This window comes from Cervus elaphus, chromosome 8 (assembly GCF_910594005.1).
Source record: "Cervus elaphus chromosome 8, mCerEla1.1, whole genome shotgun sequence".
NCBI classification, from domain to species: Eukaryota; Metazoa; Chordata; class Mammalia; order Artiodactyla; family Cervidae; genus Cervus; species Cervus elaphus.
In genome coordinates, this window is record NC_057822.1 from 39,647,257 (window position 1) to 39,758,334 (window position 111,078).

Consider the following 111,078-nt stretch of genomic DNA (forward strand, 5'->3'; position numbering starts at 1 on the left):
TTATCTTCTTGGTCAGTTTGCTCCCCCTTCCAAAGGGCCGGTTCAGCCTCTTCACAGTGATCAGATGCTGACTGAAGAGAGCCACCAGCAGACTTCATTTCAGAACTCACTGAGCTCTTCTGTTCCAAAAAGGCTGACTTGTTAAAAACCAAATGCTTTCCTTCCTGGTTATGATCCATATTAGGAAAGAATTTCTCATGGTGCTTTAGAATGTCATCTTCAAAGATTCCTTTATTAGAAGGCATGTCAGTTTTATTCAGGTTGACTACTGGACTTACTGCAAATTTAGAAAGAGATTCCAATTTTAAAGAGTTTTCAGTACCCGCAAATTCATGGACTTTAAAGCCAGTTGACAAAGCTTTAGTCTGAGAATTTACATTTTCCTGTAAGGTCAACTTATCTGAATTTATACGTAACGATTTTCTGTTTAACTCCTCAGGTTTCTGATATGGAACTGAAGAAGTTTCTGGATGGGATGGTAGCATAGGGTTTCTAGAGCCCTTGTCTAGCTGTTTAAGGTATTTGTCAACTTTGTTTGGGTCACATTTGTTAACTGAATCCAAAGGGACTCCAAGTGATAAACCAGTAGTAGTGTCAGCTGTAACTGGTCTTTCATGAGAACTTTCAGGTAAACAACTAACAAGAGCATTAGAAATCGCTAATGAACAGATTACACTTTGTCTGTTATTTGTACTGTGACCAAGACCAACTGGATTAAACTCTTTCATACTGCTCCCAACTTTATGAATGAACTCCAAGGGATGCTGTTGTCCTTTCTCCAGTTTTTGAATAACTGATGGTCGATCTGAAACACTATGTATATATCCCTGAGGCCTAGAATAAAACTTTTCAACGGGTTCAGATGCCTTGGTAGATATCTCTTCTCTGACTCCAGCAGCATCCTCGGTCTTTATTTCAGGACTAAAATCATTATTAGGAACCACTTCTGAAGGTGACACAGTAGTCATATGAAGTCTCTCATTTTGCAGTGATCTAAAAAATAAGGGGAAAAAAATTCCATAAAAATATTTTAATATCCATTTAAGATTTGTCAATGCATAATAAATGCTACATTCTTTCTATCCTGGGCCAGATTCCTAGAACAAAGAGTTTCAAAATAAATTAATTTTGTAACATTTGGCTAAGGACAGAAAGGAAGGTAGAATCATAAAATCAAACAAGTTGGAAATCCCAAAGGATTCTACGAAACCAGCATCACCCTGATGCTATACCAAACAAAGATATCACACATACAAAAAAAATTACAGGTCGGTATCACTTATGCATTGATACACAAACACAAAAATGCTCAACAAAATATTAGAAAATCAAATCCAACAATTCATTAAGTGGATCATACACCACAAACAAGTGGGATTTACCAAGGATGTAAGGATTTTTCAATATCTGCAGAATCAATCACTGTGGTATACCACATTAACGAACTGAAGAATAAAAACCATATGATCATCCCAGTAGATGCAGAAAAAGCTCTTGACAAAATTCAACATTTATTTATGATTTCAAAAAAACTCTCCAGCAAGTAGGCATAAAGGGAACATATCTCAACAAAATAGGCTGTATGTGACAAATCCACAGCTAACATCATACTCAACAGTGAAAAGTCTAAAGCATTTCCTCTAAGACAAGACAAGGATGAACAAGACAAGGATGCCCACTCTCACCATTTTTATTGAACAGTTTTAGAAGTCTTAGTCACAAAAACTAGAGAAGAAAAAGAAACAAAAGGAATCCAAAATGGAAAGGAAGAAGTAAAACTGTCATTGCTTGCAGATGACATGATACTATACAGAGAAAACCTTAAAGATACCACCAAAAAAAAAATTAGCACTCACCAATGAATTGATAAGGTTGCAGGATACAAAATTAATATACAGAAGTCTACTGCATACACTAACAATAAACTATCAGAGAAATTACAGTAACAATCCCATCTATCACCACATCAAAAAGGAATGAAATACCTAGGAATACACCTACCTAAGAAAGCAAAAGATCTGTACTCAGAAAACTGTAAGACACTGATGAAAGAAACTGACAGAGATACAAACAGATGGAAAGATACACTGTGTTCCTGGAAGAATCAATGCTATTAAAATGAACATACTACCCAAGGCAATGTACAGAGTCACTGCAATCCCTATCTAAACACCAAAGGTTTTCTTCACAGAACTAGAACAAATAATTTTAAAAGTTGTATGGAAACACAAAAGACCCTCAACAGCCAAAACAATCTTGAGAAAGAAGAACAGAGTTAAAGGAATCATGCTTTCTAACTTCAGGCTACAGTAATCTAAACAGTATGGTACTGGCACAAAAATAGATACATAGATCAATGAAACAGAACAGTGTTCAGAAATAAACCTACACACTTATGCTCAATCTATGAAAAGTGGAAGTCACTCAGTTGTGTCTGCCTCTTTGGGACCCCATGGACTGTAGCCTGCCAGGTTCCTCTGTCTATGGAATTCTCCAGCCAAGAACACTGGAGTGGGTTGCCATTCCCTTCTCCAGAGGATCTTTCCAACCCAGGGATCGAACCTGGGTCTTCTGCATTGCAGGCAGATTCTTTACCATCTGAGCCACCAGGGAAGCCCAAAGGAGGCAAGATTATACAATGGAGAAAAGACAGTCTCTTTAATAAGTGATGCTTGGAAAACTGAATAGCTAGCTACATGAAAAAGAATGAAATTAAAACTTTCTCTTAACACCATACACAAAAATATACTCAAAATGGATTAAAACCCTAAATGTAAGACCAGATACTATAAAACTCTTAGAGGAAAACATAGGCAAAACACTGACATAAATCACAGCAATATGTTTTTGGATCTATCTCATAGAGCAATGGAAACAAAAGCAAAAATTAACAAACAGGACTTAATTAAACTTTTAAAGCTTTTGCACAACAAAGGATATCATCAACAAAATACAAAGACATCAAGCATACCCAAATTTAGAAAACTTCCTACAAAATAACTGGTCAGTACTCTTCTAAAAAGTGTCAAGGTCTTAAAAGCAGAGACAGACTAAGGAGCTACTCAAGATTATGGGAAAGTACAGAAATGTGACAATTCAATGCACTGAGTGGTCCTGGATGGAATGCTGGTCCCAAAAAAGGACATTAGTAAACACAACTGGCAAAATCTGAATCAGTTCTATAAATAGTATGGTATCATGGTGATTTCATGGATTTGATCACTGTACTGTGGTCATTTTATTTTTCTTATTTATTTTTGGCTGCACTGGGTCTTCCTTGCTAGCATGCAGCCTTTCTCTAGTTTCAGGGAACAGGGCTACTCCTCCTTGAGGGGCAGGGGCTTCTCACTGCTCTGGCTTCTCTTGTGGTTGAGCACAGACTGTAGACCTGCGGGCTTCAGTAGTTGAGGCTCATGGGCTCTAGTTGTGGCACACAGGATTAGGTGCTCCATGCCATGCAGAATCTTCCAAGACCAAGGATCAAACCCGTGACCCTTGCACTGGCAGGCAGATTCTTATCGACTATCACTAGGGAGTCCACTGCGGTTATTTTAGATTTAACATTTGGGGAAGCTAGGTGAATGTTACACAAGAAGAATTCCTTGTACCAGTTTTGCAACTAAATTTTTGTAAGTCTGAAATTATTCTAAAATGCAAAGTTAAAAAATATTTTAATGTCCATAAACTTTAGCCCAAGAGTTCACAGTCTAGAAATCTACTCCACAGAAAGAGTTGCATGACAAATGTATTTGTTGAAGCATTGTTTATATACACTATAAACTGGTAATTTATACTGACCTCAAGATAGGTTAATTCCATCTTTCCACCAGCTAAGAAAACAATTATATTTTTCCTAACTTATCCCCATCATAACTTTTTCCTTATTTGCTAAGTTTTAGGTTGGTGACTTGCAAAGTGTTCAAAAAGTTTATCCTTTATTCTGATGCTAGGATTAAAGTCAACTAATACTGTACAGGTGTGCTAATGATCTATGTTGCTTTATCTTATACAGTGTAGCAGCAATCAGAGTACATAATCTGATTTTCTACCAAAGTTCTTCAACACAGGACATTAACTTTTTAAAATGTTATCAAAATATTTCTTTTTACTAAAACAATCCATATATACTAATAAAAGAGTAAGCTGTCAAGATACTGACAAATTATAAAAATAATCGATTCTATTTTACAGAGTAGCATAGAGTTAGCACATAGTTCCATTAATGTGGGATTAATTTTTACCTTGACTATCCTTACTTGGCTACTATCACCAACTTTTGGTTACTAATCATGTTAAAGTTATGTTTGTTCCCACCTTTTTACCCTGCTTAACCCTGCGACATTCTTGATGATACACAATTATTTACTGGCCTGACTTTTCTTTAGAAAAAGCATACGTAGTCCCTATCTTTTAGAGTGAGATTTTTTTTTACTTAACTTAGGAAAACTTTTTAAACAACTGCAAAGATAAGTTACTAGATAAAGGTTCACTTTATATTCCCTGATTCAAAGATTCACTTTAGGAAATATTAGGATGTTAACACAAACATCTACTGTAATATATAACTAGGTACTAACATTCCCTAGAGAAGGGCATGGCAAAAAAAAAAAAAAAGAAGGGCATGGCAACCCACTCCAGTATTCTTGCCTGGAGAATCCCATGGACAGAGGAGGCTGGTGGGGTTACAGTCCATAGGGTTGAACAGAGTCGGACATGACTGAAGCAACTTAGCACACATGAATATACTAATATTATTTCACTCAGTTACTCTACCTGCTTTCTTGATAATCACATGGGTGGTGCCGCAGTACATCCTGCAAGAAACGTTCCATCAAACTAGCAGCACCCATCCGTTGTCTCTTCTGTGTGATCAAGGATCTGTGATGGTCACTGGATATATGCTAGGAAGTAAAAAGAAAATGAATATTTCTAAATATTCTAATGGGTAAACATACTAATGGGTAATACTCATTAGTAGTGACAGCATCACAATATACATTCATCATACTCCTGGGTAAAAGTATAAATTGATATACCCTTTATATAAAGCAATTCTAAAATACGCATCTGAAAACCATTTAAGGGGAGCGCAAATCAATGCAGAATATTAGAGGACATGGAGCTCACTTCTCCCCATGAACATATCAAAAATACATCTACATGTGAAACAATTCTCACTGAAAACTAACTGGAAATGAGTAAAAGGACTCCTGCACAACCATGGCTGTAAGACAGATAAACAGGAAGGACATGAAGGGAAGAAAAACAAGCAAGTGGTCTGTACCTGTGCTCAGGGGAGGGGATTCAAAGGCAAAGGGAGACCAGTCTCTCTATCAGAAGGGTAAATGACCCATACAACCATTCTGTTTTTCACTTTTAGTACAGTATTCAATAGATTACATGTTACCCAATCATTATAAAATAGGTTTTGCATTAAATGATTTTGCCCAACTGTCGGCTGATGTAAGTATTCCAAGCACTTTTAGGGTAGGCTAGTTAAGTTGTGATGTTCAGTAGGTTAGGTGTGTTAAACGCATTATCAACTTAAGAGACTTAAAAATTATGATCAGGATGTAATCCCACCCTTCTGCCTTGGGGTCTCTATCCTTGCTATCCTGTCCCTCTAACCTAGAAATTCTGCCCCCCAAGATATAAGCAAACCCTATCCCCACATTCCATTCAAATCTCAGCTCAAATGTCACTTCTGTAACCTCACCTGGCCACTCTACCTAAAATCGCACGTTCTTCCCTATTTTATTTTCCTCATATCATTTATCACAATCTGACATACTATGTACTAAATTTATGTGATTACTTATTTTCTGTCTTAGTGCATCAAACTGTAAGCTCCATGAATAAAAGAAACTGATTTTGTTCATAGCCATATCCCTACAAGCCACATCTCCTCATTAACAGAGTCTCAATATGGTCTGTTAAATGAATTTGTGTAAAAGAAGGGAAAGTTACAAGTAGGTCCTTTGTGGTATAACCATAGTAATAGGATCTTCTCACCTGCTCCAGGTTATTATAGAATACACAACAAAAACTGCAATATCCTGATCTGTTCTGCATGTTGAAAAACCAAAGTCAGATGGCTATTGTCCTTGAATACTCAAACTGGAAGGAAAGAAAAATGACAAAAACACAATAATTCCTTACTATCATGAGAAAGATAGCTATGATAACATCATAGAAACAGAAATTCATTCTTGAGTCCTACTCACTAGTATTTCTAATAATTATGAGGATAGGAAAGGCTACCATGAGCTACTGAACCAATCAGTGAGCCTGCAATTAATTGAGACCTTTCTATCTTCTTTCTTTAAATTGAGGAATATTTACTTGATGCACAATGTAAGTTTCAGGTGTACAACATAGCACAATTCACAATTTTTAAAGGCTATATTCCATTCATAGTTATTATAAAATATTGGCTATATTCTGTGTGTTGTACTACATATCCATGTAGCTTATTTATTTTATACATAATTCTTTGTATCTCTTAATTCTCTGCATTTATCTTGCCCCTCTTTTCTTCCCTTTCCACCCTGGTAACCACTAGTTTCTTCTCTGTATCTGCTAGTCTGTTTCTTTTCTGCTATATTCACTAGTTTATTTTTTAGATTCCTCATATATGTGGATATATATGATATCATACAGTATTTGCCTTTCACTGAGACCTATGCAATCTTCTAACAGAACAGTGTCTTGCCAATATTTGAAGCCTAGATGATTACATTTTTACTGATTTCCTGGTAAGTTATTAAGAATTATCAGGAAGTGGTTCACTACTGAATACAGTACTCAATTTATAAAGACAAATTACTATTCCTAAATTATTACTATAGTATACTTACTATACTCTAATGAAACTCATTAATTTTTCCATCATGTTTCTACACAAAATCCCACATCATGTGAACACTCGGTGTCATATATAACATCTTATTCTCTATCATGAGAGTAAAGATACCACGTTTATTTTCTGCTTAATCCACAAAGAGGCAGATTTTAAAGCAATTTATCCAACGAAGTTGCTAAAAAACAAAATAGCAACCAATATAGCCTCTGAAGTAAAAGATATTTCTCTTCTGACAATTACATAAATGAATCATGAAGATTTTTTTCCAACTAGTGGAAATCCAACAAAAATTTCTCTTAATGAGAAACAATAAGAGACAAAGGAATAGTTTATTTGTTAAATAGGAACAGTTTATTTATTAAACAAATAAAGAATAGCTTCCAAGTTTCAACCCTCAAGCCCAAAACTATAATCCTTCAACACATCATAATATAGTGATTTCCAAGCCAGGCTAAATATAAAAATCATCCTCCGAAATTCTGATTTAGTAAATCTGAGAATAAAGCTTAGAATTTAGAATTTTTAAAATTTCCTTACATACTCATTTATACAAAACGTAACAAATTTAAGTAATAAATCCAATACAATATAGCTTTTTGCTGTTTTGTGAAAGTGAAAATAGGATTTTTAAGAATTTCATTAAGATTTTAATTCTAATTATTTTAAACACTCTTAACTGTCAAAAAATATAGAGAGAATGATCCTGTAATATTGAGTATTTCTGATAAGACTGTCTGCAACAGAAAAAGTTTATTCACTAAAATCAGTGTTCAAACATTGAAATCACAACCTTAAACCCAATGAGAATAACAAAACTTCATTAAATCAAAATTCCATATAACATTCACTTACCCATTACTTTTTATTATGAGAAACTTTGACAGTGTCTGACTTCTCACTTATAAGGAAAATAAATCAATTAAATCAGCCTCTGAAATAAAGAATATTAAAGAAATTATTTACTTAAAATTTTATTTCTTCTTTTAATTTACTTATTAACCTGAAGCAACAAAATGGAAGAAATTTTAAGTTGCATTCACAGATATGGCAATTTTCAGGCTGAGATAACTCTAGAGTTTAAACCTAAACTCTGAAAATAGTTAAATAAACTTTTTAGTGCTTTATTTAAAATAATCAAAACATTCATTGAATAAAAGGCAAAATGAAAGTATGAGTCTACCATCTCACACACATGCGCGCAAAATTTAAATTTTTTATATCTTTAACCCTTATGGTAACTCCCAAGGCATTATTACCTGCCATTTCCATCATCTCTAGTGCCATATATATGCCACAATGAAACAGACCTACAATAAACCAAAAGCACCCATTGGCATTTTGAAAAATTCACATGCTAGGACCCCAAAAACATGGAACCAAAATCCCCTGGTAGGAAGCAGGCACATGCATATTACACAAATTTAAAACATTCCAAGACGATTCTGATATAGGTTGAACCAATAACATGTAATTTTTCATGTAGTAACAAAATCCTTAAAGGTACCATTTCTTTGGAGCCTGGGATGACATTAAATGACCAAATGGCTCTTTTTATACAAACTGTGAATTCTATCGGTACCCGGTATTTTTATAAAGTAACGTATCATTTACCTTGAGCAGAAAAGATCAGATATTTCATCAGCTATATTTAGTCCTGGCAAACATCTATAAATCAAAATAAAACTGTTTAACAAAAAAAAAGATAAGCCCTCTAAGTGTCTACCGTTAACCAAATAAACACCCTCAAGTCACAATTTAAGTTTGAAAAGTGACACAATTAAGTTTCCAATAACAGAAGAAAAATACTTAATTTTGAACACAAAGCACTTTACATACTATGACTCACTGAATCCCACATGACCTCTTAAGATGTTCTGGAACAGAGCAACTCTGGGTTCACTGAACCCACCGTCAAACACTTCAGATCTCTGGGTTCTGGGAACAGTAGCTGTAAGAACGCAAAGCACACCTGTGCCTCTGGTAGGGTTAAGAACAAAGAGGCCATCAAACCCAAAATGAACTTCAGGAGAAACTTCTTGAAGAAATATTTATGTGAAATTTAAGTTTGGGTCTTGTACTAACCATGCCAACACTTGGCTCTTGTGTTAGTTTTAGTTTTTAAAAAAATACTGTCAATCCCTACCGGCTATCTATATCAATTGACAATTCAGCCAAATTATCAATTTTTTATTCCTCCATATTGTTATGAGCTAAGTGTTGATCCCCCCTTATTCAGGATCACTGGTTAACAAAAAATTCCAACACTTGGACTCAACACCTGACACCACTGTCTGATCAAGAAATAAACATTTAGCTCCTACCCCAGGCAAAGGTCCATCCATGCTAGGAGGATGAAGGGATAGAAAGAAATATAAGACAAGCTTTCTTGCTCTCAGTAAGTTTAAATGGAACTAAGAAATAAACATAAAAATATGAGGTGGTATCTGAGAAATGTCTAGGCACAAATAATACGTGCAAACGGGTTTAGTTGCAAAATTCAGTTTTAGCTGCAGGAACCAGGATGTCACAGCACATATGGTTTTATAACTGGACATTGGGAACCACACAGAATTTGCTGACACAATTGTCAGGAAGAGATATTCCAAGTATCACAGAGGTAGAAGTAAAAAAGCAAGAAAGCACGAGGTACCTTGGGAGATGGTATGTTGACAAGTTCAGCTGGAGGTACGTTTTCACTTAAGAATTTAAGTGGCATTAGAGCAAGAAAAGTAGACTGAAGTTTGACATAAGAGGATTTAAAAGCAGACCAAAGTTTTAGACCAGGGATCCCCAAACTCTGGGATCTAATGCCTGATTTGAGGTGGAGTTGATGCACTAATAAAAGAAAGAAATCAGTGTACAATAAACGCAGTGTGCTGGAATCATCCCAAAACCATCTCCCTCGCCCCCTTCTTTGTCCGTGGAAAAATTGTCTTCCACGAAACCTGTCCCAAGTGCCAAAAAGTTTGGGGACCCCTGATTTAGACCATATCTTTAGGCAGCATATAAATTTTTTGAAAAGCAGTGTATTCAGAGATGCTTTAAGAAAATTCTAGAACAACAGTTCTTCCCTACTCAAAGATGTTTTTCACAGGATTAGGAATATAGCTTTAAACTATTGAGCACCATTTCCTAGAATACTGAAGAATTAGTTAATACCCAAAACATTTAAGTTCAAAGAGTCAGTATCCCTTGGAGCAAAGACTTAGTCCCATTTATGCTAATAAATTAGGAAAACACACTCAACTTTTTTTAAGAAATGACTTTTATTAATTTTATTATGAAATTTATTGACTCATTTTATTATGAAAGTAAAACAAAATTATAGCACAGTTATAAAAATTGAGAAATAAAGAGCATAGGAACCAGTCATAATCCCACTACCCACCATTCACATTTGCCATATATTCTTGTTCTAAACATGTTTTTACAAAAATGGAATGATACTACCCATTCTATTTTATAGTCTCCTCTCTCTTAACCATATATGATGAATACCTCTATATGATAATATATATAATTCCAAAACAGAATATTTAAAGACTACATACTATTTCTTCTTATCAGTGTAAGATAAAAGTCCTCCTGCCTAACAAGAAAAGACCCAGCAGTTGGTGAGTTAACTTTTTAAAGTCAATAAGATGATTTGTAAAATACATACACATATAACCTTAATATTTTATCCAACTTAAAACATACAAATTAATACACGTTTGATTTAAGGTCAAATGGGCTTTTTTGCTTCATTGAGATCTCTTTGTGGACAAGTCAGCTTGAGTTCCAAGTCTTATTTTTTTCATATTTTCATAAACACATCTGATTTACCCTCAAGGAGTTTCCAAAACCAAGTCCCCCTAAAACTGAGTTCCTCAGATGACTTTTATAATTAACCTCTCTATCCAAAACTTTATTCCCTTTCTTATCCCACCCCTGCTCCCTTTAGGACTGAGGAGTATCAAAGAAAAGGGGGTAGTGAGACCCAGCAGGACCCTGAGGGGCCCTCCCAGGTGCAAAAGCCCCTCCATGTCTCCAATTTCTTGTTTGTAGAAAAAGGCTTTAGTCTCCTAGACCTTCCCTGAGTTCCAAAAAGCAAAGAGGGAAGTGAGAATGCAGAAACAAAGAAAAAGCAGTTAGTCAGTACAGCTTAAACAATATTTCAGTGATAAAACAATTGTAGGGTATATATATATAACTAAGATCCCTCCCACACCCAGGCCACGGATGGATGTAGCTGACTACATGCTACAAGTAGGAAGACTGAAAGTAGGTAGACCAGCTGGAACCAGAAGGTTAATGATTAAGAGTTCTGAGCCATCACCCAATTATCTCACCATGAACCAATCAGAAAAAAGTCCATCAACCCTCATCCCAAATGTTGTCCTTAAAAGACACTTCCTGAAAACCATCAGGGAGTTCGGCTCTTTCGAACACGAACTGCCCTTTCCCTTGCTTGGCAGCCTGCAAATAAACACTGTACTTTCCTTTATGACCTGGTGTCAGGAGACTGGCTTTGCTGGGCAGCAGGCGAGCAGACCCCAGTTCGGTTCGGTAACATTTCCATTTTGGTTCCTCTAAAACAGAATAAGAACTTAAAGACATTTTCAAAACCAAAAGCAGTATTAATGATTAATGCTTAAGAATTTCCCAAACCTTTTACAGTTGTGGTACCCAATTAAGCACTTTTGCAACAGCCTTTTTTTTTTTTTTTTTTTTTTTTTGAGGCCAAAGCATTTATTTTTCATAAAAATAACAATGCTATAAAAAATGACAGTGCTTACACTCTTTTTTCATTGGTTTATGTAACATTTAAAACTGCAAAAACCAATCTGGGGCAGCGAATAAGAGACCTCTGAAGTGCCTGAGATAACTTCAGCAGAACTGACTCAAAACAGAAATAAAGCTGTGCTGTTTTTTTCCCCAGAACTATTTCTTGCATATCTGGGATCTGTACCTACTGCAGAGATAAATAAACACATTGCTGAAATGCCTTGAGTTAGAAGCATACGAGTTTCTCAAGCTATCACACTGAATAAGAACTAAACCCAGAATCCCTGTGAGAAATATTTTTCAATTGCTTGGTAACAGAGACATTAGCTCAATAGCAAATAAGGAAAGACTAGGACTTTTTCTGATGGTCCAGTGGTTAAGACTCTGCGCTCTCAATGCAGGAGGCACAGGTTTGATCCCTGGTAACGAAAGTAAGATCCTACATGACCTACAGAGGGGCCAAAGTAAATAAATTAATAAGTGAAAGTGAAAGTCTCGATCAACTCTTTTTGACCCCGTGGACCATAGAGTCCATGGAATTCTCCAGGACAGAATACTGGAGTGGGTAGCCTTTCCCTTCTCCAGGGGATCTTCTCAACCCAGGGATTAAACCCAGGTCTCACGCAAAGCATTCGGATTCTTTACCAGCTGAGCCACAAGGGAAGTCCAAGAATATTGGAGGGGGTAGCCTATCCCTTCTCCAGGGGATCTTCCTGACCCAGGAATTGAACCAGGGTCTCCTGCATTGTGGGTGGATTCTTTACCAACTGAACTATCAAGGGCATTTGGTCTACCGAACAAGAAAATCTAAAATATTTTTCTAACAATAGGGGAGCAATCACAAAATAATGACCAAATGATATTAAAAGACCATCTTAATTCAGCATATCATTCTTTGTAACATTATTAACTAATTTTCAATTTCCCACTTCTTTGGATTATCTACCTTACAGGGGTCTACCTCTGATGACAAGAATTACCCTGATACCTTTGCTCAGTCTTAATAGATAACTTTTAGTGAATATTTAATCAAATATGTTACAGGCACTAAATCAGCAATTTCACATGCATTACTGCATCTGAATATCAAACACCCTTAAAAGGTTGGTGTTCCAATAACTCCCACATTACAAATCAGGAAGTTCAGAGAGAAGCAATGTCATTCCAATCACACACCAATAACCAGTGTAGCTCCGAATTGGCTCTTGGTCAATCTGAGCAGTTTATGCTCTTAATCTGTGAACTTCTTTCAAAGGCTTTCTCTCTGTATTTTCAGGAATGCTAATTGATTATTTTAATATTACGTGAAAACACGTAATTAAGAATCTAATGTGCTACAAAAAACAAGGTCACATAGACCAAAAAAAGAGAGTAAAACTATTGTTAACCTTAATTGCATCATTGTTCCCATTCTTTTTTCTTTTTTCATTTTTTTCCCCTCCCATTCAGAGATGAGTGCTAACAGTACCTTGGATTAGTGATTTCCAAATTTAATTAGCAGGGCAAACGGGAAGCAATACATTTTATATCACAACCCAGTATACGTAAACACACAAGTACACACCACACACACGTCAGAACAGCTTCACAAAACAATACCTTCATTACATGTAATGAGTTCTGGTATGTCTATGTTATCTTATTTTGGCTTATGAAATTAATTTAGTAGTTATGATCTACTAAAATAATTTCACAATTCACTAATGGTTTGAAAGCTGCCACTTTAAAAAACATTGTCTCAAGTGATTAAACAAAGCAAACAATATTTTATAGAAAATGACTGGTACTCTGAACTCAGTTTACTTCCATCCAACATCCTGGCCACTACTGTGACATTTATTAAGCTTTTTAATAGTTTCTCTGCTAAGGTTAGTAACTGGTCAAGATTGAAGCAGCTTTGGGTCCAAATCAGTGCAAACTGGGAAGGTAATAGAAAGATATTTACACATTAATATAGAAAAAGTCTTTCTTCTATTAAAAAACATCATATTAGCAACCCATTTATGTAACACGAATATGTTTTGTGTCTCAAACAGTTAATAGTGACTCTCTCTTAAGGATAAGGGTGCTATAGCTTTTTTCAACGTCTTTCCCTCCCTGATAGTACATAATTCCTGCAAAAAAAAAAAAAGTAGACAAAATTTCCATTTGAGGGGGCAAATAAAAGTGTTTTAGTTCCGGGAGACCCGGTATCTCTTCAACGCGCTGCCAGAATCATGTTAGGAACTGGCAAGGGCCTTAGGAGCACGTGAAAATGACCGCGTGATTGGACCAGATTGACACAACTGTTGCACGACAATAGTAAAAAACGATCATTAACACAAAAATCTAACGTTTTCAAAACAAATTCTGATCGCCAGAGGCCGGTGAAGGCCTAGATCTGGGGACAGTTGGACACAACGCAGGACACTGGGGGAGAGTGGAGACGGGGATCTGTGGACAGGTGGCTCCGAGTCTCGGCTCCACAGGTGCCTCTGCGCGTCCCCGCGGGTACAAAGCCCTAAATCCGACCTCCACGGGCAGTCCCCTCCCCAGCCCCACCCTCAGGCCTCGGCCGAGAGCCCCTCTGATCAGGGCCCCCGGCAGAAGCACGTGGCAGCCAGTTCACCAGCCTCCACCCACGCCCCAGGCCCCCTGGATCCCCGCCCGGACGCGCCGGCCCGGCTTCCGCGGAAGAAGCATAAGGGGAGTCGGGGCGAGGGGAAGCCGAGGACCTGCGAGGTAGGCGCCGGAGACTGGCGAGCCGTCTGCGCGTCCGTCGGGAAGAAAAAGGCGCCCGGCGGGCGAGGCGAGCATCCCCCATCGCCCGCTCCGAGCCCGCCCGGGTCGCCCGGCCCGCGCCCGCTCCGCCCCACTCCGCCCCGCCGCCGTTCTCACCTCGGTGAAAGATTCCCCCATTCCTTCCCGGCCTGGGGGGAAGGCCGAGGACCTGGGGACTGCGCTCGCTTCTACTTCGGTTCCACCGCGGCGTCCGGACCGCGAGGTTGGCCAGACAGCAGCCGCTGCCCGCCGCCCGCGGAGCCAGAAATCGGAGCCGCCGTCTCTCCCGCCTGCGCGGGAGGACAAGCGGAGCGGGAGCGTCACTCGCAGGTGCCCAGTCCCGCGTCACGACTCAGCCCACGTAGACAGCCCCGGGGAATGTACCCTTGCGGCTCTCATTAAGGTTTGACGTCAAGGAAGGTGCGAGAACGGGGACCCCACTGACGCAGGCGCCGCGGGACCGCCCCCTGCCCACCCCCCGCCCCGGGCGCCGGCGTGCCCCTTCCCCCCCGCCCCGGCGTCCCCTCCCCACATCTTCCGAAGGAACACTTCCTCCGGGGTCAGGGCCCCAGTCTGGAGCTTGGGAGATCAAACCTGTTCTGAACCGAGCGACTAGATTCCCAGCGCAAGGATGGACTTCAAGGTTTTAGCTCTTGAGGACCCGCATAGAACTCGTTTGCCTATTCAAAGCCGCAGAGAAACTGGAGAAAAGAAAATGCAGCCGTTCGAGGTTTATTTGTATATTCTTGCAATGTATACTCAAGGCACCCCTTTATAGGGGAGAAGGCAATGGCACCCCACTCCAGTACTCTTGCCTGGAAAATCCCATGGATGGAGGAGCCTGGTAGGCTGCCGTCCATGGGGTCGCTAGGAGTCGGACACGACTGAGCGACTTCACTTTCAAGCGTTGGAGAAGGAAATGGCAACCCACTGGTGTTCTTGCCTGGAGAATCCCAGGGACGGCGGAGCCCGGTGGGCTGCCGTCTGTGGGGTCGCACAGAGTCGGACACGACTGAAGCGACTTAGTCGTAGTCGTAGTCGTAGTCGTTAGCAGTAGTAGTAGGATGAATCCTAATAATACCTCCGTTGACAAATGAGAAGGAAATGGCAACCCACTCCAGTGTTATTGCCTGGAGAAGCCCATGGACAGAGGAGCGTGGGCTGCGGCCCGGCCCATGGAATCACAAAGAGTCCGACAGGACTGAGCAACTTTCTGTTGACAAATAAGAAAAGTGAGATTTAAAGAAGTTAGGTATTTGGAGACCTGCACTGCGCATGAAAAGGTTATGAAAATTAACCAGAATCCACTTAGTCATACGTACTGCTACTCACTATGAATATAGAGGAGTGAAAAAAACACTATAATTTTGTGTATGAGAGATACAAACCTAAATCAACCACAGTATTGAATATATCATCATAATTTGTGAGGAGGAAAATAATCATACCAAAAATGGAGAGGGCCTTCAATTGGAGAGCGTGTCTTATATAAAAATAACCTTAGCATGAGCTACTCTCTCTTTAGTTGCTGCTATAACTATTACACTTTTTTGGTAAACTCGTGACATTGCACACACACACACACCCGCGCGCTTTTTTTTTCAAGTATTCATTGAAGTGGCGTCCATAGTTTGCTTTCTTTTTGTATTTCTCAGCTCTTGCCTCCCCCACTACATCTTTCACCCGCTTTAAACTGGGATTATTGCAACTATTCGTTTAAAACCCGTTTAGATTTTTTTGACACACCAAAAAGTGCTCCTTTGAGGCAAACCTTTTCCAAATCCTAACCTTGGAAATGATGAAAAAAAAACCTTTACACATTAACCCAGCCACCATAACATGATGTATTTTGCAGATGCTAAGACACACATTTTCCACTGTTTAACATCTCTGAAATTGGGGTGCATTTTACAAACGTCTCAATAGTATTGGCCAGCTGGTTATATTAACCAAGCTGTCGTTCCCTCCATACATAGAAACATACAACAATGCTTTTGCACACACACACACACAAAAACAGTACTGTGTGGAAAATTGCAGCCATCAATAACTGATTCAAAAAGTGATTTAGAAAAGTTGGAAAGTAAAGAAAATTGAGGAACACTATAACCAATTTTACTTACTAGCAGTCCTTCCAGACCAGATTCCGTCTAGTGGCAGTGGGTGCATTTTCAATAGAACTTAATTATTTTTAAGATTAAGCTCAAAAGTAATAATTTCCTCCTAATCCTTTATTAACCCACTATATATATAAACCCACACATTCAGCAAATACTTGTTTAAAAGTTGCTAAGAATCAAAGTTGCAACTGTATGTATTTCACTCCCTCCCTACTCAGGGAGAAAATGTATAATAATATTATATAATATATATACATTATATATATATATGTAATTTCATAATCTTCTTTCTTCAAAGGAAGCAAAAAAGCTGTTCTTCTCTGTCCACAAATACCTGTACTTTGTAAGCTGTGTAAGCTAACATTAGGCTAGTGTCTTAAGGGAGATGGCTACAGGGAAAACCTAGACCTCGTTCCTAAGTCATAAAAGAATTTAGATTCCATCCGTCTAGAGTTTGAATTACGTTTCCCTCAAGTTCTGTTGTTGTGCCTACCTACCTATTTACAGTTAGTTCAGATCATTATGAAGCTTTTAATCATCATGTAAGAATTTAATATACAATTGACCCTCGAACAACACAGATTTGAACTGCTGGAGGTGAGGAGTCAGTATCTCTAACCCCTGCATAATGTCTAAAGTTGGCATATCACCAAATAGCAATACAAACCTATTTCTAAGTAGACTTACAGATTATCCCCCAGAACTGAGGACCAAAAACATTTTCTACTGGTTGCTTTTGCTCGTCAGGAATGGATGTAGGCAAAGGCATAGCAGCAGGGCAAATGACTACACTTTTAACATCACAGCGTTTTCCCCCAAAGCAATTTAAAATTACGTACAGTGAGGTTTAACTTCTCTGTTATAGCCTTCCCATCCTATTTTCTTCCTTCAGTCTAATCAGATCAATTCTATTGCACTTTTACATCCTGCGGAAACACCTGTAATATGCCTTCATACCAAGACAAGGTTGGGACGTATTTGGCATAGTTCACAATAATTCTTGACTAATTTTTACCGTATTCTACTCTTTTCTCTTTTTTCCTTTCTCTTCTTCCCCTCTTTTGCTTCTGTCTGCCCATTTTTCTTTTCCTTCCTTTTTTCTTGCACAGAAACAAGTTGTACTCCTCAAAAACAGTGCTTGCAATTTCAGGCACTGATAATGACTGAAAATGTCATTACTTAACACATGTCCCTTCCTTTAATTCAAATGTCATTGCAAAGCTCATGTTCTCTGGTGTTTTAATTTTAAAAAAAACAATAATTACTCCTGCCTTTTTATATGATGAAGTTATCAATATGAGAACTATATTCTTGAGGTTTTTCCTCTATTTAAACTCCCAGATGATTTCACAGATTGACTTGCAGCAATATAGAAGTATTTCATTGGAATACAGTTGCTATAAGGAAGAATTTAAAGTCTAGTGTGAATTCCATAAGTCCGATTTTTAAAAACTTTCTTAGTGACATTTGACTATTATTTGAAAAAGAGCTCCAGAATATTGTAAGCAACGTATAATAAGTCTAAATTAGAAACAAAGAACTAGGAATATAAAGTTACACGGTAACTGTATTTTCACAATGACACTCAAATGAAACTCAGGATATGAATAGAATCCTCCATGACAGAGCTGAAGTTGTTTTAAACAGGAAAAATGAATGTTTGGAGAGTGAAATGTTTCGCGATGCTTGCTGTGTTCAGGTTTATGAGTCATCTGAATATTTTTTGTTGTTTAAAATATTAGCTAGGGGTTTCTGCGATGGCACAGTAGTAAAGAATCTGCCCGCCAGTGTGGGAGATGCAGGAGGTGGAGTTTAATCCCTCAATGGGGAAGATCCCTCAGAAGAGGAGATGGCAACCTGCTTCAGTCTTCTTGCCTGAAGAATCCCAAGGGCAGAGAAGTTTGGGGGGTTACAGACCAAGGAGTCACAAAGAGTTGAGACACTTAGTGTCAGGGCACTCACACACAGGTCACTGGGCAACTAAGCCTTCTTACCACAAGCTACAGAGCCTGCACACCACCCCCAGTGCCGCAGGAAGATTCCAAATGCTGAAACTTAGATTCGATGCAGCCAAAAGTAAAGAAAGAAAAAAAAATTTTTTTTAGAAAATTTTTAAATAAATATAAAAATGAAATATCAGCTAAATTTAAACGTTGCCGCTCAGCGCGGCAAAAATAAAAATAGACAATAAAGAAATAAAGGGTTTTTTTTTAATAACTATTTCTGTTTCAAGCTGATTTTTTACCAGCTGAACTACGTACGAGTCAGTCAGTTCAGTCGCTCAGTCATGTCCAACTATTAGAGACCACACGGACGGCAGCACCAGTGTTCCCTGTCCATCACCCACTCCCAGAGCTTGCTCAAACTCATGTCCATCGAGTCCGGGATGCCATCCAACCATACCGTCCTCTGTCGTCACCTTCTCCTCCTGCCTTCAATCTTTCCCAGCATCAGTTCCATTCAGTTCAGTGCAGTTGCTCATTTGTGTCCGAATCTTTGTGACCCCATGGACTGCAGCACCAGGCTTCCCTGTCCATCACCAACTCCAAGAGCTTATTCAAACTCATGTCAACCGAGTCGGTGATGCCATCCAACCATCTCATCCTCTGTCATCCCCTTCTCCTCCTGCCTTCAATCTTTCCCAGAATCAGGTTCTTTTCAAAAGAGTCAGTTCTTCACATCAGGTGGCCAAAGTATTAAAGTTTGAGCTTCGGCATCAGTCCTTCCAATAAATATTCAGGATTGATTTCCTTTAGGATTGACTGGTTGGATCTCCTTGCTGTCCGAGGGACTCTCAAGAGTCTTCTCTAACACCACAGTTCAAAAGCATCAATTCTTCGGTGCTCAGCTTTCTTTATGGTCCATCTCTCGCATCCATACCTGACTACTGGAAAAACCGTAGTTTTGACTAGATGACCTTTGTAGGCAAAGTAATGTCTTTGCTTTTTAATATGCTGTCCATGTTGGTCATAACTTTTCTTCCAAGGAGCAAGCGTCTTTTAATTTCATGGCTGCAGTCACCATCTGCAGTGATTTTGGAGCCCCCCAAAATAAAGTCTCTCGCTGTTTCCATTGTTTCCCCACGTATTTGCCATGAAGTGATGGGACCAGACGCCATGATCTTCCTTTTTATGAATGTTGAGTTGTAAGCCAGCTTTTTCACTCTCCTCTTTCGCTTTCATCAAGAGGCTCTTTAGTACTTCTTTGCTTTCTGCCAGAAGGGTGGTATCATCTGCATATCTGAGGTTACTGATATTTCTCCCAGCAGTCTTGATTCCAGCTTGTGCTTCATCCAGCCTGGCATTTCGCATGATACTCTCTGTATAGAAGTTAAATAAGCAGGGTGACAATATACAGCCTTGACATACTCCTTTCCCAATTTGGAACCAGTCTGTTGCTCCATGCCCAGTTCTAACTGTTGCCTCTTGACCTGCATACAGATTTCTCAGGGGGCAGGTCAGGTGGTCTGGTATTCCCATCTCTTTCAGAAATTTCCACAGTTTGTGGTGATCCACACAGTCCAAGGCTTTGGCATAGTCAATAATCAGAAGTAGATGATTTTCTGGAACTCTCTTGCTTTTTCGATGATCCAGGGGAGGTTGGCAATTTGATCTCTGGTTCCTCTGCCTTTTCTAAATCCAGTTTGAACATCTGGAAGTTCACGATTCACGTGCTGCTGAAGCCTGGCTTGGAGAATTTTGAGCATTACTTTACTAGCGTGTGAGATGAGTGCAATTGTGCAGTAGTTTGAACTAGCAGGGAAGCCCCTTAACCAGTATACAGTACAACATTTTTATTTGTAGTCACAATGTTGCCCAGCAGGTCTCTAAAACCTGTTCCATTTTTTGTATCCTTACTGCCAAAACTCTAAGAAATGCTTGAGTGCAACAGAGTCAATTGCATTAACTGTACTATCTTATTTAATGTACTCCTGATCCATTTGTGGACTGTGGGAACCCACTCTCCAGGGTTAACTAAATCAGAGATAAAAAACCTAGTTGTTCAGTCGCTAAGCCGCGTGTCTACTGTTTGCTCAAACTCAAGTCATTTGAATCCAGTCATTTGAATCAGTGTTGCTAACTGCCAGCAAAACTTTGATATGCAAGCAAGCCAATTCTGAGTCCATGCATATTCCCTACCCAGGTGGATTCTTTTATCAGACCTCTACATCTAGGACTCTATCCCCTGCCCTAATCACTGCAGGACTGGGTGTGAGACTCCTGGCATTTGTGTGTGAGGAGATTCTACGCACAAAAGCTAGTGGAGGTGATGGAATTTCAGTTGAGCTATTTCAAGTCCTAACAGATGATGTTGTTAAAGTGCTGCACTCAATATGCCAGCAAATTTGGAAAACTCAGCAGTCACCACAGGACTGGAAAAGGTCAGTTTTCATTCCAATCCCAAAGAAAGGCAATGCCAAAAAATGTTCAGGCTACTGTATAATTGCTCTTATATCACATGCCAGTAAGGTTATGCTCAAAATTCTTCAAGCTAGACTTCAACAGTATGTGAACTGAGAACTTCCTGATGTACAAGCTTGTTTAGAAAAGGCAGAGAAACCAGTCAAATTGCCAACATTTATTAGATCATAGAAAAAACAAGGGAATTTCAGAAAAACATCTACTTCAGCTTCATTGACTACACTAAAGCCTTTGACTATGCATCACAACAAACTGGAAAATTCTTAAAGAGATGGGAATACCAGACCACCTTACCTGCCCCCTGAGAAACCTATATGCAGGTCAAGAAGCAACCATTAGAACTGTACTTGGGACAACTGACTGGTTTAAAATTAGGAAAGGAGTACAGAAACGGTGTATATTGTCACCCTGTTTATTTTAACTTCCATGCAGAGTACATCATGCTAAATGCTGGACTGGATGAAGCATAAGCTGGAATCAACATTGTTGGGAGAAATATCAACGACCTCAGATATGCATATAATATCAATCTAATGGCAGAAATCGAAGAGGAACCAAAGAGCCTGTTAATGAGGGTGATAGAGAAGATTGAAAAAGCCGGCTTAAAACTCAACATTCAAAAAACTAAGATCATGGCATATGGTCCCATCACTTCATGGCAAATAGATGGGGCAAAACTGGATGCAGTGACAGATTTTATTTTCTTGGGCTCCAAAATCACTGCAGATGGTGACTAAAATTACAAGACTTTACTCCTTGGAAGGAAAATTATGACAAACCTAGATAGCATATTAAAAAGCAAAGACATCACTTTGCCATATGCTTTGTATATACTCAAAGCTGTGGTTTTACCAGTAGTTATGTATGGATGTGAGAGTTGGACCAGAAAGAAGACTGAGTGCCAAAGAATTGATACTTTCAAACTGTGGTCCTGGAGAAGACTCTTGAGAGTCCTTGGACAGTAAGGAGACCAAACCAGTCAATGCCAAAGGAAATCAACCCTGAATATGCATTGGAAGTACTGATGCTGAAGGTGAAGCTCTAATACCTTGGCCACTGATGCGAAGAGCTGACTCACTGGAAAAGACCCTGATGCTGGGGAAGACTGAATAAAAAAGGATAAGATGGAGGCAGAGGATGAGATGGTTGGATGGCATCACTGACTCAATGGGCATGAGTTTGAACACACTCCAGGAGATAGTGAAAGATAGGGCAGCCTGCCATGCTGCCGTTCATGGGGTCACAAAGCATCAGACACAACCTAAGCAACTAAACAACAATATTGAAGTATTACATGGTAACTGACAGGTAGCAATAATCCATATGAAAAATGCTTCTTCACTACAGGAGAGATTCCTCTCTGGGCTTCTAGCTTTAGGAGCTATTGTTTTTCACACGGATATTGTCATCAAGCACTTAGCCTGACAACTACTGGCTGTATGTCTTTGGCTAAGCCCGAACCTCAATGTACAAACTTCAGGGTTTGCTAGGGCTTCTATCTCAACTGCAGATTCAGTCTGTTCCTTTTGTCCCCTGAGAAGCAGAGTGCCCCTAACCTGGTTAATAAATCTCTTCCCATTAAAGGGATAGGGCAGTCAGGCATAAGCAAAAAGGAATGTAAAAGTAGTTGGCCATTAATGTTACATATAAGGAGTTCCAGGAAAGTGTGCCCCTGTCTTTTTCCTGATAATGCTCATTACATAGTCTTTATGACTGCTAAGATTTCCATTTCTTTGGGTTAAGACAGAGAAGGTGGCACCAGTGTCTGTAAGAAACTCTATTAAGTGACCTGTGACTTCAATGATCACTCGAGACTTGGCACTAGTTATGTAGATGGACTGTAGATCTCTAGGCAGAGCCTCTTCTGGCCTTGGCCCTATCAGTCTTCTGATTGTGAACCATCAACGACAAGATAACTAAGGGGCCCCTGTAGCTCACTGGTGTCTGGGGCATCTGCTCTGCCAATGCCCTGGCTGTTTGCAAAGGGGGCATCAATCACCATCTTTCTTCCAGTGTCCCATTTGTCCACACTAGGCACACTGATTTAGTCTGGGTACCCGTGGGCCTTGTGGTCTACCATTACCAGAAAGCCTGGCCTCTCCTTTGGTGGCCTCTGAGAGGACTGAGCCATTGCAATCATTTGAGCCTTTTGTTTATCTGTCCACATGTATTCAGCTTTTTCAAGTATATCCAAATTATTGAAAACTAACTAAGCCTATCAGACTAAATCATCTGTAGGGATCTGACAACCAGCAGTTGCCTTTTGAAATTTGTGCCTGATATCCAGGGCAGACTAGGCTATGAAATGCATAGCCTAAAGGGCCTGTCCCTCGAGGGAGGAGGGATCCACATTTGTATTTTTTCGAAAAAGTTTCCACTAATCTTCAGAAAACTTCAGGATTTTCACCTTGTCCCTGTTGGACTTCTTTTTTTTTTTTTTTTTTTTTTGAATTTTTTTTTTTTGAATTTTTTTATTAGTTGGAGGCTAATTACTTCACAACATTTCAGTGGGTTTTGTCATACATTGATATGAATCAGCCATAGATTTACACTTATTCCCCATCCCGATCCCCCCTCCCACCTCCCTCTCCACCCGATTCCTGTTGGACTTCTTTTACTTTCATGTAATTAAAAAGTTTGACTATACGCTTCTTCCTGTCTTCTGAGTGTAGGCTCCTCCCTCCATGGAATTTTCCAGGTAAGAATACTGGAGCGGGTTGCCATTTCCTCTTCCAAGGGATCTTCCCAATCCAGGGGTCGATCGAACCAAGTATCTTGCCTCTCCTTCATTGGCAGGCAGATTCTTTACCACCAGGGCTACTTGGGAAGCCCTCTATCAGTTAATCATATGGTCCCATCTGTCCCTGTCAGTAATTCTGGTAATTTCACTGTGGATCAGCCTCAGGGATGGCGCTATTCCCCACTCAGAAAGACTGCAGTCCCTGTTAGGCTCCAGTTCGCATTTGGCTGGTAGGCTCTGACAGCTAGTATTATACATTGTTTTTCCTCTCGGGGGTAGTAATGAGATAGTAAAAATCTGCAAGTCTCCCCAGGTAAAATCAAAAAGTCTTATTTAACCTGGTAAATTCCTTAGTAAAATGTTTAGGATCCTCAGAAAAACTTCCCAGTGTCTCCCCTCCCAGACTTAGAAAGTGGAAAGGGCGCATGAACTCTTACTGTTCTTGATTCTCATCAAATCTCCCCTCAGAAGCCGGAGTGTACAAGTAGTTGGCTGATGACTTATGCCACTACGGGTGCTAGCTGGGCTGAGATTGGGGTCCCTTGGGTAACTCAGGAGTTCCAGAATATGCTGGTGACCTCTCCTCAGCCTTGGGTACACTTTCCCGTGGGATTTTGGCTTCAACTGGAGCAGCAGTTCTTGCAGAAGCAAGGAGCCTCTGCTGGCGCAATATCTCCTCCAGGAGGGTGGAGAACAGCTCCCACTGGGCAGGCAGCTTTGGCAGAAGCAGCAGCTTCTTCCTGTCGGGGATCTGGTCTTCGCACAGCCCATTCATTGGATCAGCTAAAATGTCCTCGGATTCCTTCCTTAAATTAGCCACCTGGGTTACACATATACTAGACTCCCTTCCAGTTATATTTTACAGAAACAAGGTCATAAAAACTTGAACATAGGATATTTCACCCCATTTTGATTCCCTTCTATGGTATAAATCCAACTGCAATAACAGTATTATAACTTAGAGACCCATTCAGTGGCCACTTTTCTTGGCTCTCTAACTTATGTTGCAGCCAAACCTGGTTATGTAGCCTATTATGCTTTTTTTTCCCTTCAAATCTTGTTGTTCAGGTTTTTTCCAATCCTGGAGTATGCATCCCAGAGGGGTATCAACTGAGAGTGATTGAGTTTGACCCATCACCTGAGGAAATGTCTCTGATTCTGAGTCTCCACAAGCTTTGTTCTCAAGCAATATGATCAAGATTTGCACTTACAAGTATGTAAGTGATAGGATGGTATCGCTTCCAAAGTAGTCTCCTAACCAGATATTAGTGGCCAAGAAATTGCCACAAAGGCGTAGTACAGAAGAGGCCCCCAGTGGTCCTCAGATGACAACCTGGAACCAGTCTAGAAGCAAGTCAGAAATAAAAGGGTTAACATTTTCAAGAGCCAGAGGGAGGAAAAGACTGACATCAGGACCTGGTAGGTCCTCCGTTGGGCGTTCCTAGTAATTAAGGAAAAGTACTCTAAGTAAGTCTTGTAAGCTAGTTCCCTGCCACGTAAACTGACAGAGAAGGATGAATTATTATATCTCGGTGATCATACAGGTCTTTTGGAGTTAAAAGAAATGGAACAGAAACAGCTATAAAGCATAGAAGGAAAACCTCAGAGTAAAGGAGTATAGATTGCTAAATCCTGTAACATCATGTAGCATCTGACTTTATTCCAGACTTGGCAGTTGGATATGCACAGCATCCTTTTGCAAAGTCTTTTTATGTTTCTGTGCTGCTAGGACTTGAACCTGGCCAAAGCAACCCGGGGAGTGAAATTCCTTCCTTTTCATGTACCTTCTGCGAGTCTCCTGAATCAGCGGTAAGATCCCTTCCCCATCTCCACACCCCCATTCTGTGGCAACCCATGCTGACTGCCACCCTTCTTCCAGTTTTCTGTCTTAAATATCCATATCCGTATCATCATTCCCCTGGCCTGTCTGCACCCAATCAGAGACCCAAGCATTTGAGGCTGAAAACTGCAGTCGGCTGTGGCAGAGCATCTTCCTTGATATTCCTGGCATGTGGCGACCCACAACCCTTCTAGGACCTGACTCCAAACTTCGTATCTTACCATGGTCCCGCTGCGGTCGCCACCTGAAACCATTTGGTGTCATTTCCATGGCACCACAGTCCTTTATATCTCAACGCAGAAAGGAATTCAGCAAAAGGCAAAGTGATAGATTAACAAGTGATTTATTAGCAAAGCACCTCTGTAGGGTTCACAAGGATGCAAGCAAGCTTTGCGCTTCCGGAGTTCTCAGTGGGTTACGTTTTTATAATCAAAGGAAGAGAGGGGAGGAAGAGATCTTTTTTGTATTTCTTGAGTAGACATCATGTTTCCTCATCAGCTCCTCCCCCAAGTAAGGCAGGAAAGTTTACTTGTCCCTATATGGTCAAGTCACGACTGTCATAGATAGCACTTTGGAGAAATATTTTCAGGTCTCTGTACAATGAGGGTCTTTCATTTTGAAAAGTCACCTTTCCATAAATGATTGTTCTTTTGTGTGCACAGAGCATGTTTTGGGGTTCATTAACTTGGTGACACCACTGGACGGGATGTAGGTCTTATGCCACCATCTTTTTATTGTTTCAGGGCATTTTTCCTACTCTGTTGCATAGTTTGGTTGTGTGAAATGAAAATATTAGTGGTAAAGAACCTGCCTGCGAATGCAAGAGACATAAGAGACACAGATTCAGTCCCTGGGTCAGGAAGATCCCCTGGAGGAGGGCTTGGAAACCCACTCCAGTATTCTTGCCTAGAGAATCCCATGGACAGAGGAGCCAGGAGGGCTACAGTCTATGGGGTCAAAAAGAGTCAGACATGACTGAAGTGACTTAGCATGCACCTGCCATATTGATAAACAAGAAGTGTCACAACCATCAGTGATTTCCAGCCTCCAAAAGTGAATGAGGGCTCCCAAAACTGCAATCCAGTGGATGCTTCCACTCCCCACAGTGACTGCTGAGGAGCTGAGAGAATGCAAGAAACAAGGTGAATAAGGAAATAGGATTCGCACCACCCACCAGGTAGCTGAGGTGCATATGAAAGGAATGAATTCAGTGAGCCCGGAGGCTTGAATCTTCCCATACACAGGATGCTAAATTCCTTAACTTAATACCTGACCTTTGATGTTTTGACTGCCTGCTCCCTTTGTTGCTTATAGCCTGACTTCCCCTCCTATCTCCCTGGAGCAGTTTTCTCAGAGCTACTGAGATATTGTCTCCTGCACTTGAGTCCTAAACATTACCACCAAATAAAATAACTCTCTACTTTCAGGTTGTGACTATATTTTTTAGTCGACGGTTTCTAAGCAAGTTAGCTTAATGAATTAAGCAAGCCAATCTGGCTTTGATCCTCAGCAATTTGTTCTGCTTTAGGAGTCAAGCAAGCCTGCATTGTTTCAGAATTTTCGCATTACTCCTTTGAGTGATCATTAGTCTTATTGTGGTCCCCCAAAGCCCTCTCTCTATCTCTAGTGGGAGCTTCCCTAATGGGGTTTCTAAACTAACTCTTTGATCATCCTACTCAATCTCTATCACTTTTGGTCCCAGAGACAGAGAGTCATTACACACCACTTTAAGCATCAGCGATCTGAACAAATGCTATGAAACTTGTCTGCCTTGTTGCTATTGTGATTGTCCCCCAGCTCAGTGAGATTTAGGGATTGCATCTTTGGAGACTTAGGCTAACGAAAAGAAGGGGAAGGAGTAACTGGTTCAAGTTAGCCACAAGATTCCCCAAGAGGTGGACCAATTTATAAAAGATTACACGGAAGAAAGGAGTATAATCTATAAAAATACTGAATCACTGTTAGAAACATCTGAAACAAACATGGTATTGTACTGGCTAATGTGGAGGACACACTGGCACGGGACACTTGAAGGAAACAAACTGACCCCTGTTTGGGTTCCAGGCCACCATGGAGGATCGGGTGACACTGGGCAGGTAAAGGGGGGAAGACCTCTGAGCCCTTCTGCGGGTTTCTGACCAATGTGGAAGACTGCGGGGACCTGGGCAAGTTGTGATAAGGGGTTAAGACTGCTGAACCGCTGTGGGGCCTCTGCCATGAGAGATCCGGGCAGGTGGTGGGGTCCCCTGGGCCTATTTTCAGGGGCCCAGCCCCACTTTGGGCTCCTGGCTGTCATGAAGTACCATGGGAAAGTGGGCAGGTGAGGGGGAAGCCTGCCAGGGTCCTCTTCAGGCTTTTGGCCACTGCAGAAAACCAGGCTTAAGGCTGTGGAAAACCCAGCAACACTGGGAAGGGGAGAGGGTTTGAACTTCTCTGCTCACCTTGGCAGCTGTGGCATCAGTTCAGTTCAGTTGCTCAGTCGTGTCCAACTCTTTGCCACACCATGGACGGCAGCACGCCAGGCCTCCCTGTCCATCACCAACTCCTGAAATTTACTCAAACTCATGTCCATCGAGTCGGTGATGCCATCCAACTATCTCATCCTCTGCCATCCCCTTCTCCTCCTGCCTTCAATCTTTCCCAGCATCAGGGTCTTTTCCAGATGAGTCAACTCTTCGCGTGAGGTGGCCAAAGTATTGGAGTTTCAGCTTCAGCATCAATCCTTCCAATGAACATCCAGGACTGATCTCCTTTAGGATGGACAGGTTGGATCTACTTGCAGTCCAAGGGACTCTCAAGAGTCTTCTCCAACACCACAGTTCAAAAACACCAATTCTTTGGTGCTCAACTTTCTTTATAGTCAGACTCTCACATCCATACATGACTACTGGAAAAAACCATAGCCTTGACTATATGTACCTTTGTTGGCAAAGTAATGTCTCTGCTTTTTAATATGCTGTTTAGGTTGGTCATAACTTTTCTTCCAAGAAGCAAGCATCTTTAATTTCATGGCTGCAGTCACCATCTGCAGTGATTTTGGAGCCCCCCCAAAATAAAGTCTGTACTGTTTCCCCATCTATTTGCCATGGTGATGGGACCAGATGCCATGATCTTAGTTTTCTGAATGTTGAGCTTTAAGCCAACTTTTTCACTCTCCTCTTTCACTTTCATCATGAGGCTCTTTAGTTCTTCTTTTCTTTCTGCCAGAAGGGTGGTGTCATCTGCATATATGAGGTTATTGATATTTCTCCCGGCAATCTTGATTCTAGCTTGTGCTTCATCCAGCCTGGCATTTCTCATGAAGTTCTGTGCATATAAGTTCAATAAGCAGGGTCACACCATCCAGCCTTGACGTACTCCTTTCTCAATTTGGAACCAGTCTGTGGACTGGTTCACGTCCAGTTCTAACTGTTGCTTCCTGACCTGCATACAGATTTCTCAAGAGGCAGGTCAGGTGGTCTGGTATTCCTATCTCTTTCAGAATTTTCCATAGTTTATTGTGATCCATACAGTCAAAAGCTTTGGCATAGTCAATAAAGCAGAAATAAATGTTTTTCTGGAACTCTCTTGCTTTTTGGATAATCCAACGGATGTTGGCAATTTGATATCTGGTTCCCCTCCCTTTTCTAAAACCAGCTTGAACATCTGGAAGTTCACAGTTCACGTATCACTTAAGCCTGACTTGGAGAATTTTGAGCATTACTTTGCTAGTGTGTGAGATGAGTGCAATTGTGTGGTAGTTTGAGCGCTCTTTGGCATTGCCTTTCTTTGGAATTAGAATGAAAGCTGATGCTTTCCAGTCCTGTGGCCACTGCTGAGTTTTCCAAATTTGCTGGCATATTGAGTGCAGCACTTTCATAGCATCATCTTTTAGGATTCGAAATAGCTCAGCTGGAATTCCATCACCTTCACTAGCTTTGTTGGTTGTGATGCTTCCTAAGGCCCACTTGACTTCGCATTCCAGGATGTCTGGCTCTAGGTGAGTGATCATACCATAGTGATTATCTGGGTAGGGAAAATGTTTTTTTGTATAGTTCTTCTGTGTATTCTTGCCACCTCTTCTTAATATCTTCTGCTTCTGTTAGGTCCATACAATTTCTGTCCTTTATTATGCCCATTTTTGCATGAAGTATCCCCTTGGTATCTCTAATTTTCTTGAAGAGATCTCTAGTCTTTCCCTTTCTCTTGTTTTCCTCTATTTCTTTGCACTGATATTTGAGGAAGGCTTTCTTATTGCTCCTTGCTATTTTTTAGAACCCTGTATTCAAATGGGTTTATCTTTCCTTTTCTCCTTTGCTTTGCGCTTCTCTTCTTTTCAAAGCTTTTTGTAAGACCTTCTCAGGCAGCCATTTTGCTTTATTGCATTTTTGTCGGGGATGGTCTTGGACCCTGTCTCCTGTACAATGTCACGAACCTCCGTCCGTAGTTCATCAGGCACTGTATCAGATCTAATCCCTTGAATTTATTTCTCACTTCTACTGTATAATCACAAGGGATTTGATTTAGGTCATACCTGAATGGTCTAGTGGTTTCCCCTACTTTCTTCAATTTAAGTCTGAATTTGACAATAAGGAGTTCCTGATCTGAGACACAGTCCGTTCCCAGTCTTGTTTCTCCTGACTGTGTAGAGCTTCTCCATTTGGTTGCAAAGAATACAATCAATCTGATTTCGGTGTTGACGATCTGGTGATGTCCATGTGTAGTCTTCTCCTGTGTTGTTGGAAGAGAGTTTTTGCCATGACCAGTGCCGCGGCGGCACAGTGCTGAAGCGGCGGCCGCGCTTCGCTGTAGCGGCCATGAGGACTATCCTGCGGCAATCAACAGGTGTTGGTAGAGCCCTCCGAACCCCCGTGCCGGCTCCTGGCCACTGTGGAAAAGCCAGGGGAACTGGGCAGACGTAGGGTAGCCCGCTGAACCCCTCCGCACACACCTGATCGATGCGGAAAATGCTGTGTCACTGGGAAGGTGTAGAGGGAGCCCGCTGAACGCCTGTGTGCGCCCCTGGCCGCGTGGGGACCCCTTGGCACTGGGCCGGGGTGGGAGGAACCTGCTGAAGCCTTCTGCTCTACCTTGGCCACTGGGGGAGATTCTGCAGCACTGGGCAGCTGTGGCGGGTCGGGGGGGATGCCCTTTGAAGCCCTCTGGGCGCTCCTGGCCACTGTAGAAAACCTGTGTCAGTGGTCAGGTTGGTGGCAGTTCTTGAACCCCTGTCTGTACCCGTGATTGCTGTGGAAGATGCTGGGGCACTGGGTCGGTGTTGGGGGAGCTCTTGAACTTCCCTGCACGCCCCTGCATACTGTGGAGGGTGCTCCTGCACTGGGCCGGTGTACTGGGAGCCCTCCGAACCGCTTGTTAGCCCCTAACCTCTGTGGAAAACTCCGTAGCATTCAGCAGGTGTGCTCCTGGCTGCTTTTGGGAAAACCTCCAGCGCTGGCCAGGTTTAGAGGAAGCCCACTGAGCCCCTCTGCCTGCCCCTGGCCACTCTGAAAAGCCCTGCGACATTGGGCAGGGGTGGGCAGAACCCTTGAAGCCGTCTGTGCTCCCCTGGCCACTGTGTAAAGTGGCGGGACACTGGGCGGTCGTGGATGGAGCCCTCTGAACCCCTCTGAACCCCTTGTGTGTTCCCCGTGGCTGTGGATAGCCCCAGGGCACGGGCCATGTGGGAGTGGGACCTGGCTGAGCCCTGCTCCATATACTGGCCCGCGAAGGAGGCCGTGGAGGGCGAGGCACGTGGAGAGGGGTCCTGCCGAGTCCCTGTGTGGGCCCCTGGTGCCCGTGGAGGACAGTGTGTAACTGGTCAGGTTTCCGCGGGGCCTGCGGAGCTGTCTGCAGACTAATCACTGCCATGGAGGACTAGGCGGTGCTGGGCATTTTGGGAGGGACCCCCTCTGAGCCCCACTGCAGGCTTCTGGCCGCTGTGGAGGAACCTACCTCCCTGGCACTTTGAGGGGAGTCTGCAGAGCCCCTATTTGGCCCCCTGGTTGTTGGAAGTAGCATGCAGCACCTACAGGGCCCGTCTTCGGGTTTTTGGCTGCTGTGGAGGCATGTTTGGCACTGGGGGTGCGGGAGGGTGGCCTGCCCAGCCCCTCTGTGAACTCCTGGCTTCAGTGAAAGAAAGTTTGGCGCTTATTTTACCACGGTAATCCCCCGGACAGAGGAGCCTGGTGGGCTGCAGTCCATGAGGTTGCAAAGAGTCAGACATGACTAAGTAACTGAGCACGCACGGGCACGCACACATACACACCCCATCAAAAAGTACTGCCACTGTAGGTTTCTGCAAGAAATGCAGAGCTGGTGGCTGATGAACCCAAGGATCCAAAGAAAGAGCACAGACTGACGCTGCCAACGGAGAGTCCAATAGAAAATCTCCCTTCCTAAAGAGGATGGCTTGCGGCAGTGTAGGGAACGGTTCAAAGGGGCCTTTTGTTGGTCCACAGCCAGTTAGGAACCGGGCCTCACAGCAGGAGATGAGCTGCCGGCAAACAAGGGAAATTTCAACCCCTGCTCCCTCCCTCACATTACTCTCTGAACCGTCATCCCCACTCTGTCGTTCCTGAAAAAATTGTCTTCCATGAAACCGGTCCATAGTGCCAAAAATGTTGGTGATCTCTGGCGTGGAATGTGTCAAAGCGTCAGACTGTGCAGACCAGTTCTGAGCCACATGCGGGAACTGCATATGGAAGGACCCGAAGGTGATTCCTTGCTGGCACAATAGTTGAGAAGCCACCTTCCAATACAGAAGACACAGGTTCAGTTGGGGAATGAAGATTCCACGTGCTGAGGGGCAACTAAGCCTGAGCCACAACTACTGAACCTGCACATTCTAGAGTCAGTGCCCCAAACGAGGAGCCCGTGAGCTGCAGCTTAAAGACACCAAGTAAAAAAACAAGAACAACACCAACAACAAAGACACCAAGTACAGCAACTAAGACCCAAGGTAGCCAAGAAATACATATTAAAAAAAAATAATAATAATAATGCGGCAACGAAAGTTTCCCAGTGCCGCGGCTAAGACCCGATGCTGCCAAAAATAAATCAATACATAAATATTAAAAAGAGAAATGCTCCGAACCCCTGTCCTGGGGGATGGTAGAGCTGAAGTATCACTAGTCAAAGTGTTAGTTGTGTCCGACTCTTCGCGACCCCATGGACTGTAGTCTGCCAGGCTCCTCTGTCCATAGAATTCTCCAGTGGATTCTGGAGTGGATTGCCATTTCCTTCTCCAGGGGATCTTCCCAACCCAGCGATCAAACCCGGGTCTCCCGCACACGGCAGGCAGATTTTTTTCCCCGTCTGAGCCATGCTCTAATTTCACTCATGCCCGACGTTGACACCACGGGTGTCATTGCTGGATTCAATTCTCTCTACCATCTTGCTTCTGGATATTCTGGGCTTGTAATCAAGATAGTGCATTACTGTATCCTATACATTATTGTACAAGTGCACAAAAGCAAACCAGTTGTAGAGGTGCACACCTTAACAGTGTACATCATTGAACATACCGACACACGTTCGTATCCAAAGTTCACAACGTGAAGGGGACTTAACTGTATCAGTTAGGGAACCACAGCCCACCGCTTCACCAGACTCCAAATTCCGAAACTTCGATGTCCTGGACTCCAGTGCGGCGTGCAATTCCACCGCAAGGTGTCGCGGTGTCCCTTATGGTGCAGCCATGAAGAAGACTATTCCATGATGCTTTGTGACACAAAATTCCTCTTCATATTCAAGAAAAAAATCAAGCAAAAGAATTTTACTTGAGGGTTGCTTGCTGGTCCATTGGTTAGGACTCTGTGATCAAATCTGGAAAGTGGGAGGTTTCGGTGAAATTACCAAATTGGATTATAGAAAAAAGTTTGCAGATGAGCCTAGGAGAACATTCAGCAGCCTGACAAGTTATCAGGATCCTCTAATGAGTGTCCTGGTGCAGTCCGCAGGACCAGGAGTGTCTCTGAGAATGCCTAATTTTCTCAGTTCCTTTTTTTCTCACCAGTGGAATCTTCCCCCAAACCAGCACCCCTTAATGAGGGTAAAAACCAGGAACAAATAAGATTCTAACTCATGTACAGAAATACTCAAACATCCAAGATGAAAGCCAAACCAATCCAAAAGGCTCACTTTGATATAGGGCTTCCCTGGTGGCTCAGATGGTAAAGAATCTGCCTGCAAGGCGGGAGGCCTCGGTTCAATCCCTGGATTGGGAAGATCCCCGGGAGGAGGGCATGGCGACCCACTCCAGCATTCTGGCTTGGAGAATCCCATGGACAGAGGAGCCTAGTGGGCTACCGTCCATAGGGTCACAAAGAGCCAGACACGACTGAGAGACTGCACTTTCACTTTGATATAATAGCCTCAGAAGCCTATGCATAAGGAATTTCATCCCATTTTCTTTCCCTTTTACAGGACATGTCTAGTTGAAAGATGGTATTATAAAGAGTCATTAAAGTATAAATGGCTGTTGTTCTCCAGATCCCAAGGAATACTGAAGCTAAGCAGTATTATGATCAATACAATTTTTTTTTTTTAATTTCATGGGAATATAGCTGAAGATCTCCCAGCTTTGCAAGATGCACACTAGGGGACTACAAGATGAAATTGTTTCTGGTCATGGCCAGTATTACTACAGACAGACTGGCAGATCCATATCTGGTCACTTCTAAGGGTAGCAAGTTCCCTAGCACTAGGATGCAAACTTTCCTATCAGCCATTCCAGGCAAAAGTGCAAACAAGCCTCAATCTAGCAGGGAGTTTTCCAATTACCACTTAAGTGGTGCCAGATGGCCAAGGAACTCCTCAACCCAGAAGTAAAAATCCAGTTTAAATGGTGAAACCATGCTACTCAGATTGGGACTTGAACCCACAGTCTTTTAACTGAGATCACACACCTGGAGTCAGGACTTAATGAAGCTCAGGTTCTTGATGTCTCCTCGCAGAAAGAATTCAGTGAGAGGCAACATGATAGGTAAGAAGTAGAATTACTTAGAGAGAAACACACTCCACAGTGTGTGGGCCATCTCAGAAGGTAAGAGTGGTCCTGAAATATGGCATGGTTAGTTTTTACTGGTTGGTAATTTCATACACTAATTAGTGGGAGGATTATTAAAACTATTTTAAGAAAGGGGCAGGAATTTACAGAAATTGGGTCAGCACCCACTTTTTGATCTGTGATGGTTGTCCTCTGCTGCAACTACTGAGCCCAAGTGCAACAGCTAGAGAAAGCCCATGCACTACAACATAGACCCAGTGCAGCCAAAATAAAAAATAAATAAAGTTTGTGCCCTGACCCCTTCCTACCTGTTTCAGAAAGGGTCCCCACTTCCTGTAGGGCTTCCCAGGTGGTTCAATAGTAAAGAATCTACCTGCCTATTGTCAACTACAAATTAGCACTTGCCAAGAGCATTTGCCAGCAACTGGAAAATGACATAAAGGACATTTACCAGCTGCAAAATCTGCGGAGGTTGAACCCTGGGCTGCTGCAGTTGCCACACCCGCTAAGGGGAACTCAGGGTGGAGAGTAAGGCACTCAGCTCCAGGGAAACTGGTGGAACAGGTCTTTAGGTAGTTAGATATTTTCAGGGACTGATTTCATGATCTCAGTCCTTGCATCTCCTCATATCTAGAAAAGCACTAAATCCTTTCAGGGTGACATTAGCTCCTTATGACTAGTAGAAACCCTTTTGTAAAGGGTACTTAATCGCATTGAACTCCCTCTTCACCAAAATCTTATATACTGATCCTCACTGCCTCTTTGGAGCAGTCTCTCAGAGCTATCTGAGGTACTATCTCTTGGTCTGCAGTCCTCATCTTTGCCCCAAACAAAACTTAAGTTACAACTCTCACGCTGTGCATCTTTTTAGTTGATACAGTGCGGGAGACCTGGGTTGGATCCCTGGGTCTGGAAGATCCCCTGGAGGAGGAAATGGCAACTCACTCCAGTATTCTTGCCTGAAAAACCCCATGGGCAGAGGAGCCTGGCAGCCTACAGTTCATGGAGTAACAAAGAGTTGAACACAAATGTGCATGCACCCATGCCCCCTTCCTGTAATAGGAGCCCTCTGCTCAAAATCAGATGACCGGACTTCCCTGGTGGTAAACTGGATAGGAACCGCCTGCCAATGCAGGGGATGTGGGTTCAATCCCTGATCCAGGATGATTCAGCGCAACTAGGCCCATGACCCACAATTAATGAGTCTGAACTGCACAACTAAGCCCAGACACTTAAAACCTGGGCTTCACAACAAGAGAATCCACTGCAATGAGACACCCACCCAGCCCAACAGAGAGCATCCCCCACTTGCTGCAATTAGAGAAAAGAAGCCCATGCAGCAGTGAAGACCCAGAACAGCCAAAAAATAAATGAATAAAATATATATTTTGAAAAATGTCTTTCTTCTCACAACCAACCCCCCAAAGAGGAAAATTCCAATCAAGGAACCCCAGTAGCAAAAAATACCTTGATGTCGCCCCACCTCTTACCAGAAGTGTCTTACACAGCAGGATCTTTTGTTTCCTTCATCAGGGAAGGTGGGAACGGAACGCACACAGGCAGATGCGGGTTCGCGGCAAGTGCTCAGGAAAGTCTGTGAGGCAAACGGGTCCAGGCTTGGCTGGAGAGGATCCAAGTGACGTAACTAGCAAAGAGTCCATGTGCCAAGGGTAAGACACGCACTCAGGTTTGCTCTCCCTCAGTAATCAGCACAATTTTTGTGGAACTAATCTTGGATTCTCTCATGCCGCACAGCAAAGCCAGCTTTCCGGCACCAGACTATGGCGAAGGAAAATATAGCATTGGTTGCAAAATCAAACAGGGAGAAGAGTAGCTCTTTCTCAAAAGACCCAAGTTCCTGTATAGCTCTGGGGGCAACATTTGGGGCAAGGGTTGCAGCACAGGGATTTTCTTCTGATTGGTTGGTGGTGAGGCCACAGCATGACGTTTAGGGAATTTTAATCATCAACCTTCAGGTTCAAATCATTCTGGGCTGTACACACTTAAGTCAGGAGTAGTCATCATCTCCAATTGAACAATTGAAAGCTATGCATCTGATTGTTATGTAAATTTCTTTAGGCGGAACCAGCACTCTGCCTTATCAATGAACATTGTTTAACCTATTACTACTTTTCCTATTTAACTGCTTTTCCTTTATTTCTGCTTTCCCTCATTCGTCAAATTAGTAACTGCTTGAGTGCTTTTGGGAACCAGGGAAAGGCCTAAGAGACTAATGCCTTTTCTTTTTTTTACAAATAAGAAATGGGAGACACGGAAGAGTTTTTATACCTTAGAAGGCCCCACAGCATTCTGCTTGGTTTCCATGCCCCCAATTCTTTGATACTTTTCAATCAAAGAACTGAGTGTTGCAGGAAAGGTGACCCCTTCCAGGGCCTGAGAGTGGGCTCATGTCTAAGACTCAGAAATGAATTGCACAAGGAGACACATGCTGACAAACCAAGAGACTTTATTAGGAGGGGACTCCCAGGTGGAGAACAGCGAGGTAAGGACACCCAGCAAGACTGCTCTGCTATGTGGTTCAAAGTCTTGGGTTTATGGTGATGGGATTAGTTTCTGGGTTGTCAACACCCTAGTGAGTGGCAAGTGACAGTGAGTTGTTTGATTATTTCATTATATGTAACAATGTAATAATAATAGAAATAAAGTGGATAATAAATGTAATGCTCTTAAACCATTCTGAAACCTTCCCTCCACCCCCGCCCTGGTCTGTGAACAAATTGTCTTCCATGAAACTGGTCTCAAGTGCCAAAAAACTTGGGGACTGCTGCTCTATACACTTAACTAAAATTTGAAGTGTCTGGACTATAAAGAAAGCTGAGCAACAAAGAATTGATGCTTTTGAGCTGTGGTGTTGGAGAAGACTCTTGAGAGTCCCTTGGACTGCAAGGAGATCCAACCAGTCTATCCTGAAGGAGATAAGTCCTGGATGTTCATTGGAAGGACTGATGCTGAAGCTGAAACTCCAATACTTTGGCCACCTGATGCGAAGAGCTGACTCATTGGAAAAGACCCTGATGCTGGGAAGGATTGAGGGCAGGAGGAGAAGGGGGTGACAGAGGATGAGATGGTTGGATGGCATCACTGACTCAATGGACATGGGTTTGGGTGGACTCCGGGAGTTGGTGATGGACAGGGAGGCCTGGCGTGCTACGGTTCATGGGGTTGCAGAGTCAGACACAACTGAGCGACTGTAGGGGTGGGGATTGGGCACTTTGCTGAATGGCAGAGATTAGCACAGTCAGCTAAATCTCAATTTAAAAAAAAAAAGGATGTGAAAGACATTTTCTTTCTCAAGGGAGGGTGAAAAATCCCACCATGAATCTAGGGCCTTGAAATGGGACCTAGGGATATATTCCAAAAGCTTGGAAACTATTTAAATTTGGGGAATGGTTGAGAAAAGCGAAGTCACTCAGTCGTGTCCGACTCTGCGACCCCATGGACTGCAGCCTCCCAGGCTCCTCTGTCCATGGGATTTTCCAGGCAAGAGTACTGGAGTGGGTTGCCATTTCCTTCTCCAGGGGATCTTCCCAACTCAGGGATTGAACTCGGGTCTCCTGCACTGCAGGTGGATGTTTTACCCTCTAAGTCACCAAGGAAGCCCAAGAGGCTACTAATTTAGCATAAGTATCAGGAAGAGCACTGTGAGGAGTTCTCTTAAATTGACTTGCCAGAATCCTTGCTAAAACAAGATTTTGCAAAACAAATCCTTGAAGAAAGGGTTCAGGTGAAATGGAATAAAGTGTGGTCAAGTGAGGCATCTTTGTCAATGTATAGATACACACACACACACACATACAGATACATACATACACACATGCCCTACTTTACTGTATGGTCAGACCGCTCAAGATGGCTGTTCTTTGCTCTCTGTACATCCTCTGCCTCACCAGTGCCTGCTTCATCTATACCCTACTCACATGACTGACCTTCCTACATTCTTGCCCCAGGCCACAGTTAGAGATTGTTCTTATCAAAGGGTAGTGATGAGCACACACCTCTGCTGGTTTCCCTGGTAACTAAAGGAAGTCAGTCCTGACTATTCATTGGAAGGACTGATGCTGAAGCTGAAATTCCAATACTTTGGCCACCTGATGCAAAGAACTGACTCCTTGGAAAAGAACCTGATGCTAGCAGAGATTGAAGGCAGGAGGAGAAGGGGACAATAGAGAATGAGATGGTTGGATGGCATTACTGACTCAATGGATTTGAGCAAGCTCTGGGAGTTGGTGATGGACAGGGAAGCCTGGCGTGCTGCAGTCTGTGGTGTTGCAAAGAGTCAGACATGACTGAGCAACTGAACTGAATGAGCTGACGGACATCAATTCCCCTCAAAACTGACAATCTTCCCTTACCCTGGGAATGAAGACTGCCACCATATCCTGCCCACCATCTGCAGCACACCGTGGGATGTTGCTCCAAGACCCTGCCTCAGATATGTAAGTTCCCCCATCCATTAGACCACTGATGCCTCTGTTGCTGACTCTGGGCTCTTTCTTTGGTCTTGAAGCTGAGGAAGTGCAGGCCTTGTAAGCCAGAAGGATATAGCCCAACACTTACTGAGAAAGCAGTATGCTGTAACACGGACCCATCAATTATTTTCTTTTATTTTAATTTAATTTACTTTACTGAAATTATCTTGCTGAATACTCCACATCAGTATATAGAGAAATTCTTTTCTTTATTTTCTCTCTTTTCTTTTCAAATTTCTTTATTTTTTAATCGAAGGATAATTGCTTTACAGAATTTTGTTGTTTTCTGTCCAACCTCAACATGAATCAGCCACAGGTACACACATATCCCCTCCCTTTTGACCCTCCCTCCCATCTCCCCCCATCCCACCCCTCTAGGTTGATACAGAGCCCCTGCCTGAGTTTCCTGAGCCACACCACAAATTCCTGTTGGCTATCTATTTTACATATGGTCATGTGAGTTTCCATGTTACTCTTTCCATACATCTCACCCTCTCCTCCCCTCTCCCCATGTCCATAAGTCTATTCCCTATGTCTGTTTCTCCATTGCTGCTCTGTAAATAAATAATTCAGTACCATTTTTCTAGATTCCGTATATATGCGCTAGAATATGTTACTTATCTTTCTCTTTCTGGCTTACTTCAGTCTGTATGATAGGTTCTAGGTTCACCCACCTTATTAGAACTGACTCAAAGGTGTTCGTTTTTATGGGTGAGTATAGAATGGGAAAGACTAGAGATCTCTTCAAGAAAATTAGAGATACCAAAGGAACACTTCATGCAAAAATGGGCTCAATAAAGGACAGAAATTGTATGGACCTAACAGAAGCAGAAAATATTAAGAAGAGGTAGCAAGATTACACAGAAGAATTGTATGAAAAAAACCTTCAAGACCCAGATAATCATGATGGTGTGATCACTCACCTAGAGCCAGACATCCTGGAATGCGAAGTCAAGTGGGCCTTAAGAAGCATCACTACAAACAAAGCTAGTGGAGGTGATGGAATTCCAGCTGAGCTATTTCAAATCCTAAAAGATGATGCTGTGAAAGTGCTGCACTCGATATGCCAGCAAATTTGGAAAACTCAGCAGTGGCCACAGGACTGGAAAAGGTGAGTTTTCATTCCAATCCCAAAGAAAGGCAATGCCAAAGAATGCTCAAACTACCGCACAATGCACTTATCTCACACACTAGTAGCTGCTGCTGCTGCTCCTGCTAAGTCGCTTCAGTCGTGCCTGACTCTGTGCAACCTCATAGACAGCAGCCCACCAGGCTCCACCGTCCCTGGGATTCTCCAGGCAAGAACACTGGAGTGGGTTGCCATTTCCTTCTCCAATGCACACTAGTAGAGTAATGCTCAAAATTCTCCAAGCCAGGCTTCAGCAATACATGAACCGTGAACTTCCAGATGTTCAAGCTGGTTTTAGAAAAGGCAGAGGAACCAGAGATCAAATTACCAACATCCTCTGGGTCATCAAAAAAGCAAGAGAATTTCCTTTATTTCTGCTTTACTGACTATGCCAAAGCTTTTGACTGTATGGATCACAATAAACTATGGAAAATTCTGAAAGAGATAGGAATACCAGACCACCTGACCTGCCTCTTGAGAAATCTGTATGCAGGTCAGGAAGCAACAGTTAGAACTGGACATGGAACAACAGACTGGTTCCAAATTGGGAAGGGAGTATGTCAAGGCTGGATGGTGTCACCCAGCTTATTTAACTTATATGCACAGAACATCATGAGAAATGCTGAGCTGGATGAAGCACAAGCTGGAATCAAGATTGCCGGAAGAAATATCAATCACCTCAGATATGCAGATGACACCACCCTTATGGCAGAAAGTGAAGAACTAAAGAGCTTCATGATGAAAATGAAAGGAGAGTGAAAAAGTTGGTTTAAAGCTCAACATTCAGAAAACTAAGATCATGGTATCTGGTCCCATCACTTCATGGTCCCATCATGGCAAATAGATGTGCAGACAGTGGAAATAGTGGCAGACTTTATTTTGGGGGGGCTCCAAAATCACTGCAGATGGTGACTGCAGCCATGAAATTACAAGATGCTTACTCCTTGGAAGGAAAATTATGACCAACCTAGACAGCATATTAAAAAGCAAAGACATTACTTTACCAACAAAGGTCCATCTAACAGAGGCTATGGTTTTTCCAGTAGTCATATATGGATGTGAGAGTTGGACTATAAAGAAAGCTGAGCACTGAAGAATTGATGCTTTTGAACTGTGGTGTTGGAGAAGACTCTTGAGAGTCCCTTGGACTGCAAGGAGATCCAACCAGTAAATCCTAAAAGAAGTCAGTCCTGGGTGTTTATTGGAAGGACTGATGTTGAAGCTGAAACTCCAATACTTTGGCCACCTGATGCAAAGAACTGACTCATGTGAAAACACCCTGATTCTGGGAAGGATTGAAGGCAGGAGGAGAAGGGGACGACAGAGGATGAGATGGTTGGTTGGCATCACTGACACAATGGACGTGAATTTGAGTAAACTCCAGGAGATGGTGATGGCCTGTCATGCTGCAGTCCATGGTGTCGCAAAGAGTCAGACATGACTGAGCAACTAAACTGAACTGAATTGAATATTCCATTATGTATATGTACCACAACTTCTTTATCCATTCATCTGTTGATGGACATCTAGGCTGCTTCCATATTCTAGCTATTGTAAACAGTGCTGCAATGAACAATGGGATACATGTGTCTTTTGCAATTTTGGTTTCCTCAGGGTACATGCCTAGGAGTGGGATTGCTGGGTCATATGGTGGTTTTATTCCTAGTTTTTTAAGGAATCTTCATACCATTTTCCATAGTGGCTGTATCAATTTACATTCCCACCAACAGTGCAAGAGCGTTCCATTTCTCCACACCCTCTTCAGCATTTATTTTGTGTTAACTTTTTGATGATGGCCACTCTGACCAGTGTGAGGTGACAACTCATTGTAGTTTTGATTTGCATTTCTCTAATAATGAGCGATGTTGAGCATCTTTTCATGTGTTTGTTAGCCATCTGTATATCTTCTTTGGAGAAATGTCTGTTTAGGTCTTTTTCCCACTTTTTGATTGGGTTGTTTGTTTTTCTGGTGTTGAGTTGTATGAGCTGCTTATATATTTTGGAAATTAATCCTTTGTCAACTGTTTAATTTGCTACTATTTTCTCCCATTCTGAGGGTTGTCTTTTCACCTTGCTTATAGTTTCCTTTGCTGTGCAAAAGCTTTTAAGCTTAATCAGGTACCACTTGTTTACTTCTGTTTTTATTTCCATTACTCTAGGATGTGGGTCATAGAGGATCTTGCTCTGATCTATAACATTGAGTATTCTGACCATATTTTCCTGTAATTTTCCTTTATAGTTTCTGGTCTTACATTTAGGTCTTTTATCCATGTTGAGTTTATCTTTGTGTATGGTGTTAGGAAGTGTTATAGAGAAATTCTTTATTCCTTTCTCACCTGCAGAAGACTCCATTGTATGGAGGTGACATAATCTCTTTGATTTATGTGTGATTCCTATATATACCACAGAATTGAGTTAGCTTGTTTTTTAACGTCCTAAAACAATTTATAACATCAGAATGCAATTGTCGATTTTTACACTATGTCTGTATGACCCTAACTATGAATGACTGCTATAGAAAATGTTTCCTTCCTCCTAAATTAGGCCACTGTTTGGATAAGCAGGACAAAACGCTGGGAAAGCAGTAGTCTTATCTTTTATGTGTTTTGCACACCATTTTGGACACTATGGCTTCACAAAAAATGTCTCATGCCATGGCCAGTAATTTTCAGAGAGGCCTGTCTCCTAAATCCAATGAAAATAAGCTTAAGACAATGTAAATATACATTACCTGGGAGCTGTCTCTGGCATTTTATTGCTTTTTTACAGTTTAACTAAAAAGAATATAATGCTAAAACTGACTGAGCCAATTAAAAAAAAAATTCTCCTCAGTGTGTAAATTGTGACTTCATTTAGGATTTTGGCAATGACAGTTCATCTGAAAGTTTCAGAGTCATCTGTTAATCACATTGGACACTGTAGACTGGGGAGACAATTCTTGTAGATGTTTCCACTGTTCAAGAGCTACTGAGTTCATTCCTGTTCTATGTTGTGATGTGCTGGTTGTATGACCAGCAAACAGGAGTAAAGAAATAGGCAATGATGATCCAACATCTCAGGACCAAGCACAGCTGTGCTTTTTGAATACACATCCTACCTAGATATTGAACCATGACCCAGTCAGTTCAGGATATAATGATGTGATTTCTCTCATAGCCCAGAAACATATCAGGAGATGAAAAATTGTTACCTGATATCCTCTGAGTACAAAGTTACTCCTTCTGAGCTTCCAGTCTCAGGAAGTCTATTGACCCTCCTTTATACCTGGCCTTCTCAATCACTCTTTTTAAAAAAAAAAAAAAAGTTTGCTATTTTTATTTATTTATTTGGCTGTGCCAGGTCTTATTTGCGGCACACGGGATCTCCAGTCTTGGTTACAGCATGTGGGGTCTTTAGTTGCAGTGTGCAGCCTCTTAGTAGAGGCATGTGGGATTCTATTTCCTCGACCAGGGATTGAACCCAGACCCTCTGCAATGGGAGTATAGAGTCTTAGCCACTGGACTATTGGTTGTCTTCTCAACCACTCTTGAGCTGAAATCCTATTGAATACATCAGATGAAAAACAATAATATAAAATGTCAACTGATGAGCTGTAAAAATAATTGTCCTTACTTTCTACTCCAAGGACAAGGCAGAGTTGTCTCGAGCGTGATTCCCTTTGTGATAGCCCCGTAATGTCAGCCACTGTAAATCAAATAGTCACACATACCAGGGACTCTGTTAGGCAAGTCACTTTATGTGCTTGCTTTCTTTCCATTTCATCTTTACAACACTGTCAGGTAACTTCTTGGAGTTTTTTTGTTTGTTTCAAGACAGACTTACTCAGTTTACAATGAGACTTTATTATATTTATAATGATACCTTGAGTAATGAAGTCATCAGCATTTTTCAGGGATTTTAGCATGGTGTTGGCGTATCTGAGTTACTGTTTGATTTGGTAAAATATGATAGCAACAAACTCAAAATAGTAGTGACCCAGACACATAAAGGCTTATATTTCTAATAAACAATGAGTTTGGAGGTAGAAGACTGTTGGCACTTCGTGCCTCAAGAACTCCAAGACTGAGGTCTCTAGAAGTATAGGCTTTTTGTAACAGCTCTCCTGCACTTTTCCTTCCCTTATAGCTCCTAAAGAGCTGCTGAATCTTCAGTCATCTTGTTGACCTTCCAAAGTATACCTCCGCAGCAGAACTAGCTTTCCTTGAAGCCCCAGCCCATGTTTCCTAAATAAATCTTAGTGGTCATTCTCAGCATCTGTGGAAACTGAGACCTTTATCTGAATAGTAGAGCTTTATCGGAATACAACAACAATACTTATTTACTAAATAAAACTGTGGTTCTGATAATAAGAAAGAAGAAAGGAATGGATTTTGCAGAGGTAACTGTGGTCCCCGTCACATAGTGTATGGACAATAAAAGCACTTCATTAACAGATTGTGTAAGTGAAAAGCACCTTGGGCAATTCAGAGCAAGTAATAATATAAACATTTATTGAGACCTTACTCTTTATGTGGCTTTATATATGTCATAGAAAACTCATAACACCATGATATAGATAGTATCATTATCCCCATTCTCCACATGAGAAAATCAGGGCTTAAAGAATTTCAGAAACTTACTTAAAGTCATTCAGCTGGTCACTGGGCAAGAAGATGGAATCAGAAAACCAGGTTTTCCTAATGCCCAATGTTTTTCAGTCAGTATGTTGTGTTCTACTCTTCTAAAACACGTGACTAAACACAAAATTGAGACTTTCTATCCTAGAGAGGAAAGAATTCTAGAACATGTGTGGTTCATGCCTTTCTAAGGACTGGGCTGTTTATCTCAAAGTGCAATGTTAATCAATCTGACTACTTTTTCTCCTAATGAGTAATTTCTTCAGTTCCGCTTCCACGTTCTGTTTTGGCCACAGGGGTCTGGTCTTTACATTGATCACCCTTATGTAGTTTCCTACCATAATAATTTGGGGTGTTTTTTTTTCAGGTAAATTCCTAGTGTGATTTTATTGCAGTATTTTGACAGCTGGTTTGATAGGAAAGAAAATAAAATATTAAGTATGCTTTTTGAATTCAGTTCAGTTCAGTTGCTCAGTCGTGTCCAACTCTGCGACCTCATGAACCACAGCACACCAGGCCTCCCTGTCCATCACCAACTCCCGGAGTCCACCCAAACCCATGTCCATCGAGTCGATGATGCCATCCAACCATCTCATCCTCTGTTGTCCCCTTCTCCTCCTGCCCTCAATCTTTCCCAGCATCATGGTCTTTTCCAATGAGTCAGCTTTTCGCATCAGGTGGCCAAAGTATTGGAGTTTCAGCTTCAACATCAGTCCTTCCAATGAACACCCAAAATTATGCTTTAAAATTCCATAAATTTGCCTTCATTGGAGAGAGTTCATGAATCTAACTGAAGCTAAAAACTTGCAGCTCTGTTGCTAATTAATTCTGGAAGATGATAGAGAAGTTTTCATTTTTCCACTTCAATATGCTTGTAATTCAACATTTCTCCCCACTTTGCTTCCTTTGCTCATAACATTTAAATGGAAAATATTAAATGGCTAAATGGCTTAATAGCTAGGCCCCACCAAATAGCATGTTTGGCATGATTTAACCTTTTCAAAATATAAAGTCTCATTATATTAAATACATCTCACTATTTTAATTATACTGATACAAATATAGTGGATAACATCACATTATTATTTAATTCTAAGAAAAAGTCTTCTAAGTTGTTTGTTGACAGATAATACCAGATTCTATTTGTCTAAAATGCAGCCTGTGCTAAGGTTTTATATTTCATTTTAATATTTCTGAAAATGTGCTCATTTTGGTATCAAGCTTGATAGAACTTTGTGTCAGTATAAGGTATACTGGAAATTACTTTGAAGATAGGTTTGACAGTACTGCAATTTTTGTGTTTCTAGGATGGCAGTAAAATTGCCATCTTTAAAAATGTCTTCAAGAACATCTGTAGATTGTGATATTGTGCAGTCATTTAAAAAGCTTATTTTTGAGTAACCTGTAATGACATGGAAAATGCTCATGGAGTAAGCAAAGTGGGCAGGTTATAAAACTGTAAGTACAATCTAATCTCACATGAAACATTTTTAAAGTAAAGAATTATGCCCAAATTCCAAGGCTTTGATTTCTTGAAATGGTGAGGTTAAAGATGAATTTTCATTTTATGCTCTTTTGTATTTTCTGAATTTTTTATGATAAGCATACTACTCAATTGAAAAAAAATGTTATTATTTTAGAAAATGACTTTGGGTGGGAGTCAGGAGTCAGTCACGACATTGACAGCACAGCCATAAAGCTTAAACTAGCAGCTAATGTCTCATTCCACGGATGTTTCAAGATGAGGACACGAAGCATCTTCAAAGGCTGATAGAAACAGTGGTCTTGGCCTCTTTTTAGCCCCGCCAACAACTCCACCTGGAAGACTGCCTTACCTGGCAAATCAGGCTTCCCCTGTCAGGATCTGCTCATACTGTCCTTTCTGTCCACATGGGCACTGTGCGACGTAGGTTCCCTCACCCCTCGCGTTGCCCTTCCCCATGCTGGTGACTTAGCCAGCGGTCCTCCATTTACCTAAACTGTCAGTTGACATTTCTTTTAAAAATTCACACACACACATGGGAGTTCCCTTGCAGTTCAGTGGTTAAGACCCAGGCCTTTCACTGCTGTGGCCTGGGTTCAATTCCTGGCTGAGAAACTAAGATCCCACAACCATGTGGTGCGGTGGGGAAAAAAAAACACACAACAAAAATGGGAGTTCTTGTTCAATAGGTTTAGAGTTATACATCTGGAAGATTTAAAACGAAAAAAAATTAAATGGAGTACAGAGAACTCCAGGGGCTTTGCTGGTGGCTCCACCGTAGAGAATCTGCCTGCAGGGCAGGAGACTTGGGTTCAAGACTCAGGTTTGATCCCTGGGTCAGGATGATCCTCCGGAGAAGGAAATGACAACCCACTCCAGTATTCTTGCTGGAAAAATTTCATGGACAGAGGAGCCTGGCAAGTTACCATCCATGGGATCACAGGAGTCAGACATGACTTAGCGACTAAACCACAGAGAACTCCAACACAGAATAGATCCAGGGACATAGACACATAAGCCCATGAGGTAACTGAAGGGGATCAGCATAAGCCAACCCAGAATATGCACTTTGGCATAAGGATTATTTTACCTGAAAGCAGTTCAGAAGCAGCAGACACAGGAGGAACTCTCTGCCCTCCCTCTTCCTGCCTAAAAGCAAGGCGTGAATCTTCCACTTGTAAGGCCTCCCATTCCTGCACCAGGAAGAGAATGACTCTTAGTGATGGAGGTGGTGCTGATGAGTCTGCGTAATAAACCTGACTGTCTTCTTGGTCCACTCACGCTGCTGTAACAAACCACAGACTGTGCCTCTGACAAACGGCAGACAAGTGTTTCTCACATTTCTGGAGACTGGGAAACCCAAGATTAAGCTGGCAGCATGGTGGTATTCTGAGGGCCCTTTTCCTGGTTCATAGCTGGCACCTTGCTGTGTCCTCAAAGGCAGAAAGGGCAAGGAAGGTGTTTCTCTGTACCTCTCTTATAAGAGCACTAATCCTACCCATGAGGGTTCTGCTTCCTTACCTAACCACCCCCTAAAGGCCCCCTCTCCTAATACTATCTTAGTGTATGAATGTGGGGGGGACACATTCAGACCATAGCACTTACTAAACAATTCTTAGCTACCAAACATTTTCTACTTAAATTTCCTCAATGTATTATCTCCAAAAGCACAATCACTGGGACTTCCCTGGGGTCCAGTGCCTAAGACTCCATGCTCCCAATGCAGGGACCCTGGGTTCAATCCCTGGTCAGAGAACTAGATCCCACATGCTGTAGCCAAGACTCAGCACAGCCAAATAAATAAATAATTTTTTTTTTTTTAAGTACAGTCACTCACCTTTTTTTGGCCTAGTCAAGTCTCCTTAACTTATTGCCCTTTGTTAAAATGATATATAACTTCCAGGCCTAACTACTTTAGGCTTTCATTTCTTTCCTGTGAGGTCCTTGTGTGCCTGAGAAATAACCTTTCCTCCTATATCTTTTGTCAGTTTAATTCACAGGCCTCACAAAGAAACCTAAGAGGGTAGAGAAAAGTTTTTCCTCTCCAACAGTATCTTGGTGGTCCCTGTGTGGATGGCAAAGGTGTGCTAGTACATTGACACCTGTAACAGACCGATTTTTAGTAATCTCCTCCTCAATATCTCTTGGGACAAGTGGAGAGTCTCTCCCTGTCTCTGTCTCTTGTTTATCCTTACACAGCTAAGAAGATTTTTATTTAACTTAGTCTTTAACAAGTTTTAAAATGGAGCTTCCCTGAAAGCTCAATTGGTAAAGAATCTGCCTGCAATGCAAGAGACCCCTGTTCAATTCCTGGGTCAGGAAGATCCCCTGGAGAAGGGATAGGCTACCCACTCCAACATTCTTGGGCTTCCCTTGTGGCTCAGCTCGTAAAGAATCCGCCTGCGGTGTGGGAGACCTGGGTTCTATCCCTGGGTTGGGAAGATCCCCTGGGGAAGGGAAAGGCTACCCCACTCCAGTATTCTGGCCGGGAGAATTCCATGACTGCATAGTCCATGGGGTCGCAAAGAGTCGGACATGACTGAGTAACTCTCACTTTCACTTCACTTTCCCAGGTACCACTAGTGGTAAAGAACCTGCTTGACAATGAGGAAACATGCGACGTGGCTTCTATCTCCAGGTTGGGAAGATCCCCTGGAGCAGGGAATGTCAACCCACTCCAGTATTCTTGCCTGGTGAATTCCATAGACAGAGTAACCTGACAGGCTACAGTCCATAGGGTCACAAAGAGTCATACATGACTGAGCAACTAACACACACACATACCCCTCAATATGACCAAATTATTTCCAGCAATGTCATGAAATGAAACAAAAAGAAATCTAGGTAGTGAGAATTTTTATTTACTCAACTTTGGCTATATAATTATGCCAGGAAACAAAGTGAGAAATAAATACATAATTATAACACAAAAGGAGAAAAATTGAACTGTTTCTTCAACAGTTTTTATATCGAACAATTTGACTGTAGATCCTTTGTTTACAGTCTGATGTAATAATGAAAGTGAAAGTTGCTCAGTCCTGTCTGACTCTTCGTGACCCCACAGACTATACAGTCATGGAATTCTCCAGGCCAGAATACTGGAGTGGATACTGGAGCCTTTCCCTTCCCCAGGGGATCTTCCCAACCCAGGGATAGAACCCAGGTCTCCCACACTGCAGGCGGATTCTTTACCAGCTGAGCCACAAGGGAAGCCTGAGAATACTGGAGTAGGTAACCTATCCCTTCTCCAGCGGATCTTCCCGGCATAAACTGGGGTCTCCTGCATTGCAGGCGGATTCTTTACCAACTGAGCTATCAGGGAACCCCCAATGTAGTATTTTCTGCAAATAATTGTCCAGAGACAGGGCTCAGGATACATCACCTCAAAGTGTGGCACCTTGCCATATTGAATATTTCGAGCTGAAGGAATTTAAGAAACAGGTTGTCCTTCTGAGCTGCTCCTGAGGCATGAAACCATCATGTGCGTGGTCCTCTTCCTATACTGATGAAAGGGGCATCCTCATCTCTAAGATGCCAGGGGAGTCTGAACAGATGGGACTTGCTGTTTCCCCCAATTTACTGCACTTCGTTCATACTCTTTCTGTCCCATCTAATTTTCTCAAGACTGCGCTGTTCATCAAACCAAGCATAAAAACACTCAGGTTCAACTGCTTCCTCAGGCCTTCATTGTCTTATGAAGTCTCTCAAGTCATGTAAAGCTAAAATTATGTAAATTTGTATGTTTTTTGTTGTTAGTCTGTCTTTTGTTAGTCTGTCTTTTGTTAGAGGGACCTCTTTTGATGGATGGGGTGAAAGATTCTTTTCCCACCCTACATCAACAATTAATTGCTTAATTTTAATAAAACTGATATGTCCGCTGAAGATACAATTTAGGCATCTTTTTTCTTAATGAGTTTATTTATTTACTTCATTTTTGGCTGTGCTGGGTCTTTGTTGCTACACAAGTACTTTCTTTAGTTACGGCCTGTGGGAGCTACTCTTTGTTGCAGTGTTCCGGCTTCTCACTGGGGTGGCTTGTCTCAAAGCCCGGGCTCTAGGGCACGTGGGCTCAGTAATTGTGGCACACAGGCTTAGCTGTCCCTCCAGGAATCCTCCTGGACCAGGGATCCAACAGGGGTCGCCTGCATTGCGAGGCAGATTCTTAACCACTCGACCATCAGGGAAGTCCTAGGCAACTATTCAGTCACATCACTGCTATCCATGCTTTTATTTCTTGAATCAGTCTTTTTTTTTTTTTTTTAAGATTTATTTAGTTAGTTTGTTTTGGCCGTGCTGGTTGTTCACTGCTGTGTGCAGGCTTTCTGTAGCTGCGGAGAGTGGGTCTCTTCCCTGGTTGCGGTTCTTAGGCTTCTCATTGCAGTGGGTTCTCTTATTGCGGGGCATGGGCCCCTAGGGTACAATGGCTTCAGTACTTGCAGCACATGGGCTTGGTAGTTGCGGCCCACGAGCTTAGTTGACCCTCAGCGTGTGGGTTCTTCCCGGACCAGGGATCGTACTCACGTCTCCTGCACTGGCAGGAGCCACCAGGGAAGCCCAAATCAGTCATTTTAAAACAAACAATTTTCTTGAATGATTTTCAATTTTTAAAAAATTATTCAAATTCAGCACAAAAAAAAAGTTATCTCTGGACTAAAATTTACATTTGCCAAAAACAAAAAATAGCACAGCTTGCAGTTCCCCCATGGTTTTACCAATGTACATTTTAAATATAACTAAAAATTCCAAGTGGTTTCATGGAATAAAGAATGTGAAATAGACTGCCCTTTGTGTATCCCCCTTTGCTGACATATAAGCACATATATATAAACACATTGTCTATTAAAGAATAAGTAACAGAACTTAAAATAAGAATAAGTAGCTTTCATATAAAGTACATCACCTATTAAAAAAATAAGGCAATGTACACGTAATAAAAAATATGTATATGTAATTAAAACTCAGAGTAATTGTCATTGAAAAGAGGACACCTTCCAGAGCCCAAGAGTGGGCTCACGTCTAGCACTCGAATGAATTGTCCCAGGAGGTACACGTGCTGACGAAGAAAGAGACTTTAACGGGAAGGGGTGCCTGGGCAGAGAGCAGCAGGGTAAAGACACCAGGAGAACTGCTCTGCCACCTGACTTGCAGTCTTGGGTTTCATGGCGGTGGGGGTTAATTTCCCGGTTGTCTCTGGCCAATCATTCCGACTCAGGGTGCTTCGTGGTGGCTTGTGCATTGCTCAGTTAAGATGGATTCCAATGAGAAGGATTCTGGGGTTGGTAGGACATATGGCCTGGCCTCCCCTCTCTCCTGACCTTTGCCAAATTCTTCTGGTCGGTGGTTGCTTGTTAGTTCTGAGTTCCTTACCAGGAATTCCTGTTGTAAGGTAACTCATGCAAGTCATTACTATTGTTCCTGTCTAGGGCAGACAATTTCTGTCAGTGGTTCCACTAATATAATCTCAGCAATTTTCTAGAACTTAAAGATGTTTTGAGGCAGGGAGTGTTTCATCACCTGTTTAGAATTTCTGGCACACAGTGATCACAAAAAGCCGAAGGGCTTCAGTTGGTTTTATTATTGGGTTGAAATTCCCTAAAGACAGCACTCCATTATTGCCTACATAGGGCAGGTGACTCCCACTGCTCTTCCTTTGTACCTACCACTAGTTAGGCTAGTTAAAGCTGGTTTCATTGATTTAATCATATTTTATAATGCAGTCTAATTTTATGAGGGAAGCTTTGGGGATTCATATTTTTTAAATGACCAAACCTAAAATTCCTTGTGCAATAAAAACGATTGCCCAATGACTTATCTTTCTGTGTACGCAATTGTCCTAAATTGAAGAAACTCAACAGGAAAAGAATTGGAAAGGAACATGAGGGTTTCAAGCCCAAACTCCTAGAAGGTCCACATGAACATGGTCAGTGAGTGAGAAGGCAGGGGAGAAAGGTATCAAAATGAAGAGAAATGCCTGGCTGGAAGTGGCAGGTGACGCTAGGAGCAGCTCCTATTCAGCCTTCCCCAACTGTATCCTTGTGGGACACAGGCCCATAGCTACTCAGCACAGGCCCATAGTTACCCAGCTCTGGCAATTTTTTTCATGAGGAGCTGACAATCTGATGTCTTTGTAATATCCCCTGATTTTTAAATGATGGAAATTAATTCAAACTCTAGAAAAACATTGCGACGCAAACAAAATAGTTCCGCAGCTGCAGTTGGCCCACAGGCTATGAAATTCCTAATAAAAATGCAAGTAGTGATCGAATCAGTTACCAAGGTTGAGAAAATACAATTTATTTTCTGATCTTTTCCTTTCCCCAAATGTGACATTTTAGAAAAATCCAGCTACACTTACATCACATCCATAATCTGCAGTTTAACAAGAAAAGAAGCATAATTACAGTAAATAGTTGGGAGTGGCCTGAACTCCCAGAGCCCTCCTTTCTCTTGAGTCAGGGCCAAGGATGGTGTCACCCAGATGCCTGCGAACTAAGTGATATACACCAGATTTATTTAACTACTGGCAACCACTTTCTTTTTTCTTCATAGGGCAATGAGTTAAAAGATTATTTACCTCCCTTGGTTACAAAAAGAAGAAATATTTCTTCCAAGATTGGGTAGCTGCGGCCAGTTCTCTCAGAGAAATTATTTACCTCAAAGATTCAGAGCACGGAGCCTGGAAGCCTTGGCCCACCCGACTCCTTGCGCTGCACTGCATGGGCGTCTTCTGAGGGGTGAGTGTTGGCTTGGCCCTCCAAAGGTTTCAGGCCCTGAGCCTCTGAGATAGGTAGTTAAGAACAGCATTCTAAGTCTCAGTATGTAGATTTCATTTGAGCTGGTATTTGGCGTATTAAAAGAGGTTTTTTTTTCAAGTAAAAGACAACAGTAGAAGTTGTTCCCCTCATTTCCACAGGTAATTAGAGCTTTGTGTATCTTAATTAAAAAGCTTTATTTTAATTCCTTTGACAGATTTACTAAGTATCCTCAGGCTAGGTTCCTGCAGGGGCCATATAAAATTTAAAGCAAGAATTTGAAGCTGGCTTTGTCTGCTGTGACTGTTAAGAACTGTCTGGTTTAAGTGCATGGAAGCGGCCCTGTATGGCCATGTGGGCATGGCTCCTCGCTGTGACCTCCCGAAGAACTGAGTCTGCTGCTTAAGTCCCAAGGAAAAGCTCACTGTTAACCCAATAAAGGCCTCCAGGTATAATCTCTGACTCTGCCTACCCGAAAGAAACAGGCCTAAGAAGGGCATTTACACTAGGAGATAGTCATCTCCCTATATGACAAGAGGAAAAAACTCAAAAGAAGTGAGATTTTTGCCTTTTTCACAGATAGTTTCTTTTAAAAGAAAATGTCCATCTGCATCATATTGTCTCTTTTCCAGTGGTTATGTTCTGGACCAATTTTTTTTTTTTTTTTTCTGTTTACAAACAACAACAAAAATATTAGAAATGGTCAGTAACAAAAACTAATGTGACCTGTTGCGTTCTCTCAAATGTCTATTTCTGAAATTTCTATCATCAGAGTATTTAGGTCTTTGAGGTAAATTTGCTATTTTATCATCACACAAGAAAGGAAAAGAATAAAGATATTCTTGATCATCTCAAGATATGGGAGACCAAGTTCAGTTCAGTTCAGTTCAGTCACTCAGTTGTATCTGACTCTTTGCGACCCCGTGGACTGCAGCATGCCAGGCCTCCCTGTCCATCACCAACTCCCAGAGTCTACTCATATTTATGTCCATTGAGTTGGTGATGCCATCCAACCATCTCATCCTCTGTGGAGACCAAGTTACTGATCCCAATTTTTTCTGGAGGGGTTGGAGTAAGGAGGAGGGACGGTCATCTTAAAAGCACCCAGTCCATTCTAACCACTAGAACCTCACTTAATACAAAGTGCCTCTTTTAAAAGGTACTCTCTTCAAAAGACTGATTTTCTAAGAGTGAAATTTCAAGTATCAGTGGAGAAAAACTATTTTTAAAGAATGATCCCATTCCCCAAAAACAGTATGATAGAGGCACCGTGTATCTGCCTCTGAGCCCAACTGGCCCTTTAGACTTGCTTATACACACCCACCCCTCTAGAAAGACCCCTAGAAACCCTGACCACAGCAGGCTTCAGAGAACTTGCACTGATTTAGAAAATGCTGGAACTGTCCTGACAGTCTCTTATTTGGCAGAAGTTACTCCTGCCCCTTCCTCCTAGTCACTTGATTCTGGAAACATCTCTTCTTATAGAGCTAAGTGTCTTAATGTTATCGAGTCCAAGCTCGCTCTCCTCATTGAACAGAGGCCAATAAATCTGAGGGACGAAGTGTTGAGGCTGACTGAGAAAATGGCTGACTGATGTCTCAAAATAACTATCTTGTTGGGGCCTGGATGCCAGGTTCCATTATGGATCAGAGATGGGGGGAGGTCAGGAATCAAAGCAAAAAGACCCTTTGATTCTTGCAATTATCTCCTAGAATGGCAAGCCTCAGGCGGGGAGATACATTAGTTTCTTTTACTTACCGTCATTCATTGGTGGGCCGGGTCAGATTATCTCCCAGTGAGCTAAACAAAGGCACTTTAATTTAAGGGTCAGGCAGAGGGGGCAGGGCTCTCTGAGGCAGGCCACTACGAATGATTATAATAACAGAAACGGCAAAAACAGGGTTAAGGTCAGAGAAACAGATCCCGCAGGGAGCCAAAAATTAACCCTTCCCAGTTACATTAAGAGCTTGGCATTTGGAATCAGAATGCCTAGGACTGAACTCCCAACTCTGCAACTCACAGGAGAGGCTCTCTTAGCAGATCCCCAATGACCTGACTCAGCAGCTTAACCAATGCAGGTAAGTTAATTTCTAGTATACCTGAGCACTTCAGTTTTAACTACTTTTGAATAAAAGATCAAGTATAAGGCAAGCCTTAGGACTTTGAAGCGGAGCTCCTCAGACACAGCACATACAGATTAGGGCTGATTAGGAGAGAGATTTTATTTACTATCCTTGATTTGGGAGGACCAATTTCAAAGCTAAGTAAGCATCTGTCACAACTTTGTTGTTTTAGGTGGTAACTAAAACAAAACTAAAAAGGCTGATCCTTTCCTGGGTTTCAGTGCGATTACTACAGTAAATGCTTGTGAAATGTCATTTCTTTTGTCTGTTTTGCTACCTCATGCTTCACACTCCACTACTAGAAAATAAATCTAAAGCCATGTAAAGTAACCAAAACTTCCTAAAAAAGCTTCTTCTATAAAAGTGTCTTTTATGGATGAAATTGTGCTTTTGTGTGATTATAGAAGACAACAAATAACTCAGTAAATACCAATATAGCTGATGCCAAGGGGTAGGAATTAGTGAGTGGATATCACCTCCATCAGGTATCACCTCCTTCAATGACTCAGATAACATTGACAAGTAATATGCCAAGATTATTAATATTTCTCTAGAATCAAGGACTGGGGGCAAACATGGGAGAGTGTACATACCTAGGGGGCTGAGGGACATTTGTAGTTTGAGAAACCACTCCATCCCCCAATGTTATCCCAGTCTGCGCCCACCCCACTCTTACCAACCTCCCCCCAACAGAGGATTATATTTTTTGATTTTTTTGGACTTCATCTTGTACAGGGGGGGAAATAATTTTCCTTCAACCTTTCAATATACTTGGCTAAATCTGCCACTGCAAATAAAAGAGAGATTAACAGGGGGAAATTTTTAAATTACGTACATACAGAAACCCCACTTCAAAGAAGATTGAAGATAATATTCCATCCTGAACTAAGGAAAAGGATGGGGTCTGCGGCTTAAAGGTGGGGGAAGGCAATTCATGGACTGGTGAAAACAGGAATTGTTTGGTAAACTGAGGTGGCTGGGTCCAGAAGTTAAGTCTCAAATGAAAAAGAGGAATCACTGTCTTCCTGATACCGGCCCCCTTTCTAATGTAAATTTCCTTTACAAATGTAAGATTTCCCTTACAAATGGGTAACTTCTACTCAGTTTTCAGAGCTTTTCCTGAGCTTGAAGTTTCTTAAAATAAAAATCTCAAAATAATTCTTAGTCTTCAACAAGGCACCTTTCAGGGTGACCCATTCTGCTAAGCCCTCACAGCAATCAGATAGAAATTGTGTTTTCTGGCCTCTCACATCTCACAGTGTTCAATTAGCTTGGCTAACGTTTTAAAACCTAGTAATGTTCACATGGACAAGCTGATGTTTGACCTTAAGAAAATCGAGTTAGCGCTACAGATGGAGACGCTAATTGCATCAAGGCTGGCTTCCTAGTGTGAAGTATCAGCCTCCACACATCTCATTCTCTGAGTCCTGCTTCGGGTACACAGATGTGCCCTCATCACAGATAAAATGAGAGATAAGAATCGGATCTTTAACTTCCCCAAAGCCTGGAAAATTCTCACTTAACCCACCTCAATAAGGAAATAAAAATTAAAATATTAATTCATACTTAACTATTGTGTGATTCTGATTCCTCCCACTGAAACCCAGGAAATAAAAATCTCTTTCCTAATGAGCCCTGGGTACATTTGAAGAGCCCTGCTTAAAGATTCTATGGTTCTTTCCATGCCAACGTTGGCATGAACTTTAAATTGACTTTTCGTAAGCAAAAGCCCATCCAGACAAAGGAGGGATTGGTGCCTCCCCCATCGCTGGTTTCCAGCCTGAGGCACTGCAGCCAACAGCAATGATCTCCTTTCAGGGAACAAACCTCTGATACACACGTGTACTTGCTGGGCAGAAGAATTAATCTGTGCAGTGTGTTCGCTGCTTACTTTTCTCCTGGAATACATGATGAATTTTTATGGAGGGTAGAGGAGGAAGGGAAAACCACATTCAAGTGAAACCCTACATCATTCTCCTCTACAGTGGCATTTCAAAAGCCAGATAAAAGCCGAATGAGGCGGCTGGGGAAATTGTCCAACGTAGCTGTTCTGAAAACCACCCTCCATTTCATTCTGGAGCAGGGAAGTTACACCCAGACATCACAAAAGCTTCTCTCCTCACAGAAAATTAACTGGTAAGTGCTCTCTTGTTTTCCTCAGACTGACACGTTTGCAGTGACCTGATGAGGATGACTGCAGATGATTTATTTACAAAGCAGTATTTGGACTCACTACCAGCTGGCAAAAAAGAAAAAGGAAAAGGACTCCTGATAGCTTATGAAACGCTCTCCGTGAAAATTTTTGGCCCTGTCAAAAGTGTTTAGGAAGAGTGGAACAGCTGTGATTAAATCTGAAACTCAGAGAACAGGACAAGGTTGCTGGGGTGGGATGGGGGAGTTGGGAAGGCACAATGAAGAACTTTCAGTCGTTTCATCAGCTTTTACCTAGAAAATTACAGCTCATAAATGCAGTTATGACTCAGAAATGTCTAACATCATTAGTGGAAAGCTCACTGTGGTGAAATCGAGTAGGAGGAAACGGTGCTCTGAAGTGAAAACTGATTTTGCCCTCTTTGGATTACATGGTAGGAGAAAAGTTCTAAATTGAGTTGTAATGTGGCTTGGTTTTCTCCTTTTTAAAATGAATAGCTTGTGGTTCTTCAATACAAACATTTCTTTGTTGCTTCTGCGTTTTTGAAATCTCATTATCAATTGCCTGTTATAGGAATTGGTATCTGGGCTCATCTAATGCAGGAGGATGGTTCACTGAAGGGAGGTATGTAGGAGAAAAGGTTGGGCTAACCCTGGGGAGTCAGATAACTGCACCAATTGCTCTTTGTCAATAGTTTATTCTTTTCCTCCAAATGAAAACTAATGAAAACCAAATGAAAATTTGATAATAGAACTTTGACCATCAGTTACTCTCTTAAGTTGGCCATCCTTCCTTCAAACGAACTCATTTGCCCAAGCTTCCACCAACTTGTTACTAAATTAAGCCACTAGTGTGTTTTGTTTTGTGAAAAAGCCAACAGACATCTCAAATTACCTAGTTCGAGTAATTCTTCTTTTAGTATAATACTCATCATGTTGGCACTTTTTCCAGATACTGAATGATTTTTAAGTTTTTTCACAGATATTATTTATTATTTTATCTAAAATTTAAATTCTTTAGTTTATAAAGAATCCCATACCTTTTCTGTGTTACTTTACCACTAACTGTCATCTCCCTGAGAGACAGTTATTTAACCCAACATTCCCCTCTCAAAGGCTACAGCAGTTGAAGCTAACTCACAGAAGTAATTCTGAAATAAGAAAAGTCTTGTGCTCAAAGACTTTTTTTCTGAATTGTTTACAATTTAAAAAAATTAAAAGCAATCTAAATATCCAGCAGTAGAAAGCTGCTTAAGAGGTGGGTGGGAGGGAGGGGATTATATGTATGTGTGTGTGTGTATATATATATATATATATATATATACACATATCTGATTCACATTGCTATTCAGCAGAAACTAATACAACATTGTAAAGCAATTATACTCCAATCATTAAGAAAATAAAGCTAGTTAAGCTTATATATTATTTCAGTGAAATGTTTAAGTCATTAGGCAATAATAATTTGGAGGAATATGTTGCATTATGGACGAGTGCTCATATTATAATACTGACAATGACTGTAATTATGTAAAAAGTAAATGGAGATGAAAAAATTGAAGAAAATACACAAAATTGAAAACAGCTGTGTTAAGCTAATGGTGAACTGATGATTTATCAGGAAAGAAAAACTTTTCCTCTACCCTCTTAAATTCAGTTTCTGAAGGCTTATTAATTAAACTAATAAATGACAGATGATGGACTTCACAGAAAAATGTCACTCAAAGAGATGGCTGGCATTGGGGGCTGGTACACCATCTTAAAGGGAAGGGAAGAGAAAGAAGGACACTTACAGGAATACAAGTGACTTCTTAAATATCTAAATAAGGAAGGAGGTGGAGAAAGGGCACTTACGGGAAAACAAATGACTTTTGAGAAACATAAATGAGCCTTTAGGAGAATAGATGGGCAACAGGGTAGTTTGCGTGATACTATCTGTTTGGATCTGTTGTGGAGACTTCTCCTCCATGGAAGTTAAGAGCCAACCTTTCCTGGCTGCTCCTGGGGAGGGGGTTTATGACAACTGAGTTCTTTTGGGACCTCACATGCCTTCTGCTCAAGATAATTTTTATGCCACAGTGGCACATGCTGGACCTCTTTAGGTGATATATCCTTTCTTTTTCCCCAAACTTTCTCTCTAATAGTCCATTATTTGTATAATTTTAAAACTTTATAATATTGAAAATTCCCATCTATTTTTTCTTCTTCAGGTCTTTAACCTGAAGATCTGAAAGTGAAACCCTTCAGTCTGGTGGAGGCTCTTCCATTCTAATTCATCCAGTTTCTTTGGTGACTTTAACTTGAGCAAAGGTTTCTGCCCATGAGACGTCTCTTTATTTATTTATTTATTTATTTTTTTGAGCTGTCTTTTTAAAAATGTACTGAAGCATAGTTGACTACCAGCATTGTGTTTAATTTCTGCTCTACAGCACAGTGACTCCGTTATACATACATATATATATATATATATATATATATATATATTCTTTTTCATACTCTTTTCCACCATGTTTTATCACAGCATATTGAATACAGTTCCCTGTGCTATAAAACAAGTAAGACCTTGTGTCTATTCATCCTATGTGTAGTAGTTTGCATCTACTAATCCCAAATTCCCAACCCTTCCTTCCCCCACTCCTACTGCCTCACAAATCTTCTAATGAAAGTAGTAAAAGCCAAGACCACAATAAAACTGATAGTATAAAAATTTTAAAGATAGAAAAAAAGCAAAACTAGCTAAATGCAAATAAATAACACAGCATCCTCTTAAATTGGACAATTTCTAAACATTCTCCAAATCTATGGCTGCATAGCATTGTTAAACTTGCACTTTTGAAATTGCCTGTCACCCCAGACTTTAATCCCAGCTCTGTCTCTGGCTTGTTTTGTGACCTGAGGCTGAGCAAAGTTCCTGGAACTCAGTTTCCTTTAGTCTTAAATAAACCTGATGGGCTAGGTTCCTTCAAGCCCTCCAGTCTCACCTCTTACCCTTTTTCCAACCTCTGCTTATTAAGTCATTGTTCAGTGTGATATATATAATGGAGTCCTTACACAAACAGTGGATACCTAATAAATATTCGGTGAAACAAATTTTTTATTCAGATTCTATGTTTTCATATTCTTCAATTATCGTAGTATGTTCTGATTATTCCATGATACTCAAATAAGATGAAAAATGCTCTTCACTGTTGAAGAAAATAGTGTCAGTAGGAAAAAAGTAAACATGAATCAGGCACACGCTTTTTGCTAGGAATTATGCAGTCCTTCCTTCAGTCTGGGCTTCCCTGGTAGCTCAGCTGGTAAAGAATCCGCCTACAATGCAGGAGACCCTGGTTCGATTCCTCGGTCAGGAAGATCCTCTGGAGAAGGGATAGGCTACCGACTCCAGTATTCCTGGGACTTCCCTGGTGGCTCAGCTGGTAAAGAATCCACCTGCAATGTGGGAGACCTGGGTTCAATCCCTGGGTTGGGAAGATCCCCTGGAGAAAGAAAAGGCTACCCACTCCACTATTCTGGCCTGGAGAATTCCATGGACTGTATAGTCCATGGGGTCGCCAAGAGTCAGACACAACTGAGCAACCTTCACTCACTGAGGTATGGTGTTTAAATTGAAGACGGAAGTAGAGTAGAAAAAGAATTCAGACCCCTCAGTGGTTTAGGAGGACTTTTAGAACACCAAAAATGAGAAACGTTACTGGTATTGCTGGCAAGAATGCAACCACTAGATGACAACATTCAAGGAAGTAATTAATTTAATGAGGTTTAGCATATAAAGAGTTAAATAAAAAGAGGTCATAATCTTCTCTCAGGAAGCATGAAGAAGCAAAGCTTATCCTGTGTTCTTTAAAAGACCTCAAGGATTACTCTCTGAAGCTCTACTTTGGCATTTCTTCTTATGCAAGAAACAAAAAAAAGTTTAAAAACTGTCCATGGTCACCCAGGCCGTCATTTAGTATAATAACCAAATCATTTGGGTGTTAGAGAGGTAGAAAACTTCCCTTCTTACTTTCAAAGTTGTTTGGCTGGTGTAATAATTGAATAAAACTGATTAACAAGAGAAAAACTAATTTCATGTGTACAGGAGTCCATATAATATGAAATTCAAAGCAGTAACCAAGGCAGGCAGCTTGTATACCTTTTAGACAAAGAATAAATTTGTGAAGAATCGATAGGACAAAGAAGTTTGGATTTGGAGTAGTGAATTAGTGAAGAAGTAACAAGTTTTGTTTCTACAGTCTTCTTGGCCCCAAATTGCCTATTTCTGGGGATGAAGGTGCTTTCTACCCTCCTGATATAGGGGGCGTATCTTTCACATAGGAAGCTTATTTCCTGCTTTGGGGACAAAGAAGGGTCAGAGTATCCTTGTGCCAGCTGTTTCTCACATAACTTTAACTCAGAATAATCTATATGCCAAAGTGGCATATTTGAGGGTGGCATATTCTGCCCCCCTTCAGTACAATTCCTCCATTTTTAAATGCTTTATACAGTTGCATATAACAGACCCCAACATTCAACAAAAAGTCATCATTATAAACAGAATAATTACTGAAGTGTTTGAGGAACACTAGGGGGTGCATGAGGGCTTGGGATAAAGGCAGAGTTAATATTAAAAGGAGAGGGCTTTATGAAGAAGGACTTTTGCATGGACTATGCAACCTGGCAGCCCAGAAAAGAGAGAATCCAAGTCAAGTCTAATAATATGTGCTGGGTTCAATTTTCATTTGGACCTAAGGGCATGAAATATAATTTGTATGTGAAATTAGATCATTAGACCTAGTAGAAAGCGCTTATAACATCCTTAATTTTCATAAATCTTTCTCTTCGGCAGTTAATGATAAACCTCTATTTCAGTGGAAAACATATGGTCGTGGAGCATTCCGCTTATTGTGTAACTACAGAGTTGACACGGATTTTTTTTAATGAGGTTGTACTATTTGAAAGGGCTCTTATTTGTCCTTGATGATATTTGACCTAATAAAATGGCAATGTCATATGCTTCAACATAAAATATGGATTATTAATTTAATAGAAAGATATATCTATATTATTTATTTTATTGCATAAATGTTTAATTTGTATATTTTATTCATACACATGATATAGTTGACTATGTCTAACACTAAAACTATACTCCACATACCATAGTTTTGAGGATGGAGAAAGCACTTCCTCCTTCATTCACTAAACTTTTATTGAGTACTTACTATGTTTCCTGCACTCTCTGTTCTGTATTTGAGAGACACAAAGGAGTAAAGCTTTATCTTTATCTTTATCACCTTACCCTTGAGACTTTCAACATTTAGCAAGGGAGATAAACACACAGATGGTTACTACAGAGAGCATGTGTACAAGGATTAAGAAGGAAGTCCCCGAAGTCAGACCCAGAAGTCTTGTCTGGGCTTCACTGCCGGGGTCCAGCCTCGGCAGGATCCAGGGGATACCCTCAGGATGAACGGCGTTGGCGTTGGCGAGAGAGACGTGAGACCAGCCTTGATAGGGCCAAGTCTGCGAGGGAGAGAGAGAGAAAGAGAGAGAGTGAGTGACCAGACGGGGGTGTTTGCAGGGTCTGGCAGAGTCTGGCAGTGGTTTATTTTTTACCGTGGCTTTTATACCCTAAATTAGTACATTTCTAAGGGGAAGATAGTTTAACATTACAGCTTGTTCTTCACGAAACCAGGGTGTTTTCTGTATGCTTCTTTGTTTATGAGGGTCTGGTACATTATCTTCTGGCCTTGGGGCCTATTGACATTTTATGACCTAGGTGAATGCAAAGCTGTTTTCCGTAATCTATTCTTTAATGAACACAGAGGTCAGTCCTTTTGCAGAAGCTATCAGTTAAATTTATCTAAAAGGTTTACCACACAAAGACTCTGCAGCTCCAGTGAGGCAGCCCCTGTTTAGCATTCCTGGTTAAAATTAACAATTCTAAACTCTTATTTTTCTAAATCTTTAACTATAACCACTTTTAGAATAATATTTTAATGTTCTCTGATAGGGCTTCCTCACCCCCGAAGGGCTCTGTGCCTATTAGGGCCTTTATGTGATCAGGTTCTTTATGCTGTTTATGATTAAGGTGCTGTGAGCAGCCATGTGCATTAGTTCGCATTTGCCAAGCAGGCTAGAATGCCAGCAAAGGGGTCTAAATGGAAACACTCCTTTCATCCTGGATAATCTTATAGGATACCACCGTCCAGCGGACATATTAATTAAAGTTCTAAGTTGATTCTGTTTGGAAAGAGATCGGGGAAGGCCTTCTACCCGTGTCACAGAAATTAGGGAGTAGTCTAATATAGCAAGCATCAGAAAGACAGAGATCATCTTTAAGGTGAGCGCCAGGGCAGTTTTTCGAAATCCCTGAAGCCCTGATCTGCCTTGCTTGTCAGGTCTCCTCCTCACGACCTTGTCATGGGTGGGATCTCATGTGCTGGCTCCCAGCACGTCACCACTTTTGCTAATTGCCCAACCTCCCTTAGCCTCATAGAGATAACAGTAGTACCTCACAGGGTTGTCGTGAGAATGAAATGTGAAAATGCAGTTGCTTAGTGTTGTAGTACATGTAACAAGTACTCAGATGTTACCGTATTACTGTGATGTGTTAGATGGTGTCATTTAATTAGGTATGCTTCATTTGCTTCCTTTTGAATGTAGTTAGGTAAACTGTTCTTAATTATAAGCCATACGTTATTGTATGTAATTTGCTCCTGATAATAGTTTAGAGAAAAATCTCATCACCTTTCCCTGTAAGTGGGACTCGTTTTTATTCAAAAACCCTGATCTAATGAAGTGGCTGGACAGATTTAAAACATCCCTAAGGAGTGAGATTCATCATTCTTTTAACACCTTTAAAAAGAAAGAGGACCTGAGAACAAGAACTAATGGATTTGATGGTAATTAAGAGCTGAAATTTCCTTCTCAAACTCACCTTTGCCTTTCAGGCAAATATAAGTATTAGTTGTTGCCAAAATGCCCATGACCGTGAATGCCTTTTCTCAAAAGCCACCAAATATGAGACTACCTTGGTGGCCCAGTGGTTAAGAATCCACCTCGAAATGCATGCGGGGTGGGTTCCATCCCTGATTGGGAAACAGATTCCACATGCTGCAGGGCAACTAAACCAGTGTGGCACAACTACTGAGCCCGCATACTGCAACAAAAGATCCCAAGTGCTGCACGTAAGACCCAGGCAGCCAAGTAAATAAATATTTTTTTAAAAAACCCCACTGAATAGTTTTACTGCCAGCCAATAAATACTTGTGCATGTGCGCTCAATTATGTTCGACTCTTTGTAGCCCTCCAGGTTCCTCTGCCCATGGAATTTTTCAGGCAAGAATACGGGGGTGGGTTGCCATTTTCCTACTCCAGGGGATCTTCCCGACCCAGGGATCAAACCCGCGTCTCTTGTGTGTCCTGGATCGGCAGGTGGATTCTTTACCACTGGTGCCACCTGGGGGGCAAAGGGGGTATGAAGGGACGTGAAACAGTCTCGGGGAGGAGAGAGATTCATCAAATAAACATTCAAATACATAAAAATTCTAAAGGAAGAGTGTAGAGCAGGGACCCTGATTTAGGTTGGGGGATAGATTTGTGGAGAGCAGGAAAAAATTCACTTGGGAAAGTAATATCTAAAAACATAGCTTACCCTTTAGAAGAACTGATGATTTTCTCCCAATTCCAAACCACCAGCAAGTTCAGGAAATGAGTTTAGTCAAATCAATTGTTTGGTTACTTTATGGGAAATACTAAGTCTATAGAAATTGTTTATTGTATTACTCAAATGTATGGATAATACTAAATGTGACTCTCTATTTGATTGTCATTCTGTCCCATACAGGCTTTCATTTCATTAACTATTCAAAATAAGACCATTCTCCTCTAGGGTAATTCTATCATTATCAACACACTCAGACACAAAAGGTATATTTAATTCAGTTTTTTACATTGAACAAACAAGAATATGGAAAACTTTGGAGATAGTAAAATGACTAAATTCTTCCTTGTTTGAGAGAGGTGCCTTGCTCTGGGATGGTATAAGGAGGCATTTCTCCTTGGTTTGCTTTTTCATTTCTAAGAGATTGAATAGGGAAGGAGGAACTTCAGTACATGCCTAACACTGTTTATCTCTTAGGAGGGATCATAATATACCAAACACTATTTAAAAGTGTATTTTCATATCTCCTTACAAATGTATTCTACCCCCCAAAACACAGGAGTGGGTAGAGGAGATGATTGTGAAGAGTATCTCTTCATTTTAACTTTCTATTAGATTATTTATAAGAACATGCACACTCATTTATTTCAGTCTTAATTAAGCAAAAGCTTGATTTGTTAAAGATTAGGTCTATTTTCAAACATTGTCAAATGGAATTTGTACTGAGTAAACGTCAATAATTTTCTAAAAAAGACAACTTCTTCCTTTTTACACTTTTCTCAAGCAGTCAGTAAATAACTCATTCATCAAACTTAAGAGAGCGCCCAAACAGGATTTCTTTGGAAAAGCTCATTTTTTTCTTTTTTATGGGGCTTTTTGTATTTTTGTTTAGCCAGACAATTGATGTATTTTCTAACCAGCTGGATCACAGCAAGTCAGAGATTTCAGCAAGAAGCTCAGTTTACTTCATTCCCATCTTTATCACAAGAAATGAACTCAATCTACATAAATCATTTGACATAAAATAAACAAACTCCTTTAAATAGAATCACAGGATCAAAATGTTCCCCTTTGGAAAGGAAGGAATGAGTGTAATGTAGCTTTACTGTCCCAGCAGGAAACCATTATTTTGTTGCTCCCGTGGTATCTTTCAACTAATGTTTTCTTTCAGGATAAAGCACAAATCCAGAATGTTATCTAAACTAATTACAAATAATATCATCAAATGAGCTCTCTGATTAGAACCAGTGATCATTAAACTAGCTGGAAGCCCAAGAATTTGCTACCTTTCTACAAAACCATATGTTAGTTATGTGAATTATTTCATAGTATACCCTAATAAAAAAAAGTATTAATAAAGTAAGATATAAAAATGATATTGCATATTTCCTGAGCTCTTACTATGATCCAGGCACTGTGCTAGGCACTTATATACATTATCTTGTGTAATTCTTACAACAACCCTAGAGTGGTTTGCTGATGGTATTTCTCCCCAGATCACAGATGAAGAAACTAAAATTTAGTTCAGTTCAGTTCAGTGGTTCAGTCATGTCTGACTCTTTGTGACCCCATGGACTGCAGCACACCAGCCTTCCCTGTCCCTCTCCAATACCCAGAGCTTGCTCAAACTCATGTCCATTGAGTCAGTGATGCCATCCAACCATCTCATCCTCTGTCATCCCCTTCTCCTGCCTTCAAACTTTCCCAGCATCAGGGTCTTTTCCAATGAGTCAGTTCTTCACATCAGGTGGCCAAAGTATTGGAGCTTCAGCTTCAGCATCAGTCCTTCCAATGAATATTCAGGACTGATCTCCTTTAGGATGGACTGGTTTGATCTCCCTGTAGTCCAAGGGACTCTCAAGTGTCTTCTCCAACACCACAGTTTGAAAGCATCAATTCTTCGGCACTCATCTTTCTTTATGGCCCAACTCTCACATCCATACATGACTACTGGAAAAACCATAGCTTTGACTAGATGGACCTTTGTTGGCAAAGTAATGTCTCTGCTCTTTAATATGCTGTCTAGTTTGGTTATAGCTTTTCTTCCAAGGAGCAAGTATCTTTTAAGTTCATGGCTGCAGTCACCATCAGCAGTGATTTTTGAAGCCCCCCCAAAAATAAAGTCTGTTGCTGTTTCCATTGTTTCCCCATCTATTTGCCATGATGTGATGGGACCAGATGCTGTGATCTTCATTTTTTGAATGTTGAGCTGTAAGCCAGCTTTTTCACTCTCTTTCACTTTCAACAAGAGGCTCTTTAGTTCCTCTTCGCTTTCTGCCATAAGGGTGGTATCATCTGTGTATCTGAGGTTATTGATATTTCTTCCAGCAATCTTGATTCCAGCTTGTGCTTCATCCAGCCGGGCACTTCGCATGATGTACTCTGCATATAAGTTAGATAAGCAGGGTGACAGTATACAGCCTTGACGTAGTCCTTTCCCGATTTGGAACCAGTCTGTTGTTCCACGTCTGGCTCTAACTGTTGCTTCTTGGCCTGCATACAGATTTCTCAGGGGGGCAGGTCAGGTGGTCTGGTATTCCCATCTCTTTAATAATTTTCCACACTTTGTTGTGATCGTCACAATCAAAGGCTTTAGCTAGTCAATGAAGCAGAAGTAGATGTTTGTAATAAAAAAAATATGGTACATGTGACCACTGTTATTGATTTGCTGATGTAGAGGAGGAAAAAAGAAAAACATCTTTCTTCTTCTTCTAGATTCTCGGCTGGAGCACCTATAAAAAACACAGGTTAATAGGAGGAAAGCATTCAGATTTTTAAATATAAGTTTCACATGACATAAGAGCCTTCATAAGGAAATGAAGATCTGAGGAAATAGTTAAGTTTGAGTGTTTTTAAGCATACTAGGTTTGATGAAAAATGAAGAGTCATTGAGGAATGTGATAGGACAAAATGAATGTGAACTAAGAGTGGTAAATTGGGGGAAACTTAGCAAGGCTGTTCATTCATATTCTACTCAGCATCCTTCCTTCTTTGGAGATAAAGATGTTCCTTTCCTTAGGGCATAAGGAGGGCACATTTCACTTGAGGATCTCATGTCCTGACTCAGGGGAGGGTCAGAAATCCTTCTTGCACCTGTTGTTCCTCATACTCCTTCAGCTTAAACTATTGCATATGCCACGGTGCCATTATTTGGGGCTAGCAGTAGAACCTCATCAGTATCTATGTTGGATTGAGGGGGGAAACGTGAAGTAGTACCTACAAATACAAAATAGGAAATAGACGTGCACTATTAACAGAGAAGACTGGAGTAATAGATGGCTGTGTGTCTGACACAGAGCTTCACTCCATTACGAAGTTTCCTTCTCACAGCTCCCTGAATCAATAGATATTATTATTATGTTATCCCTACTTTTACAGATGGAGAAACTGCCGCTTAGAGCTTTTGACTGACTTCCCAAGGCCACACAGGTGAGAGACAGAGAGATAGCAGTGGGTGGTAGCAAGAATCCAGATCTTAGTTTTCTGCCCAGGAACTGGACCTGGGATGAAAAACAGGAATCCCAGCCGCTAGTTCACCAGGGGCTAGAGGCTAGAAGCAAAATTCCCCTGGCCCTTGCCCCCATTGAAAAGTGCATTTCTCAAGGAGGCAAAAACTGTAGAAACAGGTACAACGTTTATTTTTAGAAATACAGCACACCAGGTGGGAGAGGACACAGAGAAATCATTTGTTTCATTAAGACAGAAGCAAGACAGAGAGACACAGCCGGAGAGAAAGGGTGTGAGCATCCTGGCCCATGAGGAGGAGTGTAGTAAAGAGGTGGTTAAATCATTTACATAGGCAGTTCTGGGTCTTTGTTTACCTTTGGCCAATTATCTGTCTTCTCCCACCCTCTATCTGTCCTAGGACCCTCCCCAACATGCATGTACAACTTTTTTCCAAGATGGATTCCAGCCCAGGGGCCTATGGAGGGACCTTGGTATCACCTATGCTGGGGTGGTGCCACCTCCTTTTTGACCCCTAAGGAGACTTTCTCCACATGTGCAGTGTCTCCCTTGGCCCAAGAATGGGAAATACGTGACCTTCTGATCTTTTATCCTAACAGCGTTTAGCCTCTCTCTGTCCCTACCATAACCATTACCTTAAAGTGTCCATTGGAGGCAAAGTCCAGCTGTTATTCGCATTCCAAGATGGAAGTAAATATCTAGCCCAGAGCCCACCTGCCTCCTTGCTCAGAATTGTAAAATGTAGGTTAGTTGTAAATGCCCAGCCTGGAGCCCATCTATCTCCTGCCTCCAAAGTGGCGCTGCAGTTAGAAGCCAAGGTCTGCCTGACCCCAGGGCTTTCCTTGCTACCCACCATAAAATGTGGCCCAGACAGGATTCTGATTGTTTCTGGATTACATCAAAGCACATAGTGAGGAGGGACTGGTAGGGAAGAAGGTAGTTTACCCAGGGCCTTATTAGACAGAAAGAAGACAGGCAGGGAAGGCTGGAGAAGGGGATGTAGAAGGAAAAGTCAACTCTACATAAACACCCGAATGGGTTTAGTTATCTCAGAGAATAGGGCAGGGCAGGGCAGGTCTCTGGGCTGATCTCATAGAACTGAAATTTCTTGGGTGGCCGCTGGGACTTCTCTTCATCCTGCTTTGGTGAGGCAAATGGTGTATCCTCAGGATGAGGAAGGCATCCTGTGATCTCCAGCTGCAGCGCTGACCAGGCAAAGTGCCATGTCTAGCCAATTATTTTGAAGTTTGGGGGTGGCTAGAACATTGGCTTGGTTCCCTTTCTCTGAGTAGGGGCTGAAGGGATTAAGAGGCCTCAGTCTGACGGCAAAAAAAGAGAAAGCAAGAGAGATAAAACGAAAGCTGTACATATTTGAATGATGTGTTAATGTCCTGGCTGTGTAAAACAATTGTACTAAGCTTCCAACAGTCACATCAAGGGCCTGGCTTTAACATACCGTTCTTAAACAGAGCAGATACGAATGAAGGGTGAAGGGAAAAGAGTCTGAGATCCCTAAATTTAGGAAGAATTTGCTTCAGCAGTACAAAAGTGGTGGTATCAGGATTTTCTCTCCTTCAGCCCTTCCCTGCTTGCCTGGTATTAGACTTCAACCAAGCCCTCGACCCCACCTCACCCCTTCCTCTAAATGAGTCCTAATGTTTCCTTCCTCTAAATGTGTCCCCCTGTCCTAATGTTTAGTGGTATCATTACCCTAGGAGTGGAAGGTAAATTTAGATTGTGGAAATTCATGGCCAGAAAGAAAGTTTATAGACACTTTTTAAAACACCTTACCAAAAAAAATAATAAAATAAAACACCTTACCACATCCCTACCTCCCTCTTCCTACTTTCATTTGTCCTCCCAAGGTTAGGCTGATATTGTTCGAATAAAGACCTATTAAAAGACCTGATTTTTTTTTTTAAAAACGGGTAAATCATGACTCACATACAGATATAAAGTTAACCTGTTTCAAAGACTTTTACTTAACTCATTAATTAATGATACAATCAGTTAAGACATTCAGTTCAGTTCAGTTCAGTCGCTCAGTCGTGTCCAACTCTTTGTGACCCCATGAATCAAAGCACACCAGGCCTCCCTGTCCATCACCAACTCCCGGAGTTTACTCAAACCCATGTCCATCAAGTCGGTGATGCCATCCAGCATCCTCTGTTGTCCCCTTCTCCTCCTGCCCCCAATCTTTCCCAGCATCAGGGTCTTTTCCAATGAGTCAACTCTTTGCATCAGGTGGCCAAAGTACTGGAGTTTCAGCTTCAGCATCAGTCCTTCCAATGAACACCCAGGACTGATCTCCTTTAGGATGGACTGGGTAGATCTCCTTGCAGTCCAAGGGACTCTCAAGAGTCTTCTCTAACACCACAGTTCAATAGCATCAATTCTTCAGTGCTCAGCTTTCTTCACAGTCCAACTCTCATATCCATACATGACCACTGGAAAAACTATAGCCTTGACCAGACGGACCTTTGTTGGCAAAGTAATGTCTCTGCTTTTAAATATGCTATCTAGATTGGTCATAACTTTCCTTCCAAGGAGTAAGTGTCTTTTAATTTTATGGCTGCAATCACCATCTGCAGTGATTTTGGAGCCCAAAAAATAAAGTCTGATATTGTTTCCACTGTCTCCCATCTATTTCCCATGAAGTGATGGGACCAGATGCCATGATCTTAGTTTTCTGAATGTTAAGCTTTAAGCCAACTTTTTCACTCTCCTCTTTCACTTTCATCAAGAGGCTCTTTAGTTCCTCTTCACTTTCTGCCATAAGGGTGGTGTCATCTGCATATCTGAGGTTATTGATATTTCTCCCGGCAATCTTGATTCCAGCTTGTGCTTCTTCCAGCCCAACGTTTCTCATGATGTACTCTGCGTATAAGTTAAATAAGTAGGGTGACAATATACAGCCTTGATGTACTCCTTTTCCTATTTGGAACAAGTCTGTTGTTCCATGTACATTATAATGGGTTAAAAGGAGAATTCAAAGTCTCACACATGTATGGTATAGACCATTAGGACTGTTGAAATGGATTTATAAACAGTTGCAAAATTGGTCAATATTTATAGGACAATAATCGATTGCATTTCACTAGACACAATTCATTTGTATTTCTCTGGAGGAGATTATTTGCATTATGAAAAGTTGTCTATAACTTTCATAAAAACTTTCATGATTGTAAAATACACAAAAGATAATGACAAGTGGGGAAAACCTGAAATAAAGCCCCACCATAAATCATATTTTTCAAGATGTCTAAATATCATAAATCATGTCTGACAGTGTACCTCTGTATTAAGACCACTTGTACTTACTGATTTTATCTCCAGTGTTCCACCTCAGTATGTCAAGAAGTTGAGGAGTATGGTCCTTTTTGAACAGTATGATAACACATCACTTTGAAAACACTTTAGAAAATTTGCTGATCTCATTTAAAAGGATAATTTTAGGTTGGTGGTTTTAGTCGCAAAGTTGTGTCCAACTCTTGCGACCCCATGTACTGTAGCCCGCCAGGCTCCTCTGTGCATGGGATTCTCCAGGCAAGAATACTGGAGTGGGTTGCCATTTTTAGGTTACTCCATGTAAAATAACTAATTACAAATTTAAACAAATTATTTTGAATAAAAGTTGCCTAGGGAGCAAGCAGCTTTTTAGATTTGAAAATGAGAAAGAGGGTGTTGGACAGGAAACTAAAGATGAAAAATTGAAGTCTCTTAATGATACTTCGCTTGACATTCTCTGTTTCTAAACTGGAAGTAGGAACAGTAAGGCTAGAAGAGCAGAATATAAAGCCTGCCCTGAGACAACAGCAGTGTATGCCTCTGGGGGACACTTTAGCCCCTGTTAACCACCAGCACCATCAGCCCCAGTGGTCTGCAAGGAAGTGGGGATCATGAGAAAGCGTTTGTCTCATGGTTAACACCTCCACCCAGGCCCAGGTGGGAAAACATTCAAATAGGACAAAACGGATCCCCCCCGGCTGCTGTGCCCTTTTCCCACATCTGTTTAGCTTCCTCTTGGATCTTGCTCCAGTCCTGATTTCTGCATTCTGATTCATGGCTTTTCAGTCTCCTGCATCTTTATTCATTTCTGGTCTTGTGGAGTATTGACCATTTGTTAATAAACAAGCTACATGCTTTGATGTGTTGGCTTCATATAGCCTCCTGACTTTGTTCCTCCTCGTGTAGTGGAGCATTGGTTTTCCTAGCTTCAAGTCAGCTCAAAATTGTGTGGTGGTGGGTCCTCTCCTCCTAAGCCCTTAGTTGCCATTGTCCTTTTTTCCTCAAGGTCACCCTGTACCTGAGCGCCCCAACAGGTTTGCATTCAAAAGGCTCTTTGCTGCCCCCTCCAGGAACCCAGAAGCACTACCTCAAACTACTTTTTTTTTCAGTTTAGCTTCACCCAGATTAACTACTTGGCTGTTGAAATAATCACCGAATTCCGATTCTCTCAATTTACAGTAAGAAAGAAAAAGTAAGCAAAAACAGTAAAACGAGGTTCTTTTTTGGCCATAATTATAGGAGCGGATGTGTAGTAAGTAGAATGATTCATTTATACCGAAATTCCCAGGTGGCACAAGTGGTGAAGAACCCTCCTGCCAATGCAGGAGACATAAGAGATGAGGGTTCAATCCCTGGTTTGGGAAAATCCCCTGGAGAAGGGAATGGCAACCTAATCCAGTATTCTTGCCTGGAGAATCCCATGGACAGAGGAGCCTGGTGGGCTATAGTCCACACAGTCGCAGAGTCAGACATGACTGACGTGACTTAGCAAACACGCACCAAAATTATATATATTTTAGATCTTCCTCAGTTGTTACCTTAACAGATATTCACTGAGCATAGTCCATGTTCTAGGAATTTATCTAGCAAGTAAGGGTATAGTAGAAAATTTAAAAAGACAAAGTTTTGGTACTCAGAGTTTACTAATAGGGTTTCTTAGAGTGAGAATGTAAATAATTAATGATTTACAGAGTTCTGCTTTACAGAGGGGGAAAGTTTGCATCTAATTGGTATGCTAATCCGTGTTCTCTAAGTTAATCACAGATAGAGTGACCAGAAAACTCACGACAGCAACCTGAAATAAAAGCATAATCTTGCAAGCCTTAAAGAGGTAAGCCATAGCATATATCTTGGACTGTATTTCCTTTCTCAATTTTCATTATGAAAAATTTTAACATTCAGAGTTGAAAGAATAGGACAGAAAACAAACCATATGCTTGTAACCTAAGTTAGTTGCATAATGTTTTGCTTTAGCTGGTTAATCTGTAATTATGTATAATTTCTTATTTGAAATTAATTTCAAGCATACAAAGTTGCAAGAAAAATAAAAAGAATCTTCTCATATTCCCTTTCCCTAGATTTACTAACTTTTAAACTTTTGGTCCATTTGCCTTTTTTTTTTCGGTCACTCTGCTTGGGCTCTGAGGTTTTAGTTCCCCAACAAAGGATCAACCACAGCCCTGGGCAGTGAGAGCACAGAGTCCTAACCACTGGCCCCTCCCTGCCCCATTTGCTTTCACTATACTCTATGTATGTGTATATGTTGTTTTTCTGAATCTCTTGAAAAGAAGTTGCATACATTACGTCCCCTTTCCCCTATATTTTTCAGTGCCTATTTCTTAAGAACAAGGACATTCTGCTACATAACCACTGTACATTTACCAATTACAGTAAATTTAAAATTTATGCTGTATTTTTGGCACAATGGTAAAGAATACACCTGCCAATGCAGGAGGTGCAAGAGATACAGGTTCGATCCCTGGGTTGGGAAGATTCCCTGGAGAAAGAAATGGCAACCTGCTCCAGCATTCTTGCCTGGAAAATTCCATGGACAGAGGAGTCTGGTGGTCTATAGTTCAGGGGATAGCAAAGAGTCGGACTCGACTGGGTGACTGAGTGTACACACACACATAGTTGATTTATAATGTGTTAGTTTCTGGTATAGAGTAAAGTGATTCAGTTATACATATATATGCATTCTTTTTTATATATTTTCCATTATGGTTTATCACAGGGTATTGAATATAGTTCTCTGTGCTATACAGTAGGACCTTGATGTTTATCCATTCTATGTGTAATAGTTTTAAGGCAATCCTCTTTTAAATCTAATCTATAATCCATATTCTAGTTTTGTCAATTGATCTAGCAGTGTTCTTTCTGGCTTTTTATTTTGCTCCAGTACAAGATGCAGGCCAGCATCACATATCTCATTAAAATTGTCATGTTTTAATGACAGTCTGTTTTAATCCAGAACATTTACACAGCCTTTTTTGACTTTGATGACATGGGCATTTTTAACGAAAACAGAACTTGGAAAAAAAAAAAAAAGTTCTTCATTTGGAGTTTGTCTGGTACCCATGTTGTGTTTCAGATTCAGTTCTCCTAGAAGAAAATTTGAATGGTCTTCTAGTTTAAGACGGAGTTTACCGGTCAGATGTTTACTAGGTTGTGCCCTTAGAATCAACATCTATGTGTGGAATGGGAGGTGGAGGGGGGGCATGGGGAGCAACACAACCAGGCAGAGGGAGAGATCAAGCTGTAAGGTAGAACTGACAACCGTATTGGACTCTCGCTGGACCTCTGAAGCTAGAATGGACTCATCAGAATCACCCTTCACTGGTCCAAGGTGACCAGGCCTTCCTACTTCCACCTTAATCATTGCTGGCAACTGGCTACTCTAGGAGGGTAGGGCCTTGGGCCAAAGGCCTGTACGTAGTAGCAGCAAGTCTCTGAAGGGCTGTTTTTTTATAGATGGGGGCACTCTCTTGGCAGCTCTTCCAGGAGTGAGGGCAACAAGTTTGTCCTTATAGAGGGATCTGGAGAATGCATTTCCATTCACCACATTTCACGATTAAAATAGGATTTTTTCACTCCTATCTGGATGATTGCTATGTATGTGTATACATATATATGTACATTTTCTTTTTTAAATGGGCTATGATCCATAGTGTCACAAAGAACCAGACACAACTGAAGTGACTTAGCACGCATGCATGCACTTAGTTGATTTACAAGGTTGAGTTACAATAATTTCTTCTATACAGAAAAATGACCCAGTTATACATATACTTTTTAACATTCTTTTCCATTATGGTTTATCCTAGTGCTATATATATTTTTTTCTGAATCTTTTGGAAGTTAGATTGTAGACTTCAGCCCTAAAAACTTCAGCATTTACCTAGAATAAAGAAGATTGTCCTACAAAGCAATATCATTAACATACCTAAGAAAATGAATAAAATATCTTAATGATATTCAATTCATATTAAAATTCCCCCCATTATTCTCAAAATATCTTTTATAGCTTTTTAAAATCAGTATCTAATCAATCATATTAAATCTCTAATCATATTAAACTCCCTTTCCCCCTTTTCTCTTTTTAACTAGAATAATCACTCTTTTTCTGTGACAAAGCCATTCTAAGGAGACTGGGTCTGATGTCTTGAAGAAACTTCCTATTTTTGAGTGTTTTTTGTTTTTTTTTTCAAATTTGAAAGTCATAAGACTTAATGTTGCAAGAACTGAGGATGTTGCTTTTTCTTAGATGATTTTAAGTATTAATACAGATGAAATAATTTTTAAAGATGTGGACTATCTTTGTTGGTGAAGGACAGGTAAGCCTCACATGCTGCAGTCCATCCAGTTCAGTTAAGTTGCTCAGTCATGTCCAACTCTTTGCGACCCCATGGACTGTAGTACTCCAGCCTTCCCTATCCATCACCAACTCCTGGAGCTTGCTCAAACTCATGTCCATCAAATCAGTGATGCCATCCAACCATCTTATCCTCTGTCATCCCCTTCTCCTCCCTCCTTCAATCTTTCCCAGCATCAGGGTCTTTTCCAATGAGTCAGTTCTTCCCATCAGGTGACCAAAGTACTGGAGCTTCAGCTTCAGCATCAGTCCTTCCAATGAATATTCAAAACTGATTTCCTTTAGTTGACTGGTTGGATCTCCTTGCAGTCCAAGGGACTCTCAAGAGTCTTCTCCAACACTCCAGTTCAAAAGCATCAATTCTTCGGCACTCAGCTTTTGTTATAGTCCAACTCTCACATCCATACATGACTACTGGAAAAACCATAGCTTTGACTAGATGGACCTTTGTTGGCAAAGTAATGTCTCTGCTTTTTAATATGCTGTCTAGGTTGGGCATAGCTTTTCTTCCAAGGAGCAAGCATCTTTTAATTTCATGGCTGTAGTCACCATCGGCAGTGATTTTGGAGCCCAAAAAAATAGTCTCTCACTGTTTCCATTGTTTCCCCATCTGTTTGCCATGAAGTGATGGGACCAGATGCCATGATCTTAGTTTTTTTAATGTTGAGTGAGTTTTAAGCCAGCTTTTTCACTCTCCTCTTTCACTTTCATCAAGAGGCTCTTTATTTCTTCTTCACTTTGTGCCATAAGGGTGGTATCATCTATATATCTGAGGTTATTGATATTTCTCCCAACAATCTTGATTCCAGCTTGTGCTGCATCCAGCCTGGCATTTCTCATGATGTACTCCGCATATAAGCTAAATAAGCAGGGTGACAATATACAGCGTTGACGTACTCCTTTCAGTCCATGGGGTCACAAACAGTTAGACACGACTGAGTGACTGAACAACAATAATCTTTTTTAGAATAATAATTGAAGGCCTACTTTTATATCCATTATTAATTAAGGAGAGTCAAAGAGAAGTAAAGAGATAAAATGGTTTTTATACCATTTTTATTACATTTTTACAAAATTTAGTCAATATTTGTGCACAGGTGTGTTTGTGTGTGAAAACATAACTAGAGTCTATTTAACTTTCACATCTTCTCTAAAAAAAGTAAAGCAAAATAAAAAACCACTTAGTATTTCTGTAATTTTTTAAAACAGGAAATGACTCATTATCTCACCCTATCATATTATATTGTTTCATAATCATATTACTAAAGCTTTTTAGTCCTTTCATCTTAGGACTCATTATAAACAGCTCTTATCCTCTTAAAATATTATGATTCATTCATTATAACAGATTAAGAAAGATATGAGACAGAAGAATGTTTTCAGGTTATTTCCAAACAAGTTTTTTACCTAATGTCTTTCAATTGAGCTAGTTATGAATTTTCTAATGGAAAATAAGTCTATTTCTGCTAGGTGTTTGTCAGAATACTTGCAAAATTTGTCAGTGCCACCATCTTGGCAGCTAACAAGAATACTTTCCTGTCTCCTCCTTCTTTTCTCCTTCTATTTTTAACAGAAAGAATTTACTGTTAAACCTATATTTTTACCCAAACTAAGATATATCCTATAAAAACTAAAAGAAGTGGGAAACCTAAATATAAAACTAAATGTTTAATGTTATGAATAGGATAAGACATCATAGACAGCAGGTCAATTTTGCCTATTTCGAGCTAATCTATTTTGGTTCAGCACCATTCTTTGAGTCCTATTATGTTTAGGTTCCTGTACTGGACTGTACAGTCCCTGCACTGTGTGGGTCACAAATTTTATTAATTCATTTATTTATTCATTCCATTTTTATAGTCTCTAGCACTAAAGCAAGTTTAGGAAAGAGAAGGAGATGGTGGGAAAATATATGTTTTTCCATAGAGATTTATTAAGTGGTTATTCCTCTTCATCGATTTCATAAGCTGAATTTTTAAAAGTACACCATGCTGTTTCAGTCACATGGTTTCCATACATACAAAATATGCCAATTCAAACTCCCTATCCAGGTGACATGAGCAAAATCGTGGAGCAAGGATCTCAGCAAATTCTCTCTTTCACAGAAGCAGTAATAAACTGGCAAAATGGTCAGAATCAAATTTTTCAGAACTCTGGAAGTTACCCAAAGACTTGCAACAATCTGGGGAGTGTTTGTCAAAGAGAAGGAGGAGGAAAAATGAGAGGAGGAAAAACAACTCAATCTCAGTAAAAGAAATGAGTTTTGTGTCTTTACAAAAAAAAATTTTTTTTTAATTTTTTGGCCACACCGCTCAGCAGGTAAGATCCTAGTTCCCTAACCAGGAATCAAACCCATTCTCCCTGCATTTGAAGCATGGTTTCTTAACCACTGGACCAACAGGGAAGTCCCTCTATGGCATTTTTAACTTTCCCTAGTCCCATCTCATACTCTCCTGCTTTATGATATTCTTGAAAACCAACAGCCTGCATTCAGGGTGAAGAACAGCAGCCTGAGAGCCAAGGGAAGGAACAGAAAGGGGCTGGAGCTCTTTCAAAACTTCATCCCCAGAGAATTATTGTATGGCCTGTCTGTTGGATAGGAATTTTCCCTGGAAAATTCCACTTGCTGGGTGATTTATTTGACTTAACTCAGAGTTCATTCAGCGTGAAAATTTTTTTCCCCATAGGCATTTTTCAAAAAAAATTACAGGCAGTTACTTAACTTTGCAGCTGCCTGAGGTGATGGATACCAGTTGGGTGAAAACATTAGCCTAACCGAAAAATTAAAAACTGGGAATGAGATATACAGAGGGTCTTTTTGAAGCTTCTGAATCAAGAAGGCCACATGCATGTATGGATTGTGCTCATGCCCAAGGCTCTGTCCACTGCCAAGAAAGACTTGAAAAGGCTCTAAGCTCTCACCTCTCGATGACCTTAAGATTCTGTGTAAGGGAGGTGAAGGCTAAGGCAGAGCTGAAAAATGCACCCCGCTCCCAACACGCACATAGAGCCTCTCACCAAAAGCTGGGATACTTGTTGGTTCTAGGCATTTAAGGAAATTTCCAGGTCCTGAAACTCTGAGTTGATATATATTAGATCTTCTTCAGTCCTCATTTTTAGGCTTTCATATCTTGCATATCATCATCTTTCTATGCTACATTTTGGATAACTTCTTCAGATGTGTCTTCTAGTTTACATTCTCCCTTCACATGGGTATAAACTACAATTTTGTGCATCCATTAAATTAAATTTCAAGGTTAACTCTGTAATTTCTAAAAGTTCTACTTGATTTATTTATTTTTTGGCCATGCCGTGTGGGTTCTTAGCTCCCCAACCAAGGTTGGAACCCATGCCTCTGCATTGGGAGCTCCGAGTCTTAACCACAGGACCACCAGGGAAGTCCCTCTATTGGATTCTTTGTAAAACTTTCTTTTCCAAAAGTCAATATTCTGCCTAAAATTCGAGTGGTGATGGGTGCTTCTGTCCTTTGTATTCAGTGTTTTAAGATGTTCTTGTAAATTTCTGTTTTCTTGTGTATGAGATGGAAGGACTAGAGTAGATTATCTCTATTATCTTATCTCACTGCAAGGACTATGATTCTATGGTTTTTAGTTACCATGACTCCAACCACTTTCAAAGAAATCAAAGAATTGAAACTGATCTGTAAGGGAAGAGAACTCTCATTCCACAAACAATAATGGAAAAAGAAAAGTAACAGAAATGACAACCAGATATTTGGGGGTGAATATGGGATATAAGAAAATTGTTTCCCTTCATTGTACATCACATATGAAAGAACTGTATAGTCTTTTCTCTTTACCCTCCATGCTACCCTATCCATCTTAAACACTTAGCAGGAAAAAGTAAATTAAAAAACACATAAAACACTTAGAGACAGCACCACATATATGCACTGATGGATAGAAGACCATGGCTAAGCCACAGAATCAGCTGTACATCCTGACCCATAGCCAGGAGAGCCATCAAACTATACCAAGTATAACATTAGAGTAACCAAAACCTGAAGCTTCAGGGTTGGCAGAACTTTAGATGTTAAGTCCAGTCACGTTTGTGATGTCAGAAAAACCTTCAGGTTATTGTTGTCTCATTAAACATCTCTTAAGAATGAGATCTGCCCCATAATCTGACAAAACTTTGTACTAGACTGAAAGCTCACTGGCTTCATTTCATTACTATTTACCATAGTTTCACCGGGGCCTTGAACACATGGGAGGTACTCAGAAAATACCTATTAAATGAACAAATGCCACTTTTAACAGCTATTTATAATCTTAAGAAAGTTTTGCCTTATATTGAGTTAAAATATCTCTTTCCCTCATAGTCTTAGCTTTACCCTCTGACCAGATAAAATATTTCCCGCCTCTGCATGAAAAAAATGTTACTCTGCTCTTTCTTTTCCAGAATAAATAGCTAGAACCAGGTCACCCAACACTCCTCCCATGATGTCATTTTAAGCTTTCCCTTCATCCTGTTCCCTCTCTTCTGGATATGTTCCAGTGTATCCTTCTTCATAAATTTAATTTCCAGGAAAGAACACAGTACCTCCAGGTGCATGCTGACAACTCAAGCAGAGTTGGACAAATACTCCCTCAATTCAATCAAAACAGCCAAGGGCAAATTCACTCCCCCTTCTGTTTTTCTAAACTGCAAAGCATCCCTTCCTTGACTTTTATTAAGCTCATGGTCAAGAAGAAAGCTTGTGCTAGGCAGAAATTTAGCATGTCCAGAGGTCAGAAGAGGTCACCCAAGGGCACTGATCTCAGTATATTTGGTGAATGGTGCCTATCCCATGGAAATGCAGGTGAAGGGGGTTGAGGGGAAACCTTCTGGGTGCGTCACATCTACCCCCTGCTCATGGATGGCGAAAAGGCACGGAATAAACCATTAGTTCATAGGTATGTATCTCTTTAATGTAGGCTTACCAAATCCATTTTAGGGAAGTAATTCAGGTCCTGTGACTGCTGTCTAAGCACATCACAGCTGGGAAAACCTGTCTGAGAAGATGATTTGCTTTGTGCTGTAACTGGCATAAAGTTCAGTGCAGGTATTGCTTAACAAGTGACTTCTGGAGTGAAAGAAGATAGGTAAATTCTAAAGGACATTCTGGACACTGTCTTTCAGCCCCATTTTCCAGGTCAGTATGGTGGAATTAGACTTTTTTAGAAGCAGTAGAATAACCATTCTGACTATCTCTCTAGAACCTTAAAAACTTTATGTTGAATACAAGCAACACTAAAGTGTTTTAGACTCAAGGTATCTATGGTAACTATTAATGTGACTGTTCTTAAGTGTCACTGAAGTGGAACTTAGGAATGCCAAGGTTTTTTCTTTTAATAAATAGTCACATGAGTTATTAAACATAGTTTCAGGGAATCAGACTTTAGACTTGAAGTAGTTTGTCTGACTTTATCTTGTTAGAGAAAATCTGTGATTTGCAGAGAAGAGAGAGGAAGTTGTTCTAAAACTAGAATTTTTAAAAAGAGATTTTATTGCATCAAGGGTATCAAGTGGTTTGCTACTGAGTTTCATCCAAGTTCCTTGTCTAGAAATATACTGCCTACATTTTGTTCATTTAATACATATATTGTGTTATTTGTATAGGTGCCCAGATATTTTCTGACTGCTTCCTTGTGCTTGAGTACTTGGAGAAGTACTTTGCTTTTGAATTATCCAAAGTACAGACCATCCCCGACTTACAATGATTCAACTTATGATTTTTTGACTTTACAATTGTGTGAAAGTGATACACATTCAGCAGAAATTCTACTTCCAATTTTTTTCAAGATTTCTTTTAATGTTATTTTTATTTTTTAATTGGGCTCTGCCAGGCCTCTGTTGCAGCATCCAGGATCTTCGATCTTTGCTGTGGCACATGGGGTCCTTTAGTTGGAGCATAGAAGCTCCTAGTTGCAACATATGGGATCCAGTTCCCCGACCAGGCGCCCTCTGCTGGACTATGTCTTAGCCACTGGACCACCAGCGACGTCCCTGTACTTTGAATTTTGAATTTTGATCTTTTCCCAGCTAGCAGTGTATAGTGTATGATATGCTGCTATACTCTGTTGTGATGTTGGGCAGCGGCAGCAGCCTCAGCTCCCAGGCAGCCAAGTGATCTCCAGGGTAAACAACTGATAAGGCCACTCTGTGCCCAGACAACCATCTGTTTTTCACTCTCAGCGTAGTATTCAGAACATTACATGAGCTATTCAACACTTTATTATAAAATGGGCTTTGTGTTAGATGATTTTGCCCAGCTGTAGGCTAAGTGTTCTGAGCATGTTTTTAAGGTCAGCTGGCTAAGCTGTGATGTTCCTAAGGATACGTGTATCATATGCATTTTTGACTTATAGTATTTTCAAGTTACGATGGGTTTCCCTGGTGGCTCAGACAGTAAGGAATCTGCCTGCAGTGTCAGAGACCCAGGTTCAATCTCTGCATGGGAAAGATCCCCTGGAGAAGGGAATGGCTACCCACTCCAGTATTCTTGCCTGGAGAATTCCATGGACAGAGGAGCCTGGTGGGCTACAGCCCGTGGGGTTGCAAAGAGTTGGACACAACTGAACGACTAACACTTTCACTTTGTCACCATCAGGATATAAACCTGATCAAGGAAGATCTGTACTGAGATCATATATGCCTGCATATACCAGATATATGCCTATGTCTTTCTCATGAACCACCATACTAATGACCTTGAGAAGGTCACTTTTATTTTCCTGAAGTACCAGAGGCAAGGTGTTTCTGAGGCAAGATGAGTAATACTAAATATAAAAGAAACGAATTAGATATATTAAAATTATCTACTGAATATTTTTACTGTGTTCAGAACCAGTTTGCAAAATAACGTAGCTGAGGTCTCAAAAGTGGTTCTTGGGACTTCCCTGGTGGTCCAGTGGCTAAGACTCCAAGGTTCCAATGCAGCAAGCCCAGGTTTGACCCCTGGTCAGGCAACTAGATCCCACATGCTGCAATGAAGAGTTCAAATGCCAGACTAAAGATCCCATATGCTGCAAATAAGACTCAGTGCAGGCAAAAAAAAAAAAAAAAAAAAATATATATATATATATATATATATATATATATATTTAAAGTGGTTCTTGCCTCGATTTTCTACCACTGGTCAGAGAGTAAGTAAATGTCAAAAATGGCCATAACTTAAAATGAGCTAAGAATAAGGAAAACAGCTCTCAAAATAAAATCATATGTTTTATCAGTATCTTCCTACCTCCCTTGTCTTTCCCCTCTTGCCTTCCTCCCTCCCTCCCTTCCTTCCTTCATTTGTCAAGGAAAAAAGAGGAGGAAATAAAAAGGAATATGGGCTATGTGAACGAATACTGTCTCTCCCTACTTTCTAATTATGCAAACTTAAATACCGTATGAAGATCTAGTTAGGAAGGGGAAGTCTCATGTCTTCTGCGGTTCTATGACAATTTCAGGCACGGCTGTGTGTTTATAAACTTTTCTTGCAGATGTTACATTTTATGAACTGTGACTCACCAAGGGTGGTACTGGTGTCTTTAGATGGAAAGAAATCTCTGAGGGATGAAAGATTACACAAGTCTGGTTCACTCAGAACCCGAGATATTCAAATAGAATATTTCCTGGGGGGGAAAAGGAAACAAGATTTTGCCATACTTATATGAATTCAAATCCATTTTTTTTTCTCTGAAGAGAATGAGGGAGGGACAGCCTCTTCATTGTCTAGGGAGGTTTTGTTTTCATTTGCAAAGTGTTTTTAATTTGTGTAGGCTTTTTGTTTTGGGCTTTGGTCCATATTTGTGTTCTAGTGTTCAAAAAACCACTTACTAGTAGACATTTTTTGAATACTCACTCTAGGCAAAGCACTGGATTTGATGCTACTTGGAGGCACAGAGAATTAAAGGGCTAGAATGCTTTGCACTGCCATATTTGATCTTCTCATAAAAACTTAAACTTAATGTCACCTGTATTTTTCAGATTTGGCACCTGGGATCCTAAATAGGAAGGTAACTCATACAAAGTCTTGAAACTAATGACACGTATGACAAAAACTTAGAACCATCTTTCCTGAGTTCCAGTGTTCTTTCAACACACCAGGCTACCTAATACCAATAAACGTCAGTGGGGTCAAGTGTCATGGCACCAAAAATCTCAGTAAACAAAATGAATACAAGAAGTCCATGCTAAACAAAACATCAAAATTTTAAGTGGAGTCAGGATCTGACCCTGTACTTGCATGACCCAACTTCACTTGCCTCACCCAAGTCTTGGCCCTATATCATGTAATCTGAATTTGTGGGTGGACCAATGGGGAAAGCCAATATGAAAATATTCTGGGACTGGGATAACACTAAAGGAATCCTGGAGTAAATAGAGTAACATGTCCAGATGTTCAGAGATGGATCACACATGATCCACGTAGTAGTGTGTTGAGATGAAATAGGTCTTATTTGTTTTAATAAGACACATATCAAAGACAAGAGGAAAAACTTGAGATGCGATGGTGGGTCATGCTAACTTCTAGGGGACAAGAACCCCGTTTCCCTCAAGGCCTCTGCAAGGTGATGACAAAGTAGAGTCCTGAGAGTCTCACATTGGGGTTTGGTTGGAGGGCTTTGATCAGAACTAGAAACTGGGTTAAATTTTTCTTCCTCTTTCTGATTTTCTTCTCTCTCTCACCAATGTCCTGTGCTTGAAGTGATAGTCCAGGTCCTGGATATACACCATTTGAAAATACTCTTGCCCTTTGTAGCACAAGAAGAAATCACAGTGGAGTCCTGGGGGGAAGAAGAGGCTCTGGGGCAAATGCAGTACCTATGTGGTCCAGGCCACAAGGGGACTTGAGACTTCACCTGCTGTGGAGCAGTAAAGAACATGCATTTGCCTGGATGACCTCATAACACAGCTGCCATGGCTGGATGAGCATTGGTTTAGGTTCCTGGTCTGGTAATTTTGTTCTTCACGTTTCTACATTTGCAGTAACTTTAACAACAGAGTTAGAACCACGCCAAGGAATAGAACAGATTCTGGATCAATATGGGATCTCTGGCACAGCTCTAATGTGTAGCCGTAACAGAAGCTCAAAGACAAAAACTTCTCATAAGCTGGGTCCACCCAGCCTGGAGGTAGGGGTGTGGGGTGAGGAATGGTGAGAAAGGGTCTAACTAAAAAACAGTGTAGCTACTTTTTTTTTGCTTTCATGGCAAGCAAGATTTTAGGTCCTTGACCAGGGATGACCAGGGATTGAACCTGTGCCCCCTGCAACAGAAGATCAGAGTCTTAACCACTGGATGGCTAGGGAAGCCCCCAAAGCACCTTTCTTTTCTTACATCATTCTGAGCTTCCTCCTGTCTAATCCTCCTCACTTGCAAGGAAGAGGGGTTTATTTATTTTGCTTTTTATTCAGCCAATCATGGCTCTAGAAAAGGAAAGTAGAATTATTCTCTAATTTCAGTGTTGTTCTTAGAAACTATTGCTTTAAACACTCTGGAGAAAGGATTCTTATACCTTGGGTGCCTAGAGGGTAAGAACTTGGACACTTGTACATTTTAGTAAGAATCTAACCATGCCAACTTCCCAGCTGAATGGTTTTTGCAATTTCCTTAAGTTTCCTCACCTTCAGTTTCCTAATCAGTAAGTAGAGAATAAAAGCTCAAAAGTAATATCTGTTATGATAGATTCTTGTCCTTGATGGATGATGCTAAAGACCCTCTAAATACAGATGTCCCCATCAGCAGCCATTCAGCCCCCTTAGTGCCCACCCCTTAGTGCCATGGATCTCTTTGTTTGGTTTGTTGGCTGATAGATTTTGAACAGCTGTAAGTTTTAGGTTCTACTAAGCCAAACTTTTCCTAGCTATTGTGCCAAGTAATTTTTTTGCCCTAGCTTCAACATTGGAACCAGACAGAATAAATGTTTTATTTTTTCCTCATCTTCAGGTATGTGAAAACAGCTCTCAGACCTCCTTTATTTTTAACTTTTTTATATTGGAGTATAGTTGATTAACAGTGTTGTGTTAGTTTCCAGTGTACAGAAAAGTGATTCAGTTATATATATACACAAGTCTATTTTTTTAAAAATTCTTTCCCCTTTTACATTATTATAGAATATTGAGTAGCATTTCCTGTGCTATACAGTAGGTCCTTGCTGGTTATCTATTTCAAACATAGAAGTGTGCCCTTGTCAGTCCCAAACTCCCAATCTATGTCTCCTCCCAACCTGTCCCAGCTGGCAACCATAATCCATTCTCTAAATCTGTGAGTCTGTGTTTGGTAAATAAGTTAATTTGTATCATTTTTTTTTAAATTCCACATGTAAGCAATATCATGTGGTATTTGTCTTTCTCTGTCTGACTTCACTTAGTCTGATAGACTCCAGTTGCATCCATTTTGTTACAAACAACATTATTTTTTTCATTTATTTATTTATTTTTTATTCTTTTAAATGACTAAATAATATCGATTGTACGTATATACCACCTCTTCTTTATCCATTCAACTGTTGATAGACTCTTACATTGGTTCCATGGCTTGACTATTGTAAACAGCCTTCCTTTCTCACTGATTCCTTCAACCATTCCAACAAATGTAATTTAGTCTTGAGTCCTTGCTTTTGCATTGCTTCTTTTTCAAATGGTCTTCTCAAAATCTGTTTTTGCAGACTTCCACCAACTACACCTCATGTGGACTGACAGTGATAAAGTGGAGTGCTGAGCCTACTAGCTTACTTTCACTACTGTCAAATAATTAAAAGTGTTCATGAAGAATGTTTCTTAACCATTGCAATGATAACTTTGGTATCCAGCTGTTTGGTTTTTACCAATGGGCAAATCTTTCAACTGGTGCTTTATTTTACCTTCCATTACTACGTTTGATCCTGTACTCATTTCTATCTCCTCTAAGTGAAAAAAACAGCAGAAATATTTTCAGGCATAATCTTGTATGAATGGGAGGAAATTCTAGAACTGTTGTCCCTCCCTCCTCCTCCTATGTTTTGCTGCTATCTTAAAAAAACATTACTTTTGCTACCAACAAAAGTTTCCCTTCCCTCCACTTTACCAAGTTCACTAACCATCTCTCTGTATGATGAATAGTATTGTTTTGTGAAGTGGCTGAAATTTCAATATATTTTGTGAATTACTTGAGTACTGTTTTTTTTTCTCCTTTTGGAGACTAGCCTTCTCTCTTCTTTTAATTTTATTAGCTATTTATTTGTTTTTAAAAATATTTACTTACTTATTTGGCTGCTCCAGATCTTAGTTGTGGCATGTGGGATCTTAATTGTGGCATACTCAGTTGGGTATGTGGGATCTAGTTCCCCAACCAGGAATTGAACTTGGGCCCTCTGCATTGGGAGCTTGGAGTTTCAGCCACTGCACCACCACCTTTCTTTTTTAAAGAAAGGAAATATCTTGATAAAAATTGAAATAAGCATGTAGTAGCTGGCCAATTCAGTTTCCATCCTAAACTGGATGTTTCTCCTAGATTTCTGTCAATGTCACAACAACATGTGATTAAGATCAAAACATCTTTAGTGCCAAGGCTTCAGAAAACAGAAGTGTATTATAGTAGCAGCACACACTTCTACTCTGTGTCCCCGACTTTTCTGAAGCATATGTTTGTCTGCAGAGATGTCAGGTCAAGGTTAAAGATTTCTGATGCTCACCAACATAGTTGTGTTTGACTTTTTTTTTTTTATTTTTTTTACTGTCTAAACCATGGATGGTATCTATGAGAAGTTTTATAATCTGGTAGGTACCTTGTTGTCATTTTTGCTTCCAAAATCAGTTCTTCAGTAATCACAACATTGCCCAGAAGACACTAAAAAAGGTTAAAGCTCTAGTTTTGATTGCTTCTACAGATCGATATATCCATGACATAAATTGAACAATTCAGATCTCCAATAGCTAGCTAACCATATGCCTTACAAAAATAAAGTTACAGAAGTCCTCTAGCATCAAGGTTTCCAAATTAAGTGCCCACTTCTTCCTGCTCAAAAATTATTTGCATATACAGAAATCCTTTTTGAAGAAAATTTTTAAAATTTGCTCTGACCAAGGCTTTGAAACATTACATTGTTAATTGTGGCGATTCTTTCCCAGATTCCAGACAAAATTTGGAGAAAAGTGGGACTTCCCTGGTGGTCCACTGGTTAAGACTCTGCTCTTACACTGCAGGGGGTGCAAGTTCAATCCCTGGTTGGGGAACTAAGATCCAGTGTGCTATGTGGCACAGCAAAAGAAGAAAAGAAAAGAAAAAAAAATTGGAGAAAAGCAAGATAGAGACCTAGACCTTTAATAAAAGGTGAAAAATAGCTTTTTTAAAGAATAAGAGAAATATAATGCTTTATAGTGTTCTGTTTTCTCACCACTCTTGGTCAGATATAGGGATAGTACCTGCATTTGGGCCAGACACAAGGGTTCCCCAACTGCCTTTGGAGGACAGACATCTGGCAATGTGTGGTCTCAGTCCAGATTCAGTATTTTTCATAATATAAAGCACACAAAACAAAGCAAGTTTTAAAATCTCTCCTTAAGTCTTCTCACTCTCCTCCTAAAGTGACATAAAGAAATCCCATTATCTTTTTACTCTCCTTCTAACCCTCTATTGTGTACTGCTTTTAGTCTTAAACTGGTAGTAATTGGAATTTCCCTGGTAATCTAACGGGTAAGACTCCCAAAGCAGGGGGCCCGGGTTCAGTCCTGGCCAGAGAACTATATCCCACATCCTTCAATTAAAGATCCTGCAGGCTGCAACAAAGATGGAAGATCTCAAGTGCTGCAATTAAGACCTGGCACAGCTAAATAAATAAGTATTAAAAAAAATAAATAACTCCTAAGAATTCTCATCACAGTTCAGTTCAGTCACTCAGTTGTGTCTGACTCTTTGTGACACCATGAACCGCAGCACGCCAGGCTTCCCTGTCTATCACCAACTCCCGGAGCTTGCTCAAGCTCATGTCCATCAAGTCAGTGATGCCATTCAACCATCTCATCCTCTGTCGTCTCCTCCTGCCTTCAATCTTTCCCAGTATCAGGGTCTTTTCCAGTTCTTTGCATCAGCTGGCCAAAGTATTGGAGCTTCAGCTTCAGCATCAATCCTTCCAGTGAATATTGAGGACTGATTTCTTTAGGATTGACTGGTTGGATCTCCTTGCTTTCCGAGGGACTCTCAAGAGTTTTCTCCAACACCATAGCTCAAAAGCATCAATTTTTCGGCACTCTGCTTTCTTTATCACAGGGAAACATTTAAAAAATGGTAGTGATCAAAAAAAAAAAAAATGGTAGTGATCAATAGCTATAATTACTGAGCATGCTCTGTGTGCCAGGCACTGAGCTAACCATTTTTTGAGGACTTCCTTATGCAATCATAGCAACACTATGACTTGGAACTATTACTGCTCTCATTTTACAAATGAGGAAACTGATGTTTCAAGGTAGTAGGTGATTTGTCCAAAAATCCACAGCCAGAAGAGATAGGACTGGGATTTGAAGTCAGGCATTCTGATTCCAGAGGCAATAGACCCCTTTATGGTCTGATATTTAAATTATACCCATGTGTTAATTATCTTGAAGTCTTGCAAAAAGAATTAAGCCTGAAAATTTCTCCCTAACCTAAGGTTAATCATTCACTCTGTTTTCCTCCCCCAAATCCACAGAGCTTAACAGATTGTGCAAATCAGAACATAAACCTCTGGGTGGAACATCAAGTCAACTGTTATGTAAGTAGGCACTGATCTTTCAAGTATGTGCTATGTTCTCTTGAACTGTCCTAATGAAGCATGAGGATTAGACAGGCAAATCAATCAGCAAGTGCCTTTTATGAAAAGACCTTGATCCCAACAGAGTGAAAATAGGTATCATTTCATGTCCACTTGGTTCGTTTTTTTTTTAACTAAAGAAAAAATTTTCTCCTCCCTCACTCCATTTCTTTTTTTATTATTATTATTAATTTTATTTTTAATTAGAGGATAACTACTTTACAATGTCATGCTGTCTTTTGCCATATATCAACATGAATCAGTAAGAGGTATACTTATGTCCCCTCCTTCTTGAACCCCATTCACACCTCTTCTCCATCCCATCCCTCCAGGCTGTCACAGAGCACTGGTTTGTGTTCCCTGCATCATACTGCAAACTCCCAGTGGCTGGCTATTTTACATATGGTAATACATATGCTTCAGTGCTAGTCTCTCTAAAATCATCCCACCCTTTCCTTCTCCCACTGACTCCCAAAGTCTATGCTTTATGTCTGTCTCCTTTGTTGCCCTACACTATCTTTGGTACCATCTTTCTAGATTTAATTTACATGTGTTAATATACAATATTTGTCTTTCTCTTTCTGACTTACTTCACTCTGTATAATAGGCCCTAGATTCATCTACCTCATTAAACTGACTCAAATGTGTTCCTTTTTATAGCTGAGTAATATTCCATCATGTACAAGCACCAAAACTTCCTTATCCACTCATCTGTCAGTAGACATTTAGGTTGCTTCCATGTCCCAGTATTGTAAATAGCGCTGCAGCGAATATTGGGGTACATGTGTCTTTTTCAGTTACGGTCTCCTCAGAGTATATGCCCTGTAGTGGGATTGCTGGGTTGTATAGTAATTTTATTCCTAGTTTATTAAGGAATCTCCATACTGTTCTCCATAGTGGCTGTGTTAATTTGCATTCCCACCAACAGCATAAGAGGGTTCCTACCCTCATTTCTTTATGATCGGTGGGTTTTTAGTTCCCCTATATGCTAAGTCACTTTAGTTATATCTGGCTCTTTATGACCCCATGGGATCACAGGCTCCTCTGTTCATGGGATTCTCCAGGCAAGAATAGTAGAGTGGGTTGCCATGCACTTCTCCACGGGATCTTCCTGACCCAGGGATTGAACTCACATCCCTTCCATCTCCCGCATTGGCAGGCAGGTTCTTTACCACTAGCGCCACCTAGGAAGCCTTTTAATTCCCCTATCAGGGATCAAACTATGCCCCCTGCAGTGAAAGCACAGTCTTAACCACTGGATCACCAGGGAAATCCTTGAAATAGGCTAGTGTTTAAATCCAGGGCTGAGTTTCAATGCCAAGTCAATAAAAAGTTATTGTGAGTGTTACCCTAGCTTAGCTAAGCTTCCTAAAAGATTCTATTAATTTCCTAAATGAATGTCTTTCAAATATGTCTCCCTCATCTCCATTCTAACTCTCACTGCCAAGGGGCCCTTCCGTCTTTGACCTCAAGTGTGTCAATATGTCCCAAGCTGCCTCCAGATGATCTTTACAAAAATTCAGTGATGACACTCATTACTACAAATAGTTTTATTTGCTCCCAACTCACAATGGAATAAAATCTTAACTACTTAGGCATGACTTTCAAAGGCCTTCATTACCATAACATTCCCTTGATTTGTTGTGTCTTTTCCAGTCAAACCAAAACACTTCCATTTATCCTAATATGTCCATTTTCCTAATAAGGAATATTAACATTTGTCTTAATGTGTGGCACGAAGGAATAAATGACATGGGAGCTACAGATAGGCTGCTGCTGCTGCTAAGTCACTTCAGTCGTGTCCGACTCTGTGCGACCCTATAGACGCCAGGCCACCAGGCTCCCCCGTCCCTGGGATTATCCAGCAAGAACACTGGAGTGGGTTGCCATTTCCTTCTCCAATGCATGAATGTGAAAAGTGAAAGTGAAGTCACTCAGTCGTGTCCAACTTGTAGCGACCCCATGGACTGCAGCCTACCAGGCTCCTCCATCCATGGGATTCTCCAGGCAAGAGTTCTGGAGTGGGTTGCCATCACCTTCTCCGACAGATAGGCTAGATGCCTCTTATTCAAGGATAGGCTCTGCCAGAGCTTGGGGTGGAAAGGAGAAATCCAACAATAACCATTTAACCATCAATATCACAGTCAACCTTCAATTTCCATTTAAAACTCCCTTGCTTCTCTTGGGTTAATAAACAGGGAATCTTTATAAAATACTGCTCTGTCCCAGCACCTTCCAAGTGGAGATCATTTTTCCAAAGGGCAACAAAATATTCTGCTGGTGCCAAACATCTTGAGCACAAACTGGGGTGTGGTATACTGTTTATGTTTGATAGTGAGTGAAAAATATTGAGCAATGACCTCAAATAACTCTCCCCCACTCTCTCACTCTCTCTCTCTCACACACACACGCACACACACACTTTTGAACAAAGTCTCCTCCCTAAGTAGACAGCTCTTGAGAGATACAGTTTGCTGATCACATATGTTTGCTGATTGATGGATTTTTGGTTTACACCAAAGAGTTTCTCTCTCATGTCCATTGATTCTTTCTGCTTATTGTTGTCATTCAATCAGAAGCAGGGTATAGATACCCTCAAGGTCCCCTATAGTTTTCATGGGAGATATATTTCACAGGAGATGCATTCTTGAGTTCTTTATCAGGGTAAATGGATAATTCTGGGGCTTCACTGGTGTCTCAGTGGTAAAGAACCCACCTGCCAATGGGTTCAATCCCTGGATGGGGAAGATTCCCTGGAGAAAGAAATGGCAACGCACTCTAGTATTTTGCCTGGTAAATCCCATGGACATGAGGAGCCTGGTGGGCCACAGTCTATGGGATTGCAAAAGAGTCAGACACGAGTTAGTGACTAAACAATAACAACAACATGGGAAATTCTACACAGGCAGACAATGGTCAACAACATCAAAACCTTCTATATGGTTGAAGCAGATTAGACTCCAAATTTTCTTAAAATTCTGTTGGGTATACATTTTTGCAGTGATCCATGACAACCCATCTAATTCAACAATATGAAACTAAATTAAACCCCTTTGTATTCACCAAATGTTCTGCCAGAAGGAATCTTTGTGTTTTGTCAAGGTAAATAAACTAAATGTTTCCCTCTACAGTCAAGTCTCATTTAAAACCACACTTAAATGTTTAAAGATACACATTTCTACCAGATGTTCTTTCCCCAGATCATCTGGATTTTATAGAATGTTTATCACTATTTTTTCTACTAGAACTCTGGCAGTGAAATCTGTTTATTCAGGAGAGAGTTTCAGCTTTACCATCTATTAAGTCTGCATAGATCAGAAACCAATTTGCTTAATTCAATAGACTGCTCTGTGCTCCAGAAGTAAATATTTGTCACTTGAGTGTCAATGTAACTGTCACCCAGGAATGTGACAACTTGGTTCCCCACAGCAGCTGAATTCTTGCAGTAAACATGCCCCTCCACGTTCTTTGGAAACCAAACCACAAACTTCAAGGGGTGTTTCTCTGAACTTTGCTCCACACCAAGCATTTTTCACACATTTCTAATGGACTCAGGTGGACGTTTTCTATATTCATGTCCACAATACAGCTTGGCACTCACTTAAGTGGTTACTCAAAAGATTTAAGATCATGGAGATCTGTATAAGTCTTTATTTCAGTCAGAATTATTTATTCGCCTTTCAGCAGTACATATGGTTTAAGACAAATACAGTAGCTATTTCCTCTTTTTCAGTCAAGTCAAAAGGACCCATCTTGGCGATGTTTTGTGCACTTCCAAATGGAGAAAAATATTTGACGTCTCAATGGAAAGCCACGGCCAGCCAAGAGAGTTTCATTTTTCCTGTTTAATGAATGTGAATGTTTCCTTTAAATCTGGATTTATTTATTTATTTTTTATGATCTAAAAAAGTTTAATAAGTATAATATCATCATGTTAATAATATTAATTAAATGCATGTACATATATACAGGACTTCCCTGGTGGCTCAGGCATAAAGACTCTGCCTGCATAAATCTGGATTTAAAGACCTAAGTTGGCCTGCTATGCATCTTCATTTCTGGTTACTACCTAGCCAGCATTTTTTTTATTGTTCAGACATCCCTCCAGTTTCATCTGAGTCTTCATTCACATCTCCTCTTCTCAAAAACAGAAAAAGTTTTATGTGCCTAAATATGCACATATGTGTGCGTATGGTATGTAGCATGTATATGTGCTCAGTCATGTCCAACTCTTTGCAACCCCAAAGACTGTAGCCCACCAGGCTCCTCTGTGGAATTTTCCAAAAGAATAATGAAGTGGGTTGCCATTTCCTCCTCCAGGGGATCTTCCCAACACAGGGATCAAACCCACATCTCTTGTATGTCCTGCATTAGCAGGCAGTTCCTTTATCACTGCCTCACCTGGGAAGCCCTGTATGTGTGTATATACATGATGAAACTGAAGAAAAATTCCCCCATATTTTCTTTCTCTATCTCTTTTTGCTCTTTCTCTCTTATCTAGAATAAATAGATAAGTATAACACAGTATGTTTGATGATACAGCAGAATGTCAGGGGTTTTTTTTTAGAATTTTTATTGGAATATAGTTGCTTGAATATCAGTTTTTTAAAAGTTTAAAAATACTTGTTCTTAAATATAGGGCCTTAAATTTAAATTGGCAGAAATGCCCAAGGTAATATCCTTTCTCTGTAGACTACATTTTTACTTTGAGATTGCAGGTATTTTCTTGAGATTTCATTATCATATAGTTCATTTGCATTCTCACATGTGTATAGCTTTTATTTTTTCAATAATTTTATTTCTTTCTATATACAAAGCATAATGTTAGCAAAGATTGCATATTCAAGTGTTGACAGCATTTTGGAAAGTGTCATAAATGAGTGATTTAGAAGTGGTGACCATGGCAAATGAGAGAATACATCCCTTGCCTGAAGAGGAATGCAGCTGCTGCTATAGGAAGTACAGGTCCGCTGTTACCAGATGATCTACATTTTCCAAAGAAGCTAGAAATTGCAATTATTTTTGTAAAGTCTATTAATGTTTAATATTAGCATTGACATCAAGCATACATTTTTTTAAACACTTTTTCAACTAAATGAAATACATTTGCAGTCTCTACAAAGCGCAGTTGGTTTAGTGGGGTAGAGTGGACCAGGCCAAGCCAGGACTCTAAGGTGAGAGTGCCCATGGATAAAGAGCAGATTCAGCAGCAGGAGATAGAAGAAAGGAGTTCAGACTGAGCCCAGCGTGTGTAGATGAGGGTTTCTTAACTTTGGCATCCTTTACTTTTGGGGCAGCATGATTCTTTGTTGTGGGGGGCTGTATATTCTAGGATGCTTAGCAGTATCCCTGGTCCCTACCCACTAGATAGCAGCCGCATTTTCCCTTTCATCCTCCATCCTTTGTTGTGACAATCAACAGTGTCTCTAGATATTGTCAAATATCCCCTGGGAGGCAAAGTTGTCCCCAGTTTGGGATCCACAGGTATAGATTGTGGCAGTGATGGAGAATGGGAATTGGTGTCAGAGCACTGACACCTGGGATGGTAAGTGGACAGTCTAACCAAGGTTGGGAGAGAAGTGTGAATCTTCCTAGAGAGGAGAGGAATAGCATGATGGAAATGTGGTAACAGTGTTCTCTGGAGGACCGAAGGTATAGCAGTCCAAAGCTGGAACCTGGAGTAAGGACTAGGAACAAGGCAATAACCCAGTTATTCAAACCAGAGAATGAAGTAGAAATAGAACCATGGATCAGGATGGCTGCCAAGTTACACTTCAAACAAGAAATATAGCTGAGTCCAAGTCTGGGGCAGAGCAGAGCTCACAGGTGGAAGTTGAAAGGCCTGAGCTATGAGAATGAGAACAGTGATGAGGCAGGGAAATAGTGGTCGGCCAGAGATGGCAGAAAGCAGGACGAGGGTCATTTATCAGGGAATTCACTCATCATTCCCTTTTGAGAACCAGGAGCTTTGTTACAGCTCCAAGGAAGGGCTCTGGTTCTAGGTAATGATCCATTGTTTTGCCTTTCTTATCAGGGTCCTCCTTAGTAACTCTAACAGAAACCCAGTAAAGTCAGGAACTTGTCCATAGCATCTTTTTTCCTCGAGAAAATAAGAGTTATCTCAACTCTTATATCAATTTGGAGAAGGTTAAAATGAGGGTCTGTGGAGAGGCCCTGAGTAGCATTAAATCTTATGGTTGCCTCATGGGCACCAAGGGGCGAGTCATTCTCAGAGGCCAACTCAGAGTTTCTATCTCCATTTAACATATAGCCTCCTCTCCTTCACTGTTGAAAAGCTCAGAGTCTTCAAAGAGTTTGCCTCCCGCAGAGGTCACAGATTTATAGCTGGGCTGAATATGGCCCACAAGTATTTTGTTTTAAAACAGTAGTTTAGGAATTGGGAACTTTTCACATTAAAAATACAGATATTCAGGGACTTCCCTGGAGGTCCAGTGGTTAAGACTCTGCACTTCCACTGCAGGAAGCACAGGTTCAATCCCTGGGGGAGAACTAAGATCCAGCATGCTGCAAGGCATGGCCAAAAAAATAAATAAAAGAAATACCTTAAAATATATATGTGTGTGTGTGTATGTATATATGTATAAATTTTCATCCATTCATCCAAAACTCTGGCAACACTAAGCCCTCATTTCCCACATGCAAACAGTCGGCTGGAATTGAGTAGCTGCTTTCCTCTGAAAGGAAGTCCACTGTTTTTTGGCTCACCCAAATCCCATTATCTCCCCAATTTGGACCATTAAAGTTACCTGCCCTTGTGATATTTAAATTATGAGTTAAAGGGCAGAGGTCATTTAGCTCTGCCCAAGTCACATAGGTCTATTACAACTCTAGATCTGCTCCTCATTTCCTTATAAAACAAGTCTCACCAGCCCATCACAGTCAATGGCAAAAACTGCTCCATGAGATCATCCAGGCACCCAGGCCTCTATCTTGTGAACCATCATGTTTTCCTCATCCACCTGGTATATAATGGCTCATCACTGCATCCTCATTCAGCCAATAAGAAGAGAAAGAGGGTAGGGGAAGGCCTGACACCGGCATTGAATCAAGAGGTCTAAACATCTTATTGTATATATAAGCCAAGGATTTCCAAAGTTTGCCAACAGATCACCAGAATCCAGGCAAGAAACATGGAACAGATTGTCACTGATAGCCCTCAGAAGGAAATGACTCTGCCCACACCTAGATAAGTTTTCTCCAGACTTTGAAACAAAAAAATTGTAATTTTAAGCTACTCAACATAGAGCAGTTTGTTACAGCAGCCCTAGGAAACTAATAAAGCTAGCCTTTAGATATTTGGAAACTTAATTCAATCTGGAGGCACCTGTAAACTGTAAAGCAAAGTATTGGGTTGGCCAAAAAATTCATTTGAGTTTTTAGTAAGATGTTACAGAAAACCTGAACAAATTTTTTGGCCAACCCAATACAAGCGAGGCATATAATTAAGAACATGTCCTCAAGGGTTAACTGTCTAGCCAAGGACTTGGTAGGGTAGTCTCTGAATTCTGCATTACTTCTCTCTTTTCTCCATCCCACTCCTCCCTCTCACCATCACCAACACACAAACACATCTGCTGTAAGTCACAGGGGAATTCCTAGCTTATATGTCCTGTGAAGGCTTCAGCTGGGCAGGATGCAGCTCCTCTTGAAGATCTTTCTCCAAGCCTAAACTGGTCATTGCATCTAACCTAAGCATCTGCTTTCTGGAAGATTAGCAGTTTCTCTGGAACAGGGCTTTCTGTTTGAAGGGATTCTGTTTGGAAAGATCACTCATCCTCAAGGTAATTCTCCTGCCCCAAGAGAATTGGGAAGAAGGGTGGCTGGCATCCTTCAGCAGACCCTATGACCATTCTGGCCCACCAGGGTCAGCAGTGACAGCTCCTGACTTGGTGAAAATAGTGGTAGGATTTTCCAGGCAAGAGTACTGGAGTGGGTTGCCATTTCCTTCTGTGTGCAATTAGAGGTCCTCCAATGGCTTCTCTGTTTGGGGAATGAGGTTCCATCTACTCATTCTTTTGGATTTTGTAAGGTGATTCCAGGCCATTTTGCTTCAGGATTGCTAACAGCCTAAAGAATAGGTCACAGGCACCAAAAAGGTGGCTTCCCCGGTGGCTCAGTTGGTAAAGAATCTGCCTGCAATGCAGGAGACCCAGATTCGAGCCCTGGGTCAGAAAGATCCCCTGGGGGCCATGACAACCCACTCCAGTATTCTTGCCTGGAGAATCCCCAAGGACAGAGGAGCCTGGCAAGCTATGCATTCTGTGGGGTCACAGAGTCAGACACGACAGAGCAACTTAAGCCCTGTATTAAGCACTGTGGGGTCCAGAGATGACACTCATTCTTGAGGAATTCACAGTTTGGGAGAGCAGAAATCAAAGAGAAGTCAATGAAAGCATAACGTATTAAGTACAGTAAGAGCAGTGAGACAGAAGAGGGGAATGTCACATGGTTAAGAGCTCAGGATCTGCATTCAATGGAGCTGAGTTTCCATTCCGACTCTCCAATTATAGGTTGCCGTGATACTAGGAAAGTCACTAAGCTTTTCAAAGCTTCAGTATTTTTCCTTGTAAATAGGAAAATAGTAGTACTTATGCACTTTTACATGATTTTTTTCAAGAATCAAATTAGATCATACATGCCTAGCATCCAGGAAATCCCTGACAGCACTGGCTACTGCATATGATAATTGTTATTATTAAGTATTATTAATATAATTATCTGAGGGGAGGTAATGTTAGAAAATGTTTCCAAGAAAAGGTGGCATTTGAGCTGAATAATGAAAAATAAAGAGAAGTTGGCTGAGTTTGGGTTTGGGAAGATGCTAATGAATTGCTTTAGTTTATTATGCTCAGTTAGATTCCTCAAATGAATTTAGATAAGATGAAGAATTCAGTGTTGGTCAAACTGAGCTTGAGATGGCTGTGAGCAATACAAGATGTTTTGACCTCTTCATTCTAACTCTACTATAATCTCAAATCTTATATATCTGCCCTATTAGTGATTATAGCTCCATGAGATGACTATACCTACTAGTATTTTTTCTACTTGATTTTGAATACTACAGATAGAAATAGCAAAATTAATTGATGAAGCCAGAATTGTACCCAATAAGCTTTGTTTTGGTTGAAAAACTGACATTTAAGTCTTCTTAGCCCAGGAAACTAGACTTGATAGCAGGAAAGAAAAAAGAGACCACAGAAGAAAATTTACCTTGGATGAAATTATAATAGATAACATTTGGTATAGATAAAATAAGCAAAATAAAACTGAATAGTAAATCTTTGTTGTAATGTAGAAAAGAATTTAAATTCAAAACAAAGAAATACCAGTACAATAATAATTTAAATAAAGTTTGAAAGTGAAAGTCGCTCAGTCTTTTCTGATTCTCTGTGACCCCATGGACTGTACGGTTCATGGAATTCTCTAGGCCAGAATACTGGAGTGGGTAGCCTTTCCCTTAAATGCACTCTATAGGAAGTTAATGTATAAATTAAGTGGTCATAGTCAAGTTCATTCCAAAATGTATCTTTTAGTTGAAAAGTCTTCCATATTGATATAATTCTGATGAACATATTTGAATTCATAAACACAGAATCAGAACATCCAGGAGTGCCAAATAGGGTCAAAATCTCTAATGCTTGCCTGTGACATCCAGGTGGTGAGCCAAGGAAGCAAGTGGAACTCTGTCCAGATCTTAAGAAGTCAGAGTACTAAAGTTTTTTTTTCAGAAGTCTTTTACTATTATTATTAGAGGAATAATTTCTTTACAATGTTGTAGTGGCCTCACTGTACATCAGTGTGAATCAGTCACAGTTATATATATAGCCTCTCTCTCTGGAGCCTCCCTCCCCCCACCATTCCATCTCTCTCTGTCACCATACAGTGCCAGGCTGGCTCCCTGTGGCATAGAGCAGCTTGCTGCTTATATGTTTTACACGTGATAGTGTATATACATCACCGCTGCTTTCTCACTTTTTCCCTGCCACTTCTTCCCCTGCTGTGTCCACATTCTCTATGTCTGCGTCTCCTTCTCTTCTCTGTAAACAGGTTCATGGATACAAATAAAGAGGTTGAAATCATCACACATAAATGTTAATCTGTTTTCTATTGCATCTTCCATAAAATAATACCTGATAAGAACTTAATAAGTACTTGAATGTTAGATTCTCTCGAGTCAGCCCTGCAAACATTATGAACATAGAAATTGCACCTATAGTGTGAATCATTTTAATTTAGCACTTACTGAATATCTTACAAAAATAAACTTTCACAGCTTTGAGAATGATTATAGCAAAATTGAGGTCCACAAAGACTTGGACACTTAGAGTGTTAATCACAAGTCCTACCAAGAAATATACTATTTCTAGTTCATAACATGAAAAAGAATGCTTCTTTTTTTTTTTGGCCACACTGTGTGGCGTGTGGGATCTTAGTTCCCTGATCATAGATTGAAACCCTTGCATTGGGAACAAGGAGTCTTAACCACTGGACTGCCAGGAAAGTCTGGAAAAAAATGTTTTAATTCATGATATTTCTTTAATGATTGTAGGTCTATTCAGGTTTTGTTTCTACTTGTGTCCGTCTTGGAAGAATACATTTTTTTCTAAGAAACATTTTGCCAAATATTTCAAGTATTTTTTTCATAGTTCTCTCTCATTTACAAAATCTCTACTTCTTTTTTATTTATTCTCTACTTCTTTTTTATTTATTAAAAGCAGCAAGGGAAAAACAACAAATAACACACAAAGGGATTCCCATAAGGATAACAGCTGATCTATCAATAGAAACCCTCCAGGCCAGAAGGGAATGGCAGGACGTACTGAAAGTAATGAAAGAGAATAACCTACAACCTAGATTACTGTATCCAGCAAGGATCTCATTCAGATATGAAGGAGAATTCAAAAGCTTTACAGATAAGCAAAAGCTGAGAGAATTCAGCACCACCAAACCAGCTCTTCAACAAATGCTAAAGGATCTTCTCTAGACAGGAAATGCAGAAAGGTTGTATAAACGTGAACCCAAAACAACAAAGTAAATGGCAACGGGACCACACCTATCAATAATTACCCTAAATGTAAATGGGTTGAATGCCCCAACCAAAAGACAAAGATTGGCTGAATGGATACAAAAACAAGACCCCTATATATGCTGTCTACAAGAGACCCACCTCAAAACAAGAGACACATACAGACTGAAAGTGAAGGGCTGGAAAAAAATATTTCATGCAAACGGAGACCAAAAGAAAGCAGGAGTCGCAATACTCATATCAGATAAAATAGACTTTCAAATAAAGGATGTGAAAAGAGACAAAGAAGGACACTACATAATGATCAAAGGATCAATCCAAGAAGAAGATATAACAATTATAAATATATATGCACCCAACATAGGAGCACCGCAATATGTACGGCAAACACTAACGAGTATGAAAGAGGAAATTAATAGTAACACAATAATAGTGGGAGACTTTAATACCCCACTCACAACTATGGATAGATCAACTAAACAGAAAATTAACAAGGAAACACAAACCTTAAATGACACAATGGACCAGCTAGACCTAATTGATATCTATAGGACATTTCACCCCAAAACAATCAACTTCACCTTTTTCTCAAGTGCACACGGAACCTTCCCCAGAATAGATCACATCCTGGGCCATAAATCTGGTCTTGGAAAATTCAAAAAAATTGAAATCATTCCAGTCATCTTTTCTGACCACAGTGCAGTAAGATTAGATCTCAATTACAGGAAAAAAATTGTTAAAACTTCAAACATATGGAGGCTAAATAACACGCTTCTGAATAACCAACAAATCATAGAAGAAATCAAAAAAGAAATCAAAATATGTATAGAAATGAATGAAAATGAAGACACAACAACCCAAAACCTATGGGACACTGTAAAAGCAGTGCTAAGGGGAAGGTTCATAGCATTACAGGCTTACATCAAGAAACAAGAAAAAAACCAAATAAATAACCTAACTCTACACCTAAAGCAATTAGAGAAGGAAGAAATGAAGAACCCCAGAGTTAGCAGAAGGAAAGAAATCTTAAAAATCAGGGCAGAAATAAATGCAAAAGAAACTAAAGAGACCATAGCAAAAATCAACAAAGCTAAAAGCTGGTTTTTTGAAAAAATAAACAAAATTGACAAACCATTAGCAAGACTCATTAAGAAACAAAGAGAGAAAAACCAAATTAACAAAATTAGAAATGAAAATGGAGAGATCACAACAGACAACACTGAAATACAAAGGATCATAAGAGACTACTACCAGCAGCTCTATGCCAATAAAATGGACAACTTGGATGAAATGGACAAATTCTTAGAAAAGTATAACTTTCCAAAACTGAACCAGGAAGAAATAGAAGATCTTAACAGACCCATCACAAGCAAGGAAATCGAAACTGTCATCAGAAATCTTCCAGCAAACAAAAGCCCAGGACCAGATAGCTTCACAGCTGAATTCTACCAAAAATTTAGAGAAGAGCTAACACCTATCTTACTCAAACTCTTCCAGAAAATTGCAGATGAAGGTAAGCTTCCAAACTCATTCTATGAGGCCACCATCACCCTAATTCCAAAACCAGACAAAGATGCCACAAAAAAAGAAAACTACAGGCCAATATCACTGATGAACATAGATGCAAAAATCCTTAACAAAATTCTAGCAAACAGAATCCAACAACATATTAAAAAAATCATACACCATGACCAAGTGGGCTTTATCCCAGGAATGCAAGGATTCTTTAATATCCGCAAATCAATCAGTGTAATACACCACATTAACAAATTGAAAGATAAAAACCATATGATTATCTCAATAGATGCAGAGAAAGCCTTTGACAAAATTCAACACTCATTTATGATTAAAACTCTCCAAAAAGCAGGAATAGAAGGAACATACCTCAACATAATAAAAGCTATATATGACAAACCCACAGCAAGCATCACCCTCAATGGTGAAAAATTGAAGGCATTTCCCCTGAAATCAGGAACAAGACAAGGGTGCCCACTCTCACCACTACTATTCAACATAGTGTTGGAAGTTCTGGCCACAGCAATCAGAGCAGAAAAAGAAGTAAAAGGAATCCAGATAGGAAAAGAAGAAGTGAAACTCTCACTGTTTGCAGATGACATGATCCTCTATATAGAAAACCCTAAAGACTCTACCAGAAAATTACTAGAGCTAATCAATGAATATAGTAAAGTTGCAGGATATAAAATTAACACACAGAAATCCCTTGCATTCCTATATACTAACAATGAAAAAACAGAACGAGAAATTAAGGAAACAATACCATTCACCATTGCAACAAAAAGAATAAAATACTTAGGAGTATATCTACCTAAAGAAACAAAAGACCTATACATAGAAAACTATAAAACACTGATGAAAGAAATCAAAGAGGACACAAACAGATGGAGAAACATACCGTGTTCATGGATTGGAAGAATCAATATTGTCAAAATGGCTATTCTACCCAAAGCAGTCTATAGATTCAATGCAATCCCTATCAAGCTACCAACGGTATTTTTCACAGAACTAGAACAAATAATTTCACAATTTGTATGGAAATACAAAAAACCTCGAATAGCCAAAGTAATCTTGAGAAAGAAGAATGGAACTGGAGGAATCAACCTGCCTGACTTCAGGCTCTACTACAAAGCCACAGTCATCAAGACAGTATGGTACTGGCACAAAGACAGAAATATAGATCAATGGAACAGAATAGAAAGCCCAGAGATAAATCCACGAACCTATGGACACCTTATCTTTGACAAAGGAGGCAAGGATACACAATGGAAAAAAGACAACCTCTTTAACAAGTGGTGCTGGGAAAGCTGGTCAACCACTTGTAAAAGAATGAAACTAGAACACTTTCTAACACCATACACAAAAATAAACTCAAAATGGATTAAAGATCTAAATGTAAGACCAGAAACTATAAAACTCCTAGAGGAGAACATAGGCAAAACACTCTCCGACATAAATCACAGCAAGATCCTCTATGACCCACCTCCCAGAATATTGGAAATAAAAGCAAAACTAAACAAATGGGACCTAATGAAACTTAAAAGCTTTTGCACTACAAAGGAAACTATAAGCAAGGTGAAAAGACAGCCCTCAGATTGGGAGAAAATAATAGCAAATGAAGAAACAGACAAAGGATTAATCTCAAAAATATACAAGCAACTCCTGCAGCTCAATTCCAGAAAAATAAATGACCCAATCAAAAAATGGGCCAAAGAACTAAACAGACATTTCTCCAAAGAAGACATACAGATGGCTAACAAACACATGAAAAGATGCTCAACATCACTCATTATTAGAGAAATGCAAATCAAAACCACAATGAGGTACCATTACACTCCAGTCAGGATGGCTGCTACCCAAAAGTCTACAAGCAATAAATGCTGGAGAGGGTGTGGAGAAAAGGGAACCCTCTTACACTGTTGGTGGGAATGCAAACTAGTACAGCCACTATGGAAAACAGTGTGGAGATTTCTTAAAAAACTGGAAATAGAACTGCCATATGACCCAGCAATCCCACTCTGGGCATACACACTGAGGAAACCAGATCTGAAAGAGACACATGCACCCCAATATTCATCGCAGCACTGTTTATAATAGCCAGGACATGGAAGCAACCTAGATGCCCATCAGCAGATGAATGGATAAGGAAGCTGTGGTACATATACACCATGGAATATTACTCAGCCATTAAAAAGAACTCATTTGAACTAGTTCTAATGAGATGGATGAAGCTGGAGCCCATTATACAGAGTGAAGTAAGCCAGAAAGATAAAGAACATTACAACATACTAACACATATATATGGAATTTAGAAAGGTGATAACGATAACCCTATATGCAAAACAGAAAAAGAGACACAGAAATACAGAACAGACTTTTGAACTCTGTGGGAGAATGTGAGGGTGGGATATTTCAAAAGAACAGCATGTATACTATCTATGGTGAAACAGATCACCAGCCCAGGTGGGATGCATGAGACAAGTGCTCCGGCCTGGTGCACTGGGAAGAGCCAGAGGAATAGGGTGGAGAGGGAGGTGGGAGGGGGGATCGGGATTGGGAATACATGTAAATCCATGGCTGATTCATATCAATGTATAACAAAACCCACTGGAAAAAAAAATAATAATAATAATAAAAAAAAAAAAAGAAAAAAAAACATATGAAAATGATAAAAAAAATTTTTTTTATTGAAGGATAATTGCTTTATAGAATTTTGTTGTTTTCTGTCAAACCTCAGCCTGAATCAACCATAGGTATACATATATTTCCTCCCTTTTGACCCTCCCTCCCATCTCTTCCCACCCCACTCCTCTAGGTTGATACAGAGCCCCTGTTTGAGTTTCTTAGTCTACAGCAAATTCCCCTTGGCTATCTATTTCACATATGGTAATGTGAGTTTCCATGTTATTCTTTCCATACAGCTCAGCCTCTCCTTCCCTCTCCCCATGTCTGTAAGTCTACTCTCTATGTCTGTTTCTCCACTGCTGCCCTGTAAGTAAATTCTTCAGTACTATTTTTCTAGATTCCATACATATACGTTAGAATACACTATTTATCTTTCTCTTTCTGACTTACTTTACTCTGTATAATAGGTTCTAGGTTCATCCACTTTATTAGAACTGACTCCAAGGTGTTCCTTTTTATGGCTGAGTAATATTCCATTGTGTATATGTACCACAACATTTTCATCCATTCATCTGTTGATGGACATCTAGTTGCTTCCATGTTCTAGCTATTGTAAATAGTGCTGCAATGAACAAGGGGATACATGTGTCTTTTTCAATTTTGGTTTCCTCAGGGTACATGCCTAGGTACATGCTGGGTCATATGGTGGTTTTATTCCTAGTTTTTTAAGGAACCTCCATATTGTCTTCCATAGTGGCTGTATCAATTTACATGCCCACCAACAGTGCAAGAGCATTCCCTTTTCTACACACCCTCTTCAGCATTTCTTGTTTGTAGACTTTTTGATGATGGCCATTCTGACCGGTATGAGGTGATATCTCATTGTAGTTTTGGTTTGCATTTCTCTAATAATGAGCAATGTTGAGCATCTTTTCATGTGTTTGTTAGCCATCTGTATGTCTTCTTTGGAGAAATGTCTGTTTAAGTCTTTTTCCCACTTTTTGATTGGGTTGTTTGTTTTTCTGGTGTTGAGTTGTATGAGCTGCTTGTATATTTTGGAAATTAATCCTTTGTCAGTTGTTTCATTTGCTATTATTTTCTCCCATTCTGAGGGTTGTCTTTTCACCTTGCTTATAGTTTCCTTTGCTGTGCAAAAGCTTTTAAGTTTAACCAGGTCCCACTTGTTTACTTTTGTTTTTATTTCTATTACTCTAGGAGGGGGGTCATACAAAATCTCTACTTCTATAGTTATGTCTCCCTTTTGTCCCTAAATTGTTATTAGTGCCTATTAAGATAAGGTATTTTTATCCTTATGTCCTTTATTATTTACTAAACATTTCTTCTTTTATAAGCTGTTTTCTATAAATAAATTTTTTTTAAATTGTTTTCTTTCTTTTTAAATTTGCTTCCATAGATTTGTTCATTCTGCAAGATCATGGAAGATCTAGAGGAGACACTATTTGAAGACTTTGAGAACTACTCCTACGCCCTGGAGTATTACTCCCCAGAGACCGATTCAGAGGAGAAAGCACAGCTGGGAGCCATTCACTGGGTCTCCTTGGTGCTGTGTTGTTTGGCATTTGTCCTGGGCATCCCAGGAAATGCCACCGTCATTTGGTTCACGGGATTCAAGTGGAAGAAGACAGTCACCACTCTCTGGTTCCTCAATCTAGCCATCGCGGATTTCATTTTTCTTCTCTTCCTGCCTCTGTACATCTCCTATGTGGCCATGAATTTTCACTGGCCCTTCGGCATCTGGCTGTGCAAGGCCAATTCCTTCATTGCCCAGTTGAACATGTTTGCCAGTGTCTTCTTCCTGATGGTGATAAGCCTGGACCGCTATATCTACTTGATCCACCCTGTCTTATCTCACCGGTACCGAACCCTCAGGAACTCTCTGATTGTTATTACAGTTGTTTGGCTTTTGGCTTCACTAGTTGGTGGGCCAGCTCTGTACTTCCGGGACACTCTGGAGTTGAATAACCACACTCTTTGCTATAATAACTTCCACGAGCATGATGTGGACCTCAGGTTGATGAGGCATCATGTTCTGACCTGGGTGAAAGTTATTGTTGGGTACCTCCTCCCTCTGCTAACAATGAGCATTTGCTACTTGTGCCTCATCTTCAAGGTGAAGAAGCGAAGCATCCTGATCTCCAGTAAGCACTTCTGGACCATCCTGGCTGTGGTCATGGCCTTTCTGATTTGCTGGACTCCTTATCACCTGTTTAGCATTTGGGAACTCACGATTCACCACAATAGCTATTTCTACCAAATGCTACAGGCTGGCATCCCCCTCTCCACCGGCCTGGCGTTCCTCAATAGTTGCTTGAACCCCATCCTTTACGTCCTGATTAGTAAGAAGTTTCAAGCGCGCTTCCGGGCCTCAGTGGCTGAGATACTAAAATACACGCTGTGGGAGGTGAGCTGTTCAGGCACCCTGAGTGAACAGCTCAGGAACTCTGAAACCAAGAACCTGAGTCTCCTGGAAACAGCCCAGTGAATTCTTGCCCTCCCACCTATCACCACACAACCTTTGTGTGGTTCCCCTGACATGCTTTCAGATTATTTGCTTCCAAGACATAGAGCTGATTGTATCTTTTTATTTTTATTTTTTTGGTAATTTTATTGGCACCCTATTTTTCTTTAGATATAAAACATAATAAGGATCTTCATTTTTCTTTTCAGCAACTTAAATTATCTTATTCTTGTTAATTATACCATAGTGGATTAACCAGCATTACTTTTCTAATTTTAATGACTTTTTAAAACTTCTAAATTTTAATATTAAACGTATGATTGATTTCAAAAATATAAAAGTAGGTGTGCTTAAGCTCACTTTAATTCTGCACAAGTAACCTATTAGACTTATTCTTAAAATGCAACATATGTACTTAATTTCTTTATTTCATGTAATCTGTATACGTGCCTTTATGAATTAAAGTGATAATTGATTATAGTAGGTTTTGTTCCAGTTAACTATGAATGCTTGGTAAACTGCCCCAAAATCTAGAAAATAACTATTATTGTTATCTCTCACGATTCTGAGAATGAGGAATTTAAACAAGGCACAGAGGGGAGGTTCGTCTCTCTGTTTCACAGTATCAGGGGCCTCAGCTGGATGGGCCGAGCAGCTCTCTTCCCTTCCACCCTCTCCTCTCCTCTTCCTTCTTCCCCTTCCCCTCTTCTCCTCCCCTCGTTTCTTGTATCTTCTCCTCTTCTTTCTTCACATGGGTATTCCAGCATGGCACCTCAGGGAAGCCAGACTTAGGGTAATACAGGGCTTTAAGAGACCAGGGTGGAAACTTCCATTTCTCTTAACGGTTATGACAAGACACTGCACCCTTCCACTGTACTCTATTGATCAAAGCAGTCACTAGCCAGGTCAGATTCAAGGAGAGGGGACATAGACCCCATCTCTCAATTAGGATATATGCCCAATTAAACCCCTACACTAATATTATAAATATAAATGTTTATATAAAGGTTTCTGGAAAGTTCTAGATATGTGCAAATATGTATAAGATTGCTATAAACATGAACCACTGACATCCAGATAAAAGGTAGGCCAGCCCAATATCAGAAAGATTTCAGGAAAAGGAAGCATGTATGATATTTCCACTTTCTATTTCTATATTTATATAGACCACAGTGTAAGACCAATAAAGCATACCTTCAAGTCAGCAACCTTTTCATGATGCAAATCTGTTGCATTTAAGACTATAATAGTATTTTGACTTCTATTCATTTATCCCTTTAGCAAATAGATGACTAAGAGTTATATAAAACTTCAGTAGATAGATATTTTGAAGGATGTCAAGAGGTGTCCCTAGTGGTAAAGAACCTGCCTGCCAATACAGGAGATCTAAGAGATGTGGGTTTGACCCCTGGGTTGCAAAGATACCCTGGAGGAGGGCATGGCAATCCACTCCAGTATTCTTGCCTGGAGAATCCCATGGACAGAGGAGCCTGGCTGGCTACAGTCCATAGGGTCACAAAGAGTTGGACATGACTGAAGCAACTTAGCATGCACACAAGATGAATAAGGTACTTATAGAGAGCGAGAGTAAACTTGGATAAGAACAATCCTAAAGCAAGATAGACAGTAGTAAATACTATTCAGTTCAGTTCAGTCGCTCAGTCGTGTCTGACTCTTTGCAACCCTATGAACTGCAGCACGCCAGGCCTCCCTGTCCATCATCAACTCCTGGAGTTCACCCAAACTCATGTCAGTTGAGTTGGTGATGCCATCCAACTGTCTCATCCTCTGTCATCCCCTTCTCCTCCTGCCCTGTATCTTTCCCAGCAGCAGGGTCTTTTCAAATGAGTCAGCTCTTCGCATGAGGTGGCCAAAGTATTGGAGTTTCAGCTTCAGCATCAGTCCTTCCAATGAACACCCAGGACTGATCTCCTTTAGGATGCACAGGTTGGATCTCCTTGCAGTCCAAGGGATTCTCAAGAGTCTTCTCCAACACCACAGTTCAAAAGCATCAATTCTTCGGTGCTCAGCTTTCTTTATAGTCCAACTCACATCCATACATGACTACTGAAAAAACCATAGCCTTAACTAGATGGACCTTTGTTGGCAAAGTAATGTCTCTGCCTTTTAATATGCTGTCTAAATTGGTCATAACTTTCCTTCCAAGGAGTAAGCGTCTTTTAATGTCATGGCTGCAGTCACCATCTGAAGTGATTTTGGAGCCCAAAAAAATAAAGTCAGCCACTGTTTCCCCATCTATTTGGCGTGAAATGATAGGAACGGATGCCATGATCTTAGTTTTCCGAATGTTGAGCTCTAAGCCAACTTTTTCACTCTCCTCTTTCACTTTCATCAAGAGGCTCTTTAGTTCCTCTTCACTTTCTGCCATAAGGGTGGTGTCATCTGCATATCTGAGGTTATTGATATTTCTCCTGGCAATCTTGATTCCAGCTTGTGCTTCTTCCAGCCCCACGTTTCTCATGATGTACTCTGCATATAAGTTAAATAAGTAGGGTGACAATATACAGCCTTGACATACTCCTTTTCCTATTTGGAACCAGTCTGTTGTTCCATGTCCAGTTCTAACTGTTGCTTCCTGACCTGCATACAGGTTTCTCAAGAGGCAGGTCAGGTAGTCTGGTATTCCCATCTCTTTCAGAAGTTTCCCCAGTTTATTGTGATTCACACAGTCAAAGGCTTTGGAATAGTCAATAAAGCAGAAATAGATGTTTTTTCTGGAACTCTTGCGTTTTCGATGATCCAGCGGATGTTGGCAATTTGATTTCTGGTTCCCCTGCTTTTCTAAAACCAGCTTGAACATCTGGAAGTTCACAGTTCATGTATTGCTGAAGCCTGGCTTGGAAAAATACTATAAGAGAGCCAAGAAGAGTGTAGCCTGTTCAGAGAGAAAAGAGATGACTCCAGTGTGCCAGTGAAGAAACATTGGAAATCTATGTCCTTGGCATTGGGGTTTCTTAAAGATGCCACTCCCTTTCCATGTCTCTGCTGGTTCTCTTGTCTTTTATAAATACAAATTCTGCTACTCACTGCAATTTTTAAAATACTTAATTTTCTATAATTTCTCAATTTTGTTTCTTTTTAATTTCATCTCTTAGTTTTTTAGAAATGCTGATATCAGATCATTTACTGGCTATGTTCTTTACTGTTAGCCCCATGTGACAATCAGATCTGGTTTGGAAATTATTCCAAGAGAAAAATAAAATATGTGGCATAGCTCAGCATATCCAAAACTTTTGCCATTCCCAAGCTTCCTGTGTCCTGCCATAACCAGTACAGGTTAAGGGAAGATTGGGAGAGAAAGTCTCATGGTGCGTTTCCAGCCCTCTGTGCACCGTTGAACCCTGCCCCCTGCACAAGGAGGGTTTGCAATCTTTCAGTCTGGTGTACCCTTCAACCCTCAAGGGATGGGCTCCCAGGATCAGGAGAAAAGCTGGAGAATCTAAGAAAGGAGAGAATTATGTAGGTTCACCCCTGGTTTGTGCAGAGACAGACTGACTCTGAAGGCTGGGGGAGAAAGAAGGCTGAGGAGCAGGAAGGAAGACGATTAAGCTACCAGGGTCAAAAGTACATTACGGAGCAGGTGGTGGCCTGGAAGATACCTTTCAGGAAAGTGATTCCTA

General features: G+C 40.6%; 2 protein-coding genes across 18 annotated transcripts in view; one reads left to right on the forward strand and one right to left on the reverse strand.

Annotated features, from left to right (window-relative positions):
• Window positions 1-8,597, reverse strand: part of ZDBF2 (zinc finger DBF-type containing 2) — a 14,785-nt gene extending 6,188 nt beyond the window's left edge. The window contains exons 1-6 of the mRNA XM_043910625.1: window positions 8,474-8,597; window positions 8,119-8,169; window positions 7,715-7,793; window positions 6,013-6,117; window positions 4,774-4,901; window positions 1-993 (exon numbers count right to left, since the gene is read on the reverse strand). The exon at window positions 1-993 is cut by the window's left edge and continues 1,648 nt beyond it. Coding sequence (XP_043766560.1) covers window positions 1-993; window positions 4,774-4,901; window positions 6,013-6,072 — 1,181 coding nt within the window. The 5' untranslated portion in view covers window positions 6,073-6,117; window positions 7,715-7,793; window positions 8,119-8,169; window positions 8,474-8,597. The remainder of the gene's footprint in view (window positions 994-4,773; window positions 4,902-6,012; window positions 6,118-7,714; window positions 7,794-8,118; window positions 8,170-8,473) is intronic.
• A 44,114-nt stretch (window positions 8,598-52,711) lies between these two features.
• Window positions 52,712-107,917, forward strand: CMKLR2 (chemerin chemokine-like receptor 2). 17 transcript variants are annotated; one of them, XM_043910269.1, is made up of 7 exons: window positions 52,713-52,948; window positions 57,075-57,225; window positions 68,267-68,317; window positions 73,396-73,472; window positions 78,119-78,332; window positions 89,670-89,732; window positions 106,373-107,917. In XM_043910269.1, exon 7 carries the CDS (start codon window positions 106,394-106,396, stop codon window positions 107,459-107,461), a length of 1,068 nt encoding a protein of 355 aa, XP_043766204.1. In that variant the 5' UTR covers window positions 52,713-52,948; window positions 57,075-57,225; window positions 68,267-68,317; window positions 73,396-73,472; window positions 78,119-78,332; window positions 89,670-89,732; window positions 106,373-106,393; the 3' UTR covers window positions 107,462-107,917. The 17 variants fall into 17 exon arrangements, with proteins under 17 accessions (XP_043766207.1, XP_043766213.1, XP_043766211.1 ...); XM_043910267.1 differs by lacking the exon at window positions 78,119-78,332; XM_043910270.1 differs by lacking the exon at window positions 78,119-78,332 and having other exon boundaries at window positions 73,406-73,472.
• Window positions 107,918-111,078: the final 3,161 nt, after the last annotated feature.